Source organism: Leucoraja erinacea, chromosome 18, assembly GCF_028641065.1.
Source record: "Leucoraja erinacea ecotype New England chromosome 18, Leri_hhj_1, whole genome shotgun sequence".
Classification (NCBI taxonomy): Eukaryota; Metazoa; Chordata; class Chondrichthyes; order Rajiformes; family Rajidae; genus Leucoraja; species Leucoraja erinaceus.
The window spans coordinates 11,204,204-11,327,484 of record NC_073394.1 but is presented as its reverse complement, the minus strand read 5'-3'; the positions used below and the strand labels follow the sequence as shown (position 1 = coordinate 11,327,484).

The 123,281-nt window shown below is 44.8% G+C and overlaps 3 protein-coding genes across 10 annotated transcripts in view; all 3 read right to left on the bottom strand.

Annotated features, from left to right (window-relative positions):
* Positions 1-2,600: 2,600 nt before the first annotated feature.
* On the bottom strand, positions 2,601-37,556 carry LOC129705637 (golgin subfamily A member 6-like protein 6). 8 transcript variants are annotated; one of them, XR_008724933.1, is made up of 16 exons: positions 36,485-37,556; positions 35,860-35,932; positions 32,485-33,121; positions 29,096-29,161; positions 27,637-27,783; positions 25,551-25,664; positions 24,436-24,549; positions 23,509-23,647; positions 21,554-21,669; positions 20,852-20,969; positions 20,251-20,303; positions 18,925-19,057; positions 13,438-13,545; positions 12,241-12,332; positions 10,575-10,695; positions 2,601-8,810 (listed from the first exon to the last, which is right to left on the bottom strand). XR_008724933.1 is itself a non-coding variant. In XM_055649289.1 (14 exons), exons 3-13 carry the CDS (start codon positions 29,141-29,143, stop codon positions 12,256-12,258), a joined length of 1,167 nt encoding a protein of 388 aa, XP_055505264.1. In that variant the 5' UTR covers positions 29,144-29,161; positions 35,860-35,932; positions 36,485-37,556; the 3' UTR covers positions 8,821-10,695; positions 12,241-12,255. The 8 variants fall into 8 exon arrangements, 1 of the variants encoding a protein (XP_055505264.1); XR_008724929.1 differs by lacking the exon at positions 32,485-33,121; XR_008724934.1 differs by lacking the exon at positions 32,485-33,121 and having other exon boundaries at positions 20,852-20,954.
* Positions 37,557-47,908: 10,352 nt separating this feature from the next.
* olfml1 (olfactomedin-like 1) lies at positions 47,909-63,683 on the bottom strand. The gene is made up of 3 exons (XM_055649288.1): positions 63,293-63,683; positions 57,785-58,067; positions 47,909-50,842 (listed from the first exon to the last, which is right to left on the bottom strand). Exons 1-3 carry the CDS (start codon positions 63,410-63,412, stop codon positions 50,037-50,039), a joined length of 1,209 nt encoding a protein of 402 aa, XP_055505263.1. The 5' UTR covers positions 63,413-63,683; the 3' UTR covers positions 47,909-50,036.
* A 31,076-nt stretch (positions 63,684-94,759) lies between these two features.
* The window catches only part of syt9b (synaptotagmin IXb), a 71,560-nt gene continuing 43,038 nt past the window's right edge, over positions 94,760-123,281 (bottom strand). Inside the window, exons 4-7 of the mRNA XM_055649287.1 lie at positions 110,182-110,302; positions 108,348-108,519; positions 106,827-106,956; positions 94,760-95,214 (exon numbers count right to left, since the gene is read on the bottom strand). Coding sequence (XP_055505262.1) covers positions 95,146-95,214; positions 106,827-106,956; positions 108,348-108,519; positions 110,182-110,302 — 492 coding nt within the window. The 3' untranslated portion in view covers positions 94,760-95,145. The remainder of the gene's footprint in view (positions 95,215-106,826; positions 106,957-108,347; positions 108,520-110,181; positions 110,303-123,281) is intronic.

The following is a 123,281-nucleotide window of genomic DNA, read 5'->3' as shown; positions in this document are numbered from 1 at the left end:
CTGGGAAAAAGCTACCCACACTGCAGTGATCCCTTGCATATTTTTCAAAACTGGGATATAGATCATCAGATGTTTTAAGATGTATCAGGTTTCAGACATTAACCAATACAATACCTTTTATTATTATCCTCATATACCTTTTATACTTCCTCATTTTCACTGGCCTCTTGGTTCTTTCAGCATGCAAATATGTTGGTGCCTTCTGTGAATATAACTTGCTACACAAGCAGGATACATTCACTAGGATTGGTACACTAATAATTGAATTTCAATCTGATACCTCAACTGTGCTGTGTTCTCCGATGATGCTGCGTTACCTGCTGAGTTACTCCAGCACTTTGTCCTTTTGTGTATTAACCAGCAGCTGCAGTTCTTTGTTTCTACAATCAATGGCATGACTGCCTTAACAGCATTGATGTACAGAGGGATTTTGTGGTCCAAGTCTATAACTTGCAAGTGGCATTACAATTGGTCAGTGTAGTAAATGAAGGCATATGGTATGCTTGTTTTCATAGGTCAGGGTATTGAGTATCTTCTTCATTCGTATGGTGGGTGTGCACAGCCCAAAGTTGTTAGACAACTTGTTATGTTTGATGTTATGTTTGTGCACGCCAGGTGCATTGCATTCGTCGAAACAGGGTGGACCTCATGAAGTTTGCAATCTCCTACCCCAGGCAGTGGGAATATGAGTCCGGAAGTCATGATGCAGCTTTATAGGACTTTGGTTTTGCTGCATTTGGAGTCAAACTCAAAAAGCTGGAGTAACTCAGCGGGTTAGGCAGCATCTCTGGGGAAAAGCAATACACAACATTTTGGATCAAGACCATTCTTCAGACTCATTTCCCATTTACAGTGTTGCCTGCAGTTCTGGTTGTCCCAATATAAGAAGGATTTGGAGGCTTTGGGAAGGGTGCAGAGGCAGTTTACCAGAATAATGCCTGGATTAGAGTGTATTAGGTACAGGGAATGGTTGGACAGACTTAGATTGTTTTCTCTGGAAAGTCAGAGGATGCGAGGTGACTGTTTAGAAGAAAATACAATTATGTGAGGTACATAGATGAGGTAGACAGTCTGAACAGAGGGATTTTGGTCAATATGGGATTGTTATTTTATGTTAATACAAGTAATTTTCTTAGTGAATATTGATAAATATTCAGTTGTCTTTAAATCCCATATTACTCGACCCCACCACTATCCAAATACAAAAGTGGGTTACTGCTCTTTGAACACTAATTGCAGTGTCCCTGCTCAAAACCCCTTTGCTACCCTTCCTCCAGCCCACCTTACCACTGGGATATTATAACTAGAGACCACTTCCCAAGCCACAGTAATATAGCCAGCAATCTCTCCAGCCCAACTTTTGGAAGAGGGACAATTAGACAATAGACAATAGGTGCAGGAGTAGGCCATTTGGCCCTTTGAGCCAGCACCGCCATTCAATGTGATCATGGCTGATCATCCCCAATCAGTGCTCCGTTCCTGCCTTCTCCCCATATCCCTTGACTACGCTATTTTTAAGACCCCTATCTAGCTCTCTCTTGAAAGCATCCAGAGAACCTGCCTCCACCGCACTCTGAGGCCGAGAATTCCACAGACTCACCACTCTCTGTGAGAAAAAGTGTTTCCTCGTCTCTGTTCTAAATGGCTTACTCCTTATTCTTAAACTGTGGTCCTTGGTTCTGGACTCCTCCAACACCAGGAACATGTTTCCTGCTTCTATTGTGTCCAAGCCCATAACAATCTTATATGTTTCAATGAGATACCCTCTCATCCTTCTAAACTCCAGAGTGTACAAGCCCAGCTGCTCCATTCTCTCAGCATATGGCAGTCCCGCCATCCCGGGAATTAACCTTGTAAACCTGCGCTGCACTCCCTCAATAGCAAGAATGTCCTTCCTCAAATTAGGGGACCAAAACTGTACACAATACTCCAGGTGTGGTCTCACAAGGGCTCTGTACAACTGCAGAAGGACCTCTTTGCTCCTATATTCGATTCCTCTTGTTATAAAGGCCAACATGCCATTCGCTTTCTTCACTGCCTGCTGCAGCTGCATGCTTACTTTCAAAGACTGATGTACAAGGACCCCCAGATCCCATTGTACTTCCCCTTTTCCCCAACTTGACGGCATTTAGATAGTAGGTACTAGACCTGTATGTTACCACTGGTCTGCAGGCACCACTGCAGTTTTCAGCAAGGAGTCTGCTGACAAAATTATATTATCGCCATCCTTCTTGGATCATTCAAATCCACCTTAATGGATGGGCTAGAATTTCTAAAGTGTTTAATACAAGCAATAGCATTTGTAACAATTAGTTAACATCTTCTGATCAATGTCAAATGATCACATCTCTAGGAGAGCTCATACCAGAGTCTGGAGCCCACTATGGGAAGTCCAACCTACCATTAGATTGTCTCTGTGAAACCAGAACCTTTGGAGTGAATTTTAACAACCTTCAAAAACTGTTATAGGACAGACAAGACAAAGGATTGGTATAGCATTGGATAGAAGGTGCTTACAATAAAAACAATAAGATGGATAAGAGAAACATATTTTTCTTTCTCATTTTTGATAGCAATTTGAATAACACAAAATTTAAAATACAAAGATAACACAGCTATTATTCTATGAAAATGACAGGAATGCCATATCTTGAACCTGTAAGACAGAATTCATACATAATGCGTCAGAACATGTTAATATTCTAAGAATAGAAATATCAGCCTAAATCTAATTTGCCAATTAACCCATGCTAACATTGCAAATATATAAGTGATGCAAGCAATGAAATGTTTAGCAGAGACACAAGGTACAGGATACTGAGTTGGATGATCAGCCATGATCATATTGAATGGCGGTGCAGGCTCGAAGGGCCGAATGGCCTACTCCTGCACCTATTTTCTATGTTTCTATGAACCTACTTCCCAGGGTGAAAATATTAAATGAGAATGATTAACTTTAAGGTCATAAGTGATAGGAGTAGAATTAGGCCATTCAGCCCATCTAGTCTACTGCACCATTCAATCATGGCTGATCTCTCTCTCCCATCTTTAAGGTGAGATGTGTGGGAGCCCCTGGAGCTTGCTGGGGGATGCAGGCCGGTACAATTGTGCAAGTAACAGACTTGTAGATTAGCATTTGGTTATACAGTGATTGGAGGGATATGAATTATGTGCAGGTAGATAAGGATGTCTTGGCATCATGTTCGGCACAGACGGTGGGCTGAAGAGCCAGGTCCTGTGCTTTAGTGTTCTTTGTTCTATGTAATCAATGCCTTGCCAACAAAACCATATACCCTGTATTTGATAACTCAGCAGGACAATAATTAAAAGACTGACATAATGCAGCACCCACAACTTGCTTGAAACGTATCTGTACCAAGATTACATCCATTGTGGAGAGTCAAGTTCCAACTGAATACCAGTTAGTTAGTTTAGTTTATGGTCAGGTGTAAAGCTTTTGTTGGGTGCAAACTCGTCAGCGGAAAGACAAAAGAATGATTATAATCGAACTATCCACAGTGTACAGATGTTAAAGGGAATAATGTGAATGATCTTTAGTGCAAGATAAACTCCGATTAAAGATAGTCCGAGAGTCTCTCATGAGGTAGAAAGTATCTCAGGACTGTTCTCTAATTGTTGGTGGGATGGTTCAGTTGCCTGATAACAGCGGGAAAGAAACTGTCTCTCAATCTGGAGGTGTGTGTTTACAAACTTCTATACCTCGTGCCTGATGGGAGAGGGGTGGAGTGGCTGGGGTGTGACATCCTTAATGCTGGTGGCCAGCATACTTGTGTTACCATAGAAGTGCAGCGAGTCATGGTGCAACTAAATACCCCTGGTAGCCACTATACTAGAGACATTATGGCACAATTAAACATGTAACACAATTTCAGGCCATCTTTTGGTCGTGATTTTCAGTCAAATATAAATACAGGTGATAAAACAGTCAAAGTGAATTGTAACTTTTAATAAAAACTTTGTCAAACAAAATAATGAACAAAAGTGCATTTCTAAATTGTACCTTAATGGCAACATAACGAACATGAGAGTAGTGTAATAGATAAATTATATTATAATGTATTCAGTGCTTTCCTCAAATCTGCAGCACCACTTTAAATGTACAAATGCATTTCGAAGCAGAAATATAATCTCTCAATATAATCTCTCTCTGACATCCTAACTCCCAAGGAGCAGAGTTAAATAACATTCCTTAACACCTCAAAAAATATACATAATTTTGCATTCAGAGCTTTATAACCAAGCGGCCTACACCAAGAGTGACACCCACAGGATTGCCACTTTCGTAAGGAACACAGCAAAATGGAAAGAGATTGCAGTGTCCCCTCCTGACTCCGACGTGGAATGGGCAACAACGCAAGTCGAAGGTGTCACGGTCATCAATGTTTCCAAGCCAATTTCTACCAAGCTCCACCTTTGGTTCACCATGCATCTACACCAGAGACTTTAACAGCCACAGCACCACCTGGGGCTACCGTTCAACTAACTCAGATGGCGCTGCACTAGAAGACTGGGCCTCAGCTACTGCCGTTCAACTCCTGTACGACCAAAAACAACCGGACAGCTTCCACTCTGGCAGGTGGAACACCACTACCAACATTGACTTGGCTTTTGCAAACCTGAATGGACCATCCCCACACCATATCATCCTGGATCACTGCCCGAAAACACAACATCCCCATCTCTGATTATCCCGGACAACCTCATCGAGCCGGTCCCAGCCAAACCTGCGAAGAGGTGGCATTTCCGCAAGGCCAGGTGGGACCAGTTCACAAGTCTGGTGGACTTCTGGATCGCCAGCCTTCCCACCCCCACCTCCACCAATCTGGACAAAACCTACTCAGTCTTCTGTAAATTCCTCATCAGGTCAGCGAAGAGTTCCATTCCTCGTGGTTATCATTGCCGGTACATCCCCACATGGGACGAAGAGTGTGACACATGCTACGACGCATTCCTGGATGCTGAACCTGGCGAAGAGGCTGCCTCCAAGGCTGCAGAACTGACAACCTGCCTCGACAAGAAGCACAGAGAGCGGTGGGCAGAGAATGTCCAAGGAATCGACTTCACACACTCCAGTAGGGTGGCTTGGAAGACCTTCAATCGCATCACTTGTCGAAGTACCCGCCCAAAGCATTGCCCTGTCACGGCCCACTCCATCACCCACCAGCTCCTGGCCAACGGCCACTTCAAAGAAGCGGACAAGAATCAAACTCGTTCTGTCCAACAGGAAACCACTAATCTTTGGAAAGCTCCAGGCGCTGATGGGCTCCTGTCAGCAGCCTTTTCCTCTGCAGAATTCTCTCCTGTCATCACTCAATTGAAATGCGGAAAAGCCCAGGGTCCTGATAACATCCCCCCAGAATTCCTGAAACACTGCGGTCCTAAATGCCAGGTCTGGCTCCGTGAGTTCTACTCCTCTTGCCTCATTGGTCAGTCCATTCCGAAGATCTGTTGGAAAGCCACCGTCATTGCGCTACCAAAACCAAACAAGCGTGTGTACGACCCAAGGAACCATCGACCCATCTCACTGTGTCCCGTACAAGCTTCTCGAATGGCTTCTCCTGGCCCGGCTCAATCCAATCGTCGACCCCCAACTACCCCCTGAACAAGCCGGATTTCGTCCTGTATAAACGTATATAACCGTTTTGTATAACACATAGGGCTCATGTTGTCGACCTCCCCATGCTGAGCCCTGTCAACTGACCGCAGTCAGGCAAACGACAACAAGCAGACAGCAGCAGAAATAACAATGAACAACAGCTTGCAGCTCTAATGCAACCCCAGTCGCCGCAGCTTGGCGCCAACCAGGAGCGTGCGCCCTTTTTAGGGCGAGCATCTACAGATGTGGAACTGGATGGCATCACCATGCTGCAGCTGAATGCAGAAAACCTCACCAAGGCCTAGACCACCATCATTGAACATCTGCTACAGACCCACAAAGTCATTGCAATCCTGCTCCAAGAGACTCATAAAAGTGATGGCTCCCATCTGAAGATCCCTGGTTATACCCTGGCCGCCTGCACCAAGAGCGACACCCACGGGATTGCCACTTTTGTAAGGAACACAGCAAAATGGACAGCGATCGCAGTATCCCCTCCTGCCTGCGACGTGGAATGGGCAACAACGCAAGTCGAAGGTGTCACGGTCATCAATGTATACAGGCCACCTTCTACCAAGCTCCCCAAAGACTCCATCCCCACCTTTGGTTCGCCCTGCATCTACACCAGAGACTTTAACTGCCACAGCACCACCTGGGGCTACCGTTCAACTAACTCAGATGCCGCTGCACTAGAAGACTGGGCCTCAGCTACTGCCATTCAACTCCTGTACGACCCAAAACAACCGGACAGCTTCCACTCTGGCAGGTGGAACACCACTACCAACCCTGACTTGGCTTTTGCAAACCTGAATGGACCATCCTCGCAATGTATCATCCTGGATCACTGCCCGAAATCACAACATCGCCCATCTCTGATTATCCCGGACAACCTCATCGAGCCGGTCGCAACCAAACCTGCGAAGAGGTGGAAATTCCGCAAGGCCAGGTGGGACCAGTTCACAAGTCTGGTGGACTTCTGGATCGACAGCTTTCCCACCCCCACCTATCTGGACAAAGCCTACTCGGCCTTCTGTAAACACATCAGGGCAGCAAAGAGTTCCATTCCTCGCGGCTATCATTGCCGGTACATCCCCACATGGGACGAAGAGTGTGACGCATGCTACGACGCATTCCTGGACGCTGAACTTGGCGAAGAGGCTGCCTCCAAGGCTACGGACCTGACAATCCGCCTTGACAAGAAGCGCACAGAGTGGTGGGCAGAGACAGTCCAAGGAATCGACTTCACACACTCCAGTAGGGTGGCTTGGAAGAACTTCAATCGCCTCACAGGTCGAAGTACCCGCCCAAAGCATTGCCCTGTCACGGCCAATTCCATCGCCCACCAGCTCCTGGCCAACGGCCAATTCAAAGAGACAGACAAGAATCATACTCGTTCTGTCAAACAGGAAACCACTCATCTTTAGAAAGCTCCAGGCGCTGATGGGCTCCTGTCAGCAGCCTTGTCCTCTGCAGAATTCTCTCCTGTCATCACTCAATTGAAATGCGGAAAAGCCCAGGGTCCTGATAACATCCCCCCAGAATTCCTGAAACACTGCGGTCCTAAATGCCAGGTCTGGCTCTGTGAGTTCTACTTCTCTTGCCTCATTGGTCAGTCCATTCCGAAGATCTGGTGGAAAGCCGCCATCATTGCGCTACCAAAACCAAACAAGCGTGTGTACGACCCAAGGAACCATCGGCCCATCGCACTCTTCTGTGTCCCGAACACGCTTTTGTACTACCCACCAAATAGTCAAGCTGACCAATGACATCGAAGACAGTTTGGAAAAGGTTCGCAAGGCGAGGGTCACACCGGTGGACCACACTGCCGCCTACGCTAGTGTAGCACGAGGGCCTGATCTTGAAGCTCCTCCACACCATTACTGACCGCCATTTAGTGCGGTCCCTTGCTAACATCCCGGCCAACTGCAGTATTGTACTCAAGACCAGCGATGGACAATCTAGCCGACTGCAACGGCTAAGAAACAGAGTCCCCCAAGGCTCGGTACTGGCTCCCATGCTCTTCAATCTCTTCATCAGCGATATGCCACGCACGAACTAGCGCCAGTATGTATACGGAGATGACCTGGCCCGACTGCATTCGGACAGGAGTTGGTCAAACGTGGAGGATATGCTTTCAGTGGATATAGTACTTTTCGCGGGCTGCCTTAAGACCTGGAGACTAAAACTGAGTGTGGCAAAAACCATAACGGCCTTTCACCTGAACAAGAAAGCTCAACGCCAGCTAACCGTCACCCTCAATGTGTCACCCCTACCCTATAACCCATTTCCTACATACCTTGGGTGGAAATTAGATCGGCAGCTGACCTACAAGCAACTCCTTGAAGCTCTCCGTGCTAAAGTCTCGGCGCGGAACAACCTCCTGCATTGCTTGGCTGGATCGTCATGGGGCGCCTGGACATCTATTCTCTGAACCAGTCTCTTGCACTCGTGTACAGCGCCGCTGAGTACACCGCCCCAGCATGATGCCGCAGCGCTCATACTAGCAAGCTGGACGCCATCCTCAACGACACCATGCGGATCATCACCGGCTGCCTACGTCCTACTCCGGATCTTCTGCCGATGCTCGCAGGTATCGCACCCGCCAAGCGTCGCAGAGAGTACTTCACCCACAGGCTGGTGTGCAAGGCCCCATCGGACACCAAACATGCTTTGCACCACCTCGCCCAGGACTCACAGTAACTGGGACCTCAACGCGTGTCATCTCGTCGCCCCATCTCCCTCTGTGGCTCCGGTTTCAACACACTAGGAGCTTGGAGAACCAGCTGGGAACAGACTTCCCGACCTCCTCAATTCACTGTTGCACCGAACACCACAGCCACATTTGGCTCGGACATGCCCTGGAAAGAGTGGGTCGCCCTGAACTGGCTCCGTACAGGGGTCGGCCGGTTCAACACCAACATGCATCGCTGGGAGCTGCGTTCATACTTTTCATACATTAACAATACAGTATTCATTTATACACCTGAGGTCAGTGTTCAACTCATTAACAACTGATAAATACATTGGTGCCATTCCCATCTGTAATGCATCTACAAACGCCTCGCCAGGCACACGTAAACAAGCAAATGTGGTGTCGCAAAGTACGCCAAGACCAAGTAGCGTGATCTGGTCCGTGAAGTCTTCATTTCCGAGCAGTAAATAATCGCTTGAAAAAATTCACTCGCTTCTTCGCCTGCAAAACAGAAACAGATGTCAATAGCTAACTAACATCAACCTAATACGGGTGTCAGAGTTTATGCGGAGAAGGTAGGAGAATGGGGTTACAAAGGAGAGATAGATCAGCCATGATTCAATCAAGTTGGCTTGATGGGCCACACAACCTAATTCTTATCCCATCACTTATGAACCTCAACTAATTAGTTCTTTCAGAATTAAACTAATTAGTAAAATACCAAGGTACAGATAGAAACATCGAAAATAGGTGCAGGAGTAGGCCATTCGGCCCTTCGAGCCTGCACCGCCATTCAATATGATCATGGCTGATCATCCAACACAGTATCCTGTACCTGCCTTTTCCCCATACCCCCTGATCCCTTTAGCCACAAGGGCCACATCTAACTCCCTCTTAAATATAGCCAATGAACTGGCCTCAACTGCCTTCTGCGGCAGAGAATTCCAGAGATTCACCACTATCTGTGTGAAAAAAGTTTTCCTCATCTCGGTCCTAAAATATTTCCCCCTTATCCTTAAACTGTGACCCCTTGTTCTGGACTTCCCCAACATCGGGAACAATCTTCCTGCATCTAGCCTGTCCAACCCCTTAAGAATTTTGTAAGTTTCAATAAGATCCCCCCTCAATCTTCTAAATTCTAGCGAGTACAATCCGAGTCTATCCAGTCTTTCTTCATATGAAAGTCCTGACATCCCAGGAATCAGTCTGGTGAACCTTCTTTGTACTCCCTCTATGGCAAGAATGTCTTTCCTCAGATTAGGAGACCAAAACTGTACACAATACTCCAGGTGTGGTCTCACCAAGACCCTGTACAACTGCAGTGGAACCTCCCTGCTCCTATACTCAAATCGTTTTGCTATGAATGCTAACATACCATTCGCCTTCTTCACTGCCTGCTGCACCTGCATGCCTACTTTTAATGACTGCTGTACCATGGCACCCAGGTCTCGTTGCATCTCCCCCTTTGTGAAGATTTGTTTTTACTTATCATGTTATAAAGATCCGCATTCTAATGTACGAATGGGTGGCAGCGGCTTCAATACTATGGTCCAAATGAGCTATTCTATGAGCAAACAAGCAATGTAGATTCCATGGTGAACTATTGGACAGGAAGTCTAGATTCTAAACAATCCTCTGTCACAGTCAATCAGAAAATGACAGTACTTCCATGGTTGTCTTGGATTCCTTGGTGATGGGTGACGTATCCATTCTTACACTATACAGCAAGCTGAAGGTGGGGAAAGATGAACCTTCATCAGCTGTTTTTTCCTGCTCTCTGTATTCCTAGAAAGGTGTCTCTACATTTAAGAATTTCTTTTGGTTAAGATGAGATAACCAAATTTAATGCATTCATTTCGAGATTTGGCTTACACCTTGGCCTGTATTCACTGCACTCTTTCACACTGCAACAGAGAGATTAGAGATATGCATTTGAAAACCGAGTCGCGTGAGTGCAACATGAGAGTAACTCAAACACCTCATGTCTCGCAGGAGAGGAGGAGTTGCTGGGTGAGGGGAGGGGCACCACGTGCAGATCTCGAGGCTGGACAAAGAAACCAGGCCAGGTTTTCTGTGTTGATGCCTGAATCACCCACTCCAAGCCGATGTACTATGTATCCTATTTATTAGTTAGTAAGTACATGGAAGCAGGTTTTCCAGAGTTGCCCTGTTCACTGGGGTGGGGTGTTAGGGGCAAGATGCAGTGTAAAACATCAGACAATTAGACTACAACTAGAAAACGATGAATTGATTGTCAATACACACCTTCCGTGCCACCACCACCTGTTCTCTGGGGTCTGTCTCCAAAGCCTCGTCATATTCCTCGTATGTCTCATTTTCAATAGTTTGCTTCCTGGGCGCTGGTCTGGCAGGAAGAGGTCCATGTCTGGAAAGAAAACAGCAGTATAAACGGTAACACAGTAACCCCACCTTCTCAAAGAAATGTAATCGATACCAAGGGCTGGGAAGAACACAGGGCTTTCAAGGAATCTTCTCCAAGGACTTTGAAGCAGCTGCTTTCGACAGTCAGTGGATTCCTCTACAAGCGGTTTGATGGAGCCGAACAGGAAAGACCATTTCTTGAATTGGAGGAAGCAAGGGTATAGAAACTAGCAAAAATGCCAGGGGAAGAGAAGGAGAAATTATTTTTCACTCTGCAAATTACGACCTAGGTTATATTCCCTTAAAAAGTGGTAAAAAAGACTCAATGATAATATATATTTTTAAAAACAATTCAAAGGCGCATGTCAAAGAGGAAAGGGAGGAGCATTAAGTGGATAAATCGTTCAGAGCTAGTACAAGCAGAATTCTGTAATTCCACATGGTTCTTCAGATTCTATCAAGTAACAGTGGGGGCAGAATTGCTGCCTTACAGCGCCAGAGACCCAGGTTCAATCCTGACTGTAGGTGCTGTTTGTGTGGAGTTTGCAACTTCTCCCTGTTACTGCGTAAGTTTTCTCCAGGTATTCTGGTTTCCTCCCACATCCCAAAGACGTGAGGGTTTGTAGGCTATTTGGATTGGTTAAAATTGTAATTTGTCCCTCGTGTGTAGGATTGCGCTAGTGTACGGGATGATTGCTGGTCGGCGCAGACTCAGTAGGACGAAAGGCCTGTTTCCACACTGTATCTCTAAAGTCTAAAGTAACTAACGTGTTTCTTTTAACAACCTTGGAAGAATAAGATGTCATTAGTGCGTCCAAAGACTAATGACATCTTATTTTTCCAAGGTTGCTAAAAGTGATGGGCGAAACGATGTGCCATCCTAAAAAGGATCGTATCTCAGATATGTTTCTGGGAGTGGGCGCGTTCTTGATCGCATCAACTTTACCCTTGATGGGGTGTAGACTATCCTTGTTCATCTTATGACCCAAGTACTCTACCTAGTTCTGAAAGAACTCACACTTTTGTGCCTTCACTCTTACACTGTGTGTCTCAAGGCGTGTGAGTACCACTTCCAACCTTTCATCATGTGTCTGCTTGCCAGGGGCTGAGATGAGGATGTCATCCAAGTACACACCACACCTTCAATTCCGTCTAGAATTTGTGTCATAAACCCTTGAAAAATCCCAGGGGCTGATGATATGCCAAATGGGAACCTATTGAACTGAAACAATCCCAAACGCGTGTTGATAGTCAGCTTGGATTTAGATTCTCCCTAAACTAATCTAATCTAATCTAAAACAAAGCAAATGAAAGCCGTTCAGCCATTCAAAACAGAATGTCCTCCTTTAACCCGATGGATTCTCCTTCATCAAGGAGTTGAATAATTTGTGGCTCTACGACACCACCCTACGAAAATTGACTGCCGTGTTTGCTACCATCATCGACACTTCAAACGTTGTTTGCTGGCCAAAGCATCAAGGGATAATCCCATTTGATCGTATGGCACAATAGAAATGCAACTGATATCCCAGTTCAAGTAGAACCAAACCTTAGCTCAGCCAATTCATTCTTGCAGGACGGATCTTGCTCTCTGCGCTCCTGCTGTGTTGATTCTTGAAGGATTTCCAGTTCTTCCTTTTCCTGCAAAATGAAAATAGTGCTCAATCTTTATACACACATGAATGCAAAACAAGATTACAACATATCTTTGCTGTGTCCATCTTGGAATCTTATAAATTAAAAAATGAATACACAAATATTTAGTCATCACATGCATCCTGAGGAACAAGTCCCACCAATGAGCAATGTCATGGCTTCATCTTTAGTACCTTGAGATTTAGTAACATCCAAAAGTCTTTAATAACATCCAAAAGTCTTTGCTTCATCACTGCCAATCCCACCAAATATTCTTCAGGTTTCTCCTGCCCTATTCCATCAGCACTTTCAGACATTTTCACTCCCGCCTTTACTTGAGCCAGATTTTCAAATTCAGTTTCTTCAAGGGCTTTCGGCCTTCATTACTTTGTTTTGGATCAGTTTGTTTAAGGGATCTTTAAGGGACTTTGTTTAAGCGGTCCTTGTGCAACTATCCATTGCTCTTTGAAGATGGATTTCTCATTCTCAAGATGTTTAATTTGCTGTTGCTTTTGCAACAACTCCTTCAACTGATTATCCTTCAAAGACAGGATCTGGTGTAGCTCCTCCCTGTACTGAACCAACTGTGCTTTTAGCAGCGCGTTGTCAGAATTAAGGTCATCCATCTGAAGCTGTTGGGAGATATGCTGCCAATGTGATCATCGGTGCACTGGCGGCAGGTCAACCATCAACGGAGTAGTTGTTGACATCGGAAGCATTGGAGAAGTCAAACAGCTTAACTATTGCTCCGTTTACATCTTCACTTGCTGTACTTTGGCCAGAAGGTATAAAACACGAGAATGTTCTTCTGTTTGTGACTTAAAAGTTTTATTCCCTCATAAATAATAGTATCCTAAATATTAATAGAAACGTTTACTTCCTTGCACATGAATTCACAATACATTTGTACCACGGAACAACAAAGTTGCTGTATTAACAACCCTTTAAATTTCCCAAATGTAGTTACTTGGTATCAAGCTAAAATGAATTCACCAACGCTCTACTAATTAACGCTCTACTAAGCGTAAAATGTTGAGTGAACTCAAGCATTAAATTTCCACAGATATATAAAATCAAAGTTTAAATTGAAAGTGTCAGACTGGGCACATACCATAAGCTTTTGGCCAGCTGTGGTCTGCTTTGTCCATCCTTGACCCTGTCCTTGTCTCTGAAGATCCTTCCACTTCCTCCTTCAGCTCCTGCAGTTCTGAGATCAAATCTGGATCAGAGCAGAACCAGTCATCCTCAATCAGTTTTGTGCCACAGGAAGACACATCGTTCAGAAAGACAGCATGAACACAGACACAATATGGACTGATTGGACCCTGGTGACCGTCGCTACCTTGTGGCTTCCCCAAGTTAAGATGTTAGTTTCTGACTGGGCTAAAACACCATGCAGCTGGCTTTAAATTTTAAAAGCTTGCAGTAACAAAGCTAAATTAACATCACTGGTATCACAGAGACAACTAATACCAATACTGATTTATGTATAGATATAATTTCAGATTTTTTTCAGGAGAGGCAGATTTGTAATTTAACCTGCAAATCCATGAATAAACTGAATGAAGCCTGTGTCGTGCCCATTTGGACAAAATGGTAAGTGATCTACATTTGCAATTACCAATGTAAATATAGGGGAAAAAATAAATCCGTTCGCATTGAAAAGTTATAAGGAAGTTTGGTTCATTTTACTTACATCAGGTAATGGATGGAATAAACTATGGGTTAAAACAGTGTTCCCTTTCATTACTAAATAGTCCAAAGAGTTGTACAACACAGAAACATGTCCTTTTACATCCAATGTGTCTGTGCCGACTATCATGCCATCTATTTTAACCCCACTTGCCTGTGTTAAATAAACCTCCTAGTCTTTCAGTGAAACTTGCGTATTCATCAAAACTCACTCTAAAGTATGTAATTGGAAATTTAACTGCATGTATAATGCAGAGCTAAATGTTATAAAATGATTAGATTACTGAATTAACTAAAGAATTCAATGAAAGTATATTTTAGTTGGGGTTTATAACAATTTTGGAAAATGAGCAGTAACTTTAACTGGATTCTACTAATCATTTTAGTACATTACTCGGGCATTCATTTCATCAAGGTTGGCGAGTGCAGATGATTTGGGCACATGCAATGCAAGGTGGGCTAGCCAATTGGATCTAAATAGGAGGCAGTGATGGAAGGATGTTTTTCTGATGGGAAATCTGTGATTATTGTGGTACCACAGGGATCACAGCTAAGATTTCCGTTGCCCGAGCGAGGTGGTTTGTCCAAGGTTATAGCAGGATATAGATGAGATGGAAAGTTGGCCGGAGCACAGACAGATAGAATTTGGGAAGTAAAAATGGTTGTAGGACAGGTCAGGGCACTGATGAATGTTGATGAATAGAGACTTAGAGGTCCAAGTCCAAAGTTCTCAAAATTTAGCAGGGCAACAGACTGGTGAAGAAAGCATATGGCATGTTTGCCGTCGTAGGTGTGGGTATAGAATATAATAGTTGGGATGTTAATATTGCAACTTTACAAAACACGAGTTAGGCCACACTTGAAGGGATGTGTGCAGTTCCTATCAGCACATTATGTATGAACTGCAGAGGCTGGTTTACAAAAACAGACACAAAGTGCTGGAGTAACGCAGCATCTCCAGTAACATGGAAAGGGGGCGTTTCAGGTTGGGCCTCTTCTACAGTCTGATCAGCGATAGATTTGGAGAAAATAGAGAGAAAATTCACAAGGATGTTGTCTGGATTGGAGAACTTTAGTTATGGGGAGAAACTGGATGGATGAGGCTCTTTTTCCCTGGAGTGAGAAAGTTAAGGAGTGACTGATAGAAGTATGTAAGATTATGTGAGGCGGGGTAGAGAGCCAAAATCTTTTTTCCATGGTAGAGTTCCAAAACAAGAGAACATAAGTTTAAGGTAAGAAGAGGAAGTTGTAAAGGCGATCTGAGGGAAAGTTTATTTCTCTCCCCCGAGAGGGCTTTGTATCTGGAACTTGCTGCCAAAGGAGGCAGAATCAAATGCAATTAAAACATTTTAAAAGTAATTTTAGACAAACACGTAATAGGCAAAGCATAGAAGGAGACATTTATAATGCAGGCAAATGAGATAAGTGTAGATGGGAAACAAAAATCAGCATGGACGTGGTGAGATGAAAGGCCATTCCTGTGCTGCACAACTCAGACTCTAATTACATCATCATACTAGGCAAAATATTTTGAACCATCTGTTATCATCATAAACTAATTACGGAAACAATTCAGCATTGCTGTCAGTAATTATAAGAGCCATGAGAGGCTTAAGGGTGTAAAAGAACCAAGGACTAAAGCGATTCACAAATAAAAGAAAGCTTGTCGCAGCTAACAAGCAACATTTGATCTGAACAAATGGATGAAACAAGGGGAGAAAATTCAGCCCAAACTAATTTTCAGGGTACAGAATTCCAGAGATTCACCACCCTTCGCAATGGGAAATTCCTACACATCTCAGTGTCCCTTTATCTTGTATCTAGGGTTCCCCTATTCCTTTTCTCCAGAGATGCTGCTCTGACCCGCTGAGTTACTCCAGTATTTTGTGTCTATCCACATGTTCAAGACTCAGGCACAAATGGAAACATGTCAACATCTTCACAGTCAGGCTCCATTGAGATGTTTAGAATTTTGAATAATATCACCCCTATTTCCTCCAAACACCAAAAAACACATTCAACTCCCTTGCTGCTTACAATCGGACAACACTCTCGTTGGTCGAATTAGCCTCGCATTGTGCGATATGTTTAATCAGCATTTACATATTTTAATTAGAACTAAATAAGTATCAGATCAAAATTTAAATGTCCAATGAAATACAGAAATATTTTTATTAAAATTATTTTAAAGTGGGTTGTATTATGAAATATCTATGCAAGAAATCATCCAAATCTTCAATTTTAGGGCCAGCAGATTATGGATAGCAGATGTAAACAGTTTGCAAATCCAGGAAATTTCATCCATTCAAGTAGATTTCCCTAGATTGTTGTGGACAAGGCTGCAAAGCAGCATAGTTTGTATCAGTATTCAAAACTTCATGATTTCCAAAGTCAAGTCCAAAATCCAAAGTTTCCACGTTCATAATGTAATAACTAAAAACATTTAAATATTACAACATCCTTAAAATCTAAGGTATTCATATCAGCACAACTATCTTCATAAATATTCTGTCTCTACAATTAATCTACCTTGGGAAATTGAAGAAATGTCACTGGTTTACAGACATAAACAGGCAAGACACAGCAATCATTAAACCCCCTTTTCACGGGGCGACTTGACGCAAGAGGTAACCAGAGTTTAACATCGTGGGAACCTCGTGTGGTAACAGTACGGCATTCGTGGACCACCGTGGCGCTAACGGCAGGTAATCGTGTAACTTGGGTACTCGGGAGAAAATTCAAACATGTTTGAATTTGTCCAAGAGTGACTTGTACACTTGTGGTTGAGCATTGCAACATTTTATGAACGTAGTGGCCAGTGCGATATCCATAGTAACTCTTGCGGTTACCGTGGGAACCCCTGCGAACGGTAGGAGGAACTCCGCGGGCCAGGCAGCATCTACGGAGGGAAATTGACAGGCGAGCCTTTCCTCAGGCGCCATATCTCTCAACCCCCCCCCCCCCCCCCCCCCCACAACTCCCACCCACACACACAAATGCTGGAGAAACTCAGCGAGTGCAGCAGCATCTATGGAACGAAGGAAATAGGCAACGTTTCGGCCCAAAAAGTTGCTTATTTCTTGTGTATGTGTCGGAAGGAACAGCAGATGCTGGTTTAAAGAGAATGAGTTCGACAGCAGGCAGCATCTTTGGGGAGAAGGAATGGGTGACATTTCGGGTCGAGACCCTTCTTATATGCTGCTTGTCCCGCTGAGCTACATGTTGTGTCTATCTTCGTTTTAATCCTGCATCTGCAGTTCCTTCCTGGCCGAACCCGATTGAAAGATGAGAGGCTGGGCGATAGAAATCATTAGTTGAATTAAATAACTAGTTACCTGTCTAATCGTATCTACGGGATTGGACAGGCTAGATGGAGGAAGAATGTTCCCGATGTTGGGGGAGTCCAGAACCAGGATCCCAGTTTTACAGTCTACCGTGGGAACTCTTTAATTACCGGTGCAGGTGCAGCAGCATCTATGGAACGAAGGAAATAGACAACGTTTCGGCCCCGCTGCACCTGCTGAGTTTCTCCAGCATTCGTGTGTGTGGGTGGGAGTTGGGGGGAGGGGGGGAGAGAGACATAAGGCAGCCTGAAGAATGGGTCGCCTGTCCATTTCCCTCCGTAAATGCTGCCTGGCCCGCGGAGTTCCTCCAGTCATGCCTGTGTAAGAGGGAGGGAGGGAGAGAGAGAGAGAGAGAGAGAGAGAGCCAGTCATGGTCAGTCCTTTGAAGATAGACACCAGTTGCTTGGAGCAACTCAGCGGGACAGGCAGCATCTCTGGAGAGAAGGAACGGGTGGCGTTTCGGGTCGAGAGCCTTCTTCAGACTGAAAGTTTCACCTCTCAGTAGATCACAAAATAACACAATCATCACGGTCAATGTGAGACACAGTCTTTATTCATATTTGACAAAATAAAAAGACGACTTCTTGCACATATTGAGAGAAGGTGCATCACACCAAACAACATTTGTCTAAAAAAACACAGATTATTCTTCAGCTCATTAAAGATCTCGGGTGAAAAAACCAATAGTGTGTGACAACAAAGTAACATCATTTGTGCCACGTGATTAACTACACTACAGTCCACGATGTTCATTCACGATTAACGGGAAAGATCGGGAGACGGACAAGTCACTCGCACAAATGACAGAATTGCCGAGTACCATGGGAACTCTTTACTCTACCCCCGTTATATCGTGTGATATCGTGCTAGACCACGACCACTCCACTCTGGCTGCATCTTGCGTCAATTCGCCCCGTGATAAAGGGCTATTAGCTTGTCAATGGTAAAATCATTTTTTACTTCAACGAGGGACAGGAATACTTGGGCGTAAAAATAAACCGAATATCAGTTCTGGGGAGGGTGGGATGTAAACTATATGCTCATGCATTTGCAAACTAACTCATTAGCAAATATTAAAAGTGAAATGATTGTGGCAAAAATAATTTTCCCGTCTGTTTTGTGATTTGGAGTTTTGTGATTTGCAAAGTATGTTATATTCAAATGAAATTTGACTCAACATACAAAGCAACAAAGAACGTTTAAAGACAGTAATTTATGGCCTCATGCAAAGTAGGCCAAACATTCACTATTGTGCAATGGTAAAGGTTGCATAGGAAGGTGGGAATGATCAATGGAAAATCATATTCCACAGGAGTTGCACATCGACACTTCTGAGCAGGGTATGTTCTGTGAATAACAATTAAGTCACAGCACAATTTAGCTAGTGAAGTGCCTTTGTCTCGACTGAAATATGGACAACAACAGATCCCAAAATAGAGGTGCACTCGACTTTCAAGTCATCAAGATCAAATCAAGTCATTCACTTCTTAAATATTTTAAGTTAAAACAAAGTAAACTGTATGATTCGTTCCAAGTGAGAACCAGAGAGCACCACAAGTTACCTTCTCTTTCTTCCTCAACTTGATTCATCTTTAATTCCATCACAGTCCACCCATCGTTGTCATTTCTCGGTGTTGGCTTATTATCCATTTCTCGCCACTTCATCAGCTCCTCTGCAGATTCAGATTCACTTATCTACAGACACATTACACACAAAGCAACATCATCCACTCATCTAACTGGCCAAATAGATGCTTGATGCCATAAGAAACAGAAACGCTTCAGCATGATCCAAGAGTAATGATTCTCTAAGAACCTGCAAACTGTTCAGTAAATTACAACAGTTTAAGAATAAGGGGTAAGCCATTTAGAACGGAGACGAGGAAACACTTTTTCACATAGAGAGTTGTGAATCTGTGGAATTCTCTGCCTCAGAACCGGTGGTGGCTGGTTCTCTGGATAATTTCAAGAGTGAGCTAGATAGGTCACTGAAAGATAGCAGAGTCAGGGGATATCGGTAGAAAGCAGGAACGGGCTACTGATTGGGGATGATCAGCCATGATCGCATTGAATGGCGGTGCTGGCTTGAAGGGCCGAATGGCCCACTCCTGCACCTATTGCCTATTGTCTATTGCAGCTTTGAAGCCAATCCTTATCCTGAGGCTATGCCCTTTAGGTCTAGACTAAAGGACGTTCTTTTTGGAAGGAGATGAGGTAAAATTTCTTTACCCAGAGGGTGGTGAATCTGTGTAATTCTTTGCCTCAGATGGCGGTAGAGGCCAAGTCAGTGGATATTTTTAAGGCACAGATAGATTCTTGATTAGTACAGGGGTCTGAGATTATGAGGGGAAGGTAGGAGAATGGGGTTAGGAGGGAGTAATTGATCAGCCATGATTGAATGGTGGGGTAGACTTGATGGGCCGAATTACCTAATTCTACTATTCCTTATGACCATATAATATTAATAGGTAAAATTCCCCAACCCTATTAAAAAGTCTGGAAATACTCTGTTGCTTCCCCAACCACACCAGCTAATTCAGCAGACTTTCTCCATGTCCAAGGTGTGTGGTAATGCATACAGAAACCATCTGGTGTGGAAGCAAGTAGCACCCCTCAGATGCAAGCATCAAGCCAAAAAGTAAGGATGATGATAGAAAAGAGCAAAACAATAATTTACTTAAATGACCCATTTTTAAAAAAAATCTGAATTAGCAACATAAAATTATTTGTAAAATGCAGTGTAATATTAATTAGCAGGATACTTGAGACTCTTGAATCTGTGCAGAATGCGCACACTTGGAATTAAGATTGTACGTGGGGGAATTAAATGCATCACAAATTCTCCCAACCTGGGAAGCTGCTCCCTTGGTAACTTGTTCTAAACCTACTTGCATGTTCTGGTATTGCTCTTCATATGCTTCCAATATTTTTTGAAGCTTCTCTGTAAGAAAACACGTATCACCATTTAAATAGATAGAACGAGGAAGAGTCCCTGACCTGAAACATCACTCATTATTTCTCTACACAGATGCTGCATGCCTGCTGACTTATTCCAGGTTTATGTGTCTATCTTCAATTCAAACCAGCAACTATTATTTGGTTAGAGAGAATGAAGGATCTTTAACCAAATAATCCTTCCATTCTCTCTCTCTCTCCCCGTCTCTCCCCCTCCCTAGTCCTCTTGCTAATTTCACCATTTATATTCCTTCATTATCACCTCATCCCCAGCCAACAATGGACCATTGTCAGCTCCATCCCTCCCCCCCGAGTCATCGATGCAGGCTCTGTTTTGTTCTGTACCTCCCCATACCTCTAATTTCCCCCTCCCTGACTCTCAGTCCGATGAAGGGTCTTGATCCAAAAAATCACAGATTCTTTTCTTCAGAGATGCTGCCTGACCTGCTGACTCGAGCATTTTGTATTTCTCTTTGGTGTAAATCAGCATCCCCAGTTCCTTCTTACCCAATTAAAGTCATACTATACACACACCATTTTGTGCCTCAACGTATTGTGGCCAGTTCACATTTAGGTGAAACTGGTCGTCCTCCTCTTCATAATCAATCCCCGCATCTTTGTGGTCCAGCAGCAGCTTCTGAGCAGATACAAGCTGGGTAGAAATAAGTTTAGTGTCAATTAAAGCCAAGGGATTTCTAGTGGTCTGTGAAATAGCCACCATTCAAATTCTAGATTAAATATTTTTGCTTTATGACTGTACAGGCAGGTAAGACTAGTGTAGATGGGGCATCTTGGTCAGTGTGGGCAAGTTGGGCTGAAGGGCCTGTTTCTGAGCAGTATGACTCTCTAAATAATTTTAGCATGCATTATACTTTTAATGTGCCACTGCCGACAGCTCCATTCTACCACAACTATTTTATGATTGAATTTTCCTGCAGGCTCACATCTATCCCATGTCACTTACTCTTCAGAAAGGGGTTCTAGACGGAATGGAGTGAGCAGTGAAATGTAGGGAAGCACTCCTTCATACAGTTGAGCCCAGATTAAAAATATACAATGTACATAACTATGTAAATAAAAAAAAAAATTGCTTCCTATAATGCTTCAACTCACTGTATGTCATACCATCAATTTTCCTTTTTTGAAAAGATGAAGTCATTTCATTCCAGGTAAATGGCAAACAGATCAATATTCAGTTAATCGTCATCAGGTGCACGGGACTTATATTTGGGGTACCTGTACATTGTCCAGCTCCTCTTGGATCTGCTCGATTTTAGACTGGAACGAAGCTTCCATTGACAAAGCCCTGTCCTCTGATCTTACAGCCTCTTGGTACAGAAGCGTCACTTGTTCTTTAAGAAAGAGAAAGGAAAAAACACCCATAATGATCTGATATTTGTTGCAAAAAAAGCAATACCTCCACAGTTTGCAATTATTTCCACTGCAGTTAATGGCAATCAGTGAAAATCATATAGAAACATAGAAACATAGAAATTAGGTGCAGGAGTAGGCCATTCGGCCCTTCGAGCCTGCACCGCCATTTAATATGATCATGGCTGATCATCCAACTCAGTATCCCGTACCGTATATGTTCTACTAATTACCCGCATTTGAAATCATAAAATATCCTTGAAATGCTACAATTCATTAAGCTTGAAGATTGCTCAGGCACAATGGTAATTCCATTTACATATTTATCCAATGATAAATTCCTTAACTATCACTAGTGAGAAATGATTAGAAGCTTGAATAAAGCTCCACAGAAAATGTGTCTCCTCAACATTTTGGAAATTAAGATATAAAGTTACTTAATCCCAAAAGAAACAAAATTATCATTCTCCACTGGCTCCATTAAAACCCTCATTTATTTTAAATGATTCCAAATGAATATCCTCTTCTGCTGCTGAATATAGTCTCTCTACCTTGTCCCTGGTTTCACCCTCACTTCCGTAAACTATCATGCAAACACAGCTCAAGTCTCACAGAGATAAGACATTCATGGAGTTAATGAAGTGTCATGGTTGCTCTGTGGTCTTCTCATTTAAAAGCTATTTGAAATTAAAATACTTTGATGTACCATTTCCAGCAAGTGCATTGTGAATGGTAAAATGTCTTCAAATGATTTTATTTAGAGATACAGCGTGGAAACAGGCCCTTCGACCCACTGTGTCTGTGCCGACCAATGATCCTCGCACACTAACACTATCCTACACACACTAGGGATAATTTACCATTAACCCAAGTCAATTAACCTACAAACCTGTATGTCTTTGGACTGTGAGGATTCCGGAGCACCTGGACGTAAACCCACATGGAGAACATACAAACTCCGTACAGACAAACATCACAGTCGGGATCAAACTCAGGTCTCTGGCGCTGAAAGACAGCAACTCTACTGCTGCGCCACCAGGCCGCCCTTCACGATGTCATGTTTTAACTATCGGCATCCTCTCAAAATTAAAATTCAGTGATAACGATGTTTAAAGGATTCAAGAAGAGAATGTTTTGAAAAGCATCTGTACGAATCTGTCCAAATGACAACTGTGTGTTCCTGTCAGCCATTTGGCAGACTCTCACAAATGCTTCTCAAAGAATTATTTTCTTGAATCCTTTAAACATCACTATCTTCTGATCAAGGAAACTGACCAGAATACCTGAATGAAAAAAACATAAATTACACACTACTTTTCCTGATCACTGAATGTACCAACCCATTTACCAACCAATGAAGTATATTTTTAAGTGTGATCAGTGATAAAATATGGGAATTACAGCAATCAATTTGCATACACAAAATCTCACGATGTTACAGGAACCAGATAATTACACGGCAAAACAAAAATGAAGTGATGTTTTGTCATAAAATCCACTCCATTCCTCTAATGCTAGAATATTTTAGGGCAAACCTACTCCCTACCACGAGACGACAGATGTACAAATCTGCGGTAGGACCATTTATGGCCAATAATATTAACAGGTCAACTTTGAGTAATTACCTTCCAGTTCTTTAATCTTCCATTCGGTGAAATAATTTAAAGAACCAGTTGCCTGTTCTGCAAGGGGTGCACAGAACTTGGCGTGAGGTCTTAAAAGTTGGATATCTTTGTGAAGTTGTAAACAGCACTGATCTTTCTGTGATGTTTCTAGTGCATGTTTCTCCCTGATTTTACGGAGCCGAGTCCTGTGTTTACCTTTGAGATTTGTTAACTCAGATTTGTGACGTTCCTTGAGATCTACGATCTTGATATGGCTGGCGTAGTCCTCTGCCAGACGCTTGTTGTCAAGGTCATCATTTTTGTCCTGAAGCTCCCTGAAATCTTCAGCCAACTCCTAAAAAAATTAAAAAGTAGCCAAATTAAACTAAAAAGACTTTCGGGAGCCTGTTCCACTTAGGCGATTTGTCAGGCGTCTGTCAAGTTGCCGGCAGTCACCTGATAAACCGGCGACTGGAACAGCGACTGTCCAAGCAGGGGAGGAACTCTCTGAGTGATCAGCGATAAAATATGGGAATTACAGCAATCAATTTGCGAGTGAAATTTACATGGTGCAAAGCCAAGGTGATAGGCACAGAAATTGGCCAGTCCTCCTCTATTTTCCCCCGTGGTTGGGACCTCAACCCTCCGCAGCCGCCGCTGCGGGCGTCCAGATATGCAAACAACGTAAAATGTCCAGGCAAGTCCTGAATCGCTGCCTCCGCACCGGAGAACGCGGCTTCAGGCTGGTGTAGGCCGCAGATTTAAAGTTCGCGCTGCAGCCAGAAGCACCGCAGACTGCAGGGCCGGCAGTCAGAGCTCCTCTCCAGGGATCCCCGCTCCTGATGGCAAGTCCCCACCGCGCCCGCAGTAGAAGTAGGCCATGGGCCGCCAGTTGGAGCTCTTCTTCCCCCGGATCCCCACGAGGGATTCCCAGGATGCGGACGCAGCGCCGGCTGGAGCTCTGCAGACCGCGGCTTCAGGCTGCCGGCTGTCAGCAAAATGGAGCGCTCCTCTCCGGCGAGCCCTGGCGAGCACTCACCCGCACCACGCCCGCCGCTGAAGTAATAGAGATTACGCTGTAACAGAAGTAATACGCCGCCCCCTAATAGAGATTCACACAGCAGCAAACAATGATTTCCTTACCAATAGCGCACAATTTTTCCATTCCAGCTTTTTCTGCAACACATCCACATGTTGTGATGTTTCCCGCAGTTCCTCTTGCTTTCCCCAGAGTTTTTCGTTCACGTCTTCCAGCAACTAAGGAAGTTAACAAGTGATTAATACCTCCTAACAGTGATAAAAACTGGGCAACATAGAATGGAAATCACACACACGCAACATTTGTAATTCAAGTGCGCCAATAGTTAGGTCTTCAATTCCGCCTTGGTATTAAGACATTAAAATTAAAATTATCATTAATGAAATCAGGGGATGAAATCATTCATTTGCATTCAATGGTTTAATGGTCCTTTATTGTCACGTGTACTGAGGTACAGTGAAATTTGATTTACCACACAGTAATACCAAAAAAGCAATAAGACACAAAACAACATAAAGATTAAACATAAATAGCCATCACAGCGGCGTGTGAGAATCTCTAGGGCACACGGGATAAGCAGAGAGGCCCACAGCCATCAGTTCAATATCCGGGCTACACACGCACTCCTCCACCGACTGCTGTACTCTCTCTGCAGTCCTGTCAGCCCAAAGTCAGAAAGCTGTCCACACTCTGCCTTTCATTAAGATCATCACTGACCTAATCTATACATTCACCCAGTTTATCATGAATCGATCCCCACTATCTTGAAAATATTCTACGAGCCTGCATTGTCTACACTTTGACAAACATAGTTGCAAACACACATGCCGGTGTCAGAGAAACAAAAATGCTAAAGCATTAAATGGGCAACCCCTTATTTCAGTCTAAAGAAATCCCTTCTAATCTCCTTTAAATCTGAGGCTATGAACTCTAGTCCTAGACTCTCCCACTAGTGGATGGGAAAATGAAGAACAACTAAAATGTTGGGTCCCAGTCGCACAGGAGGCCTGGTCCCATTCCCCAACACAATCGTAGCATTAAGCAGGATCGTTTTTGATCAAATTTAATTACAATGCAGACAGGAAGTGGTCAAGATGAGAGTTTTAGTAATATATATGGAATAGAATAGATGGAAGATAGATATAATCGGTAGTGACACTGTTGCATTATATTCAAGAGAAATAGACATTCACACAGCAGCAAACAATGATGTCCTTACCGCTAGATCCCGATTATTTCTATCAAGCTTTTTCTGCAACACATCGACAAGTTGCGTCTTTTTCAATAATGCCTCTTCGTTTTCACGGAATTTTACTTTGAGGTCTTCCAGTAACTGAGAAAGTTAACGTGATTAATACCTCCTAACAATGATAAAAACTGGGCAACATAGAATGGATATCACACACACGCAACATTTGTAATTCAAGAGCACCAATTCTTCAAGTCCACCTTGTTATTAAGATATTAAAATTTAAATTATCATAATGTAATCACGGGATGAAATCATTAATTTGCATTCAATGGTTTAGTGGTCCTTTATTGTCACGTGTACTGAGGTACAGTAAAATTTGATTTACCACAGTCATATCAAAAAAGCAACAAGACACAAACCTACATAAAGATTAAACATAAACAGCCACCACAGTGGTATGTGAGAATCTCTAGGGCACCCAGCATAGGCGGAGACCCACAGCCATCAGTTCAATGTCCAGGCCACACGCATGCTCCTTCACCGACCGCTGTACTCTCTCTGCAGTCCCTGTCCGCCCAAAGTCAGAAAGCCGTCCGCTCTCGCACCAGACTCGAAGATCACTGCACTCACGGCAATCCCTCTGAGTCCCCACCAGGGCAGGCAGCTCGTCCATCATGTTTTTCGGCAACAACATATTCCCCACTGTGATGGAAGGCGAATAACATTTACCATTTTTCCTCCTTTTCCCCCACGGTCGGGGCAATAGAAACACTTGCAGTCGGGGCGATCGAAGCTCCCGCATTTGGCCACCAAAACTCCTGCAGATGGAGCTCCCGACGTTGATCCCTAACAAAGCTACCTCCAGCTCCACGATTTTTGGCCACAATGCCAGCGGAGATGCAATACGGAAAAAGTCACACCTCCGTCGAGGGAAGAGATAAAAAAAGTTCCTCGTTTCCCCCCGTCCCCCCACACATAATACAAGACTAAAGATAGGCTAACACATACAAATAAAACAGACTAAAAACAAACAAAAGCAAAACTCACACGGTCAAGGGGAGAACGTACAGACAGCACCCGTAATTGGGGTGGGACCCGGGTCTCTGGCGCTGCAAGTCTGCAAGGTAGCAACTCTACCGCTGCGCCAGCGTGCCACCCAACACAGTGCCTCCTCACCCAACCTCTCAAAATTTGTCAGAAACTTGTATTCTTTAATAGTTTACTCGATACATGTGACAATTAACTAAACTAAATCCCATCTGCATCTTCTCCTGTACAATTTCATCTTTGCTATTATATACTAACAGGAAGCACTCCTCAACAATTTGAGCAATTTTCTGGCACCATTCCTTTGGCAAGGGAAGACTGAAAACATTTAGTGAGAACCTCAGCTGTTCCCACCCTTGCTTCTTTTAACTGGCTGGGAAACATTTCTGCCGGACCTGATGGACATTTCTGCCGAACCTGCCGAACCAGCCAACGTTGGTTTTCAGGGACCTTTATTGTTCAATTAACATTGGAATGTCGTAAACCATGTAACTAATTTGAAAATAGCAAATATGTGATAATGTATTAATGTGGTGCATTAACTCCTTGAAATTTTGGGGTAAAGACTGAAAAAGTCACCCTGGAAAACACATTTCTTTCTCTAAAATATGCCAAAATAAAATATTTCACATCCACCTGAGACACCAAACACAATTTAATTTAACATTTCATTTGAAAGTTGGCACTTCAGCTGCAGCATTCTCTCAGTATTGTACTGGAAGCATCAGGCATGACTTTCTGCTTAAATCATTTGAGTAGGACTTTTCAATAACATTTTGTAGTCTATTTTGAAGTACAACCTTCTAAACCAAGTGTGAAGGCATCCTTTCAATTTCCTTGAAAAGATCCGACACACGACGTGAAACGCTTTAACAATAGTCTTTGCTTTAGAAATTAAGAGGCATTGTTAATTGTTATTGTTAAAAAGAAAACTTGCAATATTTTGGACTGAATTTTCAGGCTTTCAAGTGAAATCCAACTGCAGAAATGCAAACACAAAGTGCACAGATCACTGTAACAGCTCACTCAGTGAGGGTAACAAATATTCAACTGGAATTGATGTTACCTTATGATGTTCATCCCTCACATGTAGCTGGGTCTCTTTATCCGGATATTGGTCCATGAGCTCGACTACCAGCTGTTCATACTGAGCCAGCTGCTCAGATAAACTAGCCACCAAATACCTACCTGTGGTAGACCTGCAGCTCATTGCCTGCAGAATAATTGGTCACTATTAATAACTGCATCATAGTGAATCAGACTTTAGAGAAAACAGTATTGAAATATTCAGTGACTTGAGAAGTGCATTAATGTGGAATGCATGGAAGCCAATGCATTTTTTTTTAAATTGCAACGCAACTGCTGCAAAATTCAGTCACTTTGGAGACTCTACGTAATTGGCCTCATGTATTTTAACATGCTCAAAGGCTTTCCCACAATTAATTCTCATATTGAGGGGGGAAAAAATTGGATAGACAGACACAATGTGTTGGATTAACTCAGCAGGTCAGGTGGTATCTCTGCAATAAAAGGATGGTTGATGTTTTGGGTCAGGACCCTTCTTCAAATTTGTCGTGGTCTTTTCTTGCTTCCAGATCCACCCCCTACAATCAGTCTAAAGAAGGGTCCCAACCTGAAACTTCACCCATCCTTTTTCACCCAAGCCACTGAGTTTAGTTTAGTTCAGATTAGTTTAGAGATACCCCACTTTGGCCCACCCAGTCCACACCAACCAGCAATCCCTGTGCATTAACACTATCCTACACACAAGGGACAATTTACAGTTATACCTAGCCAATTAACCTACAAACCAGTGCGTATTTGGTGTTTGTGAGGACACCTGAGATCCCGGAACAAATCCACGCAGGTCACGGGGAGAACTTGCAAACTCTGTACAGACAAGCACCTGTAGTCAGGATCGAACCCGGTTCCCTGGCACTGTAAGGCAGCAACTCTACCGTTGCACCTCCATTACTCTAGCAGTGTGTCCATTTTTGATATAAACCAGCATCTGCGTTTCTTTGTATCTGGGATGCAAGTCTGATTTGCTAGTAATACTGGGAAAAGGGGAAGTGTCCTGGAGAGCCACACACGCGAGGTGGGAGTGACCCTAGGAGCCGCGCGGGCCCAATCCACCCACCGAATAACCGCGCCGCCGACCGGAACGTGCACTGGTTGGCTAGACTCGCCCCACAGGCCTCCCAGGGGACCGAGGTGAAGTTGGGTGGCGAGGTCTGCCTGGGCTGAGGGAGCCTAAGCAGCGGCGGTGATGGAAGCCTCAGCAGCAACGGGAGCCTCAGCTGCAACGGGAGCCTCAGCGGCAACGGGAGCCTCAGCGGCAGTGGGGCTTCACGATCGACCCACAATCATCATTCAATGAGAGTGGGGGGGGGGGGGGGGTTAGGGGAAGACAATGGGGACCGGGCGTGAGGGGACTGCCGTGAAGAACAATGGGACTCCGGCGATAATACAAATACAATTTTTGTAAATGCAATGAAACAACAGGAAATTACAAAAATACTTACCTCCGCTGATGCAAGGGGCTTTTCATTTCCACAAATGCACCTCCACATGATTCTATTTTAATGTGGCTGCAAAATAACCAAAATAATAATTAAATAGAATTGGTACAGAGCAGACAAGCCGAGAAACATAGAAACATAGAAATTAGGTGCAGGAGTAGGCCATTCGGCCCTTCGCGCCTGCACCGCCATTCAATATGATCATGGCTGATCATCCAACTCAGTATCCTGTACCTACCTTCTCTCCATATCCCCTGATCCCCTTAGCCACAAGGGCCACATCTAACTCCCTCTTAATATTAGTTTAACCGGGCATCATCCATGGCACGGACATAGTGGGCCAAAGGGCCTGTTCCTGTGCTGTACTGTTCTATGGTCTATGCTCTTGAGTTTACGTTTAGTTTGTTGTCACGTGCACCGAGGTACAGTGTAAAGCTTTTGTTGCGTGCAGACCAGTCAGCAGAAGGACAATACACGTTTGCAATCGACCCATTTACAGCGCAAGATAAACCCAGCAAAGTCTGATCAAGGATAGTCCAAGGGTCATCAAAGAGGTAGATAATAGTTCAGTACTAATGATACGAATGATGTGATTTGCAGATGGCAGAGGGGTCCAATTGAAGAAAGTGACACCCAATGCAAAGCAGATCAGTGGCAGATAATAAAGAGACATTAAAGTGAATGGAGAGGAGGAATTTCTTTAATCAGAGGGTGGTGAATCTGTCTAATTCATTGCCACTGAAGGATGTGGAGGCCAAGTCAATGGATATTTTATGGCGGAGATTGATAGATTCTTGATTAGTGCGGGTGTCAGACGTTATGGGGGACAAGGCAACAAGTATGAAGGCAGCTGGGCTCTAAAATTAAGGTAGTTCCAATGTGTTAAATGATCATACATCTAAATTCCTTACAATCAATAAGCAGAGCAGGATTAAGGGCTCAAAGATGCCCCAATAATGCTCAATATTGGGGAGTTGCAATAATGGACAATGCAATGCAATACACAAAATATTTCTGCGACAGTGGATACGTGGAACTTGAACCTCAATTCTTTTGGAAGCAGGGTCAAATTTCACTGGACTTTTGGTCATTGAACATGTACATGGTTTCACTTTGATGAACGTAGCTTTCAATGAACACATAATCTCAACACATAGTTTTAGGGTAATATTTTCCTACCCAATGGAAAGCTTGCATATTACAAAACAAAATGGTTAAAATAGGAAATATCCTGAGCACACTAGATGCAGCAATGGAAATAAAACTGTGGCAACTGAATGGTGTAACATGTATGGATCACAAGACAAAGGAGCTGCCATTTAAAACAGAGGTGTGCAAGAACTTCCTCTCTCAGTGGATGATGAATCTCTGGATTTTTCTATCCTGGATGATTGTCGAGGTTAGATCACATGAGGTATTCAAACGCAAGGTAGATCAATCAAATCATGTTATCAATTAGGTCCACTTAATATAAATAACGTTAACAAAATCCACATTACATCCAATTCACACAAATAAAATAACCATTACAGCAGAACTACCTGTATCAAATCATACACAAATGTCCCAAATTACCTTAATTTCACAGATTACATCAACTCACAAAATGGTGCAAAAACAGCAAATTAAAAGTTAAAACACAGATTAAAGTTGCATCTAAATGTAATTAGTTTAACATCATATTCCATAACTGTGGCACAGTTGATCAGCTTATTTAGAACAACTGTTGCTAAAACTGGCTCTACTTGTGAAGAAAGTTTGCCATCCTGCACTGCACAAAAGTAGAACACAGCTTGATAGCCAATTGCAAACTTGAGCCTTACAGCACCTCCTATCAGCTGTTATATAATTCTGCAAGTATGGCCAAAGTTTTCCTTTGCCGATATTGGACTTATCTGTATTTCATCCCATTTCCATTTCCATGTGCAAGGACACAAACAAATTGCTTTTTCCATGAGCACTTTCCATTTTTCAGCATTCCAATAATTTTGAATTATTGTCACTGCTGGGATACAGGAAAACAAACCAGCTGATTTGGACATGGCAAAGTTCCCCCAATAACCAGATAAAATATTCTGGTGAAGTTGGTTTCTGTTTAAGTATTAGGCACCAAAAATCCCCGGTATTCATCAAATAGTACCATTGAACGTAAAACGACAGATTAGGCCTCTAGTTCATCCAGAATTGGCACCTCGGACAGTGTAGCACTTCCTTATCATTGGATTGGCAATTCTCGCAGATTATGTGTCTATAAACTGACTCAAAAGCAAATCCTGCTCTATTCTCAAAGTAACTAAAACTCAAAACAAAGAAAACAATGGAATTTGCACTCATAAAATGAGCAGCACAATGGCGCAGCCGGTAGAGCTACTACCTCACAGCACCAGAGACCTTGGTTCAATACGGACATTGGGTACAGTGGAGTTTGAGTGACTGTGTGGGTTTCCTCCAGGTGTTCCAGTTTCCTCCCACATCCCAAACACATGCAGATTTTTAGGTTACCGTAAATGGCCTCCATAAAATTGCCACTGATGTGTAGGGAGTGTTTGAAAAAGGGGAATAATATAGTGTAGCGACACCCGGTGGTGGCTCTGGGTAATCAAAACCCCGCGTGATTGACGGGAGGGAGGAGTCACTGAGCGCGAGTGTTCTATTGGCAGTGTTTTTGCTGTAACTGTCAGTAACTGTCAGTCTAACGCCCACACTTGTGGAAGCCACATTGTAAATTTGGTTCCACTCTCGTTGGCTCGTTGTTTTGTTAAAATAAAACCATTCAAGCCAACTTACCGTCTCTGTCTCGCCAAAATAGCCTGTTTTGGGACATAAGACAATAAAACATGCTTGACAATAAAACACTCTTGAACCAGTATGAATGTCGAGACCAACTGGCGCCTGAGCAAGGCGATCCTTTGCGTGCTGTTCTACATCTGCGTGCAGACTGTAAGAGGTCTGCTGACATCCATTACAATCATTCCACTCTAAAATCTTTATTTACCCTTCACCTGTACACTGTGGATGGTTTGATTGCAATCATGTATAGGCCTTCCTTTACCTGCAGCATGCAATTTCAAGCTTTTCATATGACAATGAACAACTAAACTAAAATCGGTGATCGATGGTCACCATAGAATCACTGGTCCGAAGCGTCTTATTCATGTTGTATCTCTAAACTATATTAAAATCGTTTCAAACCAAGAGCTTGTGAAATTCCTTAATTTCTTTGCTTATGTGATGGAAATCACTTGGAAAACATATGTAATTTTGTGCACACAAGTCTCCACTATTAAATGTCCTGAAACATTTGGCTTCCCACACTCATACAGATATACAGGAGTGAACATCTTATGTAAATCAGCACTACACAAGGTAAGTGGAAAAGAAAATTACAATACCTGTATCGATCCAAATGCCACAATATATTTAAAAAAAATTGACGGTCTTTCCCCAAGAGGACAATTTCCAGATTGAATTTAGCCTTCTGATGACACAAAGAAGGGTATTGTCTACTGCGAGGGGAAGATTACAAAGGCACGCAGTTTCTGCGGATAGTCACAACACTTCCCCTGAAAGATCTTTTACAGGAAAGGTCTCAGAATATAAAGATGTTAAGAATACCAAGTTGTTCAGGTTAAGTTTTTTTTCAACTGATAACTGAAATGTGATAAGTCGTGTTCTCTCCTCTCACTGTTACCACAGTCGACGCAGAAGTGTAAATGTCCCACACTCCCAGTTCAAAAAAAGCTACTGTCCCATCAGGTTCTTTAACTGACCTAATGCTACCACAGCAACGGAACATTACAGACCATCTCTTGGCAACAATGCATTGTTTAATTTTCTGAATTCCATTTTATAGACAATAGACAATGTCATATGACAATTACCTGAATGGTGCAGGAGCAGGTCATTTGGCCATTTGAGCCTGCACCACCATTCACTGTGATCATGGTTGATTATCCACAATCAGTATCCCCTTCCTGCCTTCTCCCCATAGGATAGAATATTGGTTATTGGAGGTGTTTCAGTTTGTTCCTGCATCCAAATAAATTATCACATCAAATTCCTTTAGTCCACTGGAAGTAGATCACCAAACTTCAGAGATTTCCTGCTTCTATCGCCATAATCTCCTTGTAAATCTATGACACAATGCTGGGTGGAAGTGTGAACTGTGAGGATACTATGGTCCCCTAATTTGAGGAAGGAAATTCTTGCTGCTGAGGGACTGCAGCATAGATTTACAAGGTTAATTCCCGGGATGGCGGGATTGTCATATGCTGAGAGAATGGAGTGGCTGGGATTGTATACTCTGTAGTTTAGGATGAGAGTGGATCTTATTGAAACATATAAGATTATTAAAGGTTTGGACACTCTAGAGGCAGGAAACATGTTCCCGATATTGGGGGAGTCCAGAACCAGTGGCCACAGTTTAAGAATAAGGAGTAAGCCATTTAGAACGGAGACAAGGAAACACTTTTTCTCAGAGAGTTGTGAGTCTGTGGAATTCTCTGCCTCAGAGGACGATGGAGATGGTTCTCTGAATTCTTTCAAGAGAGAGCTACATAGGGCTCTTAAAGTTAGCAGAGTCATGTGATATGGGGAGAAGGCAGGAACAGGGTACTGATTGGGGTTGAACAGCCTTGATCACATTGAATTGCAGTGCTGGCTCGAAGGGCCGAATGGCCTACTCCTGCACTTATTGTCTATTGTCTCAGCAGGATAGACAGCATTTCTGGAGGGAAGGAATTGGTTACGTTTCAGCTCGAGACCCTTCTTCACACATATCAAGAGTCAAGAGTGTTTTATTGTCATATGTCCCAGATAGGACAATGAAATTCTTACTTGCTGCAGCACAACAGAATATGTAAACATAATACATAACGGGAGAAGAAGAAAAAATTCAGTGTGTGTATGCACATGCACACATACTCAATAAATAGCGAATATAGTGCAATAATAGTAATAGTTTGTTGCAGTTCAGAGCTTATTTGTTGTTGTGTTTAATAGCCTGATGGCTGTAGGGAAGAAGATGTTCCTGAACTTGGACCTAGTTTTCAGGCTCCTGTACCTTCTTCCCGATGGCAATGGTGAAATGAGTGTGTGGCCAGGATGGGTCTTTGATGATGTTGGCTGCCTTTCTGTGGCAGTGACCTCGATAGATCCCTTCGATGGTGCGGAGGTCAGAGCCGGTGATGGCCTGGGCAGTGTTTACAACTTTTTGATTTCCTCTCCTGGCAATCACTGCCATGAAGGCCACGCCCCTTCTGGTGGAAGGGACTATAAAACCCGGAAGTGTGGGCGTGGCTCAGTCTATCTGCAAGATGGCGAGGGAGAGGTCACAACTCTCTGTCTGAGCTGGGAAACTACAGAACACTGTGAGTCTGCAATGTACTTGAATAAATGATTTGTTAGCCCTTAATGAAAATGAAATGAGTTGTTTGGCCTGTCCTGTGCTTGAAACGGCAATGGCAATGGAAATGAAGTGAAAATGCAATCGGCTATTTGGCTTGAGCCTGCCCTGTGTTGAAAGTGCAATGGCAAAGGAAGTGAAGTGAAAAAGCAATTAGCTAATTGGCTTGGGCCTGCCCTATGTTGAATGTGCAATGGCAATGGAAATGAAGTGAAAATGCAATCAGCTGTTTGGCTTGGGCCTGCCCTGTGCTTGAAACTGCAATGGCAATGGAAATGAAGTGAAAATGCCATCAGTTGTTTGTCTTCGCCTGCCCTGTGCTTGAAACTGCAATGGCAATGGAAGTGAAATGAAAATGCAATGAGCTATTCAGCCTGCCCTGAGCTTGAATCTGCAATGCAATTGGAAATGAAATGAAATTAGTTGTTTGCCCTGCCTGAAACCACTCATTTCGGCCCACAAGGCCCCTATTAGTCAAGAAACTAGTCCCTTTAGCCCCAAATGCCCTTATTAGCCCAAGAGAAGCATTTTGCAAAAAGGCCCGTGCCAGGCCAGGAAAAGTCCAGAAAAATTGCCTTTCACTGAGAATCTGCTCAGATTTTTTTTAAAGAGCTCATTCGGCCCATCAGGCATGTACTAGCCCAGGCTCATCAGTAAGTATTCTCCCTGCAAGTATTAAACCTCACCCCAGTATTTTTCTCCCTCCCTTCATTTGCTCCCCGTGAGATCCAGGCCAGGATATAGTTTCCTCCTTCATTGCTGTGATTAATATTACAGTTCTGATCTTGAGAATATCACATTTTTGAATTTTTAAGGCAGTCTGGGTGTTTATTACTATTTCCGTCACAACGGTTAATTTTGTAATTAGCTACTTAATTAGGTAATTAACTAATTATATACTTTAATTTCAGTCTATCAAAGTAAGATGCATCATATTTGTTTCAGAATGCTTCAATCTATAATAACTGAACATTTTATTCAGTTCTCTTAATTTTTATTAAAGTTATGGGCTTTTATGTCAATTGACTGTCCTTGATCGCAGCTTTTGTGTTAAATTAATGGAAAAGCAATAGGGAACAAGATGCTAATTTCTGAGTATGGAAATGACCATAACTTTTTTTAATACTGAAGATAAGAAAGTGAATTAGGTATCAAGTTTTTTTGTGCTTTATCTAATGAGATAAATTACAGGCTTGATTTTTAAAATCTCAAAACGTTGTAACATTCCTACTGACTGACCCTAATCCTAATCCTAACCCCAGCTCTACATTTGTTATTTATCATTTTTATTTAACAGTTCACATCATAACTTTATAAAGATAAATCAATTCTAAAACAAAATTATCAGCAAGGTTAGCATTACCTTTATTCCTTGGAAACCTTGCTATTGTTTTGATGTAATTCGGAGGCAGCCATGATCCCAGAGTGCTCGCTACCTAGCGACCATGAAACAAAGCGAGTGAATGGTCAATTGGCGTCTGATCTCAATGTCAAAGGTGCTTTGATTGGACAATTACTACTCGGAAAACTGGAGGTTTTTCTCATATTTTTTAAATGTGCAGGTTTTGTTCTTGACGAGTTTCAGGTATGATTTCTATAATATTTTTACACAATATGTTAAAAATTCAGGTAGTTATGTGATTTGGGTCACAAACTTTGGCCCATATTGACATGGAGGAGAACTGGTTGGCAGACAGAATGCAAAGAGTAGGAATTACCAGGTCCTTTACATAATGACACACACTGACTAAAACTCAGTGCTGGGACCCAAGTTATTTACAATATAAATGATTTAGACAAGATAATTAAATGTGACATCTCCAAGTTTGCGGATGACACAAAGCTGGGTGGCAGCATGAGCTGCGATGAGGATGCTATGAGGCTGCAGGGTGACTTGGATTGGTTGGGTGAGTGGGCAGATGCAGTATAATGTGGATAAATGTGAGGCCATCCTTTTTGATGGCAAGAACAAAATGGCAGATAATTACCTGTATAGTATCAGATTAGGAGAAAAGGGAGGTGCAACGAGACCTGGGTGTGCTTGTACACGGGGCCTCTGAGAGGAATTTTATCAGTGAGTACAAAGTTTCTTTCGGGCCCCGTCCCTTCTCCATTAGTCATCCTGTTTTTATCCACTGCCGGTTTACGCCATGAGCTGTAGCCTGAAAGGCAAAAAGGGGTATGAAAGATGAGAGGGGTGGAATGGAGCGCTCTGTTGATTTTCTGCATTTGAGGCCTCATGCTCCTATACTCCCTCCATGATGAATATAAATTAAATAAAATGATCAGAAAGAAGAAAGCACATTTGTTTTGAACATCTTTTTTTATGCTACAATACTGATAAGGAGGAAGAATTCACACAAAAAAAAACTGTATTTCAAAGCAGATCAGATCATGAAAAGACAAAATTATTTACCTTAATTAAAGAGCTTTTATGGCCTTTTTTGTGAAAAATTTCGATCACAGCACAAACATTTATTGTTCTGGCAATGATTGATTCAATACTTAGCCTGGCTAAATCCACAAGACATTTCTGAGACATTGTAGAAACATAGAAAATAGGTGCAGGAGTAGGCCATTCGGCCCTTCGAGGCTGATCATCCAACTCAGTATCCTGTACCTGCCTTCTCTCCATACCCCCTGATCCTTTTAGCCACAAGGGCCACATCTAACTCCCTCTTAAATATAGCCAATTAACTGGCCTCAACTACCTTCGGTGGCAGAGAATTCCACAGATTCACCACTCTCTGTGTAAAAAATGTTTTCCTTATCTCAGTCCTAAAAGATTTCCCCCTTATCCTTAAACTGTGACCCCTTGTTCTGGACTTCCCCAACATCGGGAACAATCTTCCTGCATCGAGCCTGTCCAACCCCTTAAGAATTTTGTAAGTTTCTATATGATCCCCCCTCAATCTTCTAAATGCTAGCAAGTACAAGCCGAGTCTATCCAGTCTTTCTTCATATGAAATCCTGACATCCCTGGAATCAGTCTAGTGAACCTTCCTTGGACTCCCTCTATGGTAAGAATGTCTTTCCTCAGATTAGGAGACCAAAACTGTACGCAATACTCCAGGTGTGGTCTCACCAAGACCCTGTACAACTACAGTAGAACCTCCCCTGTACTCCTATACTCAAATCCTTTTTGCTATGAATGCTAACATACCATCTTGCTTGGTAAACCTTAATTGTAGACCTTAAATAATTCTTAGTCAGCTTGAGGTTGCCTCAAATGACCTCATCTCACCACAGCTACTGTGACTGGAATTGTTAATACAAGGTAGTATTCTCTACAAAGCTGAAACTAACACAAACATTTGGAAACACTCACCATGGTTAAATCCCCACCACCACGATCCTCTACAAACGCCCTCCTGGTTCTCATCTCCAACCTATCGCCCCACCACGTGAAACTCTTCCTCCGCCTACTGACGCACCAAGTTTATACTCTGTTAACAAGCTCAACAGATCTAATGTTTTAACAGTGCATTTACAAAAATTCACCCTACCACTAACACACGCACACTCAGACACACACTCAGACACACATTCATTCACCCACTCACTCACACACACCCACTCACACTCACACACACTCCCTACTCATCTACACCCACTCCAGAACAAGGGGTCACAGTTTAAGGATAAGGGGGAAATCTGACTTTAGGACTTCTTCCGATATGCTTCCTGTAAAACTCACTCCCAAACCCATTCCACAGGCGTTCCACACCACATCTGAAATGTCCTTAACACGGGGGTTCCCCTCCTCCACCATAACAGGCTCGCACCACTCACATACCCCGCAACACTCCCCATCCCCTCACTCCACAACCACTAGTCCTCACCTTTCACCCCACCAGCCGTCACATACATCCTCCGTCACGCCCACCTCCAACGCGACCCCACCACACGCCACATCTTCCCATCTCCCCCCATATCCATCTTCCGCAAAGACCGCTCCCTCCATACCGCCCTTGTCAATTCTTCCCTTCCCTCTCCGTCCACCCCCTCCCCGGGCACTTTCCCTTGCAACCGCAAGAGATGCAACCCTTGTCCCTTTACCTCCCCCCTCCACTCCGTTCACGGACCCAAGCAATCGTTCCAGGTGCGACAGACACACCACAGACACACACACAGGTTGGGCGACACACACACACACACACACACACACACACACACACCAACACACACACACACACACACCACACACACACACACACACCCACACACACACACAAACGTTGCCACACACGCTCCACAGACACACACCCGGGCCACTGAAACTAGAACCTCCCTGTACTCCTCTCCCAGGCGAAGCCACCATCGCGTAAACCCACCTTGAGGTTGCTAAATGACCTCCCCTATCTAATCAGTAAAGCTAACACCGATGCTGTTCAAGCTCAACCGTTTTTCTCAACTCCACCCTCCCACACGGGCCTCGACTCACACCAGACACGACATTCACCCACCCACCGACCCTCCCTCGCCTCCCTACTCATCTACGGCCACCAGAACAAGGGCATAAGGGGGCCCAGAGGCACGTCACCCACTCACAAACACACCCATTCACCCCAGGCTCAGCACGAGGCCCACACACCTGCACACATGCAGACACACAAACACACACGGCCACTGTCTGAAGCCACCATCGCCCACCTTCCCCGCTCAGAAAGCCACCGATGTCCCCTAGTGCAGCTCCCCGGGCCTCGCTCCCCCTACAGGGAAGACTCAGGGCAGTAGTGATGAGCTCCAGGCTCAGCACGAGGTCCATAGTGCACAACCCTGCCCTCCTACATCCCCCCTACAGGGAAGACCCATCAGTAGTGATTCTTGGTCCTTGGTTTCTTGGTCCACCAAAATATTCCAAATCCGATTCAGATTCAACTTTAATTGTCATTGTCAGTGTACAGTACAGTGTACAGTACAGAGACAATGAAATGCAGTTAGCATCTCCCTGGAAGAGCGACATAGAAATGGAATTTAAACTGGAGGTGGTGGAGGGAGAACTTAAGCCAGAAAGGGTTATTGGGAAGAAAGAGCTACTTTAAATTTAGTTGCATCTGGTTGGGTAACTATAGTTGGGTGGAGATTATGCCATGCTTTAATTGTGCGGGGGAAGAACGAATTGCTGTACATATCTGTCTTTGTAGCTGGGATCACAAATTGGATTGAATGCCCTCGTCTGCTCCTAATTGGTTTGGGTCTGGTGTAGGTCTTGTAATCTATGTCGAGCTGACCATTTAACATTTTGTAAAAACAGGTCAAACAGTGAGCTTCACGTCTGTCTTGGAGAGGGTTCCACCCCAGAGAATTCAAAAGTTTGGTGACACTCGCTTCTCTCTCATAGATGACTCTGCTGGGTCCCTAATTCTATGAATTACGATATATAAAACTATATAGGCTCATACAAAATGTGAATGCTAAAATTCACAAAATATTTGTAAACATTACTAGCCGTTACTAGCGTGTGTTTGCGGGGCCCTCCCACACCCTTCTCTAACTCGGTCGCGCCACTCTCTCGCCGGGTACCCCCAAGGCCAGTGATCAGTGATCGCTCAGCCCTCCCACTTTCAAAAATGCCCCGTGACCCCTGGTTCAGATGGAGAGCACTGCCAGATGTGAGCGGGGAACTGAGGCCAATTGTCCGTGATATCTGGATCCCAATGCACAGCGCTTGATGTTTTGGAGTTGGCTAATGTTATTGATTTTTAATTAGCCTGATTTGTAATTAGTTAACAAAACCTTAATTTATTAATCAGGAATATCCAGGGGGATGGGATAAGTGTAATATTAAAATTCCACGCAAGGTGGAACTTCCCCAATCGCGTTGTTTTATTAATTGAACACGCAGATGAACATCCTCGAAGAGTGTAATCAGATGTAAACTGATTCAGATGCGATGTTATCAGCTTATTCAAAGAAGGGGCATATTTTAAAGGAGTGTCAGAGATACTTGCAGGGGAATGTGTGAGGAGGTTATTATTAGTCTTTAGTTTTAGCTTGAACCTGGACATCTGAAGCACATTAAACAAAAAAGCGTAAACTGATTTTAATCAATCCTTAATTCCCACACTATGGTTCACCCTTCGGTAACATTTCCCTTGGTCACTGCATCCTTCCCCAACCTTCTTTGTTATCTAAAACAAAAGTGTTGTTCTCTTTCCTTGTTGTGTTAAAGGGTTCCAGATCTGAAACATTATGTTTAGTTTAGAGATACAGCGTGGAAACAGGGCTTGCGGCCCACTGAGTCTGCACAGACCAGCGATCCCTGCATGTTAACACTGCCCTACACACACGAGGGACAATTTTACATTTACCGCAAGCCAATTAACTTACTAACCTGTATGTCTTTGAAATGTGGAAGAAAACCGAAGATCTCAGGGAAAACCCCTGCAGTTCCCGGGAGGAACATACTCTGTACCAACAAGCACCCGTAGTCAGGATCGAACCTGGGTCACTGGCGCTGCAAGGCTGTAGCTCTACAACTGCGCCACCTTGCCGCCCATTATGCTGAAAAATGCAGCAACGCCAAATCAAATTTAAGTCAACATTTTATCAATTCAAATTGCACTGCTGTCTAGATCAGATTGCATGAACATTGAACCTATTCTGCTATTTGAAATCTAAATAAAACTAAAATACAGAATTATTAATATACCTATATTAATTTATGTATATGCTCCAATCTACAATCCCGTTTATTCCATACATTTTAAACAACATTCAAGTAATTGTTGTATCATACAATCATGGAAAGGTTGCCGTGCACAGAAAGAGGCCATTCGGCCCATCAAGTTGTCTATTCACCAAAGCAACTGTTCATTAATAAACAGAACATTGAAGTATTGGAAATATGAAATGAAAACAAAAAATGCTAGAAAATATTTAGCTCATGGAGAGGGTAAACATAACCTTTTAGACTGATGACCCTTCTTCTGAATTTAAATATTCGTTGAAACTCTTTTTCCAAAGTAGAATATTCAAAAGTAAGGAGGCTGCTCATTCATTTAATTTCTCAACAAATGGTAGATGTAACGCCATCAGGCAAATCTTTGTTGTAAGGCAAGCAATGTTGTATCACAAGCAATGTACTTGGAGGCATTTACTAAAGGTAACACACTTGTGTTCTTCATTGTCATGCACACTAAACCTTTATGGTATCTATTTATTACACAGTTGCTTCTTTTCTTGGCTTTACTGCTGGGGTCTCCTGTTCTGAGGCTCCCAAGTGATTCTTATCCAGAGATCCAGGTAAGGTCCTCGGAGATATGCAGATTGTGTTTTGATAAAATTGCGCTCTTGTCCAGAATGGAAAGCTGTCTCAGGCTACCAAGCTTTCGAGGGGAAGCACCGACTGATCCGGAAATGGGAGATTTCTGTCTGCAGAAGAAAAAACTATAAGCACACCATGTTTTTTGTACAATGCATTTCTGATCATTATTAATTGCTCATTCGCTTTATGTCAAGAGACATATCACATGTAAAATTATGTTACATTATATACACCATTTGAAGAGCCAGACACATTTTGCAAAGCTACACACATGAATGTATTCCCTGTAACTTATTAATGTCTCCCTCTTGTGGTTAAAGGCTTTTAGTTTATGGGAAATGTGATGTATATAAGGAAGAAATAGCGAATATATATATATATATATATATACTCGCTATTTCTTCCTTTTTATTGCTATCATGGTGATTGTGCAAATTATGATTTAACATGGGTAGTATAACTTGTTGAGTCACTTTGGCCGCAATAATCATAGAAGATCATTAGCTCTCCATTGGAGGTTAGAATCAGTAAAACTCTGATAATCCATTATCCACCCATTCAGAAACACTGATGTTTTGGCATGTGAATCATTAGGCAATGGTCTATACTGACCCACTGTAGCCCCAGTACCAGCACTCCCTTTCACTTACTTCCTTCCACTCACATTGGCCATGGTTTCTGCACTCTCTTCTACACCTCGGGCCCACATTCCATGTTAAAGCTGAAACTCTCTAATCCAGGCAGCATTCTCGTGAATCTCCTCTGCACCCTCTCTAAAACATCCATATCCTTCCGGCAATTGGGTGACCAGAACTGCACGTAGTACTCCAAATGCGTCCTAACCAAAGTCAAATAGAGCTGCCCTCATGACTTCCTGACTTTTATACCCAATGCACTGGCAATGATGGGGGGTGTTGGGACCACCGCCATGTCTCATCTATCACACCATCTGCACGGGAGAAACTAATCTACTTTTTTTCCCCCAAATCATCCCTTGGGCAGGTAGTTTGACACCCCTGCTTTAAACCAATGCCCTCTAGTTCTATCCTTGAAAAAAAAACTATGCATTCACCTTATATATTCCCCTCATGGATTTTACTCACCTCTAAATCAATTTTTGCCTTATTTTGAACTTCCAGCACCTGCAGATTTTTGAGTGTGAGAAATTTGTGATCAGCGTGAGAGCGTGAGAATTTTATGAAATGCGTGACTCTCACGCTCAATGCGTGACTCTCACGCTCAATGCGTGAGTTGGCAGCCCGGAGCTAGGGTTAGGATTAGGGTTAGGGTTGGGGTCAGTCAGTTGGTCAGGCTTGTCAGTAGGCTGATGGATGCTGTGGAGGATCGGTCGGGCTGTCGGGCTGCCGGTGGGTAGGTGAGAGTGGCTGGGCCGCCGGTGGGTCATGAGAGTGGTCAGTGGTCGGCCGGAGAGTGCTGCGAGTGGTCGGTCGGTCGGGCTGTCAGTAGGCCGGTGTTGCAGCCAGCGAGCGGGTGGACTGACGGAGCCGACGCTATGGGGGTGCTGAAAGCGGCTCGGGCAGGGTACAGGGCAGTGCTGCTCCCCACCATTGTCACCGCGATGATCCAGAAGGGCATGCTGGCCGAGGTGGACGTGCTACGGGGCCACACGTATGGAGCACACAGCCGGTACCAAAGTGGCTCCAGCTCCAGCCGTGGGCAGCTCTGGAAGGGGGGAGGGGGCGAGTTAGGGTTAAGATTAGGCATTTTCCTGTCAGTGGAAGATGCCTTAGCCTTCCCTCAGCCTGGCACTGCCCCAGTACCACTAGGGCCGTGACCCCCAACTCTGCACACTGGCAGTCAGTGGGGTTCAGTAAACGGGGGAACCCACAGGAACTGCCCTCACCCATTAATTAGGCTGGTTCAGAAGCCGGAACTCTGCGGCAGTCTCATTCAAAAAACACACTCACAATTATATTAATTCTATTATTTGTATATAATATAATTATACATAATTATATATATGGATAGATGGATAGATGGATAGATGGATAGATGGATAGATGGATAGATGGATAGATGGATGGATAGATATGATAATATATGGTTTAATGAGACTGCAACAGGGAAATAGGCTCCCCAATGTGTAATATGGACATTGGACACTAGATGGAGCTGGTGTGCAAGTTTTGGTGACGATTTATAACTTCCTTCTCAATGATATTCAAGTTCAAGTGAGTTCATTGTCATGTGTCCCTGTATAGGACAATGAAATTCTTGCTTTGCTTCAGCACACAGAACATAGTAGGCATTTGCTACAAAACAGATACATGTCCATATACCATGATATAAATATATACACACATGAATAAATAAAGTGGTAAAGTACAAGTGGTAAATGTCATCTAAATCTGTGCAAAATTTCATGTCGTTCCGAGACATGGGTCACAAAAGTGGATTTTTGATGCTCGGCCACAGCCTACCACTTACACCCACCCACTCACACATACTCGCCCACACACACACCAACACACACACACACTCACACACACACACACACACACACACACACACACACACACACACACACACACACACACACACACACACACACACACACACACACACACACACACACACACACACACACATCTCCAAAGTCTAAAGTAAATAAACAAAAACTGATGCCAAGGTGGGTACCTGGGGACAGAGTCTGGGTTGTCAGTTGCATCCAGTGTTTTTCTGCACATATTTACTGCATCTTATGAAGTTGTCTGATAGTTACAACAGCTGGGCCGTATCATGTCGAACACATGTGGTAAGGATTCGAGACGATATATTATTTTTGTAACTCATTAAAATTTACAAGGCTTTCAAAATTTCCATGTTTGTTTTATGTCTGATACGGCGGGTGGAAAATTCTACAAAATAATTCTCCAGCGTTAATGGACAATAAAAATCCCGCTGAACTTCCACCGCCTGGAGTGGCAGTGATGAAGTCCACATTTGCGTCTCTGGTAACTGTGTTATAATCCCAATTAAGATGTTAACTAGAAAAGATGGCATGAAATGAAGGTGCCTTGTCAATTCTTTCCTTCCCTCCCGTACCACCCTCTCCCCGGGCACTTTCTGTTGCAACCGCAAGAAAGGCAACACCTGTCCCTTTACCTCCCCCCTCAACTCCATTCAAGGACCCAAGCAGTCGTTCCAGGTGCGACAGAGGTTCACCTGTATCTCCTCCAACCTCATCTACTGCATCCGCTGCTCTAGATGTCAGCTGATCGACATCGGTGAGACTAAGCGGAGGTTGGGCGATCGTTTCGCCGAACACCTCCGCTCGGTCCGCAAGAACCTACCTGACCTCCCGGCGGCTCAGCACTTCAACTCCCCCTTCCTTGCCCAATCCGACCTCTCTGTCCTGGGTATCCTCCATTGCCTGAGTGAGCAACACCGGAAATTGGAGGAACAGCACCTCATATTCCGCTTGGGGAGTTTGCATCCTGCGGACATGAACATTGAATTCTCCCAATTTTGTTAGCCCTTGTTGTCTCCTCCCCTTCCTTGGCCCTCGGTCTCCTCCCATCCCCCAGCCCTCGGGCGGCTCCTCCTCCTTTTTCCTTCTTTCTTCCCGCCACCCCCTATCAGTCTGAAGAAGGGTTTCGGACCGAAACTTTACCTATTTCCTACGCTCCATAGATGCTGCTACCATCGGGAGAACTAAATAGTGTCAAAAAAACAAGGAGAAGACCGGTTGTACCTGCTCCACCATTCCATCAACTCATAGATGATCCGATGGCTTAGTGTTCTCAGAGACCCCCAAACCCTGGGCTTCTCTTATTCTTCCCTCCCAAGACTATTGACTACCAAGCCCATTTGTTGATCTTAACTTAAACATGGTATCTGTGGCTCCACAACCTAGACAGGGCACCAAAAATAATGACAAGGATGTTGCCTTGACTGGGGAGCCTGAGTTGTAAGATATTTGACCAGGAGCATGGACAGGAACGGTTTGGATATGGACCAAACAAATGGGACCGACGTGGGATTGAAGGTATGGATCACGTGCAGGCAGAGGCATTTAGTTTAATTTGGTACCATGTTCGACATTTACATTGTGGGCCGAAGGGTCTATTCCTGCACTGTAGTGTTCTTTGTTCTTTGAATCGATGATCCTATGTTTCTAGTGTAGGGGAGTTCCAAAGAATCATTGTTCTCTGTAAAGAAATGTTGTCACATCTCAGTACTGGCATTAAAATGCCAATTAATATTTCTGCACTGTCCTTACTTCATGCTACTGCACCATGCGATGGTAGACATCCAGGGGCCAGGCGGTGGGCATTCAAGGGTTCCATCCATGTCGACTGTCTAGCCCTCATCTGGGGTTGAGTCCATGCTCCAGTGTCCCAGCAACAGGAGCAGACTGTGTCCACAGCCACCTTGGACATCTTCTGGGAGCAATGTTTAAGAAAGAACTTCAGATGCTGGAAAATCGAAGGTACAAAAAAATGCTTCCCATAGATGCTGCTGCACCTGCTGAGTTTCTCCAGCATTTTTGTGTACCTTCTGGGAGCTTGACTGCATCTTAGATAGAAAGTAATCACATCTTAATTTGAATGTCAGTTGCATGTGCATTTTTGCATTGGGACAATTTCTGGAGTATTATATTAGTTGACTTTTAAATCTGCTTCTCTGTTCACGAAAAGGGGAGCGGGTTATGAGGAGAAGGCAGAAGAATGGGGTTGAGAGGGAAAAATAGAGCACAATACAATGGTGGTGCATCCCGTTGGGCCAAATCCTTTGTCTTACGGCCTGTTCCTATGTTCTTTTACTCTCTAGGAGAGTGTGGGGGAGTGCTATAGTGAAGTCTGCTTCCTCGCACCAGATTCATCTCCATCATACGTGGATTAGCCTCTCTGACCAAGGTGCCAACTTCACCTGCTGTAGGTCCCTCATTGTCCATTGGCTGTGAGCAATTAGGCCATTAGTTTAGTTTAGTTTGGGCCCCATAGCGGAAGCATCCATGTCGTGGGATGGAAACTGGAAGTATCCTGAGCTAATTCTGCTACCACCATCAACTATTTCGACAAGTGATGGCTCCTACTGATTGCCGCCGGAAGCTTGCGTCCTTTTCAGGACGGACGATGACAGCGGGGTCAACATTTGAAACATGGAAGATTGACATGAAAGAAGAAGAAATTTAATTTAGATATACAGCGCCGCCCACCTAGTTCGCGCCGACCGGCGATCCCCACACATTATCCTACACCGACCAGGGACAATTTTTTAAGTATTTACCAAGCCAATTAACCTACAAACCTGTACGTCTTTGGAGTGGGGGAGGAAACCGAAGATCTCGGGGAAAACCCATGCAGGTCACAGGGAGAATGTACAAACTCCGTACAGACAGCACCCGTAGACAGGATTGAACCCGGGTCAACGGTGCTGCATTCGCTGTAAGGCAGCATTGTAGACACTGGAAGTGCAGATGCTGGAATCTTGAGCAGAGATCAAACTATTGGAAGAACTCAGCGGATCATAAGTGCTAGGAGCATAATTAGGCCTTTTGGTCCATCAAGTCTATCCAGCCATTCAATCATGACTGATTCTTCTTTCCTTCTCAACACCATTCTCTTGCCGTCTCTCCTGACACCCATACTAATCAAGAATCTATTCATCTCTGCTTTAAAATATCCATTGACTTGGCCTCCACAGCTGTCTGTTGCAATGGATTCCACAGATTCACCATCCTCTGACTGAAGCAATTGCTCCTCATCTCCTTTCTAAAAGTATGTCCTTTTATTCTGAGGCTATGGCCTCTGGTCCTAGACTCTCCCACTACTGGAACATCATCTCCACTCTCAAGCCTTTCTTGACGTTGTCTGAGTGAGGGCTATATGTATGTATTTGTGTATGTACTTAATCTACAAACCACTGTTGTATAACGTTAGTACCTCCACCAATGTAAAGCACTTTGGCCAACGAGAGTTATTTTTTAAATGTGCTATATAAATAAAAGTGACTTGGCACTCTATCCAGGCATTTCACCATTGATTAATTCAGGCAACATGTGTGGAAGGAATGGACAGACTCTGTTGTGTCGTGGCTGTTGTCCTATGAACGCAGTTGAAGTAAATGAGATAACAAACTTTCAATTGCAAAAAAGGCAAACATGTAGAGGCAAGTGTTTACAGGTAGTTGCAGTGCTCTTAATTATTTTATTGACAGTGATGAAGAAAGATAAAATGATTTACATTTGCTGAAGCATGCTTCACATCCTTGGGACATCTTGGAAATTTGTACAGATCTACAGGTATACAGTTGAGAGCGTACTGAATGGTTGCATAATGGCCTGGTTGGGCAACTCAAATGTTCAGGAATTAAAGAGACTACAGAGAGTGGTAGACGTTGCCCGGTCCATCACAGGCACTGTCCTCTGCACCATCAAAGCGATGTACAGGAGGTGCTGCTTCAAAAAGGCAGCCAATATCGCCCAAGACCCATACCACCCTGGCCACACTCTTATCTCACTGCCCATCATCGGGTAGAAGGTGGAGGAACTTGAAAACTGTGACCACCATGTTCAAGAACAGCTTCTTCCAAGCAACCGCGAGGTTATTGAATACCACGCAGCGGTAACTGCAGCAACTATGATGTGGAGGAAGGAACTATGATGCCGGCTTAGAAAGGTTCTGACAGTCTATCCTATTGATTCCCCATAATTTTATCTACATCTATGCATGGTGCATGGTGGAGAAAGAGAACAGAACATAAACGCGTTGGCTCATGGTTGCTTATGTCACCCAGTCCCTCCTTCTAAACTCCGAAACAAACAATATTCTCGCTGGTCAGATTTGATAGATTGAGATAGAGAAGTGCAGCACCACTGGGTCCGTGCCGATCATCAACCACCCATTCACCACTAAACGTGAATTAATTCATCAGGATTAATTAAATAATCCCATGAATCCCATCTTATTCTCCCCACATTCTCATTAGATTCTACCACACACTGGGGGCAATTTTTTGTAGAAACCAGAAACCCACACGGTCACAGGAAGAGCATGAGGGGACCGCCCAGAACCTCGGCTTCGGCGGCGGCACAGCGCTGGAGCGCTTTTGCGGAGCGGGCGATGCCTTGCCCGGGTCTCCGCGCTGAGACCGCCGAGAAAAACATCGCGGAGCTGTGGGCCTGTGGAGCGATCAGCCGCGGGCGTGGAACTTTACATCGGGAGCCTGTGATCTCTCGCCGAGATCGCCAGTTGTGGAGCTCCATCCGGCGCGGCCTTGTTGGCTTCGGAAGCCGCAGTCTCCGGTAAGGGAAGCAGCCGTTCCAGGTGTCACAAGCCGCTGAGCGGATTCTCCCGACTGCGGAACACCATCACCCGGCGAGAACGGCCTGGAACATTGGGCCTCCCTAAAGGCAACTGCGGAGGCCTCAATAGGCCCGACTATGGGTGGACATGGGATGGGAACTGGACTTTGTGCCTTCCCTCATATTGGAAACCATTGTGGGGGGATGTTTTTATCTTTAAATCTCTTATTAATGTTATGTCTGTATTATTTATTTATGTGCTGCATTGGCAAGAAGCATTTCACTCCACCTAGGTGTATGTGACCAATAAAATAACCTTTCAACCTTCAAACTCCACTCAGAAAATAGCCGGAGGTCAGGATCGAACCCTGGTCTCTGGTTCTGTGAAGCAGTGGCTCTACCAGCCGGACACAGTGTAGACCAGCTGCCAGGGAGGGAGTTCCATGATCTAGACCCAGTGAGGTTGAAGAAATGGCGTTACGTTTCCAGGTCAGGATGGCGTGTGCCTGGCAGGTGATCCTACAGGCGATGGTACTCTCGTGTGCCTGTTGCATTTGTCCTTCATGCTGGTAGATCTCATGGCTTTGGGACGTGCTTTTGGAGTGGTCTGGGTGAGCAAACACCATGAACCAGGGATGGAGGGAGCAGTGGTTGGAGCTTTGATGGTGTCAAGCTTCTCGAGGGTTAAATGCAAAGTACTGGAGTAACTCGGTGGGTCAGGCAGCATCTCAGGACATGGATAGATGACGTTCTGGGTCATGTCCCTTCTTAATACTCACAAGAGTTGGTGGGTGCTGCACTCAATGCAGGGGAGAGTATTGTATCACACTCCTGCCTTGTGCTCTGTAGATTTAGAGATATAAGGCTATTAACCAAAGAACAATTTGGTTGGGATTGCAGGTTTGGGAAGCTAGACAAAAGTGATTGTCTGAAGCATGTTTAACATTGGTCACTAATTTTGGGCCTCTTCACATAAGCGCCTATAAAAATATGATGGAAGCTATTTGAAACTGGGAGGTTCCTGAAGTTTCTTCTTGGTGTTGAGCTTGTAGATGGTCTGGTAGCCATCATCCCAGGCATAGAGTTGCTGCTCCCGAGGGTTGTAGTGGATCATAGAGTGCTTGCCGTAACGCTTGGGGAAATACAGGGCGGGGATGTCGGCGCTGGTCACCGTATCAACAACGTCATAGATGCACTGGACGTGGGAGCGGCCGCCGAAGTGGGTGTTGTAGACCACGTAGAGGGTCCCGCAGAGCACGAAGGCTGCCTCGGCCCCCTTGCTGGTGCAGGAGGTGTCCCAGGTGTGCTCCACCGCCAGGTTGCCCTGGTCCAACTTGGTGAGCACGATAGTGCCGTCGCCGCTGTTCTCCGGCTCGGCGTGGATGGCCCAGAGGCCCTGCTCGTCCAGCGCCAGGTCGATGAAGGTGCCGGGCGTGAGCTGGTAGGCGGGGATCCGCCCGGCCCCCTGCAGCAGCATGCGGTCGCTCGCCGTCCCGTTCCGCATGTCGTACTTGATGATCTGGTTGAGCGTGCCATTGGAGTGGAAGTAGAGGAAGCCATTGTGGACCACGTGGCCCGTCCCTTGCCACGCCAGTGGCAGCGTCACCCTCTTGGGCGCCTGCCTCCCCGTACTGTCCATGAAGGCCCTGATGCCAACGAACACCATGAAAGAGTTGCCGCTCGTCCCGCTGAAGAAATAGATCTTGTGGAAGTCTCGCACCGGGTCCTTTATCCAGGAGCCCTGGGCCTCGCCCGCCTTCTTCACGATCTTCAGAGACTTGAAGCTGGTGAGCATGTTGTCACAATCTGCAGGGGGTGTGGACAGAGGGAAGGGAAATAGAAAACAGAAATAACTTTTCTTGTCAATAAGATGAGAGAGAGGGGGGACCTCATTGAAACTTACCTGGATAAAGTGGATGTGGAGAGGATGTTTCCACTAGCGGGAGAGTCTAGGACCATAGATCATAACCTCAGATTAAAAGGATGGACCTTTGAGATACTTCTAGATGAGGAGGAACTTCTTTAGAGGGTGGTGAACCTGTGGAATTTATTGCCACCGAAGACTATGGACAATGGATATTTGGCAACCTTTTCACCCAGAGAATAGTTTGTAAAGGAGGCTACTGTATAAAAGTGGATATTATTATGACTTTTAGAAGACTTTGTAGAGATTCATGGATGGGATGGGTTAATGAGGCTGTGGGCCAAATGCAGACAAATGGGACTAGTCAATACGTCGACTTGGTCAACATGGACAAGGTGGGCCGAAGGGCCTGATTCCAGCTGTAACGCTCAATGATTCTAAATGGTGTGAGGTTTTCAAACCAGGATAACAGCTGGATCGATGCTCCATTGGTAAAGTCTTTCCAAGTGTTTAGTTTGACCTCGCACTACATTGTATCAGTGGGCGAACCAGTTCCAGGAACTGCAATTGAATCCAGCTGTTTGCAATAGCTGGCTCCATGTTCTGAGTGCTCGACTAGCTATTGGGAATTGAAAGTGGATTAACAGAAGGATTAATATTTGGCTGCATAACTGTACGGGTTGAAACTCCCAGCTGTGTGTATATCCAATGAGGAAACATGTCCAACTTGCTTTCCAAGCGGAACGCAAAATGCAGAGAGGTTCTCAATGAGTCAGGCAGCGTCTGCGGAGGGAAATGGACAGGTGATCTTTCGGGGGTGAACGTTCTTCTGATTGATGGAGTAGGGGGGAGAAAATTGGCAAAAAAAATGACACAAAGTGCTGGAGCAACTCAGCGGAGTAGGCTGATCCCAGGATCTCTGGAGAACAGGCAAGTGGTAGGTTGATACAGGTGAAGGGGTTTTGACTGTCGGATGGATGGAGTAAGTGACGAAGTCCAGAAGTGAAAAGGAGAGAAAAGGGTATCCGACAAGGAGAGGAAAGGGGTGAACCCAGAAGAGGGATATGGGTGGAAGGGGTCAGGGGGAGTTTAAAGGGAAATGGGAGGCTCATGTGAGATGAGCTTACAAAGGAGGGGAAAGGAGTAGGAGATGGTGGGAGATGGTGGAAGGACTATAGTACATGTTTACGATTGAGCCTTCCACAGTGTACAGATACATGATAGTCCGAGGGTCACCAGTGAGGTAAATGGTAGCTCAGGAATGTTCTCTAGTTGGTGATAGGATGGTTCAGTTGCCTGATAACAGCTGGGCAGAAACTGCCCCTGAATCTGGGGGTGTGCGTTTTCACACTTCTGTACCTCTTGCCTGATGGGAGAGGGGAGAAGAGGGAGTGACCGGGGTGAGACTAGTACTTGATTAATGCTGCTGGCCTTGTCGAGGTTACTCAAGACAGACTGAGGTAAGGAAATGCTGGAGGAGGGATATCAACCCTGTCCAGGTTTGTAGATGGTTGGGTCAACTTTGGTACAGGTAGGGGGAAAGATTTGCCACTGGTCCAAACTGTTGCTTCACTGTGACAGGAAAACAATCCTGATCAGACTAATTAGGATTAAGTTTGTTATTGTCATGTTTACCGAGCTACAGTGAAAAGCTTTGCTTTGCATGCTGTCTAATCAGATCAGATAACACCACGCATAAACACATCAAATCAAACTTGTAATTCAAGCTAAGAGATCCAAGCTTACAAAATGTGCAGGAAGGAACTGCAGATGCTGGTTTATACCGAAAATAGTCACAATGTGCTGGAGTAACTCAGTGGGTCAGGCAGTATCATTCCCATCCAGAACATCACCTATTCCTTTTCTCTAGAGGTGCTGCCTGATCCGCTGAGTTGCTCCAGCATTTTGTGTCTATCTTCGAGATCCAAGCTTAGTTCAGCCTAGTTTGTTTAGAGATACAGTGAGAAAACATGCCCTTCGGCCCATCGAGTCCACGCAGACCAGTGATCACCCATACGCTAGTTCTATCCTACACTCTAGGGGAGAATTTACAGAAGCTGATGAACTTACAAATCTGCAAGTCTTTAGAATGTGGGAGGAAACCGGAGCACCTGGAGAAAACCCACACGGTCACAGGGAGAATGTATAAACTCAGTATGGTACAGATAGCACTGGAGGTCAGGATTGATCCCGGGTCTCTGACGCTGTGAGGCAGCAACTCTACCGCTGCGCCATCGTGCATTTCCTCTGACAGATCATTCCATATAAACACCACCCTCTGTTAAAAAGTTGCCCCTTTGGTTCCATTACATCTTTCCCCTCTCACCGTAAACCCATGGGCTTGAGTCCCCAATCCTGGGAAAAAGACTCTGCATTCACCCTATTTATCCCCTTCATGATTTAATTGCGTGTAGAGCATCAGTCAAAAGAGGTTAACGTTAAGTTGTTTGACAGGAAGTCACATATCTAAACAGGGCCAGTGTGTTTCCGATTTTCATTTCATTTGCCTCTTTGCTGGTTTGAATTAGGTGAGGACTTGCTATGGGAGAAGACTTGCTGTGATGATCTTATGGAGGTGTATAAAATCATCAGAGGAATAGATTAGGTAGACACACAGAGTCTCTTGCCCAGAGTAGGGGAATCGAGAACTGGGTGGCATAGGTTTAAAGTGAAGAGGGAAAGATTTTACAGGAATCCGAGAGGTAACATTTTCACACAAAGGGTGGTGGGTGTATAGAGCAAGCTGCCAGAGGAGGTAGTTGAGGCCAGGACTATCACAACATTTAAGATATGGGAAGAAGGCAGGAACGGGGTACTGATTGTGGATGATCAGCCATGATCACGTTGAATGGCGGTGCTGGCTCGAAGGGCCGAATGACCTTCTCCTGCACCTATTGTATATTGAAGCAATTAGACAGGTGGATAGGACAGGTTGAGAGGGATATGGGCCAAACAATATGGGATTAATGTAGATGGCACATGTTGGTCGGTGTGGGCAAGTTGGGCCAAAGGGCTTATTTCAACACTGTATGACTCTCTGATTCTATGACTCTAAGATTGCGATGTGTGCTGAGAAGGTGTTACTGGAGTTAAAGTCGGAAAATTAGTTGTGGAATCCAGTCTAAAACTGTCAGTGTATCTTATTAACACTGCTGCAAACATTAGTTGGCAAACCAGCCTCCTACCCATGGCACGGGGAAACCTCTCTGATGACGCAATGCAGGGAGGTGAGTATATGAAACATGGTGCCAGAGGTTGTATTTGAGGCAGTACAGGGGCAGCACAGTGGTACAGTAGTAGAGTTGCTGCCTTACAGTGCCAGAGACCGGGGTTCAACACTGACTATGGGTGCTGTCTCTACGGTGTAAAACCCTTCCCACCCATGCATCTGTCCAAGTATCTTTTAAATGTTGTTATCGTACCTGCCTCAACTACCTTCCCTGACAGCCCATTCCATATACTCACCGTCCTCCATGTAAAACAAATTGCCCCACCCAGGGTTCTATTAAATCTTTCTCCTCTCACCTTAAACAACCTTAAACAAACTTAAAGGTCAGGACCTCGAGTCCAGGCAACAATCTCAAAAATCAATGTTGCCCTCTGCAGCTCCATGACAAAAACTGACACAAATCTCCAAATTTCAAGAGAGAGTTTGATTTAGCTCTTTGGGCTAAGAGAATCAAGGGATATGGGGAAAAAAGCCAGAATGGAGTACTGATTTTGGACGATCAGCCATTGAATGGCGGTGCTGGCTTGAAGGGCCGAATGGCCTGCTCCTGCACCTATTGTCTATGTATCTATGTAACACCCTGACTGATGAAGGCCATTGCCCCAAAAGCCATTGGTGTACTTGTGCACAATTGTTGTCCCATTGCCCCATAGCACCATATCCTGTGATGCCACTTTTAGGGAACTATTGCTTGTACTCCCAGATCTGTCTGCTCTACAACATTCCCCAAGGCTCCTACATTTACCGTGAAGGTCCTGCCCTGGTTTGTCTTCCCAAAATGCAACGACTCGCACTTATCTGCATTAAACTCCATTAAATGCCATCCCTTGGCCCACTTGGCAACTAATCACGATACTGTGGTCATTCTTCAAAACCATCTTCACTGCCTATGATATTACCAACTTTGGTGACATCTGAATACCTGCATTTCTACGCTTGGATTGCTGTCTCTGGGGCACTGGAGATTGAGTAGAGACCTGCTAGAAGTACTGTATATAAATATTATTCCTCATAATTCCAATTCCCAAAGATTACAGATCTAATCATGGTAAGAAACCCTTCTTCCAGGAATTACCATCCGATATCAGTATATCACGTTTTAGATATTGCTATTGGTTTATTATTGTCACCTGCCCCGTGAAAAGCTTTGCTTGCATGCTACCCAGTGAATTTATACTACACATGAGCACCCTCAAGCCATACAACTTGTAGTACAAAGAGAAAAATGGCAGAGGTGAGAATATAGCCTGAAGACTGCAACAACCAGGTTTAGGAATAGCTACTTCCCCACAGCCATCAGACTATTAAACCTGGCTCGGACAAAACTTTGATTATTCATAACCAATTATCTGTTATTTTCGCTTTATCAATTTCTTTATTCATGTGTGTATATATTTATATTATAGTATATGGACATATTGACCTGTTTTGTAGTAAATGCCTACTATGTTCTGTGTGCTGAAGCAAAGCAAGAATTGCATTGTCCTATCATAGAACCATATAATAATTACAGCACAGAAACAGGCCATCTCGGCCCTTCTAGTCCGTGCCGAACACTTATTCTCCCCTAGTCCCATCTACCTGCACTCAGACCATAACCCTCCATTCCTTTCCCGTCCATATAACTATCCAATTTATTTTTAAATGATAAAATCGAACTTGCCTCCACCACCTCCACTGGAAGCTCATTCCACACAGCTACCACTCTCTGAGTAAAGAAGTTCCCCCTCGTGTTACCCCTAAACTTCTGTCCCTTAATTCTCAAGTCATGTTCTCTTGTTTGAATCTTCCCTACTCTCAGTGGGAAAAGCTTATCCACATCAACTCTGTCTATCCCTCTCATCATTTTAAAGACCTCTATCAAGTCCACCCTTAACCTTCTGCACTCCAAAGAATAAAGACCTAACTTGTTCAACCTTTCTCGGTAACTTAGTTGCTGAAACCCAGGCAACATTCTAGTAAATCTCCTCTGAACTCTCTCTATTTTGTTGACATCCTTCCTATAATTAGGCAACCAAAATTGTACACCATACTCCAGAATTGGCCTCACCAATGACTTGTACAATTTTAACATTACATCCTAACTTCTATACTCAATGCTCTGATTTATAAAGGCCAGCACACCAAAAGCTTTCTTTACCACCCTATCTACATGAGATTCCACCTTCAGGGAACTGTGCACAGTTATTCCTAGATCCCTCTGTTCAACTGCATTCCTCAATTCACTACCATTTACCATGTACGTCCTATTTTGATTTGTCCTGCCAAGATGTAGCACCTCACACTTATCAGCATTGAACTCCATCTGCCATCTTTCAGCCCATCTATCAGGGACACATGACAATAAACTCACTTGAACTTGAACTAGTGTTACAGCGAGTGGTGTTACAGTTACAGAGAAAATGCAGACAGGAAAAAGTGCGAGGGAGGTTGAGAGGTCACAAATACTGCCTGGCTTCTGGGCGGACCGTTCACTGGTCTGGTATTAACGGGGAAGAAGTTGCTCCCGAATCTGGAGTCATGTTGAATAACAATAAACACTGACGGCAGCAAGGGTACAGCCTGTAAATCAGGACAGGGACTTCATTGTCCATCACCAAGAATGGCTTGACAGCACCAGCACTGAGCCAACTGAGTCAGTCCTGACATAAACTATGGGCAGACTGGGTCCGTGGCACTAAAGAGTGAATGAAAACAAGGGATAAATCCATTTGACATCAGCCTCACCAAATGATTTGTGTCAGTTAGATTTGTCCACGACACCACTGTAACATTATACTCCACACTCTGTTTATTTTCTCTTTTGCCCCCAACTGATATACTCATGCATGGCATGATTTCACTGGATGGAATGCAAAATAAATATTACCACTGTATTGCGGTGTTGCTAAACTAAACTAGTCAAGCGACTCGTGAAGGACAGATGGGAAGGAACACTTTACCAAATCCCGACATATTTCCTCATCTGCAATGTCTCTGCCCAGATCAAATGCCCAGTCGGGCGGCACGGTGTCACGGCGGTAGAGCAGCTGCATAACAGATCCAGAGCCCCGGGTTTGATCCTGACTACGTGTGCTGTCTGTACAGAGATTGTACATTCGCCCCGTAACATGCATGGGATTTCTCTGAGATCTTCGGCTTCCTCCCACACTCCAAAGACGTACAGGTATTTTTGGTTAATTATGTTGGTATAAATGTAAAATTGTCCTTAGTGCGTGTAGGGTAGTGTTAGTGTGCGGGGATCGCTGGTCGGTGCAGACTCGGTTTCTGCACTGTATCTCCAAACTAAACTAAATCAAATGACTATCTACATTGGCACTGGACAAGTTCTCAGACAACTGCCGCGTTGTTAGGTTGCAACACAGCCCATTTGTTCAGATTATGGCCAAAGGAATCTGGATGAGAAAAAGGGAAGACACTGAACTAGTGTGAACGGGTGATCGATGGCGTGGACTCAACTGTTACCATGCTCCATCTCTAAACTAAACAGTGTTAAGACAGCAATAAACTAGAAAGAAACCCCAGGAGCATCTTCTATGGACAACCAAGGAGCAGGGACAGATGCTTTGGCACTCTCTCAACTTGCCGTCAGATAGTGGACAGTTTTCTCGAGGGAAAGTCATCTCGATGGGGGAAATGGAGGAGCACATCTCACCTGAAGTCATGCGGAACTTAGCTCTCCTCTTCTGTTCCCGTTGGATTTCCGCTTCAACCAGCTTGTCATCGATCTCCACGCACGGTTGTGTGGGCTGCTGAGCCTCCAGGTAGTCAATGTCCTTCTCCATCCTCTCGATCCTGGATCCCATAACCTCCATCTCATTCTTGAACTCGGTTTTGTAAATGCTCAGTCCATCCAAACGGAACATGATTTCTTTCCGGAAGTCTCTGAACTCCCTGACATTCGTGTTCATGTCTTGGTTGCATTTCTCTAGCCTTTCCTGTGGATTAAAGTGAATTCATGACGTACTGTAATGCCTTTAGTTGTGACTAGCCATTTGAAACGTCAAATGACCCTACAAGCTTACAAGGGATGTAATGCTGAATCTCTATTAGGTGCTGGTCAGGCCGCATTTGGAGTATTCCGAGCAATTGTGTGCACCATATTTGAGGAAGGTTGTGCTGGCGCTGAAGAGGGTCCAGAGGACATCTACGAGAATGATCCCAGGAATGAGTGGGTCAGCATATGATGAGCATTTCACAGCACTGGGCCTCAACTCACTGGAGAGGGGACCTCTTTGAAACTTAACAAATAATGAAAAGCCTGGATAGAGTGGATGTGGAGAGGATGTTTCCACTAGTGGGAGAGTCCGAGACCAGAGGTCATATCCACCAAATTAACGGACGTTCCTTTAGGAAGGAGATGAGGAGGAATTTCTTTCATCAGAGGGTGGCAAATCTGTAGAATTCATTGCCACAGAAGGCTGTGGAGATCATCAATGCATATTTTTGAAGGCAGAGATACATAGATTCTTGATTAGTATAGGTGTCTGGGGTCACGGGACAAAGGCAGGAGAATGGGGTTGAGAGGGAGAGATAGATCAGCCATGATTGAATGGCAGGGAGGCCTGATGGGCTGAATGGCCTACTTCTGCTCCTATCACTTATGGACTTATGAACTTATTCTGCACAACAGTTGTATTGTCATCAGAGATAGCCTGATGTGACTTCACCCAAAATATGAAGAGTAGGATATGATGGTCATTGAGTCGTACGGCAGGGATTCAGACCTTTCCAACCACCTTGAACAGGCCACGCCAACCAACTTGGAATACTGGGCCCATCCCAATTGCCTGCATTTGGCCATACCCTCTGAACACTTCCTATCTAAATATGTCCAAATGTCTCTTAAAAATTGTAATTGTATTCACTTTTATAGCTTCCTTGGACAGCTCATTCTAGATACAGACTACTCTCTGTTTGAAAAAGTTGCCCTGATGTCCCTCAATTACAGGAAGGCTCTGGAGAAGGTGCAACAAGGTTTACAAGAACTCTTCCTGGATTAGAGGATATAAGCTATAAGGAGAGATGGGACAAACTTGTATTGTTTTTTTTTATCTGGAGTGTCAATGGATCAGGGTAGACTTGAATGAAGTATATAAAATTATGAGAAGCAGAGATCGGATAGATCTTTCTACCAGGGTGGAAATGTGAAAGAGTATAGGGCATAGCTTTAACGTGAGAGGGTCAAGGTTTAAAAGAGATGCACAGGGCAAGCTTTTAGTGGTGGGTGGTTGGAACATGCTGCCGGGGAAGGTGGTGGAAGCAGACACAATAATATCTTCCTCATTGGTGACCCCCGGACTATCCTTGATCGGACTTTGCTGGCTTTACCTTGCACTAAACGTTATTCTGTTATCATGTATCCATGCACTGTAGATGATTCGGTGGTAATCATGTATTGTCATTCCACAGATTGGATAGCACGCAACAAAAAGCTTTTCAATGTACCTCGGTACACATGACAATAAACTAAACTGAACTGATCGTTGGACTTTGTAGATAAGGAAGGATATTTGTTCATTCCCTCCGTAGATGCTGCCTGATTCATCGAGTCCCTCCAACACTTAGTGTTTGGTTCCTGATTCCAGCATCTGCAGTTTATTGTGACTCCGAAGCATATGCTATCTTTGGATTCACTTTGGATAAAAGACGCATGGATATATGCAGGGAATGGAGGGATATGGACCATGTGCAAGCTAAGGAGATTAGTTTAAGATGACATCACGTCTGGTACGGATATTGTTGGCCTCTTGACCTGCCCCAGTGTTGCACTGTTCTATGTACACGAATACATTCCGCAATAATCTTTAACTTCTTGATCTTCTGCAGTCATTATAATAACGATTAATTGCGAGGAACTGGTTTGCACAGCAGTATGTTTGTGTAGTGGTCAAATTACTCCAAGGACAATTTGCACTCTGGGCTATTTAAGCAGGGTTCAGATCCCACCAGAGCAATACAAATTTGAATTCAATTTTGAGCTTTTAAATAAGTCTGGAATTTCAACAATAACATTGCGGCCTCAGTAATTGTGACCATGAAACTGTTGGATTGCAGTAAAAACTCATCTGGTTCACTAGTGTCCTTCAGGGAAGGAAATAAGGGGAGACGGTAAACATTGCCACTGCCAGCGATGACCACATGCTGGGAACAAATGGATATGAAGGAAAGTAACCCTTTCTCGGTTAGAAACTTACTCAAAACAACTGCCAGATGCGAAGAAATGAATCATTGATTCACCAGTGAAAAACAAAGTGCACGAGAAACTCAACGGGTCAGGAGGGAGTGGGCAGGCGAAATTTCGGGTCGGGACCCTTTTTGAGTCTTCCGTCGACCTGATACTTCATCTGTCTGTTTCTCTCCACAGACGCTGCCTGATCCATTGAGTTCCTCCAGCAGTTTGTGTTTTGCTCAAGTTTACAACAAGCTTTCTTTATGTCCTGATCTGAAACTTAAAGCACACGGTATTGGGAGTTCAGTATTGATGTGGATAGAGAACTGGCTGGCAGACAGGAAGCAAAGAGTAGGAGTAAACGGTTCCTTTTCACAATGGTAGGCAGTGACTAGTGGGGTACCGCAAGGCTCAGTGCTGGGACCCCAGCTATTTACAATATATATTAATGATTTGGACGAGGGAATTGAATGCAACATCTCCAAGTTAGCGGATGACACAAAGCTGGGGGGCAGTGTTAGCTGTGAGGAGGATGCTAGGATGCTGCAAGGTGACTTGGATAGGCTGGGTGAGTGGGAAAATGCATGGCAGATGCAGTATAATGTGGATAAATATGAGGTTATCCACTTTGGTGGCAAAAACAGGAAAGTAGACTATTATCTGAATGGTGGCCGAATAGGAAAAGGGGAGATGTAACGAGACCTGGGTGTCATGGTACACCAGTCATTAAAAGTAGGCACGCAGGTGCAGCAGGCAGTGAAAAAAGCGAATGGTATGTTAGCATTCATAGCAAAAGGATTTGAGTATAGGAGCAGGGAGGTTCTACTGCAGTTGTACAGGGAGGGTCTTGGTGAGACCACACCTGGGGTATTGCATACAGTTTTGGTCTCCTAATCTGAGGAAAGACATTCTTGCCATAGAGGGAGTACAGAGAAGGTTCACCAGACTGATTCCTGGCATTTCAGGACTTTCATATGAAGAAAGACTGGATAGACTCGGCTTGTACTCACTAGAATTTAGACGATTGAGGGGGGATCTTATAGAAACTTACAACATTCTTAAGGGCTTGGACAGGCTAGATGCAGGAAGATTGTTCCCGATGTTGGGGAAGGCCAGAACAAGGGGTCACAGTTTAAGGATAAGGGGGAAATCCTTTAGGACCGAGATGAGGAAAACATTTTTCACACAGAGAGTGGTGAATCTCTGGAATTCTCTGCCACAGAAGGTAGTTGAGGCCAGTTCATTGGCTATATTTAAGAGGGAGTTAGATGTGGCCCTTGTGGCTAAAGGGATCAGTGGGTATGGAGAGAAGGCAGGTGCAGGATACTTAATTGGATGATCAGCCATGATCATATTGAATGGTGGTGCAGGCTCGAAGGGCTGAATGGCCTACTCCTGCACCTATTTTCTATGTTTCTATGAAACATTGCCTGCCTATTCCCTCCACAGATGCTGCCTGACCCGCTGAGGAATTGGACATGTCCTCCCTTGAGCTTTAAAGAATGAGAGGTGATCTCATTGAAACATAGATAATTCTGACAGGGCTTGACAGGAGTGACGTGGAGTTGATACCTCGTCCCTCTGACTGGGGTGTCCACAACCAATAATTACAATCACAAATTTGGAGATCAAGCCATTCAGGAAAGGGATGAGAAGTATTCTTTTCATCCAAAGGACAGTGAAACTTTGGAATTTTCTTTCTAGGAGACCAGTGGAGGCTCAGCCACTTGAGAATATCAGACAGAGACCAATAGATTTATGGATATTAAGGAAGTCAAGGGCAAGGACGATTAATTCACTGAGATAAAAGATTAGGCAGGATCCTACAAAATGATGGAGCAGGTGAGCAGCTTCTATTTTTCATCTTCTTACGTTGTCAGGTGCCTGTAAGAGATGCCATAATACTACTTTGAAGAAAAGTTGTGGCCATTTACCTGGATATTTACGTCAACGCTTATTCCTCAACTAATGTTACCTGGTCGTTGTCACATAGCTCTTTATGGGATCCTGCTGTGCCCAGATTGGCTGTGGCATTCACGTTTGGTTTTGTTTTGTTTTTGGTTGCACAACGTACCATGGTTTTGCCCCTATTATAGTCTGGTTCCCTACTAATAATAATAATAATAAGAATATAATAATAATAATAATAATATATTTTATTGTCATTGCACATAAGCGCAACGAGATTTGGTATGCGGCTTCCATCCGATGTCATAACATAAATAACTAACAAAAATTTAGATTTAGATACCCTGAGAACATGGATTGTAAAGAGAATAGTGAAATAGTCAAAAAAGTTCAAACAGACTAAAGTACAGATGTGTCTGTGCGACGTGACCATCCGAGGGAGACAGTCCAGGGGGGATGGGGGCCGCCACTCAGAAGGGCCGGTTCAGAGCCGCTATAGCTCTGGGAATGAAGCTGTTCCTGAGTCTGGAGGTTCGGGCATGGAAGGCCTTGTAACGTCTGCCGGAGGGGAATAGTTTGAACAGTCCATTATAAGGGTGTGAGGAGTCTTTATGGATGCTGACGACCTTCCTAACCCTATTACTGATAATCAATTTATTGTTCTATTGATTATTGTATATTGTATCTGGTATTACATTAACGGTTCTGTAAAGCTGCAACATAATAATTTCATTGTTCCATTGCCAGTACTAAATGCCAGTGAAAAACTCTTGACTCTCTGATCAGACGGTAACGTCCAAATTACCAAAGGTCGACGTAAAAGAACGCTTCCTTCTGGTTTAGAAGCCAATAGTCATAATCCTGTTTCCTCTGGTTGGTAAACTTTCATCACCAGCTTGATGAAAATCCCTTTAAAATAAATCTTTCCCCACCCCCTGCTTTGCCAGGAATGAAAAATGCTATTGCTGCTGTGAAATATCAAGATTAACCAGAAGAAAGTCACAAACGCCAAGTGAAAGAGCAACACGCAACAAGGAATACATTTCTTCTTTCAGCCTCTGTTCCAAGACACAGGACACTTACCTCAAGGAGTATGATGCGTCTCTCGATATACTGCATCAGTAATGCATCTTGAGTCATGCGTTGGGCTTGTCCAAATACTTCAGTTAGAAGCAGCAATGTCAACAGCCTTGGAGAGACCATGATTGGGATCCTTCTCCCAGAGACACGCGAGAAATATAATGAAATGCCAGCCCCCGCTGTTTGTTTAGGTTGAGGATTCTTAGTTTTCGCCTGATTTGCATGCAGCCACCAAGTTACAGTCCTTTGAAATTTGTGCAGGGAATGCAGAAAAGCAAATGGATGTGCAACGTTCAGTTTCCCAGATGCTGGAAAGGCAGTACTGGATGACTTAAGCAGACTGACCTCCCCTGTTCTGTGTGTGAAGGGTGCATTTGTTCATAGAGTCAAAGCTTTCTTTCACCACACCAAAATTGTTTCCATGTGTTCGGGGATGACTCATGCAGACTCCGAACTGGCCAAATAAAACAGCAAAAGCCACAAAAAAGAAATAATGGTATTTTAATTACACTGCGGGGACACGAACAAAACCAACACTGCCTCTATAATGGGGTGAAGCATGTGGAAAATGGTTAAAATAACCCAAATTAAACAACAGAATCTGATATTCAGTCGACTCCTGCTAATTGCTTTGAAACATTCTCCTGTTTACTATTGTGGTTAACTGGGGAAACATTTTGTGAAGATTCTTCAAGGCTGTGTTCCCTTGTGTGTTTATTGTGTATGTGTATTTGTGTGTGTGTGCATGTGTCTGTGTGTGTGTTTGTGTGCATGTGTTTGTGTGTGTTTGTGTGTGCTGGTGTGTGTTTTTGTTTTTGTTTGTGTGTGTGTGTGTGTGTGTGTGTGTGTAGGCATTAAGAGGTCATCTAATCGAGATGTTTAAAGAAGAGGAAAATGAGGTGAACACCTCTGTCCTCTCCCGGGAGAGCCCACAGTACGGGAGAGCTGGTCTTAATGTTTGAGGCAGGCCATTTGTGTAGCACCTCCTCGCACAAGGGCAGTGGTAATCTAGGAATCTCTCCCCAAAGGAACCGGAAATAAGGATTTTAAATCAGAGAGTCAGAGGGTCTGTAGCTCATAAACATGCCCTTTAGCCCACCATGTCCATGCCAGCCTATTTACCCATCCTATTTAACTTCCTCTTTTAAACATGGTCATTTTTAGTTTAGTTTAGTTTAGAGATAGTGCAAAAACAGGCCGTTTTGGCCCACCGGGAGGCGCTGACCAGCGATCCTGCACATTAACACTATCCTATACCCACTAGGGCCAGTTTTTACATTTACCAAGCCAATTAACCTACATAACTGTACGTCTTTGGAGTGTGGGAGGAAACCGAACATCACGGGGAGAACATACAAACTCTGTACAGACAGCACCCGCAGTCAGGATCGAACCCGGATCTCCGGCGCTGAATTTCGCTGTAAGGCAGCAACTCTACCGCTGCGCCACCGTGCCGCCCTAATTATGACCGATTTCACTACCTCTTTTAGCAGCACAGTCCAGATAACAACCATTCTTTAAGTAAAAAAAAATTAACCCCTTAAAACTCATTACTGTCACCTTAAAATATGCCAACTTTTTTTTGAAAGGAAAAGGATTTTGACCATCTACATGTCTCATAACGTTACACACTATCGGGTTACCTCTCAGCCTTCTTCACTCCAGGGAAAATAAGCCCAGTTTATCTATCCTCTTCCCACAACTAAAGTCCTCTAATCCAGGCAACATCCTGGTGGCTCTCCTCTGTGCTCACTCTAGCACAATCATATTCTGCCTATGGTGTGTGACCACCATTGCACATGTTACTCCAACAGTGGTCTAACCAATGTTTTGTAAAGTTAATTATTACACAACCAAAAATGGATAGATAACGATCTGGTGTGGAACCACTAACATCTAATTATATGTTTGTCTATATTGAAGCTATGGCTAGATAAAGTCAAAAAAAGTCTGTGTGACTGGTGATTTATTTTTAAATTTGCCTGTTAATAGTTTATGTCAGTGATGAATCCAAATGGATTTGCAAGATAAAGTCAAATATATTTTGATTAAAGATAGTTCTAAGGGCCCCAATGAGGTAGATGGTAGCTCAAGTCTGCACTCTAGCTGATGAGAGGATGGTTCAGTTGTGTGGTTGCAGCAGGGAAGAAGTTGTCTGTGAGCATGGAGGTGTGCGTTTTCACAATTCTGTACCTCTTGCCTGATGGGTTGGGAGAAGAGGGAGTGACCAGGGTAGGACTGGTCCTTGATTATGCTGGCGGCATTGCCGAGACAGCGTGAAGTGTAGATGGAGTCCATGGAAGGGAGGGTGGTTTGCAAGATGGTCTGGGCTACGTCAATGACTCCCTACCCTATATTGCGGACTGGGATGGAGTTGTTCCCAAACCATGCTGTGATGCATCCCGATAAAATTCTTTCTAGGGCGCATCTAGGGTGAGGGTTGTCAGAAACATGCCGAACTTCTGAAGCCTTCTAACGAAGTAGAGTTGATGTGCTTTCTTAGCCGTTGCTTCAAGGTTCTTGGTCCAGGACAAATAGCTGGTGATATTTAGACTATAGACAATAGACAATAGGTGCAGGAGTAGGCCATTCGGCCCTTCGAGCCAACACCGCCATTCAATGTGATCATGGCTGATCATCCCCAATCAGTACCCCGTTCCTGCCTTCTCCCCATATCCCCTGACTCCACTATCTTTAAGAGCCCTATCTTGCTCGCTCTTGAAATTATCCAGAGAACTGGCCTCCACCACCCTCTGAGGCAGAGAATTCCACAGACTCACAACTCTCTGTGAGAAAAAGTGTTTCCTCATCTCCGTTCTAAATGGCTTATCCCTTATTCTTAAACTGTGGCCCCTGATTCTGGACTCCCCCAACATCGGGAACATGTTTTCTGCCTCTAGCGTGTCCAAACCCTTAATAATCTTATGTTTCAATAAGATCCCCTCTCATCCTTCTCAACTCCAGAGTATACAAGCCCAGCCGCTTCATTCTCTCAGCATATGACAGTCCCGCCATCCCGGGAATGAACCTTGTAAACCTGCGCTGCACTCCCTCAATAGCAAGAATGTCCTTCCTCAAATTAGGGGACCAAAACTGCACACAGTACTCCAGGTGTGGTCTCACTAGGGCCCTATACAATTGCAGAAGGACCTCTTTGCTCCTATACTCAACTCTTCTTGTTATAAAGGCCAACATGCCATTCGCTTTTCTCACTCCCTGCTCATAAGAGGTCATAAGAACTTGAAGATTTTTAAACCTAAAGGTTGCATTTCTCCATGGAGGGCTTGGGCAAGTCCTTGTAATCCTGTCCTCTGTCCACCAGGTTAAGCACTCGCCTGGCAGAGCTTGGAACTCAATGCTTGTTTCAGGAGCACAGTGTTGTGCATGTGAGAGACACCAGGACAGCTAGTTCCACAAAGCTGAGCTATTCTGCACTTCCCCTGTCTAACCCAGAGTACAAACATGTTATAGTGCCATTTATAGAAAAGAATGCCACTGGTACGCAAGCACCTTGTTGACTGCCTAACATTTTGCTCCTTACTGCAATCATCCATCACCATGCAGTCTCCTGACTGTGAGTGCTGCCTGATTAAATAGATCAGCCGGTTTCTACTTTAGGTTCTTTACTCCCCCAGGCTAACTCAACCTGCAAATGCTAGGTCTCAGGGGCAAGCAAAGTTAATAAAGTAAAGAAAAAAAATGGCTGGCCACGCGACACATCACGTGCAATGCGACACATTCAGTTTCCAGGATCGGTATTCTTTAACACGGATCAGTTCCGCAATGTAATTAATGTAATATCTCAATATATTAATAATATATAATTTCGCAGTGAATGTTTTATGGAGCAATATTTAGCAATGTAAAAAGTTTTGCAGCTTTGGAAATAACTCCTGCTCTACAGTAAATTAGATGCAACATGCAGGAGTAACTCAGCGGGCCAGGCAGCATCTCCAGAGAAAAAGGAATTGGTGACGTTTTGGGTCAAAACCCTTCTTCAGACCCGAGACGTCCCCTATTCCTTTTCTCCAGAGATGCTGCCTGACCCACTGAGTTACACCTGCATTTTGCACCTAATTTACGGCAGAGCAGGATTTATTTCCAGAGCTGCAAAACCGACCAGCATTTTGCGTCAATTTTCGGTGTAAATCAGCATCTGCAGTTCCTTCCTACACATTTTCTCTGCCCTGCCTGCAGTGACTGGAATTACATTGCACAATTTGGGGAAGGAGTTGATAGGGCCAGAGACTGAGGTTCAACACTGACTGTCTGTATGAAGTTTGTACGTTCTCCCCGTGACCTGCGTGGGTTTTCCCCAGGTGCTCCGGTTTCCTCCCACACTCCAAAGACTTAGTGGTTTGTAGGTTCACTGGTTTTAGTAAAAATTGTAGATTGTCCCTAGTGTGTAGTGTGTACTAATGTATTTGGCACGGACTCGGTGACCGAAGGGCCAATTTCTCTGCTGTTCCTCTAAGCTAAACTAAACTAAATGTGGTATGTCAGAACCACTCTCTGGTTGGTGATAGAATGTTTCATTTGCCTGATAACAGCTGGGAAGAAACTGTCCCTGAATTTGGAGGTGTGCGTTTTCACACTTCTGCACCTTGTGCCTGATGGGAGAGGGGGGAAGAGGGAGTGACCGGGGTGAGACTCGTCCTTGATTATGCTGCTGGCCTTGCTGAGGCAGTGTGAGGTATCTGAAGTGACAATCCACACTGTGGAAATACATGTTCCCACTCTCCGTCCTCCCTTTGGTGTGCAGCATATAGCTGATTTAACAGTAATAACATTAGCACAGTGTTTTTTCCAATTGGATACATCACTGACATAAACCATTAACAGGTAAATGTAAAAATAAATCACCAGTCACACCAGTAGATGTGCAGTGTAACTGATTAAATTAAGAACAGGAGCAACTTGGCAACACTTCTTACTCACTGAACATGTGTCTCACTAAGGGTCTATTTGCTTTTTTAGTTTTGTTTCGTTCAGAGATACAGCGCGGAAACAGGCCCTTCCGCCCATCGAGTCGGCACAAACCAGCGATCCCCGCACACTAACACTATCCTACACACACAAGGGACAATTTACACTTATACCAAGCTAATTAACCTACAAACCTGCATGCCTTTGGGGTGTGGGAGGAAACCAAAGATCTCGGAGAAAACCCTCACGGGTCACAGGGAGAATGTACAAACTCCATGCGGACAGCACCCGTAGTCGGGATCGAACCCCAATCTCTGGGGCTGTAAGGCAGTAACTCTACCATTGTGCCACCGTGTCTTGTAGTGTGACAGAATCGTTCAGAGAAATGCTTCCCTGATACTGCTCATCAACAGGCTTTGATATACTGTACATTAGTTTTCAAAGACTGTGAATCATCTTGGAGGAATTGTGCGAGTTGGAACAGTTCCAAGACATTTCTTTTAGCAAACCCATTGATCAGGATCAAACTGCCCCACTGGCGCAGTGAGGTAGCTGCTCTACCAGTGGCGCAGATGGTGGAGCTGCCTCATAGCACCAGAGACCCAGGTTTAATCCTGACCTCGAATGCTATCTGTGTGGAGTTTGCACATTTTCCCCGTGACCATGTGTTCCTGTTTCTTCCCACTTCCGAAAGACGTGTGGGTTAATTGGCCTCTGTTAAATTGTCCCCAATCTTGGTAAAATTGTCCAAGAATGTATTATCTTCAACCCGTACATCAGGAGCAGAGGGATAAATGTTTGTTAGATCTCCTGGAAAGGCAGACAAGGTCTGGACTTCATTTTGAAGCAACCTGCACGACCCTAATCCTACCCCAACAACAGAAGACTCCAGATCATCTCTTGCACTGCCATGGACTGGTTTAGCTCATTGTATTTTGCACGGCCTCCCCAATGTGCAGGAGGCCACATTGGGAACGCAGGATGTAATAGGTGAGGTTAGAGGAGGTGCACCTGAATCTCCTGGAGGGAGGCGAGGGAGGAGGTGTAGAGACAGGTGTTACATTCCCTGCGGTTGTGCCAGGGGAGGGGTTGGTCTGGGTGGGAAGGGATGAGTGCACAAGTGGAGTTGCGGAGGGAGCGGGAGGGAGCGGTGGAGACGGGAAGATATGACTTGTGGTGGGATCACATTGGAGGTGACGGAAATGTCGGAGGATGGTGTGTTGGATATGGAGACTGGGGTGGGATAAAAGGTGACAACCAGGGTTAGTCCATCTTTGTTCTGTCTGGGGAGAGGGGGAGTGAGAGCAGAACTATGCGACACAGAGGAGATGTGGGTGAGCGATCCATCTATGACAGCAGTGGGGGGAGGGGGGGAAACAATATTTGCCATCCAACTTTGTGTCCTTTTGTGAAGTAGACGGGACTTGACGTGGTTTCTACATGTACACAAAGTGGAATCCAAAAGCAGGGGGTTTTGTGGTTTCTAGATCTCCAGGGAATGCAGACGAGGCCAGGACTTCAGAGCTGGAGACATGAGTTTGATTCTGCCGAGGACATCACTGTGTGGTGACTGTAACAACCGCAGGATTAGTGGGAATAGTCCATTGGGCCCCTCAAGACACCTTTGCCATTTAATACAATCATGGCCGATTTGATCTTGGCTCACAAAGAAGGAATCTCCGAGATTCATGAGAAAATAAAGAACGTTTGTAGGACGGTGAATCTCAGTGCCTTTTTGGAAAAGGAAATGGGGAATGGGGCTAGTTTAATGAAAGTAACTTAAAGGTCACAATAGATAAGACCAGAGCAGTAATTAGAGTAGGACCGCAAGTTAATTAGAACAAAGAAGGCTAGGTATGGGATTTAGAACGAAGAACAATTTGCAGGATAAGCAAGATGTGATAAGGGCAAGAATACGGGCCATCAAGGCTATCGATAAGAATGATTAGATAATTGCTGTTAGGCTACTTTTGTATAAATCAATACCCAATGGTCACAAACCCCAATTAAGAACAGGATTTTGATGATTTATTGTGAAACCGTAGGGTCTGAGTGGAACGATTGTAACACAAACTCCATAAAATGTAAGATGTGGAATGAATTGCCAGAATAAACTATAGAAGTGGACATGACTGTGACTTTTAAATGACATTTGGACAGATATATGGACAGGAAGAGTTCAGAGGGATATGGGTCAAATGCAGACAAATGGGTGTTAGAGATTTTGGGGAGAAGGCAGGAGAATGGGGTTGAGGGGGAAAGATGATCAGCCATGATTGAATGCTGGAGTTGCCTTGATGGGTCGAATGGCCTAATTGGTGGTTGTGGGGGTGGGGGGTGGGGGGGGGGGGGGGATTGTGGGGGAGGGGGGGGTTTGAGGGGACGTGTGGGGGAGGAGGGTGTGGGGAGGGGGGGTGGTGGTGTGTGAGGGGGGAAGGGGGGGTTGGGGGGGGGGGGGGGGAAAGGGTGGTTGGGGGAGGATGGAAGGAGGGTGTGGGGAAGGGGGATGGTCACAGCAGACGCAGCTCGCACTCTGCTCATCCCGCACCTTCAACTTTCGGCCTCACGCAGCAGATCCCGGTCCCACTCCGGCTTCCGGTTCAACTCAGTAGATTCAGGCTCGTCGTGCTGATGGCCACAGAAGCTGCCCGCACACTGCCCACTCTCCGCACGCTGCTCAACACACTCCGCCCGTCAGCTTTTTATTCTCCTCGCCGCAATTATTGACAGCAGGTGCCAGAAGCGGTGGTTTTTACGATTTTTAAACCTTCATAACTTTTAAACTATTTCACCGATCGGAACAAAACTTATTTGACTTGCAGCAGAGGAGAATGGTGAGCAAGGTGGTGAAAAATCGTAGCGCTATGGGGACAGTTTTTGCGCAGATTTTAAAACAACGTAAACCGGAAGAGGACAAGATGAGAGTTTTAGTAATAGTATAGTATAGATGGAGAAGCAGGTAGACAGGATGGAGAACATGGTGTATGACATGCTTGTCTTCATCGGTCAGGATATTGAGTGCAGGAGATGGGATGACATGTTACAACTGTACAAGGCTTTGGTGAGGCCACATTTGGCGTATTGTGCACAAATCTAGTCATACTGCTTTGGGAAAGATGCCAATAAACTGGAAACGATGCTAAAGCGATCTTGGCAATGGTACCGGGACGAAGGGATTTGAGTTATGAGGAGAGGGTGGATAGGCTGGAATATTTTTCCGTGGCGCATAGAAGGCTGAGGGGTGACAAGATAGAGTTATATACAATTATGAGGATCAGAGATAAAATAAGTCGGCATGGGGGGGCGGGGAGGAGGAGATTTAAATAGGTTGTGAGGGGCAACTTTTTCCACACAGAGTGTGGTGCATACATGGAACAAGCTGCCAGAGGAAGTGGTTAGGGCAGGTATTATTACAGCATTTAAAAGACATTTGGACAGGTCCATGGGTTGAATATAGAACATAAAACATAGATTAGTGCAGCACAGGAACAGGCCCTTCAGCCCACAATGCCTGTGCCAAACATAATGCCAAGACCATAATACCTGCACCTAATTCATATTCCTGCATTCTCGGCATATCCATGTTCCTATCCAAAAGTATCTTAAATATCATTATCACATACAAAAGCTTTAGAACAATGTGGATCAGGCCCAGGAAGATGGGTTAGACTTTCAAGATACAGTGCAGAAACAGGCCCTAGGGCCCACAAAGTCCACGCTGGCCAGCAATCACCCCGTACGCTAACACTATCCTACACACTAGGGATATTTTACAATTCACCGAAGCCAATTGACCTACAAGTATGTCTTTGGAGTGTGGGAGGAAACTGGAGAAATCACACACAGTCACAGGGAGAACGTACAAACTCTGTACAGACAGCACCCGTAGTTAGGATATAATCCGGGTCTCTGGCGCTATAAGGCAGCAACTATACCGCTGCGTCACTGTGTCACCAATAGGTCAGCTGGACAACTTGGTTGGTATTGATAGGGTTGGGCTGAAAGTCCTCTTTCCTTGCTATCTAACCCGAAAACGCAATCACGGTAATTCAGCACAGGCTTCACGTGGTTAGCGGCTGTGTAGTGGTGGGAACAGCATGCCAAGGGCTCCCATCTAGTGCAGCACCAGTTGTAAATCCCACCCTGCCAGGCTTCCAGAGCTGGAAGGTGATAGTTAACCTACTAATGAGAAAAGTATGTGAGCAAGAAAGACAACGTTGCTGCATTCACACTGCTGCCACTACAAGAGCCTCCACTGTTATCACTATTGTTACACTTCATTCTACAAATCACAGCAATGCTGTAAATGTGCCCCATGAGACCACAACGTTATATTACAGTTTCAGACCCTCGAGCTGTCTGAACAGAAAGCTTCCTTGCTTATACCGCCTTGGCAAATTAGCCTCTTTGGAGCTCTTGTTCTGAAAGTCAGTATAATGCGACCTTAAATCAGCGATTTCCTTTCAAGTGTAGACTGCATGAAGAGCAGTGGATTTATATGGAAGACAGGCACAAAATGCTGGAGTAACTCAGCAGGAAAGGCAGCATCTCTGGAGGGAAGGGATGGGCGACGTTTCGGGTCGAGACCCTTCTTCAGACCGAGAGTCAGGGGAGAGGGAAACTAGAGATATGGAAGGGTAAGGTGTGAAAAGGACACAATGGTGCCATGCACAATTTCAGGACTTCTCGAACAACTGAGGTATTTCTGAAGTCTAGGGAATTAGTCTTATTACCATTCTCCCATTTCTTTTTTAGTTTAATTTAGTTCAGTTTATTATTGTCACATGCACCGAGGTACAGTGAAAAGTTTTGTTGTTGCATCCTATTCAGTCAATGAAAAGACTATACATGAAATACAATCAAGCTGTCCACAGTGCACAGATACAGTTTAAAGGGTATAATGCTTAGTGCAAAATAAAGTGTAGTAAAGTCCGATTAAAGATAGATCGAGACTGTTGGGCAAAGTAAAATGAGATGTTGTTGGAACTGGATCAGGAAGCATCTGTAGAGGGACCCGACCCAAAACGTCACCCATCTTTTTTCTCGAGAGATGCCGCCTGACCCGCTGAGTTACTCCAGCATTTTGTGTCTATCGTCGGTATATACCAGCATCCGCAGTTCCTTTCTACACATTTGTGGAGGGAAATGGGCAAAAGTCGTTTGGGGTAGAGACTTTTCTTCAAACTATTGATTGTGTTTGCTTGTTTCCCTGCACTGACCTGGACCTGCTGGGTTTCACCAGTAATTTGTTTTAGAAACATAGACATAGAAACATAGAAAATAGGTGCAGGAGGAGGCCATTCGGCCCTTCGAGCCTGCACCGTCATTCATTGTGATCATGGCTGATCGTCCGAAACCAATAACCCGTGCCTGCCTTCTCCCCATATCCCTTGATTCCACTAGCCCCTAGAGCTCTATCTAACTCTCTCTTAAATCCATCCAGTGATTTTTTTGCTCAGGTTTCCAGCATCTCCGGCCTCTTGTAACTCCATGGCCGACTTTCTGCTGTACTGCTGTAGATTTGGGAGGAGCAACAGCAGCAACAGATTAGCTAGAGATACCACTGATTGGCTCTAGCCCAAGTGTGAGGAGAGGGGTGAAAACAGTTGAAAACTGAGGAATTGGCTGTGTAAATTGGTAAATAGGCAATTTATCAGTCAATTTAAGCAGGACAGCTCTTTGCGAGCGGCAGTGAGTGAGCGGCCTAGTGAGGGAAGTGCCCTGTGAGAAAAGTGTGAGTCTTTGGCTCGAGAGTCTTCGGAGAGGAGACCACGCAATACGCTTGAGAGGCTAAGGATTCTGGGAGAGGCAAAGAGGTTTGCCACGCACTGCAAGGGAGCAGTGGGCCAGACAGGAAGAGCGGACGGAATTACCACTAGACAGCCAACCCAGTAGGTAATTTACGGCTGGGGTGAGTACTTTCCCATTTATAGGAGGTAGGATTATATAAATAAGGGGTGTATCAATACAGTAGGGGATTCTTAAATAGGACCAGTTAATTACTTATATAAGATGGGCAGTCAGGAGATGTGCCAATACTGCGAGATGTGGGAATTTGTCGACACCATTGATGTAGAAGATCCCTACAGCTGCAGTAAGTGTTTGAGGCTAGAGGAACTCCAGCTCCGCATTGATGAGCTGGAGACCCAACTTCATACGCTGCGGTACATCAGGGAGGGGGAGTATTACCTGGATGTTTTGTGCCAGGGGATGGTCACACCGACCAGTTTAACTAATTCAGTAGGCAGTGAGCAAGGAAAGGAAGGTGTGGCCATAAGCGAGGCAGGTAGGGGGAACCAGGAGGAGATGCGGCAGGAGCCACAGCCCTTGTCCCTGACGAGCATGACCGAGGCTCTTACTCAATGTAAGGACGGGATCAGGGGCTGTGGGAGGGATGAGCAACCTGGCTGCAGCACCGTGGATCAGGAGGCCATTCAAGAGGGGGGAGTTAGAAGAAATGCCGTAGTGATAGGGGATAGTATTATTCGGGGGGTAGATAGGGTTCTCTGCGGCCAGCAGAACATGTCCCGAAGGCTGTGTTGCCTACCCGGTGCTAGGGTTAAGGATATCTCTGCGATACTGGAGAGAAATTTGCAGTGGGAGGGGGAGGATCCAGTGGTCGTGGTCCATGTGGGGACCAATGACATAGGAAGGACGAGGAAGGAGGATCTGCTGAAGGAGTTTGAGCAGTTAGGGAATAAATTAAAAAGCAGAACCTCGAGGGTACTGATCTCCGGATTGCTACCTGAGCCACGGGCCAAATCGGCGAGGATACGTAAAATTAAGAAGCTAAATGCGTGGCTCAAAGACTGGTGTGGGAATAATGGGTTTGGTTTCTTGGGCCACTGGCACCAGTACTGGGACAGGGGGGATCTGTTCTGTAAGGACGGACTTCACCTGAACGGTGCTGGGACTGGGGTCCTGGCAAATCATATAACTAGGGCAGTAGAGAGGTCTTTAAACTAAGTAGCGGGGGGGAGGTATCAAGGGAGGTAATAACGGCAGGGGTAGAGGAAATAGAGCAGGGTATCAGTGGGGAAGCGGAAAGTCAAAATGTGACAGGAGACAGAATGTGTGAAGATAAAGCTTTAGATGTAAAAGGGGCAAAAACGGAAAGGAAGGGTAGTAAAAATCATCTGAAAGTGCTTTATCTAAATGCACGGAGTATTCGTAATAAGATAAATGAATTAACGGTGCAATTAAGTATATATAGTTATGATATCGTGGCCATTACGGAGACATGGCTGCAAGGGGATCAGGACTGGGAGTTAAATATAGAGGGGTACTCGACAATTAGGAAAGATAGACAGGAAAGAAAGGGAGGAGGGGGGGTGGCCCTTTTAATAAGGGAGGGAATAACGGCAATAGAGAGGAAGGATATGGCGTTGAAGGATCAGGATAGTGAAACAGCTTGGGTACAGATAGAGAATAATAAGGGGAAAAAAACACTAGTGGGTGTAATTTATAGACCTCCAAATAGCTGTGACGCTGTTAGTCAGAACATAAATCTGCAAATAGTTGACGCATGTAAAAAGGGAACTGCTGTAATCATGGGGGACTTCAATTTTCATATTAATTGGGCAAACCAAACTGGGCAGGGTAGACTAGAGGAAGAGTTTATAGAATGTATTAGAGACGGGTTCCTAGAACAGTATGTCACAGAACCGACAAGGGGGGAGGCAATCTTGGATCTGGTCCTGTGTAATGAAGCAGGATTAATTAAAAATGTCATAGTTAGGGACTCGTTGGGAACAAGTGACCACAATATGGTCGAATTCCATATTCAAATAGAAGGGGAGCAGGTTGAAACTCAGGCTAGGGTGCTTAGTCTAAATAAGGGGGATTATGAAGGTATGAGGACTGAGCTGATCAAAGTTGACTGGGATAGCAGACTCAAGAATAAGACGGTACATGAGCAGTGGTGTACGTTTAAGGGTATACTGTATAACCTTCAAGAAAAATTTATTCCTATGAAAAAAAAAAAGGGGTAAGGGTAAGAACAGTCAGCCATGGCTCAGTAAAACTATAAAAGGATAGTATTCGGCTGAAGGCAAGGGCATATAAGGTAGCCAGAGATAGTGGGAGGGTAGAGGATTGGGAAGCATTTAAAGGTCAGCAAAAAAATAACTAAGAGATTAATTAAGACGGGGAAAATAGACTATGAAAGGAATTTAGCGAACAACATAAAAACTAATAGTAAGAGTTTTTATAGCTATATAAAAAGAAAAAAGGGTGGCTAAGGTGAACGTTGGTCCATTGGAGGGTGAGACTGGAGAGTTGTTGGTGGGGAACATGGAAATGGCAAAGGCATTAAACGAGTATTTTGTATCAGTCTTCACCATAGAAGACACAAAAAATATTCCAACGCTGGATAAACAGGGAGCGGTAGGAATGGAGGAGCTTAATACTATTAAGATCACCAAGGAGGTGGTATTAGGGAAATTAATGAGACTGAAGGAGGATAAATCCCCTGGGCCTGATGGATTACATCCAAGGGTCTTGAGGGAGATAGCGGTGGGGATTGTGGATGCATTGGTGATAATTTTCCAAAACTCCCTGGAGGCAGGAACGGTCCCAGTGGATTGGAAAATGGCCAATGTAACACCTATATATAAAAAAGGAAGTAAACTGAAGGCAGGTAACTATAGACCGGTTAGTCTAACAACGGTGGTGAGTAAAGTGTTAGAGACAATTATTAAAGAAACACTAACGGGGCACTTGGATAAACATGACTTCATCGGATAGAACCAACATGGTTTTGTGAAGGGGAAGTCCTGTTTAACGAATCTGCTCGAATTCTTTGAGGAAGTAACAACCCGGGTGGATAAAGGGGAACCGGTGGATGTGGTATACTTGGACTTCCAAAAGGCTTTTGACAAGGTGCCACATAAGAGACTATTGCTAAAAATAAAAAATTATGGGATTGGGGGTAATATATTAGCATGGGTAGAGGATTGGCTAACAAATAGGAAGCAGAGAGTGGGGATAAATGGTTCATACTCGGGATGGCAACCGGTAACTAGCGGGGTTCCGCAAGGGTCGGTGCTGGGACCCCAGTTGTTCACAAATTATATAAATGATTTGGAGGAGGGAACCAAGTGTAATATATCAAAATTTGCGGACGATACAAAAATGGGAGGAAAAGTAGGGGATGAGGAGGATAGGAAGAGTCTGCAAAAGGATATAGATAAGCTAGGTGAGTGGGCAACAACTTGGCAGATGAAATTTAATACTAATAAATGTGAAGTCATTCACTTTGGGAAAAAAAATGATAGGGCAAGTTATTTTCTAAATGAGGAGGAGTTGTAATGCAACGCAAAGGGATCTAGGGGTATTAGTACATGAATCACTGAAAGTTAGTATGCAGGTGCAGCAAGCAATCAGGAAGGCCAATGGAGTTTTGGCCTTTATTGCTAGGGGGATTGAGTATAAAAACACGGAGGTCTTTGCTGCAGCTGTACACAGTATTAGTGAGACCACATTTGGAATACTGTGTACAGTTCTGGGGTCCATACTTAAGAAAGGATGTACTAGCCCTGGAGTCAGTGCAGCGAAGGTTTACAAGATTAATTCCTGCAATGAGGGGATTGACATATGAGGAAAGGTTAAGTAGGCTGGAACTCTACTCTTTGGAGTTTAGAAGAATGAGAGGCGATCTCATTGAAACATATAAGATCGTGAGGGGCCTTGATCGGGTGGATGCACCGAGGATGTTCCCAATGATCGGGGAAACTAGAACTAGGGGACATAGTTGCAGAATAAGGGGGGGGCTCTTTTAAAACTGAGATGAGGAAGAACTTCTTCACCCAGAGGGTGGTTAATTTATGGAATTCACTGCCCCAGGGAGCAGTGGAAGCAGAAACTTTAAATATATTTAAGACTAAAATAGATGTTTTTTTAGCTGCCAAGGGGATAAGGGGCTATGGGGAGAGGGCAGGGATATGGACCTAGGTATGGTTAGTATAGTAAGACCTGAGTGATCTCCTGGACAAGTGTCGATCGCCTAGATTGGGGTCGGAGAGGAATTTCCCGGATTTTTTTCCCGAATTGGACCTGGGTTTTTATCCGTTTTTTTTGCCTCCCCCAGGAGATCACGAGGTTCTTGGGGTGGAGAGGGGTGATAGCGGTATAAAGGGGAGGGTAGTGTCTTGTGTTCTGTGTCTTGTGTCTACTGTTTGTGGGTAAGTGTGTCTGTTTAGTGTTCAGCCATGAGCGAATGGCGGTGCGGGCTCGATGGACCTGGTGGTCTGCTCTCGCACCTACTTTCTATGTTTCTATGTTTCTATGTTTTCCTTGTTGGTTAGCTTAACTCCAGACAGTGCTTGATAAACCAGCGGAACAAGTCCGTGAGTGGGGTTGCACGTTATGCAGTTACATTAATTAGACCGCATTCACATTTTCCTCCCGTTCTGGAGACGATGGACACCAGGACAACGGGCATTTATCACACTCTTACGAAGTTTGTAACTGAGTGGGTGTGGGAAACGTGGCGACTCTTTGTGAACTGTGCTGGTGAAGTCCACCATTACACTACAATTGTAGCACTTTTGTACTTATCTATGAGTGTGCTTATCTATAATGATCGTTCCTGAATTGCATGCAAAACATGGACTTTCACTGTACCTACTGTAGGTATACATGACAATGTTAATCTTCCCATCAAAATTGGTTACAAGTGGGATGTGTGGAGAATGCCTGTGGTCTGTCTTTCTCTCTCTGGGCTGGATTAGAAGACCAAAGATCAGTTTAGTTTAGTTTAGAGATACAGCGTGGAAACAGGCCCTTCGGCCCACCGAGTCTGTGCCGACCAGCGAGCCCTGTTCACTAGCACTTATCCCACACACTAGGGACTATTTACAATTTTACCAGAGCCAATTAACCTACAAACCTGTACGTCTTTGAAGAGTGGGAGGAAACCGGAGCACCCGGAGAAAACCCACGCAGTCGTGGGAGAACGTACAAACTCCATATAGACACCACCTGTGGTCAGGATTGAACCCGGGTCTCTGACGCTGCAAGGCTGCAACTCTACCATTACACCACCGTGCCGCCCTGAAGGCATGGGTTTATGGTGAGAGGGGCAAAGTTTAAAGGGGATGTGCGGAGCAAGTTCTTACACAGTGTGGACGGTGCCTGGAAGGTCCTGTCAGGGATGGCGATGGGAAGCAGTGGCATTTAAGAAGATTTTGGACAAAGCATGGATAGGGAGGGAATGGAAGGATATAGATCACATGCAGGCAAGCGAGATTAGTTTAACTTGGCATCATGTTCGGCATAGACCTTGTGAGCTGAAAGGCCTGTTCATGTGCTGCACTCTTCCATGTTCTCTGTTAGCTGTGCGCTATCTGTCTTCTCCTCTATATGTAAAGGTTATCTTCAGACACAGGCCACATGCTGTGGGGAATGCTGATGAGGAACAGCTAATGATAATTTTCCCATCAAACACAGTTTAATGCTTTGCCCTCATACTTGAACCCTCTGAATATCAAACGGTTTCATTCCTCTCAGCCTTCAGAAGGAATTTGATAAATCATTTGTTTCATGAAAGAGAACTGTGACTTCTGACTTTGCAATTTTGGTATCGCTCGTGACCATCTCAGACGTGGAACATTACGAAGATGTTGCCAGGACTAGCGTATCTGAGCTCAAGGGAGAGGTTGAATAGGTGTGACTCTATTCCTTGGAGTGTAGGGTGGATGAGGGGTGATCTTATAGAAATGTATAAGATAATGAGAGGTACAGATCGGGTAGAATGACAGTCTGTTGCCCAGAGTAGGTAACTCGAGGACCAGAGGACAAGGGTGAAGGGGAACAGATTTCATAGGAATCTGAGGGGTAAGTTTTTCACACAAAGGGTGGTGGGTGTATGGAACAGGCTGCCAGGAGGAGGAGGTTGTGGCTGGGACTATCCCAACGTTTAAGAAACTGTCAGACAGGTATGTGGATAGGAGGTTACACAAAAAAGCTGGAGAAACTCAGCGGGTGCAGCAGCATCTATGGAGCGAAGGAAATAAGCAACGTTTCGGGCCGAAACCCTTCTTCAGATAGGACAGGTTTGGAGGGATATGGAGCAAACGCACGCAGGTGGGACTAGTGTAGCTGGGACATGTTGCCTGTCCAGCTGAGTTACTCCAGCATTTTGTGTCTATCTTCAGTTTGGTTCCACCTGGCTAAGCTGATCTTGTAAAGGGACAAGTGAACCAGTGTGAAGACGTGCTCATGACTTGTTTTCCTTTATTGTCATTGTGCAGTGTACAGTACAGAGACAACAAAATGCAGTTAGCATCTCCCTAGAAGAGCGACATAGAATATGAGCAATGAATAAATATATTTACGTACATACAGTTGTAGTAGTGCAATTTTTTCTGGTGGAAGGAGTGTCTGGGGAGGGGGGGGTGACTGGCAATCACCGAGGTACAGTGTTAAGTAATGTAACAGCGCCCTGTGTAATGTAATGTGTGCGCCCTTCGCAGACATCGCTTGCTTTGGACAGACTCAATGGAGGGGAGTGAGGAACCGGTGATGCGTTGGGCAATTTTCACCACCCTCTGCAGTGTTTTCCGGGCGGAGACAGAGCAGTTGCCATACCATACTGTAACACAGTTGGTAAGGATGCTCTCGATGGTGCAGCGGTAGAAGTTCACCAGAATCTGGGGGGCCAGATGGGCCTTCTTTAGTCTCCTCAGGAAGAAGAGACGCTGATGAGCCTTCTTGACCAGAGTTGAGGTATGGTGGGTCCAAGAGAGGTCATCGGAGATGTTGACCCCCCAGAAACCTGAAGCTGGAAACACGTTCCACCTCCGTCCTGTTAATGTGGATGGGGGTGTGCGTGCCGCCCCTAGACTTTCTGAAGTCTACAATGAGCTCTGACCGCTGTACAGAGACGGCCGTTGAAATGATTTCCCTTCAAATCATTCCCTGCGATGAGAGATGAGCAATGAAACATTGTCAGTTGACAAGCTGCACAGGTATCGACGAGGTGTTTGTAATGTCTGACTGAAGAGACCGTCAACTACTTGTAATCTATATCAATTAGTTATCTGAAGGGACAGAGTGCAACTTACGGCCTCGTTACAAGACAAGATGTGGAGGCTTTGAAGAGGGTGCACGAGAGGTTTACCAGAATGCTTCCAGGATTAGAAGCTATTATCGACAAGGAGAGATAGTGGGTGTTGCAGGACTCTCGTCGGGGAGAAAAGGAGATCCTCTTCAAAGTAGGCATACCTTGAGGAGATTTTGCAGTGGAGCAGACAAAATGCATAGGAAGGAACCGCAGATGCTGGTTTATACCTACGATAGACACAAAACGCTGGAGTAACTCAGCGGTTCAGGCAGCATCTCTGGAGAAAAAGAGTATGTAACTTTTTAGATCTGAAGATGGGTTCCAGCCTGAAACGTCACCTATTCCTTTCCTCCAGAGATGCTGCTGAGATACTCCAGTATTTTGAGTCTATCTTTGGTATAAAACCAGCACCTCCAGTTCCTTCCTACACCTTTAAGGAGAGATTGGGCAAACTTGTTTTCCTTGGAGTGTCGGTTGTTGAGGGGACCAGATGGAGGTCATAGCTTTAAAGGAAGATGTGTTGGGCAAGTTTTTCTACAGTGAGCGATGGGTGCCTGGAACCTGCTGCCAGGGATGGTGGTGGAGACAGATACGATAGTGGTGTTTACAAGGCTTTTAGCAGAATAAGCAGAGAATGGTGGAACATGGATTAGATGTTAGCAATGAAGATTGGTTTTAGCTGGCATCTTGTTCAGCATGGACATTGTGGACCGAAGGGTGTTTTCCTGTGCTTTAGTTTTCAGTTTAGAGATACAGTGCGGAAACAGGCCATTCGGCCCACCAAGTCTGCGCAGATGAGCGATCACTCCGCACACTAACACTATCCTACACAGTAGGGACAATTTATAATTTCTACCAAAGCCAATGAACCTACAAACCTATATGTCTTTGGAGTGTGGGAGGAAATCGGGGCACCCAGAGAAAGCCCACACGGTCAAGAAGTTAACGTACAAACTCTGTACAGACAGTATCCAGTCAAGATCGAACCCGGGTATCTGGCACTGTAAGGTAGCAACTCTGCCGATGCATCACCGTGCCACAGTTGACATAAATATGCCTGAAGCTGGCAGAATCTCTATACATAACTAAAACTCTGATCTTGTGCTCTTTCGGTTTTGTATTTTTTTCTATTTGTGCAAAAATACGATAGCGCTACGATTTTTCGCCACCTTACTCACCATTCTCCAATGCTACAAGGGCAACAAGTTTTTTTCCGACCGATGGTATATTTTAAAAGTTATTAAGGTTTAAACATCTTAAAAACCGCGCATGCGCAGATTGGTCTGCTCTCCTGTCAGTCGCCGGATGGCGGCGCCCCTTCCTGCACCATCGCCGCACTGATTGTCCGGGTCCGCTGTCAGTCACTGGCGGCGCCTGCCTCGCCCAGTGAGGAGAATATAAAGCTGAAGGAGCGGAGTGAGCAACACTAACACTCCACCTGCTGAGCTGTGACTGCGGGTGCCTCCTTGGTGCCGCACAGCCGAGCGGCAGAGCCCACTTCATGGCCTCCATGGTGCCCGGGGTCTACACTTAGTCTAGTATTTAGTCAAACGTTTAATACATTTACTCCCAAATATAAATGATCAATGTAACAAGGTACAAAAGCATCTGCATATTTTCAATTCATTTCTTTTGTGGGACAGACAGTACAGTAAATAAATAAAGACCACTTCTCTAAATGGCACATGAATGATTAATTCCAGGTTATTTTTAGCATGTGTTACTGACAGGTCGGATATGTTTTAGAAGGTCAGGTTATAAAATATATTGCAAGATATGTAAAAAAAAGTGACAGTGTCCTTTTGAGAGAGAGGGTTCATTTGATCATTCCATTATTCACATTGGAACATAGGGCAGTACAGCACATCAACAGGCCCTTTGGCCCACAATGTCCGTGCTGAACACGATGCAAGATTGCATTCATCTCGTCTGCCTGCACACCATCCATAAAAACCTTCAAAAATAATGCCTCATAAAGGATGCAATGACACAGTGATACTGATGTGATAGTTGACCATGGTGTCATTGTGTTCTTCTGTCAGAATAGAAATCCACAGGACTATTCTTATGGGCGACACGGTGACGCAGCGGTCGAGTTGCTGCCTTGAGACCCCTGTTCGATCCTGACTACGGGTGCTGTCTGTACGGAGTTTGTACGCTCTTTCCGTGACCTGCGTGGGTTTTCTCCGAGATCTTCGGTTTCCTTCCACACTCCAAAGACATACAGGTTTATGTTAATTGGCTAGGTATAAATGTAAATAGTCCCTAGTGTGTGTAGGATAGTGTTAATGTGCGGGGATCGCTGGTCGGTGCGGACTCAGTGTGCCGAAGGGCCTGTTTCCACGCTGTATCTCCAAACTAAACTCTTGAATTCAAATCCCATCTGACGACCAAGAAACAAATTCAATTCATGAAATAAATCTGTAGGAAAGATGGCGTTAGGCTGGAAAGATTACAGGGAAGAATTATGAGGATGCTGCTAGGATTTGACAGTCTAAGCTACAGGGAGAGGATGGCAGGCTACGACTGTATTCCTAAGAGCTCAGGAGACTGAGGGGTGATGTTGTAGAGGTGAATAAGATCATAACGGGTATAGCTAGAGTCAATGCATACAGCCTTTTTCCCAGGGTTGGGGAATCAAGAGATAGAGATCATGGGCTTAAGGTGAGAGGAACAAGATTTAATAGGACCCTAAGGGGCAACATTTTCACTCAGTTGGTGGTGGTTATATGGAACGGAATGCCGGAAGAAGTAGTTAAGGCAGATACAATAACAATATTTAAGACACTTGGCCAAAACCATAGAAAACACAATGGAATATTAGCCAAATTACTAGTTTACTTTACTTTTCGACTTTAGAGATACAGCGAGGAAACAGGCCCTTCGGCCCACCGAGTCCGTGCCGACCAGCAATCACCCCTCGCAGTAACACGATCCTACACACTCGGGTCAAATTTTTTTTTTACAACTTAACTTACCGGAGCCAATTAACCTACAAACCTGTACGACTTTGGAGTGTGGGAGGAAACCGGAGCACCTGGAGAAAACCCACGTGGTCACAGAGCCAACTTACATCCTCAGTAGAGACAGTACCCGTAGTCAGGATTGAATCCCTGTTTCTGGCGCTGTGAGACAGCAACTCGCCACTGTGCACCAGTCATAGTGCTATACAGGTAGAGTTATAGTGCTAATAGTTCAGATGGGGTATCTTGATCTGCATGGATGAGTTGTGCCAAAGAACCTGTTTTCATGGCCCATGATTTAGTTTAGTTTAGTTTAAAGATACAGTGCGGAAACAGGCCCTTCAGCCCACCGGGTCCGTGCTGACCAGCGATCCCGCACATTAACACCATCCTACGCCCACTAGGGACAATTTTTACTTGTACCAAGCCAATTAACCTACATACCTGTACGTCTTTGGAAAGCGGGAGGAAATCGAAGACCTCGGAGAAAACCCACGTGGAGAACGTACAAACTCCGTTTAGATAGCACCTGCAGTCAGGATCGGATCCGGGTCACCGGCGCTGCATTCGCTGTAAGGCAGCAACTCTCTCTGCGCCACCGTGATCTTAAACCCTATGATCTTAAAAAAAAAATTAGCAACATTAACCTTGACCATGAAACTGGTTTGGTGTAGAATCCATTGGGGTCACTGTTGGTGTTGAAGGAAGGGAGTTGACTACCCTGACCCTGTCTAGCCCTTATGTTCATCCAAACACTGGGACTAACTTGTAATTCTGAAAATGTCAGTTCAGGAACAATGAGAGATGAGCAATAAATACTGGCCCTGTTAATTAATTTAAAGCTATTAAAAACTACAGAGCATTAAATCTTACCAGTAATTCATAACTCAGAAATGGTGCTCGTGCCTCACTGTAAATTGCTTTGCATTACGTCATCTCTGGTGAAAGCAATCTTTAATATCCGATCACCCCAGAGATCAAATTCTGATCCATTAGTCAAATGGAATTTGCAACACACAGCCTGATCAATCAAGGAACACATTCAAATGGTTTGTGGTGAAAGGCCTCTATCTCCCAGGGAGGGTGCGTGGTTTACACTGGGATGGACAAACATTGGAGGGGGTGAATGAATGAATGAATACTTTGTTGTCACATGTGACAAGTCACAGTGATATTCTTTGTTTTGCATACACAAGGTATCCAAAGAGTCGCCACATAAAGGGCGCCAAACAAAGTATACCATTACACACAAACCATTTTTAACACGTTGCATTTGCAGTCCCCCTTAGTTCTCGGCAGTCCCTCCATGCCAGGTCCTCTTTTCTTCTCCCTCTCTACGGTTCCCCCTTTGTTCTTCTACGGAGGTGAGAAAGTCAAGAAAATCAAGAGTGTTTTATTGTCATGTGTCCCAGATAGAACAATGAAATTCTTACTTGCAGCAGCACAACACAATATGTAAACATAGTACACTGTAAACAATATAATAACGAGAGAGAGAAAAAATGTTCAATATGTGTATATAAGCACATACAAATATACGTATATATATATATATATGGATCATATATATATATATATATATATATATGTATATACTGTACACACACATGCGCACACATATGTACACACAACAAAAGCCAATAGTGCAATAATAACAATAGTTATATGAAATTCAGAGCTTATTTGAGGTTGTAGTGTTTAATAGCCAAATGGCTGTAGGGAAAAAGCTGTTCCTGAACCTGAGGGACACAGTTCAGGTGGGCCAGGTGAAAGGAGCGGGCATGAGCAGATAGCATCATAGAGTTATACAACATGGATATAGGCCTTTCCTGGATAAATCCTTGAAACACTGTAGCCTGTGGAGCTGCCAAGCAAAAGCTCAAATTGGTCCAAAACGCTTTCCCTCACCAAGCAAGAGACAACAAGCATTCAGCTATGTTGTGAATTACTCTCAAATCCATTGTATCTCAATAATCAATAACTGAAAAATTTGACGGAGCTATTTTTGATTTCCCTTTTTCCCAGGCTCTGGGCTGAAGGTGATTTCTTTGTTCCTGGAGAGTTGTGGATTTGCGTCGTCAAATTCTTTGTTATATGCACAAGAATGGCAAGGTAAACTTACAATGGAAATCTTGCTTGCAACAGCATCACGCTTACATAGACTGGCAACACGCACAAAAGCATACATTGTGTACATATTCTACAAGAAAATGAAAAGAAAAGGTCTGCACAAAGAAAATGACACTAGTGCTAAAAGCAATTAGAAAACAAGTCCATGGTAGTGCAAGAGGTGGTCCTTAGTGTTCTAATGTTTCGTTTAGTTTAGTTCAATTTAGTTTAGTTTAGTATAGTTGAGTTCATTGTCACGTGTACGGAGGTAAAGTGAAAAGCTGTTTTATCGTCTGCTGTCCAGTCTGCGGAATGATTATAGATGATTCCAATCATCTGTAATCAGATGTACAGATATAGAATATAAGGTAGGATTAGGGTCGTGTAGGTTAATTTCACATGGCTGATGGCTGAAGGAAAGTAGCTGTTCCTGAACCTGGCAGTGTTGACTTCAGGCTTTTGTACCTCCTGCCCAATGGTAGCAGGAGGTACAAACATGGGAACCTAAAAGGCACAATGGCACAGAGGTAGAGTTGCTGCCATACAGCACCAGAGACCCGGGTTCCATCCTGACTGCGAGTGCTGTCTGTATGGAGTTAATATGTTCTCCCCGTGACCTGCGTGGGTTTTCTCCAGGAGCTCCGGTTTCCTCCCACACTCCAAAGATGTACAGGTTTGCAGGTGAATTGGCGTGTTAAAATTGTAACATTTGTTTTCGGTGTGTGTGCACGATTGTGTTAGTGTGTAGGGGATTGCTGTTGAGTTCACTGCTGACAATGAATCTGCAAAATTCATTGTCACAGATGGCTGGGGAGGCCAAGAAATTGAGTATTTTAAAAACGGATATTGCTAGATTCTTGATTAGTAAGGGTGCGAAAGGTTTATGGGGAGGAGAATGGGGTTGAGATGGTATAATAGATCAGCCATGATTGAATGGCGGAGCAGGCAAGTTGGACCGAATGGACTAATTCTGCTCCTATGTCTTCAGTGATGCAATGATTCATTGATACAATGATACATTATTGTCACATGTACCTCGGTCCAGCGAAATGCCTTGTTTTGCATACAGCCCGGTAAATTCCTACAACAGACTTCACCTAGGCTGTGCACAAAGAGTCGCCACATACCTGACGCCTACAAAGTTACAAAAGTCTTATGGTCTTATATGGGGCATGGGGGGGGGGTGGGGGTGGGGGGGGGGAGTGGGGGATATAAGGGAAATAGGTAACTTGAGAATGGAAGATGAGTGCAGGAAACCCAAACGATCAAAAATGTACACTGAGACACAAAATGCTGGAGTAACTCAGTGGGACAGGCAGCATCTCTGGAGACAAGGAATGGATGACGGATTCGATCAAGAAGAAGTCTGAAGAAGGGTCTCGACCCGAAACGCCACCCATCCATTCTATCCAGAGATGCTGCCTGTCTCGCTGAGTTACGCCAGCATTTTGTGTCTGTCTTCACTGTAAACCAACATCTGCAGTTCCTTCCTACGCAAAGACGTACACATTCTAGTTTAGTGAATGCTTTTGTTTCTTTGATTGTTTTGATTTGTAACAATCGTGTCTGAGACTACAACCATGGCACAGTCGCAAACGATCTAAGTACAGCCAATTGAATGGCTGGGTAGAGGTTGATCTGTGTACAGATGAGGGAGTGACGCATGTGTCACCATGAGTCATTGTGTGAGTGGTGGTGCATCGACACATTCACAGAAAGGTAATACCTCCTGCTTTCACAGAACAGGTCGAACTTCACACTGAATATTTGGGTTAATACTAAGCAATTGCAAGAAACCTCCTTTACCGACCAAGCTTTGTAGGTGACTTTGAATTTTGCCAAATGCAATATCTGCCAAAGTTGCAGGAACAAACCACCTGTCCACACATCAAAGGTAAACACAAAATGCTGGAGTAACTCAACGGGACAGGCAGCATCGCTGGAGAGAAGGAATGATTGACGTTTCGGGTCGAGATCGACAGTCAGGGGAGGGAGACATAGAGATATGGAAGAGTAAGGTGTGAAAACACAGATCAAAGGGGATGATGATCAAGAATATGTAGAATGGTACATTGATAGCTGAGGAGAAGGTGACACCAAGGCATATAATCAGTAATATTTAATCAGGAAGGCAATTAAATTAGTCGGAGAACTATGATGGGGGAGGGACGGAGAGAGAGAGAAAGCAAGGGTTACTTGAAGTTAGAGATACATACAGCTGAGTTGTCAGCTGCCCATGCGAAATATGAGGTGTTGTTACTCCAATTTGTATTGGGTCTCACTCTGACAGTGGAGGAGGCCCGGGATAGACACATCAAGATAGCTCACTGCATCATTTCTGAGAGGACAGGTAAGGCTTTGTGAAAATGCAAATGGCTGCCTCCCAGCACTGACTGAAGCATATTGAAGTGAAAGACTTGGGTTTATGGACCAATGTTGTCTGTATTGTAGAGATTAACTGAGGTGTATATGTGCAAGATTCAAGAGTCAAGTCAAGAGTGTTTAATTGTCAGATGTACTGACAGCAAAACAATGAATTTCTTACATGCAGCACCTTAACCAGCTTGCAAATGTAATAATGGACAGATAAATATATGATAATCAATAATACAATAAAATAAAAACAACACCAATAACTAAATAGTGCAAAACCAAAGTCTATAGTGCAACCAAGGCACAGTCCATAGTAGATTATAGACACTAAAAGCTGGAGTAACTCAGCGGGTCAGGCAACATCTCTGGAGGAAAGGAATAGGTGACATTTCGGGTCAAGACCCGAATAGAGAAGTATCTCGACCCAAAACGTCACCTATTCCTTTCTCCAGAGATGCTGCCTGACCCACTGAGTTACTCTAGCTATTTGTGTCTATCTTGGGTGAAAACCGGCATCTGCAGTTCCTTCCCACGTTCCATAGTGGATCATAGTTGATGACGTAATGGTTGGTGCTGTGTAGAGTTCAAGGGCCTGATGGTGCTCGGGTGCAGACGTTCTCGAACCTGGTGGCCTTGGTTTTCACTGAAGGCCTGATTACTAGCCGTGGTCCTCATTTATGTTGTCTACCACCTTTGAATGTTATGAATAGGAAAAATATCAAAAACAAAGTCTTACCTTTGAGTCATCTGACTTCAGATGAACTAACACCAGCAAGTAGTTGAAAAATGTATCTACCTCATGGCATATCATGGGATTAGAGTGGATGAGCAAAAAAAGGTCAGCATGGATGTGGTGGGCTGAAGGGCCAGCGCCTGTATAAGTCTATGGCTGTGCTACAACAACCACTTTCCTGTCACTCCTGCAATTCAGTCGGAGACGTCCCAGTGTCACCTTCGCACAGTGTACACATTTCCATGTCAGGGACAAAGGGTTGAAAACATTTCCAGGGCAACGGCCCAGCAAAATTGAGCCCAGGCTGTAGAATCATAGAGTCACACAGCACTCTAACAGGCCCTTCGGCACAACTCATCCACGCTGAGCAAGATGACCATCTGAACTAGTTCCATTTGCCATGATTGGCCTATAACCCACTAAACCTTTACTATCCAAATGTATTTTACTATCCAAGATGTCTTTTAAATGTTATTATTGTACCTGTTTTCTGAGGGATGGCCACCGTTGGATACTTTGAGGTCATGCGTTACTACCTCAGTATTACATTTGAATCATCCTTTCCTATATATTCCGCCCCGCAATTTGCCCACCAATTGTCAGAGTCATGATGAGCTATACATCATGGAAACAGGCCCTTCGGCCCACCTTGTCTATGCTGACTAAGTTGGCATTTTGGCTGGCCCCATTTACTTGTTTGGCCCTTAGACATCTAAACCTTTCCTCTCCCTATATTTGTCCAAATGTCTTTGAAAAGTCAAAATTAGATTCACTTCTATAGCTTACTCTGGCAGCTCATTGCAGATATAAACGACCCTCTGAGTGAAGAAGTTCATTCTTAAATCTCTCCCCTCACAACATAAGCCTGTGCCTTTTAGTTTTTGACTCCTCTACACTGGGGAAAAGACTGCGACCATTCACTTTATCCATGCCCCTCATGATCTCGTGAGCAGTCTGAAGAAGGGTCTCGACCCGTAACGTCACCTATTCCTTTTCTTCAGAGATGCTGCCTGACCCGTTGAGTTACTCCAGCATTTTGTATCTCCCCCTCATGATCATGTACAACTCAGTATGGTCACCTCTCGGCCTCCTTCGCTGCAAAGAAAATAGTCCCAGTCTGTCCAACCTCTCCCTATAGCACAAGCCCGCCAGCCCAGGTAACATCCTGGTGAACCTCTTCTGCACTCTTCCCAATCTTTCCCATTGCTGTGTGACACGAACTGCACATGGTACCACTGTATTGACCATTTGGTACCTGGCTTGAACCCAGGGATGGAGAGCTGGGCTCAATCATCTCCTCCTCTGTTGATTACTTTACCTCGTTAATGACTTGACCCGTGCGTCCTCGTTGAAATTCCACCGCTTTTGCTAAGTGATAATAGAAGACGTCCCACAATTTTGTTTTCATCAATTACTTTGGACGATTCTATGCTTCACCCTTAAGTGGTCCATTAGCACATCCTCCATTGAAAGGCAATAAAATATATTATAGGCTCCACGTGTGGATTAGGGAATTGTAAACTGATGGAATGACCCTAGAACTCTGCCGTACTCACTCTCCAGGCACGCAAACACAATCTCTTCCTGTTGATTAGTTATAACTTTATGTTCGGAAGGTTTGTCAAATATTGCTTTAGGAGCTGGGGAGTGCATATTAAACTTTAATTCAATTAGTTTCTTCGAGTTGTTAGAGGGCTGGTCACTGGAGCAGAAGAGGATAAGGGGTGATCGAACACAGGTACACAAAACGCTGGAGTAACTCAGTGGGACAGGAAGCATCTCAGGAGAGGAGGAATGGGTGACGTTTTGGGTCGAGTCCCTACTTCAGACTGGTGAAAGTTGTGGTGGAAATGCCGAACTTACTAAGCCGACTCACCTATCCTGGACTTTGTTAAAGATTGTAAATTGTCACTAGTGTGTAGGACAGAGAAACATAGAAAATAGGTGCAGGAGTAGGCCATTCAGCCCTTCGAGCCTGCACCGCCATTCAATATGATCATGGCTGATCATCCAACTCGGTATCCTGTACCTGCCTTCTCTCCATACCCCCTGATCCCTTTAGCCACAAGGGCCACATCTAACTCCCTCTTAAATATAGCCAATGAACTGGCCTCAACTACCTTCTGTGGCAGAGAATTCCACAGATTCACCACTCTCTGTGTGAAAAATGTTTTCCTCATCTCGGTCCTAAAAGATTTCCCCCTTATCCTTAAACTATGACTCCTTGTTCTGGACTTCCCTAACATCGGGAACAATCTTCCTGCATCTAACCTGTCCAATCGCTTAAGAATTTTGTAAGTTTCTATAAGATCCCCCCTCAATCTTCTAAATTCTAGCGAGTACAAGCCGAGTCTATCCAGTCTTTTTTCATATGAAAGTCCTGACATCCCAGGAATCAGTCTGGTGAACCTTCTCTGTACTCCCTCTATGGCAATAATGCCTTCCCTCAGGTTAGGAGAACAAAACTGTATGCAATACTCCAGGTGTGGTCTCACCAAGACCCTGTATAACTGCAGTAGAACCTCCCTGGTCCTATACTCAAATCCTATTGCTATGAATGCTAACATACCATTCACTTTTTTCACTGCCTGCTGTACCTGCATGCCTACTTTCAATGACTGGTGTACCATGACACCCAGGTCTCGTTGCATTCCCCCTTTTCCTAATCGGCCACCATTTAGATAATAGTCTACTTTCCTGTTTTTGCCACCAAAGTGGATTACCTCACATTTATCCACATTATACTGCATCTGCCATGTATTTGCCCACTCACCCAGCCTATCCAAGTCACCTTGCAGCCTCCTAGCATCCTCCTCACAGCTAACATTGCCCCCCAGCTTCGTGTCATCCGCAAACTTGGAGATGTTGCATTCAATTCCCTCGTCCAGATCATTAATATATATTGTAAATAGCTGGGGTCCCAGCACTGAGCTTTGCGGTACCCCACTAGTCACTGCCTGCCATTCTGAAAAGGACCCGTTTACTCCTACTCTTTGCTTCCTGTTTGCTAGCCAGTTCTCTATCCACATCAATACTGAACCCCCAATACCATGTGCTTTAAGTTTGTATACTAATCTCTTACACGGCAATAGTGTCTGGGAATCGCTGGTCGGCGCGGACTCGGTGGGCTGAAGGGCCTGTTTCTGCACTGTATCTAAACTACAAGTTCCCTTTCAACACATCTCCTGTTCGCTAGTTCCTTTCCCCGCTCAGTATCATCTCTTCCCGCGGTTTGCAAATTAGGAATTAATTGAATTCCCGATTAGCATGTCTCACGCTGCACTAACATCCTCACATAAGCCTTTGGAAATGTATTACTGAGAAGAGGACATCTCTGGCAAGATGGCTGTTTCGTTGCTCATGAACAGATGTCCTGAACTGAAGGTATTTGGAACTGGAGACACATAACGATCCAAACTGGATAAGGACAGCGGATTTCATTGCCTGAAGGACGTTTAGGTTTCAACAACAATTTCTCAGCTTTGCCAGCATTATGTTCTTTTGGACTGAATTCAAATTCAGTCCAAAATTTGTCAGTCACATTCACTTGATGTCCTGTAGTTGACCTCCTGTACTGTCACAGCAAGGTTGAATGCAAGACAGAGATATAAGAACATCGAACATAGAGAAGTACAGCACAGAACCAAGCTCTTTGGCTCACTATGTCTGCTTTGAACATGACGCCAATATAAATTAATCTCATCTGCTTGCACATGATCTATTTCCCTCTCTTGCCTACATATTAATGCGCCTATCTAAAAGCCTCATCAATCCCACAATTGTATCTGCTTTCACCATCACCTCTGGGAGCCTGTTGCTGGTACCTACCATCTTCGATGTAAAAAAACATCTCCTTTAAACTTTGCCCCCCATTTTACATCTGTGACCTATAGTCATTGACATTTCCACTCTTGGAACAGGTTCTGACTGAGGGCGGCACAGTGGTGCAGCAGTGGAGTAGCTGCCTTGCAGCGCCAGAGACCCAGATACAATCCTGACTACGGGTGCTGTCTGTATGGAGTCTGTATGTTCTCCCCATGACTTTGGTGTGGCTTTGGTAAAATTGTAAATTTTCCCTGGTGTGTATGATAATGCGAGTGTACGGGGTGATCGCTAGTTGGCACGGACACGGTGGGCCGAAGGGCCTGTTTCCACGCTGTACTCTATGTCTAATGTAAAAGCCAGAGCCTCAGAATAAAAGAACATTCCTTTAAAAAGGCGATGAGGAGGAAGCTTTAGTTTAGTTTAGTTTAGTTTAGAGACACAGCATGGAAACAGGCCAATCGGCCTAGAGTCTGCACTGACCAGCGATTCCTGCTTATGAACACTACCCTACGCACTTGGTATAGTTTTACATTTATACCAAGCCAATTAACCTACAAACCTGTACATCTTTGGAGTGTGGGAGGAAACGGAAGATCTCGGAGAAAACCCACACAGGTCATGGGGAGAATGTACAAATTCCGTACAGACCGGCACCCTTGGTCAGGATCGAACCCAGGTCTCTGGTGCTGTAAGGCAGCAGCTATACCGCTACGCCAAAGTGCCACCTAATTTCTTTAGTCAGATGGTGGTGAATCTGTGGAATTCATTGTCACGGAAGGTCTTGGAGGCCAAGTCAATGGATATTTTTAAGGTGGAGATAGATTCTTGATTAGTACGGGTGTTTGGGATTATGGGGACAAGGCAGGAGAATGGGTTGAGAGGGAAAGATAGACCAGCCATGATTGAATGTTCGCTGTAGACTTGATGGGCCGAATGGCTTAATTCTGCTCCTACCATTTATGAACAACTTATCCTTGGGTTCGTTCCTCAGCAACACTTACATCCTGTTCACTTGTATTCTTGTGAATCACCTCGAGAGATTTCTGTTGCACAAAGGTCACCATGTAAATACAACTTTGGTAACATTATCAGTGCGACTTACAAGATAGAATTCACAGCTAGCATCGCACAAGCTAGAAACTCAAATGGTTCATGTCAAAACTGCATCTTTTATTAGGAACTGAGATATTTTTTTTTACATAACGTATGTTTATAAAGAATAAATCACAGCACATTTAAATTGCGATTTGTGTTTATAATAAGAAAAATGGATTAATTTCCCATTAAAAATGAATATTACCAAAAAACTGGATGAATGTTAGTGCTGACACCATTTCTCCAGAGTAAAAATTACAGCTCTTGTTGCTATAAATAAAACATGCACATCCTGCATTAAAATAGTTTGGCTTCATTTAATGGAAGATGTGGCTATATTTAGAGAAAGAGGGGGGGGGGGGGGGTGGGGGGGGGGGGGTGGGAGACCAAATAATACAATCACACATTGGGACGACGGAGAGTAAAATGACCATCGGTCTTCAAAGTAGGATTGGCCATTGTGAGTAAGGACCCTGACAAAATGAACAGGTGGGTTCACAGGTCACCAGACAGTGACATGGGGTGATGGGTACAAGGGGCATGATATGTTCACTCAGCATGCAACTGAATACAATGGCTTCATGCACGGGAAATTAAAACCAGGAAGAGTAAGAGAGAAAAAAAAAAAAACAATTTCTGATTTGGGCCTTTGTCCGAGAACTCCCGGTGCTCCAGTCTTTCCTGATTGCAAGCTGTCAGGAATGCTTGTGATCCGGATCCCGTTAAGTCCCTTGGTGAGTCGCCAGGAGCCGTGGGCTCTTTCCCTTCCTCAAGGAGATGGCGCTGCCTTGAGGGAGTTGCTGGATCCTTGGGTGCCGGCACAAGGCTGTCCCAGCCACTGTATTAGAATGACATAGACACAAGGAAAGCGTTAGGTTAGTCACTGAATCAACTGAGATGGTCAAATCCTGTCTCCTACACGTGTGCCTTCTCATTATTTCTCGCTCCAGTCATTTCATGTTGGCAGTTTTCAGAAGTTCATCTTCATAAGTTGCAGGAGCAGAGTTAGGCCATTCGGCCCATCGAGCCTCCTCCGCCATTCCATCAGGGCTGATCTACCTCTCCCTTCAACCCCGTTCTCCTGCTTTCTCCCCATAATCGCTGACACCCAACGAAACCTAAGAATAAAGGGGATGTCATTTAAAACTGAAATGAGGAAAAAACCCAGAGAGTTGTGAATTTGTGGAATTCTCTGCCACAGAAGTCAGTAGAGGCCAATTCACTGGATGAATTTAAAAGAGAGTTAGATGGAGCTCTAGGGGCTAGTGGAGTCAAGGGATATGGGGAGAAGGCAGGCACGGGTTACTGATTGTGGATGATCAGCCAAAGTCACAATGAATGGCGGTGCAGGCTCAAAGGGCCAAATGGCCGCCTCCTGCACCTATTTTCTATGTTTCTGTGAAACAAGAATCTGTCAATTTCCGCCTTCAAAATACCCAATGACGGCCTCTACAGTCGTCTGTGGTAATGAATTCCACAAATTCACCCCCTCTGACTAAAGAAATTCCTCCTCATCTCCTTTCTAAATATACGTTATTTTATTCTGGTCCTAGTCCTAGACTCTCCCACTAGTGGAAACATCCTCTCCACATCCACTGTTTCCAGGCCTTTTACTATATGGCGAGTTTCAGAGGTTACCCCTCATCCTTCTAAACTCCAGCGAGTACAGGCCCAGTGCCGTCAAACGCTCATCATCAATCATTCCTGGGATTATTCACGTCCTAGAAACTGGTTTTAGTTTGGTTTAGTCTGAAGATGCAGCATGGAAATACGCTCACATTGTCCATACTGGCCATCGATCACCTGTTCACACTAGTTTTGCTCTCATCAGCTCCATAAACACTAGGGGCAAGGAAGGATACGATCCAAATGTGGGTCATCCTGAGGAGACCCACCCGACGTGCCACGGACGCCGGTCGTCTGGACCCGCCCGAAGGCTCGTTGGTCAGATGGACCAGGAACCTGCCTGAAGGCTTGTCGGGCGGTGTAACTGGGAGGCAGCTGGCGATGTTTGGCGCTGGGAGTGGGCTGGTGAACCGGGGTAATGCCTCCCAGCACTGTGTAGGTCGGCTGCAGGAGATGCCCCTGAGACACAATGATGGCCGGGCGAGGAGAGGAGAGGAGAGGGACGTCGGTTCATGGGAACTGCCCCGGTACATCGGGCACAGAGACTTTGAACAAAAGTGGCGGTGCCCACATGTGTAATATATGCAAAAAGAATTTCACTGCCCAGTTGTATTTGTGACACATGAAGCGGCAATGAACCAATGGAGTTAGTGCAGATGGGTTAGTATGTCCACATCGCCATGGTGGGCCGAAGGGTCTGTATGCCCCTCTGACAGTGCAGCTTTCCCTCGGCGTTGGCCTGGGTTTAGTGTTCAAGGTCAAGTGTGCGACGGTCAAGTCAGGATTCTCAGGCTTAGATGCCACTTACATGTTCTTTAGTAACTTGTCAGTTTCTTTGTTGAACTAAATTAAGGCGCATGTTGCAATCAAAAGCGCTTGAACAATTGGTTGGGAAGAAAGCCAATGACGGCGAGATGGATACTCTCGAAAAGAGCACAAAAAGAGACACAGTAACAGAAAGGCAATTCCGACACCAGCTGATTCCGTTGGCTTGCTTCCTCTTATAAATTCCACATAATTCACAAACTGACCTCCAAAATAAGGATACCGTAATATAACCCATCTCCAGGGAAGGATTGTGTGCCAGGAATATATCCAGACGACGTGGTTGACTCAATCATTTCCTGTCGCGCATGAATCTGGCTTTGTCCCACCAAACTTGCCCCCTCCCCCAGGCTGGACATCTGCTGAATGACAGGCTGGTGGCGAAGTACAACCTGGGTGTGCCAATGTCATGTTCCAATCTGGGCATGACCCAAAGGTGGAACTTTGTGCAAGCAGGATTTCATGACCACACTTTGGTGGGGCGAGTGAGAGATGCTCCAAAATCTTTGTCCAGGTTTAAGTTCAAAATTGATAGGAGCAGAATTAGGCCATTCGGCCCATCAATTCTACTCCGCCATTCAATCATGGCTGATCTATCTTTCCCTCTCAACCCCATCCCCATCCCCCTGCCTTCTCCCATGACCCCTGACACCTGCAATAATCAATATTCTATCTATCTCTGCCTTAAAAATATCCATTGATGGCCTCCACAGATTCACCACCGGATGACTAAAGACATTGCTCCTCATCTCCATCTTAAAGGAATGTCCTTTAACTCTGAGGCTATGTCCCCTGGTCCTAGACTCATACACCAGTGGTGTAACATCCTCTCCACATCCACTCTACCCAGGCCAGAATGCTGCCTGGATTTGAGGGTATTAGTGATAATGTGAGGTTGGATAAAATTAGATTGTTTTCTCTGGATTGTCCGAGGTTGAGGAGAGTTCTGATAAAACTTTAGTTTAGCTTAATTTAGTTTATTGGCACGTGTACCGGGTAGAGTGAATAGCTTCTGTTGCGTGCTAGGTAGTTAGTGGAAAGAGCACAACATGATAGCACAGCGGTGGAGCTGCTGCCTTACAGCGCCATGGACCCAGGTTCAATCGTGCCTAGGAGTGCTGTCCATACAGAGTTTGTACGTTCTCCCCGTGACTGCATGGGTTTTCTCTGGGTGCTCCGGTTTCCCCACACACTCCAAAGACGTACAGGTTAAGTAAGTTAAGTGGCTTTGATAAATTGTAAAAATTGCCCCTCGTGTGTGTAGGTTAATGTACGAGGTGATCGCTGGTCAGTGCAAACTCAGGGAGCTGAAGGTCCTGTTTCCGCACTGTATCTCTAAACTCTGATAAATGAGTACAATCGAGCCATCCACAGTGTGCAGAAACATGATAAAGGGAATAACCTGAAAAACATTCAGTGCAAGATAAAAGTCCAGTATAGTCTGATCAAAGATAATCCGAGGGTCTCCAATGAGGTAAATAGTAGCTCAGGACTGCTCTCTAGTTGTTGGTAGGGTGATTCAGTTCAGTTGTATGATAAAAGGCATAGATAGGGTAGACAGTGACAGTGTGAATCGTATCCCGAAGTGGAAATGTCAAAGACTAGAGGGCATAGCTTTAAGGTGAGAGGGGAAACGTTTAAAGGAGATGAGCAGGGCTCGTTTTCAAACAGTGGTGGATGCCTGGAAGATGCTGCCAGGGGCATTGATAGAGGCAGATACAATAAAGAGTGGGGCAGGTACAATAAAGAGGCTTTAGGATAGACGTTAGGAATGGAGGGATATGGATCATGTGCAGGCAGAGTAAATTAGTTTAACTTGGCATTGTGCCCACACAGACTTTGTGGGCTGTAGGGCCTTTTCCTGTGCTGTACTATCTTCATGTTCATACGTTTTCTCGGAGCAGATTTAGGCCATTCTGCCCATCAAGTCTACTCCACCATTCAATCAGGGCTGACCTACTTTTCCCTCTCAACCGCATTCCCCTCCCTTCTCCCCATAACCCCTGACACCCGTACTAATCAAGAATCTGTCTATCTCTGCCTTAAAAATACCCAATGACTTGGCCTCCACAGCCTTCTGCGGCAATGAATTCCACAGATTCACTACCGTCTGACTAAAGAAAATCCTCCTCATCTCCTTCCTAAAATATCATCCTATAATTCTGAGGCATGTGGCCTCTGGTCCTGGACTCTCCCACTAGTGGGAATGTCCTCTCTGCATCCACTCTATCCAGGCCATTCATTGTTTGGTAACTTTCAATGATGTCCCGCTCATCCGACAACTCCATATTCTGTATTATGTCCCTCCCTTTAGGAATTGTTATCCGCCAGGTGCTGATCCAATTCCCTTGGGAAGCAGTGAGTGGCCTTACCTTTGTCTCCTCTGCAGGAGATGAGATGTGGAACATCACCACTCTCAATGTAATGAGGTTCCCCTCCCCCCCTCCCCCCTCCTCTCCCTCATCTTGTCTCTTTTGTCCATCAGTTTGGATTTGCTACATGAATCCTCACCCACATGAGCCACACTGCCGAGCTCCGTCGGATCAGACTGGGAGGGGACACTTGCTGTGCAATTTAAAAGGTTAACGACTACATCAAACCTCAGCTGCTAGCTATTCCTTTCTGCGAATATAAAAAAACCCACCAGGAGCCTGTGAAATGCTAGCATGAGACTTCTGTCACATAATTGCCAACTGGATGACATGTACACAGGGTGCGGGAGCAGAGGAGCAAGGCTGCCGAATTACTCATCAGCTGCTGAGTGAGTGTTGGAGAGGGGACTGATATTGAGCTTACAGCAAAGAAACAGGCCCTTCGGCCCTTTCCGCTGGGGTTTGCCCCATATGCCCCAGTCTGCATCAATGGTGATGGTCGAGAGCCTAAAGGGCCTGTCCCACGAGCATGTGACTGCATGTGGCAAGCGCGACCAAACCGGAAGCGGGGGCCGCGCGGAGGTCGAGTGAGTGACGTGAAGTTCGAGCGAAGTCCGCGCGTGATGCATGGCGTCAAGACGGTGCATATGCCCGTCGAGGCGGTGCGTACGGCCTAAATGCGGCTGCGGGCCGTAGGCCGTTACCGCGCGGAATTTTTGAACACGGTCAGTTTTTCGGAGCCCCGCGCGTTGTCGGGACCAGCTCCGCACAACTCCATACGGCTCCCGTGATCGAAGTGGGACCAGCCCCGCGAGGCCGTACGGCTCAAGTGACTACGTTAGGTTGCGCTTGCCGCATGCAGTCGCATGCTCGTGGGACAGGCCCTTTAAGTTCGAAGGCATAAATATCATCAGAAATATGTCCTTGGCCAAACACATTGAAGCTACGGAAAAGATGGGTGGCACGGTGGCGCAGCGGTAGAATTGCTGACTTACAGCGCCAGAGACCCGGGTTCGATCCTGATTATGGGTGCTGTCTGTACGGAGTTTGTACATTCTCCACTTGACCGTGTGATTTTCCTCCGGGTGCTCTGGTCTCTTCTCACATTCCAAAGACATACATGTTTTTTTAAGTTAATTGGCTCCGGAAAATTATATATTGTCCCTAGTTGCAGGATAGTGCCAGTGTGCGGGGATCGCTGGTTGGAGCGGACTCAGTGCGTCGAAGGGCCCCATGTCTACGCTGTATCTCTAAATTGAACTAAACTAAGATAACACACCTCCTCCTTTAGTTCCTGAAAAGACTAAGGAAGTTCGACTAAGTTAACTAAGTTACAGAGATAGGTTGAATAAGTTAGGTCTTTATTCTCTGGAGCGCAGAAGGTTAAGGGGGGACCTGATAGAGGTCTTTAAAATGATGAGAGGGATAGACAGAGTTGATGTGGACAAGCTTTTCCCTTTGAGAATAGGGAAGATTCAAACAAGAGGACATGACTTCAGAATTAAGGGACAGAAGTTTAGGGGTAATATGAGGGGGAACTTCTATACTCAGAGAGTGGTAGCGGTGTGGAATGAGCTTCCAGTGGAAGTGGTGGAGGCAGGTTCATTGGTATTATTTAAAAATAAATTGGATAGGCATATGGATGAGAAGGGGATGGAGGGTTATGGTATGAGTGCAGGCAGGTGGGTCTAAGGGGAAAAAAAAATTGTTCGGCACGGACTTGTAGGGCCGAGATGGCCTGTTTCCGTGCTGTAATTGTTATATGGTTATATATGGACATGTCCCCAGTGACATCTGTGTAGGAATGAACTGCAGATACTGGTTTAAACCAAAGATAGACACAAAAAGCTGGAGTAACTCAGCGGGTCGCACAGCATTTCCGGAGAAAAGGTGTAGGTGACATTTCGGGTTGAGACTCCTCTTCAGACTCAGAGTAACTCTAACTAGCTTCTAAACATGCACCGTAGAATGCATCCTATTGGGATGCCTGGTTTGGCAACAGTGCTGCTCCTGACAGGCCCTCTGAGCCTCGCTAACTTGCTGGGTAATCTCCCTCTCCTGACGATATCGGTCACAATCCTCACCAATATTAAATGAATTGAAAATGAATACGACGTTTTTTGTCCGATAATCTGCACGATTTACAGCTCATCTCCCCCCTGACGGGAACATCAATAACCAGGGGTCGAAGAGTTAGTAAAATCCATCGTAAAAATGGAGGAGAGGTGAGGAGGATTTTTCTTCAGTTTCAGCCACGAGCTCTCGATTACAGTTCTTGACAGGCAACAGAATGTAGGTCACTAAGTAAATGTTTGCTGAGGTAAACTGGGGGAAAGATTTGGGTGACGTAGTGGTAGAGCTACTGTCTTACAGAGCCAGAGACCCGGGTTCGATCCTGACTACGGGCGCTGTCAGTACGGAGTTTGTACATTCTACCCGTGACCTGCGTGGGTTTTCTCACAGACCTTCGGCTTCCTCCCACACTCCAAAGATGTACAGGTTTGTAGGTTAATTGGCTTGGTGTAATTGTAAATGTAAAATTGTCCCTGGTGTATGTGGAGAAGTGTTAATGTGCGGGGATCGCTGGTCGGTGCGGACTCGGTGGGCCGAAGGGCCTGTTTCCGCTCTGTATCTCTAAACTAAACTAAGCTAATCAAAACGAGAGAGTGATACTAATTCTCTAGGTTTAGTACACCTCGGTGAAAAGACCAGCATTTATCACCCATTCTGAACTACTCTCCAGCTTACGTGGAATTCCTCCACAAACATGCTCTCACCGCATTCCCCATTGAATCTTATTCCAGTGAAGGATATCCCAATATTCCTGCGTCCGTACATCCCTAAATGTAACCGCTTCATGATCGGCAGCCATCTTTCAAGCTGGCAAGGGCCTGAACTCTGGAATTTCCTTCTGGAACTTATTGGCCTTTCTTTCCACCTTTGAGAATCTCCATCACACCTCCTCCCTGGACTTGTCAGCTTGCTTGGTTTGCTGTTTGACAGTGGTCTTGTGAAACTGAAGTTATCAGGTTAAAGATATTTTGTTCCTATAAATGTTTTTTGTGTCCTCCAGGCCAACTTCTGGACCTATATTCACTGGAATTTAGAAGGGGGAGAGGGGATCTTATAGAAACATGTAATATTCTTAAGGGATTGGACAAGCTTATTGCAGAAAAAAATGTTCCCGATAATAATAATAATAATAATATCTTTTATTGTCATTGCACATCAGTGCAACGAGATTTGGCTTCCAACCGATAAAATAAACAAATAAATAAATAAATAAATTAATAAACTGTGCGACGTGACCATCTGAGGGAGACAGTCCAGGGGGGATGGGGGGCACTCAGCAGGGCCGGTTCAGAGCCGCTATAGCTCTGGGAATAAAGCTGCTTCTGAGTGGAGGTTCGGGCATAGAAGGCCTTGTAACGTCTGCCGGAGGGAAGTAGTTCGAACAGTCCATTACAAGGGTATGAGGAGTCTTTATGGATGCTCAGAGAGTGGTAGCAGTGTGGAATGAGCTTCCAGTGGAAGTGGTGGAGGCAGGTTCGTTGGTATCATTTAAAAATAAATTGGATAGGCATATGGATGAGAAGGGAATGGAGGGTTATGGTATGAGTGCAGGCAGGTGGGACTAAGGGTAAAAAGTTGTTCGGCACGGACTTGTAGGGTGTAATTGTTATATGGTTATATGGTTATATGCTGACGGCCTTCCTGAGGCACTTCCTGATGTTGGGGAAGTCCAGAACCAGGGGTTGCAGTTTAAGAATAAGGGGTAGGCCATTTGCGACTAAGATGAGAAAATAACTTTTTCACCCAGAGAGTTGTGAATCTGTGGAATTCTCTGCCACAGGAGGCCTAGTCACTGGATGTATTCAAGAGAGAGTTAGGTATAGCTCAGGACAAATTGAATCAAGGGATATGGGGAGAAAGCAGGAACGGGGTACTGATTTTGGATGATTAGCCATGATTATATTGAATGGTGTCGCTGGCTCGAGGGGCCTAATGGACTGCTCCTGCACCTATTTTCTATGTTTCTGGTTAAATTTCCAGATGCGTGCATAGGAACATTGGTCAATCCAAAACCTCACGCAAGTTTAACATTACTTCCATTTCCTATTCAATGCAGCAGCCTCAAAATCTCAGATTTCTCTTTAGCTTTATTTGTTTAGTTTAGTTTAGAGGTACAGCGTGGAAACAGGTCCTTCGTCCCACAAGTCCATGGCGACCAGCGATCACACGTACCTTGCCTTGGTAAATTGCCCCTAATGTGGGGGGTGCGCATGAGAAACTTTTCCAATCAGGTGATCGATGGTCAGCGTGGACTCAGTGGGCAGTTTCCATGGTGTATCAAGTTCAAGTTCAAGTTTATTGTCATGTGTCCCTGATAGGACAATGAACTTCTTGCTTCGCTTCAGCACACAGAACATAATAGGCATTGACTACAAAACACATGAATAAATAAACTGTTAAAGTGCAAATAGCAAATAATGGGTTATTAATGTTCAGAGTTTTTTCCGAGCCAGGTTTAATAGCCTGATGGCTGTGGGGAAGTAGCTATTTCTGAACCTAGTCGTTGCAGTCTTCAGGCTCCTGTACCTTCTACCTGAAGGTAGCAGGGAGATGAGTGTGTGGCCAGGATGGTGTGGGTCTTTGATGATTAAACTAATCTTCAAACTAAACCAAATTAAACATTCTTTGATTCTAGAAACAAGGAACTACAGAGGTTGCTTTACAAAGGAAAACGGCACACACTGATGGAGTAACCCAGTGGTTCAGGCAGCATCTTTGGAGACCATGGATAGGTCACATTAATCATTACGTCTCCTATACATGTTCTCCAGATATGCTGCCTGACCCACTGAGTTACTCCGGCACTTTGTGTCATTTCTTGAATCTATTTTGGCTTCCCCAATACCATTTCTGAAGAAGGGTTTCTACCCGAAACTTTGCCTATTTCCTTTGCTCCATAGATGCGGCCTCACCCCACTGGGTTTCTCCAGCATTTTTGTCTACCTTCAATTTTCCAGCAGCTGTAGTTCCTTCTTAAACATCTTAACCATTTCCTTCTGCTTCTTTCTCCCAGGTTTCTTTATCCCAGTAACCTTTCCAAGGCATCTCGGACATTCTTCTCAACCACCCACTGTGGCAGAAAGTTCCATATGTAACGGGAAAAAAGAGCTGTTTATTGAATTCCTGATGTATTCTGTTTCTGCTTCCCAAGTGCAATCCTCTCCTCTACATGTACCGGATCAAATGCTTCAGGTTAGAACTTAGCCGAACCATTGTCCAAACCATCCCCCTAGGTTTGGGTACCATTCGTGGAGACCTTCATTGCACTTCCTCAGGTGCCTCTGGAACCCTTTCAACAATAGAGTGGCATGTTGGCGAAGGAGTAGAGTGTTTGCCTCATGGCACCAGAGACTCTGGTTCAATTCTGACTACGGGTGCTGTCTGTACGGAATTTGTACGTTCTCCCCGTGACTGGCGTGGGTTTTCTCCGAGATCTTCGGTTTCCTCACACACTCCAAAGACATCCACGGTTGTAGTTTAATTGGCTTGGTACAAATGTAATGTGCGTAGGGTGTTGTTAACGAGCGGGGATCGCTGTTCGCTGTTCGGTGCGGACTTAATGGGCCTGCTTCCGCATTGTATCTCTAAACTAAGCTAAACCAATACGGAGCAAAGAACAGTGTGCAGAGCAGTTTCAGCGTTTGCATAATCATAGCCAATTAAGTTCTGTAGCATGTTGAGCGTTGAAGGCCAACTGTCCATCTTTGAACTTGAGAATATCCCTGAAGGCCAGAGTGAGATTTGGAACAAATTTGAACATCTTACAGAGGATACCTTACAGTGGAAATGTAGGTCTAGGCAAAATCCAACTGGGAGCTTGTGGCATTTGCAGCAGATGGCTTATGAATATTAATTCTGTTTCAACCCACTTATATCCCTCACTGTATTATTACACCTTTCATAAACGACAATACAATTCAATAATACATGGATTTCATCTTCCCAGATAAAACTAATCTCACTCATTATTTTAATTAATCCTTTGTTAGATGATGCCTGTCACTTTATTGTGTCGAGTAGATAACATAGTTGATGTTCAGAAGAGATGAATAATTCCGTTAATTTTGCTTAAGGACGCTTCTATTCCAACCATTAAATTAAGAAAATAAAACAATTGAGTGAACCATAATGCGCTTCATGAAATTAAACTTTTGATATTAATTAGGCAGAAAACATTGACTAATACCCATTCTAAGTCATGCAACAATGAAACTACATGTTAGGGCTGAATATGAAGAGTGAGGTTAATGTGAAGATACATTTGTCTGAACAATAACATATCTTCAATATCTTGCATATAATATTGTCAATGTTTCATGGGACTGCAGTCAAACATAATTGACTGATTACATAATGTGGCAGGGAATTTGATCTAAGAGGAAACAATTCACAGAAGAGAGAAGCCAATGGGTTTATGAATGAATTCCAGAGTACAGGCCTCTGGCAGCTGGAGGTATGACCACACTGGTGCAAGGAGAAACAGCACCTTCATCCCACCGATTCCACACCGACCATCAATCACTGTTCACATTAGTTCTAAGTTATCCCACTTTCTCACTCACTCCTTATAAATTTGGGGAAATTTAGAGCAGCAATTAACTGAGAAACTTGCACGTCTTTGGGATGTGGGAGGAAACCAGAGCACGTGGAGGAAACCCACGCAGTCACAGGGAAAATGTGCAAACTCCGTACAGACAGCACTCAAGGTCAAGATTGAACTGCTATAGTACCAGCCTCAACTACCTCCTCTGGCCACTCGTTTCATACACCCACCACTCTACGTGCGAAAAAGTTACCCCTCAGGATTCCTATTAAATCTTTCCCACCTCACCTAAGTTCTCTAGTTATCGATTCCTCTACTCTGGGCAAGAAACTCTGTGCATCTACCCGATCTATTCCGCTCATGATTTTGTACACCTCTATAAGATTACCTCTCATCCTCCTGCGCTCCATGGAATAGAGTCCCAGTCTGCTCATCCTCTCCCTATAGTTTAGGACTCGTGTCCTGGCAATATCCTCGTAAATCTTCTCTACACCCTTGTTCAGTCTGAAGAAGGGTCTCGACCCGAAACGCCACCCATTCCTTCTCTCCAGAGATGCTGCTTGTCCCGCTGAGTCCAGCATTTTGTGTCTACCTTCTCTGCACTCTTTTCAGCTTAATAGCATCAAAATTGCACTTGGATACAGGTTCTGTTGTGCACACGCTCACACACACACACATGCACTCACGCACACACACATATGTATATACACAGACATATACACACGCACGCACACACACACACGCATGCACACACAAGCACTTGTACAGACATTCACACACACACACACAAACACACACATATGTATATACACACACATATACACATGCACGCACACACACACACACACACACACACACACACACATGCACACATACACACACACACACACGCATGTGCACACATACACACATATATATATATATACACACACATATACACACGCACGCATACACACACACACACACACATAGGCCTCGTTCTACACCAGCGACACAGTGCCAGGTTCTTACCTCTATCAGCTGGTGCCAGTGGGCGACAGGCTTGCGGGGGTAGCTGAGCATTTCACTCCAGTGGTCGCGTCCCAGTCTCTCGGCATCATTCCCCACACGACACACACCGATGACCTCGTTGTGACCTACGCTGTGAAAAGTTTGCCATAATAATTTTCCTTAAGAGCCCAAACATAATCATGTCTCGAACAAACAGATAAGGAAGGCTTCCTAATTTCATTGCAAAACAACATGTTTGTTTTGTTCCTCTGGCCGTGGTTCCGGCTTCCTTATGGCATTGGGTGCATGGAATTGTGTGGGAAGTTATTCAGGATGGCAAAATGGGGGGAAATTTGTGAGACATAACTAATAGAGGACATTTGCAAAATTGGAAGACCATTGTGTGTCGACTTGACTCGAGAGTTGCCAATATTTGGATCTTAAGGCATTGGCAACTGGACTTTCTTAATCTTACATCTATTTGGTTGGAAGCAAGAACACCCCTTACAACTGTTTCCAGGTTGGTCATTGATAGCTTGCTGTTGACTGTTGCTATAAACACAAGGTGGAGTTATGGAGACCCAAGAGACCGCAGATGCTGGAATCTTCAGCAAGTGGCGACTCTTGTGTGCTGCCTAGGTGAGGTCTGCTGTACGATTTTACTGGGTTGTATGCAAAACAAAGCATTTCACTGTACATAGACCAATTGAATTGAATTCATTGAATCATTGGTTTAGACTCCTTGGAACACATGACTGGTTCCATGCTGTAACAACCCTTTGAATGGGAGAGAACCTGGGAATGGAGAAATGAATCCTTTGAGATTTTCCATCAAGTTGATACAGATGCAGGCTCCCACCCTCTTTGTGAAAAAGCTTCTCCTCAGATCTCATCGAGTCATAAAGTCATACAGCATGGAAAGATGGATTTTCGGCCCAACTTGCCCATGCCAACCATCTATACTAGTCTCACCTGGCCACATTTGGCTTATATACCTCTAAAACTTTCCTATCCATGTACCTGTCCAAATATCTTTCAAATGTTGTTATTGTACCAGCTTTGATTACCTCCTCTGGCAGCTCGTTCCATATACCTATCACACTCTATGAAGGTTTCCCCTTCAGGTTCCTATTAAATTTTTCTCCTCACACCTTAAATCTATGACCTCTAGTTGTTGATTCCCCTTCTCTGGGTAAAAGACTCTGTGCTTCTAACCTATCTATTCCCTTCACGACCTTATGCATCCTTATAAGATTATCCCTCACCCTTCTGCATTCCAAGGAATAAAGTCTGAATGTGCCCAACCTTTCCCCACAGCTCAGGCCCTCATGTCCTGGCAACATCTTTGTAAATCACATTTAATTTTCTACTGCCCTCACCTTAAACCTATGCCCTCTAGTTATGGACTTACCCACCCTTGGAAAAAATTACTCTGACTATCTACCCTATCTATTCCCCTTGTAATTTTAAGCACCACGATAAGTTCAGAAAGGGGTTGAACGAAAAGCAATTCTCCCCTTTATTTATAAACAGGTATCTCACCGGTCATAATCCATGACAGCTATTAACAAGCTGACTTGGTCGATGTTCTCGGGAGGGACGTCAAACACGATGGCTTCATTGTACACAGGGTTCAAGGTGTTTCTCTTCGTCGATGTTTTTCTCTTCTTCAGCCTCCTCCCGTTGCACATCAAGGAGATCTTCACATACGGATCTGGCGGACAAGAGGAGAGACAGTGAGACTTCCTAATTCGTAGATAGACCCAAAATGCTGGAGTAACTCAGCGGAACAGGCACCATCTCCGGATAGAAGGAATTTTGTGATGTTTCTGTTCGAGACCCTTCTTCACACTGGGACTGGGTCTGAAGAAGGGTCACGACCCGAAACGTCACCCATTCATTCTATCCAGAGATGCTCCATGTTCTGCTGTTACTCCAGCATGTTGTGACTATCTTCGGCATAAACCAGCATCTGCAGTTCCTTCCTACAGACTTCCTAATACTACAGCTCTGCCCAAGACTGCGGACAACACATTGGAGGGTGGATGTGGAGGCTTTGGAAAGGATGCCAATGAGGTTTACCAGGGTGCTGCCCGGATTGGAGGGTATTCGCTATAATGAGAGCTTGGACAAACTTGGATTGTTTTCTCTGGAGCGTCGAAGGATGTTTGCCCAAGGTTTCTCATTAACCGGTCGAACGTGTGCCTTTGTGCCAAATGGTGTTGACTAGATCTAACAGGTACAGCAGAGTATTTTGCTCCATTAAAGGCAACCCATCAAGTTTGGGCAGAAGATATAAAAGCTTTTAAGAATTTTCAGAGTGGTGAATCACTGGAACTCTCTGCCGCAGAAGGTAGTTGAGGCCAGTTCATTGGCTATATTTAAGAGGGAGTTAGATGTGGCCCTTGTGGCCAAGGGGATCAGAGGGTATGGAGAGAAGGCAGGTATGGGATACTGAGTTGGGTGATCAGCCATGATCATATTGAATGGCGGTGCAGGCTCGAAGGGCCGAATGGCCTACTCCTGCACCTAATTTCTATGTTTCTATGTTTCTAAGATATAAAAGGTTGAAAGCATGTACCATGAGACTCAGAAACAACTTCTTCCCCTCGTGTTGTCAGAGTTCTGAACAGTCCTAAGGTATAGCCCCTAGCCAAACCCAGGGCCACAATGCTGAAGAATCATCTTCTGCACTTTGGTACTTTTCTCTCGGCTCTACCTGTTGTACTTGAGTGTGTAGGGGGGATCTGCACATGCTGGTTTAAACCTAAGGCAGCCACAAAAGGCCAGACTAACTCAGCGGGTCTGGCAGCATCTCTGGAGAGAAAGGAATAGGTGACGTTTCGGGTTGAAACCTAAAGAAGGATCTTGACTCGAAACGTCACCTATTCCTTTCATCCAGAGATGTTGCCTGACCCGTTGAGTTACACCAGCCTTTCTCGTCTGACTGTAGTACTTGAATATGGCTTGATTGTATACATGCGCAGTATTATCTGATTTGATTCGATAGCATGCAAACAAAAGCTTTTCACTGTAACAATACAACAAGTAACAATAATAAACCAATGCCAATTGTTGGAGGTATAAGATACAGTAGAAGCTGGAATCTTGAACAAAGCACGAAGTGCTGGAAGAACTCAACAGGTCGGGCAGCATCTGCGGAGGTAATGGACAGATAGCATTTCAGGTGGGACCCTTGTTCCGACTGAGATGTGAAGAAGGGACCCGACCCGAGACATTATCTATCCATTGCCTTCATGGATGCTACCTGACCTGCGGAGTACTTCCAGCTGCTTGTATCTTACATCAAGTTGTTGCCTTGGCTGTGGATGGTTTGCATGTTCATGTGGTGTATTTCTAATGGTACTTTGCTTACCGGATGCCCCAGTTATGTCCATGGCTTTGAGGTTGCGTGCCTTGATGACAGTGATGGTGAGTCTGCCGGCAGTCGGCAGGTAGCACAGTGAGAACATCAGGTCTCCGAGATCCACGTTTTCCTAAAATATAGGAAGCAAAGTTGAGCAGAGGTCTCCTCTGTTTGACAGACAATTTGAAATACCTCTCATTGCACTTCGCCCGTCTGGAGATCAATAGCTGCAAACATCGGGACGTTCTGTTACAGACGTGCAAGATGTAGGTGGGACCGCTGCACTTGGAATATCATTTCCGGTCCTGCTCACCCTGCTGCAGGGAAAATGCTATGAAGCTGGAAAGAATGCAGAGAAGATTTACGAGGATGCTGCCAGGACTTGAGCGACTGAGCTGGAGGGAGAGGTTCGACCAGCTGGGTGTACATTCCTTGGTATCCGTGTACGCGCATTCTCCTCTAAGAGTTGCATCCAAAATAATCACCAGAGGGTTTTCAAGCCATGCGGCTCATCCTCCTCATGCTGGTATTCTCTATCATGCCCATATTTGCTAGCATCCATTTAGGATTAGCTGCTCCACAACATTACTGGAGTCACAAGCCTGCAACAATGGTCACCAACATTTCTGCTCACTGGAAGTCATTTTATAGAGCCATACTGTACGGAATCAGGCCCTTCGACCCAACTCATCCATGCCGACCAATGTGTCTACATGAGCTCATCCCATTTGCCCGCATTTGGCTTATAAAGACTTCCAAGCCTTTCTTATCCAATGCCTGTCCAAATGTCTTTTAAAGATTGTAGTCGAACCTACCTCTACAATTTGTCCTGACAGCTCATTCCATATACATATACTTTGTGTTAAAATATTTGCCTTTCAGATCAACTTCAACTATTACCTGCTTAAATCAAAGTCCGTTTCTTTTCATGCAGGGCCTGTTCTTTACATCCTCAGCACAATCAGGGTGCTCACTTTGGAAAATCAAGAGGTTTCTTGGTTATAGAGTCATAGTTCTATACAGCACTTCGGCCCACCTTGTCCATGTCAGCCAAGTTGGCATTCAGGGCGAGTCCCATTTACCTGCATTTGGCCCTACTGGCATCTCTCTAAACTCTTCCCACCCATTCATCAGTCCTCATAGAGTCATAGTTAAAGAGTCATACAGTGTTGAAACAGGCCCTTCGGCCCAACTTGCCCACACCGACCAATGTGTCGCATCTACACTATGCCTGTGTATGGCCCATATCCCTCTATGCCTGTCCTTTCCATGTACCTGTCGAATTGCTTCTTAAACATTGCGATAGTCCCTTCCTCAATGACCTCATTCCTTACACCCCCAACCCTTTGCGTGTAAAAGTTACACCCCTCAGATTCCTATAAAATCTTTCCTCCTTCACCTTAAACCTATGTTTTCTGGTTCTCGATTCCCCCACTCTGGGCAAGAGACTCTGTGCGTCCACCCGATCTATTCCTCCATAGAGAGTGTTGTTTTATTTTCTCTTTTTTCTTTGTGGCAAGATACTGCCATGTTCATCCTTGGCAGAGGCGAAACTAAATTGGATTAGATTGGTACAATGCATGGGTTAGTCGTCCATGCCATATTGGTGAGGCAATCATACAGGCAGGAAATGTAAGTTGTTTTCATCCCTGATCTTTACTACAGAGAGATTTGAGGAAGCCAAACATCTCTATTGCAACCAACTCAGTGACAAAAGCAAGTGAATCATGATTGGCCTGGATAGTACGCAAGCCAACGTTTTTCATTGTGTTGTACTACATGAGGCAATAATAAACTAATACCAATGCCAAAGAAAGTTATTGTGCACGTATCTTGCCAGTATCTAGATGCTCTTTTTTTGCAAAACATACCGCCTGCCAAGATTAAGAATTAGATGTAGTGTGAAACAGGAGCTCTATTTATAGCTATGATTATGTTACTTCAGGTTTCACTTCCACCTTTCAGGTGAAATGAATGAAGAAAGACGATTCTGTGACTTCTCTAGGGCGGCGCGATGGCACAGCGGCAGAGTTGCTGCCTTACAGTGCCAGAGATCCGGATTCGATCCTGACTATGGGTGATGTCTGTATGGAGTTTGTACGTTCTCCCCGTGACCACGTAGATTTTCTCCGAGATCTTTGGTTTCCACCCACACTCAAAAGACGTACAGGCTTGTAGGTCAATTGGCTTGGTATAAATGTAAATTGTCCCTGGTGTGTGTAGAAAGTGTTAGTGTGCGGGGATCACTGGTCGGCGCGGACTTGATGGGCCGAAGGGCCTGTTTCCGCGCTGTATCTCTAAAATAAACTAAAAACTAAACATAAGAGGCTGAGAGGATGCCTTATTACAGCGTACATATCATCAGGGGCATGAACAAAGTGAACGCTCACAGTCATTTTTCCAGGGTAGAGGATTTTAAAACTAGATGCATCATCGGCTTAAAGGGGAGAAGGGAGAGATTAAGAGGGATAGACTTCAGGGGCAACTTTTTTACTCAGGAGGTTGTCCGTATCAGGAACGAGCTGCCAGAGGAAGTTATAGAAGCAGATATAATTATGAATTTTAAGATATTTTGACAAATATATAGATAGGAAGGGTTTAGCTAAAAGTCTTTTAAATGCCACTGTTGTATCTGCCTCCACCACCACCCTTGGCAGTGCATTCCAGGCACTCAATACCCTCTGTATAAGAAAACCTGCCCCACACATCTCCATTAAACTTTCACCCTCTGACCTTAAAGCTATGACTCTAGTATTTGATATTTTCACCCTGGGGAAAAAGGTTCTGATTGTCTACTCTATCAGTACTTCTCATAATTTAATAGACGTCTATCAGATCTCCCTTCAATCTCTGGTGTTCCGGGGAAAACAATCCAATTTATGGACCTGTCCCACCTGCCGGCAGTCGCCTAAAAAACCGGGAACTGGTACAGTGTTTGTCAGTGTGGAACGAACACGAAGAGAGACAGACGCTTAGTTGACGATACCACCTGGCCGAGCGGTTGCTAACAAGTGCGCTTCGTAAAGTTTACATGGCAGTTAATTCAAGCACTATCTCACCGCACCGCTAGGATTTCTCCCCGTTTAAATATTGCATGAAGTTGACTTGGCGATACAACGGTAAAATACTCCACACACTCACGCACCCAGACACACACACACACACACACACACACACACACACACACACACACACACACACACACACACACACACACACACACACACACACACACACACACACACACACACACACACACACACACACACACACACACACACACACACACTGCAAAGATGGGGGCCTGGGCAAGCGGAGGGAGCGCTGTCTGAAATGCACACGGTACAAAGCCCAGGTCATGCAGACACACACCGCGATGAACAGGAAGGTTTAAGTCCTTTAAAAGAGGGGGGAGAGGGTGGGGAGGGGGGAGAAGGAGTGGAGACAACTTTTAATAAGCCAGGGATTCACAGTTCAGCGGACATTTAACATTAACGGTCGGTTATCCTTGGTTCTGAAAACTCCTGCTTACGTTTTTTTCCCCAAGTGACATCAAAGAGGTAGATAATAGTTCAGCACTGCTCTCTGGTTGTTCTAGGATGATTCAGTTGCCTGATAACAGATTGATACCAAATGTGGTCCTAATCAAAGTCCTATAAGGCTGCATCTTGACTTCCTGACCATGGGGGAAAGCTTTCTACAATTTACTCTACCTACCCCTCCCATCAGTGTGGAGAATGTAACCCATGGTCACAGGGAGAATGACCAACTCTGAGCAGACGCACCCGTAGTCAGGATTGAACCCGGGCCTCTGGCACTGTAAAGCCATCAATGTGTCGCCCCTCAATACACTCTATCCAGATGTATCAGAGCTTGGTTTGACAACCCACTGCCTAAGACCATAAGAAACTGCAGAGAGCTGTGGATATAGCCCAGCCAATCACATAGACAAGTCTACCCCACTATCAATTCCATCTACACTTCATGCTCCTTTGGGAAAGCAGCCAAAATAATCAAGGACATGTCCCACCCTATTCATTCCTCCTTTTCCCCTCTCCAGTCAGGCATAAGATACTAAAGCTTGAAAGCTTGTACCACCAGATTCAAGAATATCTTCTTCTCTGCTGTTATCAAACTAATGAATAATCCTCACATAAGCCAGGAAGGACCGGACTAATCCTCCAACCTACCTCATTGAGGACATTGAACTTCACAACACTGCAACACTATATTCTGCACCCTAGTATTTTCCTCTTTGAACAACCTGTGCCACAGCACAATGGCGCAGCGGTAGAGTTGCTGCTTTACAGCGCCAGAGGCCCGGGTTTGATCCCGACTACGGGTGCTGTCTGTATGGAGTTTATACTTTTTCCCCGTGACCTGCGTGAGTTTTCTCCAGGATCTCCAATTTCCCACCACACTCCATAGACATGCAGGTTTGTGGGCTAGGTGGCTTGCCCACAAACTTGTAAATTGTCCCCAGTGTGTGTAGGATAGTGTTAACGTGCAGGGATTGCTGGTCGGGGTGGTCTCGGTGGGCTGAAGGGCCTGTTTCTACACTGTATCCCTCAATTAACTAAACTACTCGTGCACAACTTGATTGTACTCATGTGCAGGAAGGAACTGCAGATGCTGGTTTGAACCGAAGATAGACACAAAAAGCTGGAGTAACTCAGCGGGACAGGCAGCAGCTCTGGAGAGAAGGCATGGGTGACGTTTCAGGTCAAGACCCAAAGAAATGTCTGAAGAAGGGTCTTGACCTGAAACGTCACCCATTCCTTCTCTCCAGAGATGCTGCCTGTCCCGCTGAGTTACTCCAGCGTTTTTTTGTCTATCTATAGTATGATTTGGTTGGATAGCACGCAGGATTATTTTTTCACTTATCTCAGTACACATTATTATTATTATTATTATTATTATTATTATTATTATTATTATTATTATTATTATATATTCCTTACAATGCAATATATAGCAGTGATTGCAACTTCTACTGAAGTGTGGACGGCCATTGGCTCGCTAGGAGCTCATCCGCCCTTTGACAGGTCTTGTGTTTGGTCCTGCTGGGGGTCCACAGCCCCCTCCTCACCTGGCAAACCAGGTGGGGGAGACGGTTTAGTCGCCAACTATTCAACCAAGGAGCAGGTAGCACTGGATTACATGGTGCCCGTGGCAGCGGGAACTCCCCCCCGACTTAGTACACAGGCCAATAACAAACCAATACCATACCAATTATCTTATCACTTCAGCTCTTGCACAGCAGAATCTTTCAAACTGATTGCATGCACTCTCAAGCACTCACAATAGAGACTGACACAAATGTCTCTAATTACATTCAATATTTGATTGATGATGGAGTGTAGATTATAATTGCAGTAAAACAAAGCTGGATTGCTGAGATAACTGTAATACAATATACTTACAAGGCTGCCCAAAGATACAAAAACAGATGTGACAGGTTGTTGGAGTAGTTTAAGTGAGAAATCACAATGGAAGTAAGTTTACCATTCCCACCACTGTCAGGTTAAGACCATTCTCAGCGGCGTATAGATCAGTTAGGTGTCTACACTCCATCTACCACTTCTCATGCAGTCCATCACTGCACTATGCTTTACACAATGTGAAGAAGGGTCCCGACCCAAAACGTTGTCTGTCCGTTCCCTCCACCGATGCTTCATGACCCGCTGAATTACACCAGCAATTTGTGTTGCCCTCAAGATTCCAGCATCTGCAGTTCAGTTTTAGTTTAGTTCATTTAGAGATGCAGCACGGAAACAGGCCCTCCGGTCCACCGAGTCCGCGCAGACCAGCGATCCCCGCGCACTCACACTATCCCACACACACTAGGGACAAACCTGTATGTCTTGGAGGAAACGGGAGCACCCGGAGAAAATCCACGTAGTTCACGGGGAGAATGTACAAACCCCGTACAGACCAAGCCAGGATCAAACCTGGGTCTCTGGCACTGTAGTGCAGCAACTCATTCGCTGCTGAAACTCTCTGCCTCTCTGCTTCACTCATTCTTTCTTTAAACCGCTCCTTAAACATGCATCTTCGAGCACCCTTTGTGTCATTTGTACGTCATTGTGTCTCTCCGCATGTCTCAGTGGCAAATTCTGATGTGATTGCTCCTGTGAAATGCTTTGGGATGTTACACTGCTACGGAGGTGCTCGATAATTGCAAGCTGTCGCTGGGTTGCTGTTGAGAACAGATGGACTGGAAGCATCCTGCTGACATTGGACGAGAATCCTTGGGACATTGGGACCTGGAATACGTTGGGACTTAGGGATAGGGGAGTTCAAGTCTCCTCAAGACTGAAGATAAGAACACAAGAAGGTATGAGCATGTGGAGGCCACTCAGACCTGCCCTATCATTCAATATAATCATCTCTGATCTGCCTCATCACTTCATCTATGCCAGTCCCCCATAGCACTGACCTCCTCTTTAAAAACATCCATTGAGCATGGCTCCGCAATACTCCAGCGTAGAGAATTCCAGACATTCACCACCCACACCCTGGAACGCTTCTTCCCCGCTGTTATCCGGCTTTACAATGGTCCTTCCATAGGCGAGGGTACTGTCCAATTTACCTCTACCGCATTGCGGCCATTGGTTCTTAGTGTCCATTGGAACTGGTGTGTTACAATACCGAGAACTACATTCTGCACTCTGGATTTTCTCCTAGTGTGGCTCGATTGTATTTACATCTAATATTATACATGGATATTTGAGTGGATATCTTGCAAAACAAAGCTGTACTTCTGTACACATGATGATGATAAAGTTAAACCAGAACCTAACCCTAAATTTAAACCTAAACATTGTGCACCTCTTCTCTCCTTATCTCACAGCGCCAGAGATCCGGGTTCAACCCCGATCACGGGTGCTGTCTGTACGGAGTTTGTACGTTCTCCCTGTGATTGTGTGGGTTTTTTCCGAGATCTTTGGTTTCCTTCCACACTCCAAAGACGTACAAGGTTTGTAGGCTAATTCGATTGACATAAATGTAAATTGTCCCTAGTGTGTGTAGGATAGTGTTAATGTGCAGGGATCACTGGTTGGTGCAGACTCGGTGGGCCGAAGGGCCTGTTTCCGTGCTGTATCTCTAAATTAAAATAAACCAAAGCTGCTTCGCTCAGTCCGCCTGAACCAACCTGATCTCCCGGTTGCTGGACACTTTAATTCTCCTTCCCATTCCCACACAGACCTTTCTGTCCTAGGTCTCCTCCATTGTCAGAGTGAGGCTAAATGCAAATTGGAGGAACAGAATCTCATATTTCGCTTGGGCAGCTTACAGCCCAGAAGTATGATAATGATTTCTCTAATTTCAGGTGACCCCGGCATTCCTCCTCTCTCTATCCCTCCCCCACCCAAGTCACACTAGCTTGTCGTTCCCACCTAACAAAAGCTAACAACGGCCTGTTTCCTTTGTCATCGTTACTTTTTTGCAAATCTTTCATTCATTGTTCTTTATTTCTCCACATCATCGTCTATATCTCTCGTTTCCCTTATCCCTAACCAGTCTGAAGAAGGGTCTTGACCCGAAACGTCACCCATTCCTTTTCTCCAGAGATGCTGCCTGTCCCGCTAAGTTAAGGGCCTTTCCCACTGTCACGACCTAATTCACAATCTTTTTTACTCGTGGACATTTTTCATCGTGCTAGAAAAACTTGATGCCACGAATACCTACGACTAGCATCACGACCTACCTACGACCTCCTACGACCTCCTACGACCTCGTGACGACCATGCTGCGAGTATGAGTCAAGAGCAAACTCGGCAGAGGTTGTGAAGGTGGGACAGGCCCTTTACTCCAGCTTTTTGTGTCTTTCTGCCGTTTACTATATCTCGGTACTCATAACAATAATAAACCTAATCTTAAGACATTGCTACATTCCAAGAAAATATGCAAGTATCTCTATATCCTGTAACTAAAGTTAATTCATCATAACACGTGGCTTGAAAAGTACATTGTCTTAAGTCTAATAAAGGTGGCTGTCTTACATTGAATACCCAGAGAGCTGAAGCAATAATTAGTAGCTTCAACTTCAAATCCCATTGCAACAGTTGGGGAATTAAGGTCTGTTAATTAAATAGGTTTAATAGACATCTAGTAATAGTAACAGTGGCCAGGAAATGTCTGAGAATCCTACATAGTTCACTAATATTTCCAAAGGAATTAAATCTGGCATCGTTATTTATCTGGTTCATATGTGACTCATTATTTGTGACCCTCTTACAATGGCCCAGCAAGTCACTCAATGCTGTCCAGTTAATGCCAGTGACAGCCATACATAAAAAAGCACAGCTGTTTCTCTCTCTATTCCATGTCAATGTAGAAAGGGTATACGAATGCACAGTGGGCAGCACGGTGGCACAGCGGTAGAGTTGTTGGCTTACAAAGCCAGAGACCTGGGTTCGATCCTGACTAAGGGTGCTGTCAAAACAAATTTTGTACGTTCTTCCCGTGACCTGCATGGGTTTTCTCCAAGATCTTTGATTTCCTCTGATGCTCCAAAGACGTAAAGAGTTGCAGGTTAATTGGTTTGGTATAATTGTAAATTGTCCACAGTGTGTGTACGATAGTGTGTGTGTGCGCAGGGATCACCGCGGACTCTCTGGGCCGAAGGGGCCTGTTTCCACGCTGTATCTCTAAAACTAAAACTAAATCGGATCTCCTGCTCCCTCGGAAAGCGACCATAAGTTCCGTGATCAGCTTGTACAGTGGAACGTGGTTGCCATGGAGCACGGGAACAGAGGGGCAGCAGCTGGAAACGAGGGACGGTGTGTTTGCGGTGGTCGCGAGACCTGGTGTTGGCGGAGGCAGCCTGGGGAGGACCCGCAGCAGCGAGGCAAGCAAGTGGATGGAGCGCAGCCAGGGCCAGTTACACAGAGCGGAGGTCGAAGGAGCTGACGGCATCACACTTGGTCAAATTAGCCCTTCTCTCATTGACCTAGTGCTCCCTGAACACTGGGCTTTAAAGTGAGGACATAACAACTTGCACACCTCCTTGTGTCATGATCGGGTTTTTCAAAGACTTTTGCAAGATGGCACCAGATGTTGGCAACTCTTCGAGTGCTGTTCCAAAATCAATTGAGGATCATTTGTGCTCACGCATGGTATGATTTGACAGGATAGCAGACAGAACTAGCGTTTTACTGTTTCACTCTACATGTGACAATAAGTAAACTAAACTAAATTAAAGTGGACCAGATATTAAGAAATGTTTCCCCAAGGCAGAGACGTCTATTACCAATAGGTTGAAGGTGAGGAATCAAAAGTTTAGAGAGATCTGAGAAGGAATTTATCTTTGACCAAGAGAACAGTTGGATTTTTCTTTTTTACACCCTCTGACCTTTGACAGTCTGCCTTGACGAAAAGGTTTCTTATTATCAATCCCTATTGGAACCTCATTGAAACTTACCGAATAGTGAAAGGTCCGGATGGAGCGAATGTGAAGAGGATGTTTACACTAATGGGAGAGTCTAGGACCAGAGGCCATAGCATCAAAATAAAAGGACGTACCTTTTGGAAAGGAGATGAGGAGAATTTCTTTAGTCAGAGGGTTGTGAATCTGTGGAATTCCTTGCCACAGACAGCTATGGAGGCCAAGTCAATGGATTTTTTAAGGCGAAGAATGGGGGTTGAGAGGGAAAGATGGATCAGCCATGATTGAACTTAATGGGCCAAATAGCCTAATTCTGCTCCTGGAACTTATGAATTTATGAACTATTGACAGGAAAGCGAGAAGAATATTTTGAATGTTATTTATTATTATGTGCACAGAGATACAGTGAGAAGTTTGTTCTGCAAGATATCCAGACAAATCATACTATACATGTGCACAACAGATTCTCTTCAGGATCAGCATGCAGAATTGTCATGTTCTTTCACCTTTCAAGTCTCTGAAAAGTCTGATCTTGGCCCAAGAAGATATGAGATTTCTTATATTCTTACTTTAAGACCCGTCGTCCTGGCGGCACTGGATCGGTGAAGTCAGGGTCGGTCTGGCCCAGCGAGGTGCCATCGGCGAGTTCCACAGGCCGTGCTCGATCCGCCCACTCAACCGGCTGCTACAGGGTCTCCACCAAGACCACGACCAGTGACCACAGCCGTGCCACCCGTCGCCTCCAGCAGCCGCCCTCCGCTTCCCCGCAACGCGGTCGCCATGTGCCGCTTCCCCAGCCAACCACAAAACCTCAGGGTGCTTTCTGAAGGCGTGGGAGTGGCAACAACAAAGATGGTGGAAGCAGACCCTACTGCAACCCTGGAGGAGTATTACGATTGGATCGCCAAAGAAGACATGGGCCAATTGCAGAAAAATGGGATTAACGGACATAGGTCAGCACGGACAACGTGGGCCGAAGGGCCTTTTGTTGCACTGTACTACTCCAAGACCTCACCTCTGTTAAACACCTGCAATGACACATCAGTGCTGATTCATCAATACTGGGAGCAATCAGAAGTCTTGTTCATTGATTTCTATTCAAGCTTAAATGGTTGTTGTACTCAGTTAGTGGCCTAAATAGCAGCTGCAGGAAGGTAAATAATTTATGAGTCTCTGGAACTGAAAACTGAGTATTGCTTTTGTATTCCCATTCTCCCACAGGTCACATCCTTATCCAGCGAAACGTCCCATGCACCGGAATAATGATCTTGCCCGCCACATCCAGTGCAGGATGTGGATGAGAATGTACACGGAGTATTGTTCAGTTCAGTTTATTGTCATGTGTACCTAAGTACAGTGAAAAGCTTTTGTTGCGTGCTAACCAGTCAGCAGAATGACAATACATGATTACAATCGAGCCATTTACTGTCTATAGATACGTGATAAGGGAACAATGTTTAGTGCAAGGAAAAGCCAGCAACGTTCGATCAAGGATAGTCTGAGTGTTTAAGAAAGAACTGCAGATGCTGGAAGATCTAAGGTAGACAAAAATGCTGGAGAAACTCAGCGGGTGGGGCAGCATCTATGGAGCGAAGGAAATAGGTGACATTTCGGGTAAAGACCCTTCTTCAGTCTGATGCGAGGGTGGGGGGGAGCGAGGGTGGGTGGAGAAAGGAAGAGGCGGAGACAGTGGGCTGAGGGAGAGCTGGCAAGGGGAGGAGAAGGCAGCGACTGTCTGAAATTGGAGAAGTCAATGTTCATACCGCTGGGGTGTAAACTGCCCAAGCAAAATATGAGGTGCTGCTCCTCCAATTTAAGGTGGGCCTCACTCTGGCCATGGAGGAGACCCAGGACAGAAAGGTCGGATTCGGAATGGGAGGGGGCATTGTGGTTGCAAGGGAAAGTGCCAGGGGAGGGAGTGGTTTGGGTGGGAAGGGATGAATTGACCAGGGAGTTACGGAGGGAGACAGGGGAGGAGATGGGAAGATGTGGCCAGTGGTGGGATCCCTTTGGAGGTGGTGAAAATGTCGGAGGATTATTTGTTGTATGTGACGGTTGGTAGGGTGGAAGGTGAGGACAAGGGGCAAGGAGGACTGTACGCATATTACGAGGGATGGGGAGTGAGTTACGAGTGGGGGGGGTGGGGAGTCTGAGGGTCACCAAGGAGGTAGATAGTAGTTCAGCACTGCTCTCTGGTTGTGGTAGGATGATTTGTTTGCCTGATAACAGCCGGGGAGACATTGTCCCCGAATCTGGAGGAGTGTGATTTCCACACCTATTGTGTGCAGTTCTGGTCAGCATGCAACAGGAAGGATGGTGTTAAGGTACAGAGAGTGTGGAAAAGATTGCCAAGGTTAAATGCCTACTATGTTCTGTGTGCTGAAGCAAAGCAAGAATTTAATTGTCCTATCTGGGACACATGACAATAAACTCACTTGAACTTGAACTTGAACAAGGATGTTGGCACAAAAGACTGCAGATGCGGCAAGGTGGTGCAGTGGTAGAGTTGCTGCCTTACAGTACCAGAGACCCGGGTTCCATCCTGACTGCGGGTGCTGTCGGTACGGAGTTTATATGTTCACCCCGTGACACGTGTGGGATTTCTCCGGGTGCTCCAGTTTCCCCTTGCACTCCAAAGACGTACAGGTTTGTAGGTTAATTGGCTTCGGAAAAAATTGTAAATTACCCCAAGCGTGTAGGGCAGTGCTAGTGTACGGGGTGATTGCTGGTCGTGTGGACTCGGTGGGCCGAAGTTTCCCTGCTGTATCTCAAGGCAAAAATGCTGGAATCTTGATCAAAACACAAAGTGCTGGTAGAACTCAGCAGTTCAGTTAAGCCCGTCCCACTTTCCCGAGTTACTCACGAATTCTCCCGATTTTTCCCCTTGATTCAAACTCGGAGAATGTCCGTAGCTAGTCCGCAGGAGTCCGTAGGGAGTCCGTAGGGAGTCCGTAGATATTTCGTACTGGCTCGTAATGTGAACGTTTTTTTAGCATGTTGAAAAATGTCCACGAGTAAAAAAAATAGCCCCAAGTACCCACGGCTGGCATCTCCGAGTTTGAATCAAAGCGAAAACTCGGGAGAATTGGTGAGTAACTCGGGTAAGTAGGACAGGGGCTTTAGCATCTGCAATGCGAATGGACAGGCAACGTTACAGATTGAAGATTTAAGAGTGTTTAATTCTCTGAAAATGGAACAATTAAATTCTTACTTGCAGCAGTTTTGTAAAGTTGTCTAAGGATACAGACAAACATAGATCAGCTGGAAACTTTGTCATATCATTCTAACCCCAGTGAAGAGTGAGATTGAGCAATTTTGGAAGTCAAATTCTGGTAGGGCATACAAGGTAAATAGCAGAAACATTAGTAATGTAGTTGTACAGAGAGACTTTTGGTGCAAGTCCATGGCACCCTGAAATTGGTGACACAAGTGGATAGGGTAGTTTAGGTTTCAGCTTACAGATACAGCGTTAAAACTGGCTCCTCAGCCCACCGAGTGTGTGCCGACCACAGTCACAATGATGATAGACACAAAATGCTGGAGTAATTCAGCGGGACAGGCAGCATGTCCAGCGGAGATTCCAGTGATGCTGTCTCTCCCACTGAGTTACCTAAATTTGGAGAATTCAAATCATTGGGTTGTAAGCTAACCAGGCTGAATATGAGGTTTGCAAACTAGTGCAAACTCCATGATGGAATAAGGTTACCAGAGGAGAGGA

Bases quoted from the DNA above. Each gene is read 5' to 3' on its own strand.
- LOC129705637 (XM_055649289.1), bottom strand. From the start codon at position 29,143: ATGTGGAGGTGCATTTGTGGAAATGAAAAGCCCCTTGCATCAGCGGAG. The intron at 23,648-24,435 runs GTAAGGAAATCA...TAATTTTTTTAG, and splicing joins GGAAAAATTGTGCGCTATTG to GAGTTGGCTGAAGATTTCAG. The intron at 20,304-20,851 runs GTGTGTGTATAG...GTTTTCTTACAG, and splicing joins ATACGTTGAGGCACAAAATG to AGAAGCTTCAAAAAATATTG.
- olfml1 (XM_055649288.1), bottom strand. From the start codon at position 63,412: ATGGTCTCTCCAAGGCTGTTGACATTGCTGCTTCTAACTGAAGTATTT. The intron at 58,068-63,292 runs GTAAGTGTCCTG...TTTAATCCACAG, and splicing joins GACGCATCATACTCCTTGAG to GAAAGGCTAGAGAAATGCAA. The intron at 50,843-57,784 runs GTGAGATGTGCT...CACCCCCTGCAG, and splicing joins TAAGTTCCGCATGACTTCAG to ATTGTGACAACATGCTCACC.